The sequence below is a fragment of the Vicugna pacos genome, chromosome 31 (assembly GCF_048564905.1).
Source record: "Vicugna pacos chromosome 31, VicPac4, whole genome shotgun sequence".
In the NCBI taxonomy this organism is placed as follows: Eukaryota; Metazoa; Chordata; class Mammalia; order Artiodactyla; family Camelidae; genus Vicugna; species Vicugna pacos.
Window position 1 is genome coordinate 21,464,036 of NC_133017.1, and position 142,309 is coordinate 21,606,344.

Below are 142,309 nucleotides of genomic sequence, written 5' to 3' on the forward strand. Positions count from 1 at the left end.
GGGGAGAGGAGGAGAGAGAGGGGAGGAGGAGGAGGAGAGAGAAGAGAGGGGAGGAGGATGAGGGGGAGGAGGGCGTAATTGGGAGACTGAGGTGTGAGGGGTCCACCTTCCTGGCCAGTGAGACTGCAAAGCAGCCGCTGGCTGGCGGGGGCTGCCAGCCTCTCGCTGGGCTACCCAAGCGCAGAGGATGGAGCTGCTGGAGCCTTCTGGACCAGGAGGCTGGCCCTGCGTTATTCCTGACCCTCACAGACCCCAACAGCCAGGCCCCTCCTCCCCTCTCAGGGCCAGCTTCTCCTGCCCCACCTCCTCAAGGGTGAGCTGCAGGTGTCAGTCCAGGCCTGGGGTCGCTGGGTCTGGCTCAGGGTTGGAAACTCCCAGAATCAGCCTTAAAAGGAGGAGCCTCCCTCCAGGGGGCAGGAGGTGGGCTTGGCCAGGAGCAGTTGCTTCCACTGCCTTGGGCACCCCTGCTCCCCCTATCTGCTGTCTGGCCAGCACTGGGACGGAGGGGTTAATGCTGTCTTGACTGGCAGCAAATAGTTGGTGCCACAGTTTGCGGGTGGGGAAGGAAGGTGCAGCTGGGGCTGTGGATGGACCTCAAGGAGTTTCGAAAACTGGCCAGAGACAGAAACAGGAGAGTGGGTGCCCTGGCACAAGCCGCCTCCCTCTGGGCCTTGGCGGTTTCCTCTGAGAGATGGGCACGGTAATGCCTCGGATGTTGGAGGACCAAGTGAGACAGCTGCTGTTGAGCAGAAATCAACAGTATGTGTCCTGGGCCCTGCTCGCCATCCCGTCAAGGCAGCAGCCATCCTTGAGCCTCTCAGGGCTGGGAGGAGCTCGGGGCCTTCTCCCCGTGTCCCCAAGCAGCTGTCTGGGATGAAGCGCCTGGCAGCCTCTTTGTATGACCTCCGGTGCCACCCTGCTCTGTGCCACCAGGTATCACCCCCATCCTGCAGATGAGGACACTGAGGCGCAGTGGTGGGTTGTTTGCTGAGGACCCACCCAGCTCGTGAATGGTGCAGCCGGGTTTCCAAAGTCCACGCTCTTTCTCTCTAGCACGGATTCTTTCTACAGCACAACACCTGCCCGCCCGAGATATCCCAGTGTCCCAGGTCCCGGGAGCTGGTGACCAGGGACTCTGCACTGTTCCTTCCCTGCAGAAGGCAGCTGATGGTGCCCGTGGAAGGGGGCTGATGCTTAGGGGGGCTGAGGGAAGCTCACACCTTAGCTCTGGGCTCCCAGGAGGTCTCCGTGCCCCCAGGATGGGAAAAAAAGGGGAAATGCTGGATGTGGATTTATTTACCTAAAGGGACGAGTGGGAGGGCAAAACTCTCACCTCCAGGCCTCCTTCTCACCTTCCTGAGCTGGATCAATCCACAAAGCTGTCTGCCACCCCTCCCCACATGCAGACAGGCAGGGACACCTCCCGCCCTGTCCAGCTCTGCACTTGGGCCCCAGCTCCGCCCCAGGTGCCCTGCTGGGGGACTCAGGGCTGCGCTGAGCCAGAGGTGGCCTGGGGAGCCCGGTGGAGGCCCCCGCCCCACGGGTGTCCAGGGTTGGAATCAATCAGAAAGAAGGTCAAAACTGGAAGGGATCTTAGAGATTCTTGATCTGGTCCAGGCTCCTCATTCACCAGTGAGGCCCAAAGAGGGTCTCACAGCTGATTAGCAGCACAGCGGCTGGGACAAGTTACCGGGTGCCCAGACACTGAGTCCAGGGCTCATTGTTCTCCAAACAAACCCCAGCCATCTGCCTCTCTGCTTTTGCCCAGGCCGATCTTCCTGACCATTTCTGTTTTCCACATTGCTACCACCATTTGGGGCCCAATTTAAACTTTGCCTCTTCCGAAGGAGCGTCCCCGAATCTACCTGTCCACCGTGATGGGTGCCAGCTCCATCTCTGTTCTCTGGGAAGCCTCATGCCCACATCCTCACCAGCTCCCAGCTCCCTCGAGAGGGTATTAAAGGCTGTCTCCTCCTGATCTCAGTCCCAAGGAGTCACAGGGAAGAGCAGAGAGGCATGGAGGGACTAGCTCCGGCTTGGGGTTCGGGGTGGAGGGGTTAGCTGGGGGACGGAAGCCAGTGAGGAGAGGCAGGTGGGGGAGTTTCACATGGACCCAAGGTCTCTGAGCCCAAGAGCCTGGTTCCTATCAGCTGGGGGAGGGCCTGCTGCCACTGGCCAGCCCCCAGCCCAGCCTGGGTCTCCATGGTAACAGATGCCCGCAGTCAAGCTTGGCCTTGGGGCTCAGCCAGGGGCTGGTGCCAGGGGGCTCCGGGGCACGGCTGGGCAGCCTGTTTTATGGGTGCAGCATCTTCCACTCTTCATCCCTTCCCCTTCTGCACCTGCAGGCCTGGTCTTTGACCTCATTTGCCCCTTTACCCCCCTGGGAAGGCCCCAGGTGGGGAGTGTTCCAGGTCAGGACTCTGGATTTTGTCCTCATTCCCTGGTCCCGGCCCTTGCCGGCTGTGTGACCTGAAGCAAGTCCCTTTGCCTCTCTGGTCTCACCTTCCTAAGTTATAAAAAGGAAATGGGAGACTGCTGATGCTGTCAAAACTGCCATCACGTCAACTGAGATGAAGGACACTTCCTGAAAGGTGTCAAGCTCCACAAGAATGAGAGAGGGGCAGGGACCCTCTGATGTGGTCCATCCTTGGTTTTCCTAAATTTTGACTTTCTCCCCTGAGGAGAGGAGCTGGGAGAGGGGAGAAGGGTAGGGTTCATTAACATTTATGGGGGGTGGCAGGAGGTGACAAGGGAAGTGAGAAGTAGCCTGGGCCAAGGTGATTAATCCCACCCCCTAGTGCCAAGTTCGACATCCCCCAACTGGGGCGTCTCACGCCTGCTCCTAACAGCCTGGCTTGTGCAGACACACAGCCCACCTGCGGGGGGACCTGCCACTTGTCACCACCTGCTTTGACCCCAGCCCACCCTTTTCCTGTTGACAAACAGAAGGGCTGGAGAAGGGTGAAGGACACTGTAACAGTGCAGACAGACCCCCCCATCTTTGCTATTTGAGCCCCACCTCCTGCTGGCACGTGGAAATCAAATGGTCAGCGGTTTAGCTGTTGAGTGCCCTTCTGTGCAGGCCCACAGCTGAGCCAGAGAACCGGGTGCTTGCCTAGGGCTGGTGGAGGGGAGAAGTACCTTCGCGGACAGTGGCTTTGCTATAATCGCTCCAGAGCGGCCCATGCTGGGCTCCAGTTATACGGCGGACTCTGTTCTAACTCCCACTCTGCTCTCAGTGTCCTAGCGCTCCGGCTGCGGCCCACACCTCCCTCTCCCCCCGACTAGAGTGGCTAAAAACAAGTGCTTGGGCTGGACTCCCTGGCTGTGTGACCTTCTTGGCCATGTGACCTTCTTGGCCGTGTGCCCTTGGGGGCACGTTGCTTAACCTCTCTGTGCCTCACTTTCCACATCTGAGAAGTGGGGCCAATAATATCCACCTCAAGGCACGGTTGTGAGGATCAAAGGAGTGAGGCCATGGGAGGCACTTAGAGCGGTGCCCAGCGCCCAGTGTTATTACTGTGATGGTATCAGCCTTCTTTCCCTCCAAACCTCCAAGCTTGTTCTGCCTCAGGCCCTTTGCACCCTCTGTTCCTGCTCCTAGGAATGTCCTTCTGTCAGCTCCATGTGTAACCACCACCCTCAGGGGAACTTCTCAGATCTAATGAAACAGCACTTCCCCGCCCTGGAAATTAGCCGGTTTTACTTCCTCCAAAGCACTGGATGGTAACTGACAATACGGCGTTGGCTCTTGTATTTCCACTAGGCTGCAGGCGACACGAAGAGGGGACTTGCCTTGCCTTGCCTACGCTGTATGGCTGTGGCATGAAGCCACAGCTTCATGGTGAATACCAGCTGCCTGCCTGGAGCCAGACCTGAACTGATGTCCCGTGTCACTCTGGGTGACTGAGGCCAGCAGCTTGTTCTCCTTTGTCAGAGGGTGGGACCAAGCCCGCATCTGTCTCGGGGGTGTAGGGAACAGGAGAAAGAATGCCAGCCCTGCCCTCCCTGCACCCCATTCTGGCATCAAGGGAAGCTGGACTGGGGTGGAGGGTGGGGCAGGGGGGACTCAAGCCTGGCATTTGGCATTCAGGGACCTCCAATCTTCTGGGACCCACTCGCTGGGTCCTGGGGGAGAGGGCAAGGTCAATTCCACACAGGCCCACTCCAGGCCTGGCCAGTCGGGGTGCTGGGGAGTCTCGGGGGGAAGCCCAGCAGAGGCTCTGCCAGCAAACTCAAGAGGGGGCCATCTGTGTGTCACCGAGGGCGAACCCAGCCTCAAAGTGGCTCTGCAGGCTGGGAGGGGGCAGGAGGCCAGAGTCACACAATGGGTCCTTCATCCTCCTTCCCATCCTCTGTTGGCTTTACTCCAACAATTTATCGAACCCTGTTCTGGTGGCTCTGACCGTTACCCTGGGGGAACGCTAGTCTGGGGCCTGAGCGTGTTCATCGGCTCACGTCCTGGACGAGACCTTTGACAGCCCCCATCAAGCCTGCCTCATCTCCCCACTAGGGAGGTTTCCTTGAAGGTGCAGGCCTCTGGGCTCCTGCCCGACACAGATCTTCACACCAGAGAGGTCCCTGGGGGTAGCTCGCCCTGAAAAGGGCGCACCCCCCCCGGGAAAGCAGGACTAGGCTGGGGCCTGGAGACGCAGAGCCTCAGGCTGTCCCCTTCCTGGTAGGGGCCGCCCTTCAGTTCTGTATGTGGAAAGCCAGGCCCTGCCAGGAGTGTGGGGGCAGGAAGACCCACACCAGCTCTGGCTCCCTCCCTCAGGCCAGAGGGCAGAAGGTTGAAGCTGGGCAGGGGGCTGAGACACTTGAGTCTTTCCCCAAAGCTGGCAGGGGGACGGTGCCAAGAAAAGAGGGAGAGAAAGCAGAACACAGCGGGCTGGGGCCCCCGGTCGGGGAGTGCTGGCACACGGCCGCCCTCTGCCGGGCACATGGGCTCACTGCAGCCGGCAATGACAGGTCCTGGGGAGAGACTGCTGCAGCGGTCCTAGCAAAGCAAACTTTATTGTGGCCCTCAGGTCGGGGCTCTTCCCTCCCGGTCCTTCTGAAACCAAGAGTTGGGGTGAGGTGCTCCTGTGTTTCCCCCAAACACGTCCATCACAGACTCAGCATGGAGGTCTCGCGGGCTCGCCCTTGGTCACTAGGGCCAGGCCACTCCTGGCTCCTCATTTCTTGGATCCCGGCTTTTTAGGTTTGATTGTGGTTTTGGCCTATGAGAGAAGGGAGGGCTCCAGGGTCCCGCCCCCCCCCATTCTGGCACCTCCTCAGAGTCGACACCCTCCCCCAGGGGGGCCAGCCCCTTCTTGTCAGTACTCACCTTGCTCAGAGGGCTCCTGTCTTTAAGACTGTATCTGGAACAGGGTGGGGTTGGGCGAGGAGTGGCGGTGTGGGAGGGAAAGAGAGTGCTCAGCTCCATGCCAGTAGCCCCCCGCCCTCCTGGTGCCCACCCTGGAGAACTGGGCCCTGGAAGCAGGGGGCTGGGACCTGGAGAGGTGGCAGCTGCCAAATTCGCCTGGCCACCTGTCACCTGCTGGGGACCACTCTGACTCTCTTTTTAAACAAGATGTTTTTTCTTCCTCAGCTTCCATCTGCTTTCCTTTATTTGTGTGTAAGACACAAATGTTTCTTTCTCATTATAAAAGTAATGTTAACCACATTGCACAAAATACAGCAACTAGAAATGAGGATAAATTACCTATAATTTCCTTTACCTCCTACCAATATTAACATTTTGGTGTGTTTCCTTTCAGGACCTTTTTGTTTGTTTGTTCTAAAAACGTGAAATAAAATGAAAATCACTTATTATCCTGCTCTTTGAATTCTATGAACACTTCCCAGGTGGCTGTACCCTTCGTGGCATATGTCTCATTCCATTGAGAAGCTGTGACATAGTTTAAGGAACTATTATATTGACGGGCATTTAGAATGCTTCCATTTTTCACTATTATTTGAGTCATGCAGTGGTAAGTTTCCTAGTGCATATGATTTCAGGTGAGATTCTTTGCAAGGAACTACCAGAAGCAGAATTAAGTCAGAAGATAAGGACTGTGGGAATGCTTTTCAAAAAGGCCGTGCCAACCAACGGTGGTAGCACACCTGCGCACCTGTGTCCCTGGGTACCACACACTACAGCATCATTCTCTTTGGAGCGCTATATACCTCAGCTAAAAGATTTTGGCTAAGTAAACAGATGGAAAGAGTTACCTCGCTGCCTCCTCTTCTTTTTCCACTTTTTTTTTCTGGAAACCAAAGGCAAGCATTATTGGGAGATTGGGTGAGGCCCAGGGTCAGAGTGGACTCCTACCAGGCGCCTGGCAGGGCTTGCCCCAGGCCGCAGAGCCCTCAACTCTCAACTCCCCGCAGGTCCCTGAGGAGCCTCTGGGGGGCCCCCTCCCTCACCTTGGCAGCGCTTGTCTGCTTCTGGGGCACCAGCCTCTTGACTTGTTTGACCCGGGTCTCCTTCTCTAGGGACGAGTCTATATCATCATCGTCGTCGTCATCATCATCTTCCTCCTCCTCTTCCTCCTCCTCCTCTTCCAGGCCCTCTTCCTCTTCCTCCTCCTCCCAGGGTAGGTCTGAAGTGTCAGTGATGGCGTGAGAGAAGCAGGGCCTCGGAGCCACAGGGTCTCGGCCCTCCTCCCGCAGAGATCTACCTGCCCTGGGGGATCCCAACTTGGAAGTGGGAAGTGTTCACCTGCCCACCTGTTTTCCTCTCTAGCCTCCCTGAAAGGTGAGGGCTGAGGGGTGGATGGAGGGCGGGGGGGGGGGGCGGTGAGCTGCAGCTCTGGCTGGGCAGGAGGGGGACTCACACCGGGAAGGAGTGGGTGAGGGAGGAGGGAGAGAGTGAACCAGCAGCTAAGGAATCCACACCTCCCTCCGCGGGAAGTGGAACCTGCCAGGGTTTGGGGCAGGAGAGAATCCCGATGAAAGAGGCATCACTGGACAGAGAAGAGGGCAGTTAAAGGAACATCAAGGGTCAACAGCTCAGCGATCTGCTAGCGTCCCTGTTACCGCTGCCACCAGGCATCAAGTTGAGTGCTTTTCCCGAATATGTCATTTACTCCCCACAGCTGAAGCTGAAACCAGTGTACCCCAACCCTCGTGGTGCAGCTGGGGGGCTGCAGCCCCAGAGGACGTGGGGAGAGGCACAGGAGATCCGGGGCTAGGCCCCGTGCCCGTGGCCTTCTAGTCCAGGCTGCTGGCGATTCTGCCCCCTTGGGGATCTTCCCTAATAATACAAGAACTCTTCAAGGGTTTGGGAACCTGTAACGTCCTCGACCCTGTGCTGGGCCCTGTACCCTCAGATGTTTCTCAGGCCCAAGCTCGGACTTACCGTAACATTCCTGGCCACTGAGGAACACGGGTCCAGAGCCAGCCCGGAGGTGGAAAGTGACTGGAGGAGAGAGCTCCAACCCCACCAGGACGACCTGCAGGGGGAGGGGCGGGGGCCGCTCAGGCCTGGCCCCTGGCGGGGGCTGGCCTCCCGCAGAAATATTCAGTTTATCCCCTGTCCTCAACCACACAGGCTTCCCGGCTTCCTTGGACCTCTCTGCACTCTCAGCCCCTCTGGACCTTCCTCCTGACGTGGCCTCTGTCAGAGAAAACGGATCTGAGAAGCTCATTCTTGCCAAGACTGCAGACGGGCTTCCAGGCTGAGGGGCGGCTGTTGCACAGAGAGGTCTGACAGCTCTGGACCAAACTGTGCCCCCCACCCCCAATTCTTATGTTGAAGTCCCAACTCCCAGCTTGATGGTATCAAGGACAGGGCCTTCGGGAGGCAATGAGGGTCAGATGAGGTCCAGAGGGTGGGGCCCTCGTGATGGGATTTGTGCCCTTGGCAGACCAGCCCAGACCATGCTCTCTCTCTAGGCCATGTGAGGACACACGTGGAAGGGAGCCATCTGTCACCCAGGAGGAGGCCCAGTGGCCCCCTGATCTCAGACTTCCAGCCTCCAGAACTGTGACAAAATAAACACCTGTTGTTTAAATCACTTCCTTCGTGGTGTTTTGTTACGGCAGCCCAAGCCAGCAAAGGCTCTGCTCAAAGGAGGAGAGCAGATGCAAAGTTGTATTACAGCCCTACCACTGTCCTACAAGTAATGTGGAAACACACACAGGAATACAGGCTCGAAATACACGGAAGTGCCAGCCATCATGTTCAGTGGGTGGTGCAGTGTTTGTAGTCCTTAAACTCTTCCAAACTTCGCAAATTTTCTAGGGTAACAATGATGACACTCCTTTCTTAAGTTCCTACCACGTGCCAGGCCCCATGCAAAGTATCTTACCTGCTTTGTCTCATTTAAATCTTCACAAGAAGCCCACAGAGGAGGGGCGATTCCTTTGCAGAAGAGGAGAGTGAGGCTGGGAGATTAATTTAGAGTTTTGGTTCAGACAGGAAGTAGGTTAGCAAAAATTGGAACTCTGCAGCCACAAGCACCTAGGGATGCTGGATAAATGTAATCCAATGTTTTTACTGCCTGCCTGACTAGTAAGACAGAAAGGAGAGACCCCAGGGGTCAGAGTGAAGAGCGGCTTGTGCAGGGGCTGAGGCTGCAGGAGCGGAAGGGAGGACGTCCTTGAAAACAGTGAGGGTTGTAACACTCAGGTTGTAACACTTAAGCACAAGGCCTTGGGCTTAAGAGGGGAGCCATGACAGAGCCCACCGTATGGAGGCTGAGGACCTCAAAGGGCTACATGTCAGTACAAAGCCCCAGAGTGCAGGTTGAGGAGAGGGGACTGAAGGACCCCAAACCATCCAAGTAGGAACGACCCACCATCAAAGGAGGGAAAGGAAGACACGTGGCTGGGGTCACAGAGTCTCCTGTCTTCCATGGCCGTTCCTCTCACTCACACCAAGTCTGGATTTACTCGGCGGGAACTGCCAAGCCAAGAGCTCTGTATAAAATCCCAGGCGTGGGACATTCCTGGGGCAAGTGGCAGACGCAAACACAAAGCCGCTCTCTTGGGACACTCCAAATTCTTTCCACGCGGAATTCTTTCAGAAAACAGAACCAAACCAGAAGACGAGCTCACCACCTAAAATGACAGAACGCACAAGAAACCGCCCTGCCGGCGGCAGCAGAAAGAAGCCGGGGCAGCCCAGTACAGCTCAGAAGCCAAGGTAAGGAAATCACAGCCTGAACAACATGCCGTGAGTTTGACGAAAACCAGAAATATAAAAAGTAGGAATCAGAACTGTAAGAACAAGATACTACAAAAAATCAAAAGAACCACAGGCAGCTTCTAGATGGCAAAAACATAAGCATTGAAATAAACTGAACAAATGGTTAAAAAGCAGGATGGAACCAGCTGAAGCAAGAAATCAGTAAACTGGGGAAGCGCTGGGAAGAAACCATCCCCTACGCAGCACAGAGAGAGATGAACAAAACATGAGGGAGGAGCTGGACCTGGAGGACAGACCAGAGGGTCCAACATGCGTCCAACCAGAGTTAGGGACTGCGGAGAGTGGAGCCAGCGTTCCAAGTGGTAACAACCAAGAATTCTCCAGAAATGATCCCAAAACACAGATCCTCATATTCAGGAAACGAAGCCCTGACAGATGAAATCCGCAGCTGAATATGCCATGGTGAGATGGCAGTCAGCTAGAACAAAGCAGATCTAAAACTCAACCGGAGAGGACAGATTTCCAAAAAAAAAAAAGGATCAATAACTAGAGAGACTGAGGATTTCAACAGTGACACCAGGAACCAGAAGAACAGAAATAGCATCACCAATGTTTTGAGGGAAATAACCTCTTACCTTTGCTTAAAAGGATCTTTCTGGCATCTGTATATAGTATAGACCAGAGGCTGGGAAACTTCTTCTGTAAAAGGACAGCCAAGGAGTGAGGGTAAAATAAAGATGTTTCTGAGCAAAGCCCAAGTAAGTTTACTACTCCCAGACCTCCTAGGGGGTGTTTCCAAAAGACGGCAGTTAAACTGAGAAGGAAGAAGTGGTTGCAAAAAGCAGTGGTGAGAAAACAAATTAGTCAGCAAAGGCCTAAATAAGCATTCCTGTAAAAGAAGCAGGACTATGTTAAGTGGGTTTAAAACAAGTTGGAGCTAAAATGCTACATGGTAACAACATGTAAGTTAAGAAGAGGGTAATTAGAACCCCTTGGTTCAGGAGGAATAAAACGTTAATTTTAGGCTTTGATCATGCATGACTGTTGAAAAATTAAGGAGAACCAATAAAGATTAGAATGAGATTCTGCAGATTCCAAACCAGTGAAAGAGAAAAGAGGAGAATATGAAAATGAATATATGTTCGTATATGCATGACTGGGACATTGTGCTGTACACCAGAAACTGACACAACATTGTAAACTGACTATACTTCAATTTAAAAAAAAGTACTAAACAAAACAAAACAAAACCCAGCAGAGTAGATAAACTGCATATTTGTTACTCTGGTCCATTTAAGAAATATTAAAATAATAAAAACAAACAAAATATGATTATGAAAATGAAAAGGCAAGCCACACACTAGGAGAAAGTATTTGAAATATTTTTGATAAAGAACGTATATCCAAAAACTATTAAAAAAAACTCCTACAAGTCAATAAGAATAACTCAATTTAAAAATGGGCAAGGCATCTAAACAGGCATTTTGCAGAAGAAGATACACAAAAGACCAAAACCCAAATAAGAAGATGGTCAACATCACCAGCCATCAAGGAAAAATAGAAACCAAGATGGGATGCCACCCTGTATATATTAGAATGGCTAAAATTAAGACTGACAATGCCAAGTGTTGATGAGGACGTGGAGCAACTGGAATTCTCAAACATTGCTGGTACAAATGCAGAATGGTACAGCAATTTGGAAAACAGTTTAGCAGTTTGGTATACAGTTTAACGTATACTTATTCCATGATCCAGCAGTACCACTCCTAGGTATTTACCCAAGAGAAATGAAAACCTGTCTATACAAATACACTCAAACATTCATAGCAGCTTTATTGATAACAGTCCAAAACTGGGAACTACCCAAAATGTCCATATGTCCATAAATAGCTGAATTAATGGATTTTATATTATATATGTGTATATGTATTATATATAAGATAAATGTTATATTATATAATTATGCAATATATTTATATATAATATACACTATATGTATTATATGTATCATAGAGTGGCATATATATTACCCAGATATAAGAAAGGAGCATGTTAGTGTTTCACCAACAACATAGATAAGTCTCAAAAGCATTATGCTAAGTGAAAATAGCCAGCCCAGGAGAGTATGTATTTTATGATTCCATTTAAATGAATTTACAGCAATGGCTAAACTCTGGTGACAGAAAGTAGGTCAGTGGTTACCAGAGGCAGTGGTGGGTGGAAGGGATTAACTGCAAAGACGCATGAGGAAATTTGGTGGGATGGTGGTGGTGATGGAAATCCTCTACCTTGATTTTGGTGGTTTGCCCAGTTATATACAGTTGTCAGATTCCTCAACTGTACACCTAACACTGGTGAATCTCACTGTATACAGCTGACAAAAAACTAACCCAAAGAACCAGAAACATCTGAGTAGATCTAAAACTATTAGTCACAGTAGTTTAACAATCAAACCAGCCCCACATAGTTCGTCCACTTACTTACTCACTCACAGTAGACACTGGGTTCCTACAACATGCAGACACTAGGATACACGCACTACGGATAATGCAGAAAACCAGGCGAAATCCTCGCTCTCTTGGAGTTTATATTCTGACTTGGGGGACAGACAATGCGCAGATGAAAACCAGTGTCAGTGATGGATCTCATGGGGGGAATGTGCGATTAGGGGTTGGGCAGAGAGACGGGATGCTGTTTGTAGCCAGGAACGACCAATGAGATGAGGTCTGAACAAACACCAGATTGAAGGGGGAGGTGGGCAAGGGTGTCCCTGGCACAGGGAACAGTAAACGTAAAGATTCCACGGAGGGGGAATGTTTGGAACTCGCAGTGTAGAATCAAGGAAGCCAGCGTGGTTCTAGCAGGGTTAGGGTCGGGGGACCAGCAAAGGTTGAGATCCGGGAAGTTGTTGAGGGCCAGAACACAAAGGATTTTGAATCTCACTTTAAATGAACTAGGAAGTCACTGATCTAAGTGTTCTAGCAGAGAATCAACAGGATTTGACCTTTACTTAAAAGGATCTTTCTGGCAGCTGTATATAGCATAGACCAGAGGTCGGGAAATTTCTTCTGTAAAGGGACAGATGGTAAATATTTCAGGCTTTTAAAACATATGGTTTCTGTGGAGACGACTCAACTGTGCTGTTACGGAGTGAAAGCAGCCATGGGTAATACGTAAATGAAGGAGTGTGGCTGTGTTTCAGTAAAACTTTATTTGCAAAAACAGGCAGCCGTCTGGACTTAATCCAGTAGTTTGTTGCCCCCTGGAATTGACTAGAGGGGACCAAGGATGAAGGCCGGTAGACCAGTTAGGAGGCCCTGCAATGAAAGTGAGCAAGAGGTGATGGTCACCTGGACCAGGATGTAGCAGGGAGGTGGTGAGATGCGGTCAGACTGGGGTATGTTGTGAAGGCAGAGTGAAGAGGTGGGTCAGATACAGGGTGTTAGAGAAAGTTTTTTGTCCTGGACTAATTGGAGGGTTAGAGTTATTATACTGGAGATCCCGGCCAGTGTTAACAGGATTAGAAAAAACAAACCACAAAAACTGCCATTATTCACAAAGATTTGCATAGAAAATTCAAGATAAATTATTAGATGTGAGAATTTCTGGATCCACAAGCAGTATGTAAATCAACAGTGTCTGGTTCCCAGCAGTAAACAGGTGAAAATGTGATTGGAAGAGAGGTTATTTGACGTGTCACTCAGCTGCTAGAGTGGACAAGGCTGGAAACGGGCCTCCCTGCCTCCTGAGTCCAGGCCTTTAGTCCTGGCCTCTGCGCCTCTCTAGCACAGCTGCACTCCCGCAGGACGCGGGCACCCCATCTAGGGTCCATCCCCACGCAGAGGGTGAGGCCTGAGTGCGGCCTCCTAGGGCTTGGGCCAGGGTTTTCCTAGAGCCGCAGGGAAAGGCTCACCATGGGGAGGACAGAGGCCCGAAGGGAGGCAAGGATGATGGGCTTCCTCTTCCTGTCTTCATGGCTTCCTGGAGGCAGGATCTCCACCAGGTTCATCTCCTCTTTGGCTTTCTCCCCCAGGCAAATCTGAGAGGTGACGAAAGCAGATAGGGTTGAAAACCTCATCACCCTGAGGGCAGAGGAGGGAAACCCTGCTCCACCTGTGGAACCGCGCAATCCCACCTGCTCCTCTGTACCTGCCCAAGTCCCTCCCGGCTCCAACCTTCCTCCCCTCCTGGTGGGGGTGGGGGTGGGGTGGGGGTGGAGGAGCGGGGGGGACACCCACCGTGCTCAGCAAGAGCTTACAGTCCTGCTTCCCCTCCTTCTGGGCTTTGAAGGTCCACGTGGGCTTCTCCTGGTTTAGCTCACAACCTGCGAAGGTAGACGGCGTGCGGGAGGGGAGGCTCCAGGGAGGCGTCCCCTCTCTCCCTCCAGCCCTAGCCCCCGGGGTGACGCGCCCCCAGGACCCCGGGTGCTCTGAGAACAGCCAGGGCCTCACTCACCCCAGAGAAAGGCTGGTGCCGCCCTTTCGGAGGTGCTGCTCGTGCGGCTGCGATTCATGATGCGGGGCGGGGGCCGAGCAGCTGCGGAGAGGGACCCATTACAACCCCCGGCCGGCACAGCCGCCCACACCCGAGCTGGGGGCCCCCACGGGGAGAACTCCGCGGACGGGGGGTGCTCAGAGCGCCCCGAGCAGAAGAGGAGGCCGCGAGGGGCCCGGCTGCCCTGCAGGCCCTCCCCGCACCCTGGGCTGCGGCGCTGGGCAGCCGCGCGGAAGGCGGGCGGTGCCGGGTCCCAGGTCCGCTCGGCCCGGAGCCCGGCCGTCTCGCAGCTCCTCCATCTCACCGTCCCTGCTTCGCGGGCGCGGCTCACGCCATCCGCTCCTCCTCGGATCCCTCGGGCTCCCTCACTCCAGCCTCATCCCGGCCTCACCTGAGGGCCGGCCGCCCACAGAGGGCCGTTATGAAGCCTGGGAAGGGGTTAACGGGAGGGGGCTAATGAGCCCCATTCGGTTCTTCTGCTCTCCTCCTCGCTGCGCCTCAGACGCACCTGGACGGCTTGTTGAACCACACAGCGCCAGGCCCCACCTCCACCGTTTCCTACTGGGGAGGTCTGGCTGAGGCCCCGAGAATTGGCATTTGTAACCGGTTCCCAGGTGAGGTGGATGCTGCCGGTCCACGATCACGCCGTGAGAACCGTGTCCTGCCTGACCAATGGGGATCCACTGAGGCCTGCTGCGGGAGCCCGCCAGCTGGAGGTGCTTTGCCACCAGGCAGGAAGCAGCAGCATTATTGCCCCCTCGTGCTCACTGCCTTTCCGAGTGTCCTTCCTTCCCTGCCAAATATTTGATGAAGCCAAATATTTTTCTTTCTTTTATGGCTCACGCTTTTTATATTTTAAGAAATCTTTTCTCAACTCAAGGTTGTGAAACTCCTGTTTCCTTCTAGAAGTCTTGCAGTTTTAGCTTTTACTTTTACTTCCGTGATCCATTTGAAGTTAATTTGTCTGCATGATGTTAGATAAGGGTCAAGGTTCATTTTTCCCCCTAAGTGGACATCTAATTCCTCTAGCACCCTTTTTGGGAAAGATTATTCTTTCTCTATCGAATTACCTTGTTGGCACTTCGGTCAAAAATCAATTAACCATATTTGTTGGTCTAATTCTGGATTTTATTCTGTCCCATTGGTCTATCTGCCTACCCTCGTACCAATGCCACACTGTTCTGAATGCTGTAGCATTATAGTAAATCTTGAAATCAGGTAGTTGAGTTCTCCAACTCTGTACTTCTACTTCAAAACTGTTCTGGATCTTCCAGATTCTTTGCATTTTCATATAAATTTTAGAATCAGCCTGTCAGTTTCTACAAAAACAAACAAATAAGCAAAAACCCCTGGGAATTTTACTGGGATCTTGTTGAATGTATAGTTCAATTTGGGGAAAATTGCCATCCCAATTTTGAGTCCTCCAATCCATGAACATGTTTTAATTTCTTCATTTATTTGGATCTTTAATTTTCCTCAGTAATGTTTTATAGATTTTTATTTTCAGATCTGGCACACATCTTGTTAAACTTATTCCTATGTGTTTTCATGTTTTTGGATGCTACAGCAAATAGTATATATGTTAAAATTTCATCTTGTAATAGTTTACTTTTGGTATACAGACATCCAGTTGGCTCTCGTATATTAACTTTGTATTCTGATTTTGCACAATTCATTAGTTCCAGTAGCTTTTTTGTACCCCAGATCATGACATCTGTGAATAAAGACAGTTTTATTTCTTCCTTTTTGACCTATGCGTCTTTTATTCATATACTTATTTATTTTCTTGCCTATTTGCTGTAGTTAGGACCTCAGGTACAAAGCTGAATAGAAGTGGTAAGAGTGGGCATTCTTTCTTGTTTTTTATCTTAGGGGAGACATTCAGTCTCTCAGCTTCAGGTATGCTGCTGGTGGTAGGGTGTTCATAGACGTCTTTGGGACAGGTTAACAGTGTTTCTCATTCTAACTTGCTGACAATTTTTTTCATCATGAATGGGTGCTGAATTTTGTCATGTGCCTTTTCTTTATCCATCGAGACAATCAGCTTTTCCACCTTCGTTTATATGGGGAATTACTGAGTCTTTGAATGTTTTAAACCAACCTGCATTTCTAGGTCAATCTCATTTGGTCATGAAGTATTATGCTTTTCCATATATTCCTGGATTTGATTTGTTTATATTTTGTTAGGTATTTTTGCGTTCACGTTCATGAGGGAGGTCAGTCTGAAGGTGTTTTCCCATTCTTCTTTAATGCCTTCGTCTGGTTTTGGTTATCAGGGAATGCTTGTTTTATAAAATGATTGGGACGTGTTCCCTCTTTTTCTGTTTTCTTACTTTTTGTGCAATTCCAGGTGCTCTGTTTGCAAGAGCAGGGAAGTCTCCTTGGATAAGAGTTCCATCCAAGCTCACCAAATGCTCCGCCCTCTCCTCCATAGTGTCCCACGATTCCTCCGCCTTGAGTCACCTGGAGCCCTATTCTGGATCCTGGGAATCATACTACAATGTGCTTTCCTTGACCCTCACAAAGTCCGCTGATTGCACCCCTCACCCCCTATATTTCTCAACTCTCTCTTCACAGCCCTTGTCTTGGTTCAAATTCTTATTACTCACTAGTTGGTGAGTTAAAGACTGGTCACTAGCTTGCTTTGAAACTTAATGGCTTTTGGGATCAAATCCCAACCTCTTGTGCCCCACCCTTCATCCAGACACGTTCAGCACTGCCCTCTCCCTCCGGTCACTGCTGTTTTTGCAACTCCGGGAAAGGTACAGGATGTTTCATGTCTCAGTGTTTTTTCATTGCCTTCCTGTGACTTGCTCGTTCCTGGAGGCCCCTCCTCCTTACTCCCAGAGCAAACTCAGAGCGCAATGACCACCCTTTCCAGCCTGTTCGCCCACTCCACTGAGTTCTTCCCGGCCAAGGACCAGGTCTTGGAACAGTGTCCCTGTGACCACCTCCGCGGATACCTCCGCCGGGCACACGGCCCAACTCTGGCCTTCCCCGAGAGAACGCTCCACCGACCACGGAGCACTCAGGCTAGACGCAGCACGGCGGCCCGCGGGAGCAGGAAGGCGCCCCGCCCGCGCCTGCGCAGAGCGGGGGGGAGGGCGCGTGGCGAGCGGCGCGGAGAGGGCGTGCCTGCGCCTCGGGGGCGGGCCGCCGTGCGCAGGCGCGGCGGGGAGCCAGGAGCGCGCCGGGCCGCCTCCGGTGTGTGGAGGCTTGTTGGGCAAGTGGTGCTGGGCTGGGGTTGAATGCTTTCCTTCCCGCGGTGTGGGGGCTGTTGTCAGCGGCTTCTGCTCTTTTCCTTTCGGTAGGGGCCTGTGGCATCGAGCTGTTAACCAGCTCAAGCAGGCAGCCGGGGGCGCTCTCTGCGAGGGCTTCCCCCGATGAGGTCCTGCTGCTCTCCAGCTCCCTCCTTTGCAGCCTCTCCCACGCCCCAGATGCACACTCTTTTCATTCGTTACGACCTTTCTCGTCTGGTCCCGGTTTGGTTGCTGGGACGGGGAAGGAGTGGGGTTAGGAATACCTCAGATAAGCCGGTGAGTACGCCGTAAGACTTAGGGCCGGGGCTAGTAGGGGAGACTTCAGAGAGGAAGTGGGGCTCTACTTTGGGTCTTGAAAAGTGGGCATGAAAATCTAGACTAAGAGAGGGAAAAGGCACGAGGTAGGGTGTGGAGGCAGAATTCGCAGTGGCAGGGATCTAGACGAATGGAAGGGTTCTCCGGCAGCGTTTGCAGTAGCTTGCTTGGTAGTTTATGACGGTTCGCTTTATAACCCGTCCCAGACTGCAAGGTGTTAAAGGTGGGGAATTGGTTTTCCGAAAAATACAAACGATAATGGCCTGTTATATTCTTAAACTGAAAAGTAGTTTTATCCCCACTGATTTCCCAGTTGAACTAATTCAGCCGGGAGGATGCTTTAACTTCATTGCAGCATCATCTGTCTAAGAGCCAAAGAGGGGTGGCTCGGGATATTGAGGGTACTGCTCTCACCTTCGCCCACCCTGTCACTACTGTCGGACGCTGAAGAGCTTTACCTAAGGTCACATCTATTGTCCAGTTAATGTTTTTATTCTGAGTCTGGCTGCCCTCCAGGTACGTGTGGACTTGCTCAATTCGTTATCCAATAGCAGGGGTTAGGAGATAACTCATGAGTCACTCTTCATTCCTTTGTAACCCAGGAATGGGATGGATGGTTTGGGACACACAGATGACGCTGTTACACTTATGTTCACTATGAGTTGTCTGTCTTCATGGTTATCAAACAGAATTTAAAGTATCACTGTATATGGTGTTTGTATAAGAACTGTTTACCACACTGGAGTCAGTTGGCACTTCCTATACAGAAGAGTGGCAATGAATCTGCCTTGCCAATAATGTTTTTTGGTTTTCTTGAGTTTCCTTTTCTGTTGCTGACCCTCCAAAAGGTATCTGGCTTATAGTGGGTTCTGATGAATGAACAGACAGCAGCCAGGCAGTCCTGAGAAACATAAGGGTTTTCTGGGGAAGGGGGTAATATTCCAAGCTTGATTTCATTCCCCCATTCTGATCATCTGATGTCCCACTGTCTGGCAGCTGATTTGTTTAGTGACCCACTGATCCTGAAATACACCAAAGTGGCTGACTAGAGAACTCCAGAGTTATCAAAGAAACCCAAGATAGATAGAACGGACCCAGGAGACATACTACAGAGGCAAAGATCCTCTCAGACATTATTTAGCACCTAACTGGCTGTTGTATTATGGCTGGCGAGTACTTTTTAAAAATCAAGTCTACTCTAAAAATATTTAAAGAACTAGGAGTTTTAAATAGTTACAGTCATACACATTTTTTCAGGCCTTATCCGAGTTACGGCTTTTGCAGTTTCCCTGTGGTTCTCTTTGCTTTGCTTTTCTCCTTTGGCAATTGGGTAGCTTCACATGACAACTTAGGTTTGTAGATCTAGCCAAAGATCTTGGATGGAGGGAGGGTGGGCTGGTGGTAGACGGGATATAGAAAGGTTGTGGCTTTAGAATCAATTTGTCTTACCCGTAACACGACCATCGATATTTTGAGAAGTCTGTTTCCACACTTGGTTGAAGATTCATAAGGTAGTAGGACACTTTCCCACTTGGGGAGAAGAAAACAAGTTCTTAAATTCATATTTGGAGAATATGAAACTATCATTTCTTAATAGGTTATCACCTGTCATTAGAAAATTGATACTTGGCTGAAAATCCGTATTTCTTAAAATCTAAAAAACTTAAAATTGGATCCTGGGCCAAATCCCTTCTTCCTTTGTCTGGTTTATACTATAGGGGGATAGATAACCCTATTTGCTGGCAAAGCCAATGAAACAAATACATAATACAGTGGAATAATCTGCAGTGAAGGACCCAGGTGTTTTGTCAGTGTTCAGGTACAGCTGGCATCAGGGGACACTGCCCAGAGACACTTGACATGATGCCCAGGATAGCCTAGAGGTAATAAACTCATGCTTCAACTGAATAAAACCTCCACAAGATTTCTTGGGGAAACTCAGTGTTTAAAGATAGCTTTCACTTTTATTATGCTGAATTATGTGACATTGATCAGGAAAAAGGGCTATTTTTGGGGTGTCCCTCTTAAAACTGTCAATTATGAAAGGAGCTGCTTCACTGTTTAAAAAGTTTGATGTGGCTGGGGCAGACTGACTCTGGGCACTGTCACGACGGGACTGCTGAGGGCCGCACCAAGGAGACACCATCTCCGGTGAGCTCCTTGCCTCTGAAATTGTTTTTGGGGAAAGAAAGGTGGGGGCTGTTGAGGGTTTTGCTCATCAATCAACATCTCAGGATAGTTGAGGGAGAGGGGGTTCTTCTTCAAGTACCTGTGAGAAAGTTATTTGTCTTATTTACCACAGAACTAGAGTTCCAGGTCCCTGGAGCATGTGGCTGGAGTGTTTTGCATTATTAATGAAGCCTGACCAGTTTCTGTTTCTACTAGGCTTAGAGACAGACTTGGCTAAGATGAATTAATTCTGTTTGCCTTCTAGCTATTAGAATACACTTTTTTTTTCCCTTCGAAATAACTTTGGCCCAGAGATGGAAACAGCAGAGAAAGGTGGCAGTACATCCAGTGGACGAGAGTGGCCCTCCAGAGCCCGTGATGTCTAAGTCTGTATTAAGGTGCAGGTAGGTATCTGTACCTTCATACTTAAAAAATTTTTTTCTTTTCTTTTTTTTAAAGGGGAGGAGGAGGTAATTAGGTTATTTGCTTTTTTAAATGGAGATACTGGGACCGAACCCAGGCCCTCCTGCACGCTAGGCACATGCTCTACCACTGAGCTACACCCTCCCCCTTGTACCTTAATACTTTTCAATGTTCTTGGCAACTAAATTGTTTTATACGGAGGTCCTGCGTAGCACGGGGATGCGAAATAGTCCCTGTTAATTACTGTGTTCTTCACTTGATAATTCTGCGAAGTATTTTAGGGGACAGCATTTATCCTTGGACTTGTCAGGGTCTAATGAGTGAAGCCCAGCCCACATTAGAGGAGATGTCAGAACAGCAACGAAGCCGGGGTCTCTGTGGTTACTACTTGTCTGCTGGTTACCGCGTCATCTGTTACCTGGAAGCCTGTGAAGAGGCAGAGTGGCTTCACTTCCGTGCTGTGGACACAGCCTAGTTTTTATATAGATATACATACATCACTAAACCAGTTCTCTCTTTAAAAGACCTTGAGTCAGACTTAGCCCAGTGAGACGCGGGCTGATTTCACAAGGTTGAGGGGGTCCCTGTCACCCGCTGGCTCTTAGGAACGCACGTTTCACACGTCTCCACGCGCTCAGAGTGAGGCGCGCCCCTGCGACACACTGGACTGGACTGCTCGAACCGGTCAGTAGAAACCACTGAAGTTTATTGGCGGTCACAATGCTTACACTGTATGCAGCAAACACCCTTACAAGTCTATCCGCAACCTGATCACGCGAGAAAGGATTCACCACACAGTCGCCAGAGGAGAAGGGGAAAAAAAAAATCAACAGGCTTGTTTCCGGGGGTAGGAGAGAGAAATAAAATAAAACCTAATTGATGAGTGTCCCATGGGCGAGAGCTGAACTAGAGATGCGCACAACTAGCAGCAACGATGTGGGAAAAGTACACGGCAGGCAGCTTTCCCCACTACTTTTCCTCTGTAGGTTAATTCTTTTTAATATTCAAAACATTTATTATGGTTTTCATTTTATAAAAATGTATATTTTTAAAGGGGCGGGAGGATGTTAAATACTTCATGCTAGGCAGACCTTGTTATTAAGAACCCCTCCACCGTTGTAACTTCCTCCAGTTCATACATTCACGAGTGCAGGGTACACATATAAATATCCACACGCACACACCCACGCACGCTGCCCCGGGGGCTGGGGAAGACGAGTTCTTGGCCGCACGTGGCGGCCTCTGGTGGACTCATCCCAGCTGCTCGACGGGAGAGCAGCCGGCTCGGTTCCTTCTCTCTGGTCCCCACCTTTACAGAGACCAAGAGCCCTGGGTCACAGGGTTACATCTGACTTTTAAAAGCAAGAGGCATCTGTCTGAGGAGGAGGGGAAGCAAAGTGGGGAAAAGGATGAAGCTGAGATCACCGAACACTTTCAGCTGGAGCCGTCTGCCACTGCAGGAGGCCAAGGGGCCTCGGGCAGCACCCACGGCTGCCGGGGCCGGGGCGGGCTGGTGCTCGCATGGCTTAGAGTTCCTAACAACAAGGATAATGCAGGACCAGGAAGTGGTAATTCGGGGGCCAAGGAAAGGGCGATAAGAAAAAATATACATTTGGAATTTTTACTTTTTTTTTTGCCTCTACACTGTGTCACTAAATATATCTCTGCACGTTCACACATCCTCGTCCAGTAAAGCTTCAGGCCACCAGAATACACATATTTTCCTCACTCGCATACACAATCCCTCACGTCAGCACTAGACTCTGTAAAAATTTTTCAGTCACACTTTGTTTTTAAACTTGAGTCAATATAAACCTTGTTCAAAATGTTATGAAAAAATGTACATGTTTATACAAGGCAGGTTGTGGCAGGACACTGGGGGTTCTCTTCCCCTTGGGCGGCCCCAGGGGGAGGGGGCTGGAGTCTCACACGCTTGTGTCTCTATCTCCTCCCACCGCCCTTCCCACCCAAGCCCCCCGGAACCAGCAGCGCCCTGCCCCTGTGAGTGCACGCACACCCCTACTCCCTGGGGAAGAAGCTAGGTGACCTCTGCCGTTTTCCCCGCACCCCTGGAGGAGCGAGCCAGGATCAGCCAGGCCCTCTCCCTTGCAATTGTTCGCCTCTCTGGGCCAGACCACAGGGCCGCTGCTCTGTACAGGCAGAGTCCAAGGAGGTGTCAGCTCATCATGTCATTGCTATTCACGCCGTAAGTGGAATTCTTCATCGAGTCGTTGACTTCTCGACGGAATGCTGACAGGTTCTGGGTGAACCTACAGAGAGGATGCGCGTGGGTTGGGGGAGCTGGGCGGAAAGGAAAGGCCTTTGCCTAAAACGTTTCTAGCTGGCAAGTGGCTCACAAGGCAGAGCGTGCGGACTGATGGGTGGTTTCTAGTCGGTTCATCTCAGTCTTAAGACTTTAAGGAAAAGTTGGGCCAGTTTTGTGCCCCCTTCAACGTGACAGCTTCATGGCAGGCCTCGCGATCCGGGGCTCTGAGAACTGTCCTGGGCTCACGGCAGCACAAAAGGAATCTCACTGACGGAGGTGGGAAGTAGCCCTCACAAGGTGGGGGCTGGAAGGGAATGTCACTGCCTCATTTCTTAATGCCAGGGGACCCGTGCTGTCTAGTTTGGTGGTGCTACTGAGCACCTGAATGGTGCCCAGTGCAACTGAGGAACCGAATCAGATTAAAAAAAATTTTAAATTCAAAATTCCCCAGTCACATCTTAATTAACTTTAAATTAAAATGCCATATTTTAAATTAATTAAAATTAAAGAAAATTTAAAAATCCATTTAGCATCCAAATTAAGATGCCCTATTAAGTGTAAAATACACAGGACCTTGAAGACTTACTACAATAAAAAGGATGTTAAAATTCTAAATTAAAAAATACTGATTATAATTGAGATGATAATACTTTGGATACATGGCTTAAATAAAACATATCGAAACGAATTTTGTCTGTTATTTTTTGCCCTTTTCAGGTGTGGCTACTGGGAAGTTGGCCGTCACTGACGGGGCCTGCTTCTCCGTTGGCAGCACTGCTTCAGACGGCCTCTAGGGGGCTTCTCAGGCATCTCCCTTATTTCAGTGATTTGAAAAACAACAGCTGCCTAGGATTTCCTGGCAGGGCGCTCCACACTCACCTGTCTCTGTTTTTCGTGAGAAGATTTCGCTCAATGCCTTCCATCAGGTTTTCGAAACACAGGTGCATAGCCTGCTGCTTCTCTGGTGGCTGGCTGTTCACGATACTGTTCCTTAGGTCAGAAAAATACTGTGGGACAGAGAGAGAGAAGGTGAGGACAGAAGACGGGGAAAGGCGAACCGGCCCCCATCGGCTGCAGACGGAAGGGGTGTTCTCCCGGAAGAAACGCAGCGCTGAACCGGCACCAACACTGGGTACGGTTTTTAAAGTTCAAGCACCGGTAAGATGATACATTTTTATCTTAAGAATTTTAAATTTGTAAACACCGTGAGGGCCATCGGCTCCAGATCCTCCTTCCTTAGCGATCTCTAAGCTAATTTCTGTTTGCTGATGGTAGGGCTGGAGCCAGGACTCAGGTCTCGGGTGCTCTGGTCTCCAGGTGCACCCTCTCCTTGCAACACTTCCTCATCCTGTACTTTTTGTCTGACCTGCCCCACCCAGGGGCTGACTTCTGACCATTAAATGACTATGTGGTGTTCAAAGCATGAATAGGACACGCTCAGAAATGGGCCATTCCCCGTTTCACCATCAGGGGGTGGAGGGGGTGTCCCTGTGACCCCAGGGAGCTGGCTCTCTTACCTTCTCATTAAGTAGAATCAAGCCAAGCAGAGGGCGGGACATAGACCACTGGTTCCTGCAGTCTTCAAAGATGATGATGTTCAGCACCGTTGACAGCATCTGGAAATGGAGAACCTGAGGAGTGACCTCGTGTACAGCCACCCGGGAGGGAATCAGGCTCCAGAGGAGCTTATCAGGCGCAGGGCCTTTTCTGTCCAGGGCGAGCCAGACAGGTATCTCTGGAAGCTTCCTTTTGACCTCGTATTACAAGGTAGGCTTTCTTGCCGAGATAACTGCTTTCCTGTTCTTTAAATTGGTTTGATAATTCTTTTAAAAACAGACCTTCCCAGTTAACCCTGATTTCTGTGGAGAATGGGACGGATCAAGTAAATGATTATAATATGCAAAATCGCCTTGCACTGTAGTTCCCAGGAACGATTCTCAGACAAAAGAGCTTTATAATGTTTTTGGGACGTTCACTACTTCTTTAGAGAACAATGTAGACAAAGATGGGATTGGCTGAAATACTATTTGCAAAAAATCTATTTTTACCTGGTGTATTTCTACAGATCTTATTTTTGAAAAGATGCTGCATAGAAATAAAATGACGGCAAGTGTATGGTTTGATCTCCCTGTAGCTGGTTATTTCCTTTGACCTGCATTCTTGCTTCTGTTCTGCAGGTGGCAGTACAAATTTTACCGCTGACTACCGCTAACTTGGCCTCCATTTATGGCAATGGGTGAGCAAGGTCATTGTCATGGAAGGAGGACAGTGCTCAAGGGACAGGCCCAGGGCATGGGCACTGGTGTGACTCTCAGAAGAAAAATTCAGAACCTGATTTTTTTCAGATTTTCTACATCCATATCCAGTGATTACTCAGCAAACTCAAAATCCACTGCAATTTTAAGGCGTAAACTTTGCCTTGGCAGCATGAACCAGGTGAAACACTAGACTCATCACCTTGCTTGGCCTTCGCGCTCTCGTCGCAGAGCGGTTCTCCCATGCGGGACACCCCACGCTGTCCCTGCCTCAGGTCCTACCTGCTGGATCATCTCTGGATGCTGCTGCATGATATGCAGGAAGCGGTCACTCTCCTGGTTCAGGGGTGTCGTCCTCTTCTTGGTGCTGCGTGACAGCTGCTTGAAGAGGTATGTCACGATGTGGTCCAGGCAGGAGCAGCAGCCTGTGCACACCATGGTGTCTGGAAGAAAGAGGGGCAGGAGCGGAGCAGAGCAGGGACACTGAGCTGCTGACGGGGACTCGGGCAAACGCGGACTGCGCTTGGCTGAGACCCCACAGAGTCAGGCTGGGAACTGTGGCCGGTGCAGCCGGGGCCGCTGCTTGTTAACCTCTCACCCTCATCATACAGCAAGGTCCACTTCTGAGTTTGAAAGTGAGCGTGTCATAAAAGCTAATAATATAAATAAATAACATTGAAGTTACTGACTCAGTGTAATGCGGATTTGTCTTCTGCTTCATAAAAGATAACAAATCCCGTACAACACAGCAAGTGCTTTCATTGTGCCAGATACTGTGCTAAGGACTCTGTAGGTTACTGTGTCTGTTTTAACTTTCGAGAGCTCCAGGAAGTAGGTGTTCCTCTCTACAAATGAATAAGCCGAAGTTTGGCGAGGTTATGCGACTTGCCTCAAGATCACACTGTTAGTGACTCGAAGAGCTGTGATCAGAATCCAGATCTGAGATGTGAGCCCTGAGCTGCCTGGGCGACGTCACCCACCCAGCTGAATGCAGCCCATCCACATCTGCAGCCTGTGAGAGCGGCACCTCCGGGGAGTGTGCGGCAGGAAGATGCAGGCTCGTCTCTGCACTTTATAAAGGGGACCCTGCAGCGCAGCGCGTGGGCAGAGCTGAGGCCAGAGAACCGGGGGATGGGCCCTTAAAAGAGTGAACCGTCCTGGTTCCGTCTATGCAGAGGCCCTTCTATTTTCAAGAAGCTGTAACACAGCCGTCCAAGGCCAGGGCCTGATACCCTGGCTGGTCTGCTCTGCATACAGCTAGGCACCCTGCTGGCGGTAAACGCGTATCAGAGACGTGGCACCAAGCTGGGGACAACTCACCAGGGTAGACAGTCCAGGAGTCCTCTGTGCATTTGCACTATACCGCGATTATTTTGCAGCTAACTTAATCTTCTATTTATGTTTTGCTCAGCCTAATATAAAATGTATTTTATTCCCTGAACACACACACACCTGCCAGGGCTGCTGCAAGGCAGCTCGGTAACAAAATGGTTGGCAAGAACCAGGTGGAGTAGGATGAACAACCTCCTGGAGCCAGCTGCGTAAACCCTTCCACTGCCTGAAGGACAGAATCCAAACACCTGATCTGGCTTAAGGGCGCCCTTCACGATCTCCAGATCTGCCCCGCCTCCCCCCCATCTTCACTTCACCCCTTTCCTCCTCTCCTGCCCGCCTGAGCGTGCCAGCTCCCGGGCTTCCCGGCGCCTCCCTCCCCCCGAGGCGCTAGCACTCGCTGCGCTGCTGCTGGGAGGCGCCGCCCCCCACGCGTCAGGTAACGCCTGTTCGGCTCTTAGGTTTGCACTTCGATACCAATTCTTCTGGCCAGCCTTGCGGGACCCCACCTCTTCAAAACCAGGAGTTTAGGTACATTCTTCCCGAGAGCTCCCACAGCGCTTCGTCCCCGCCCCTACTGTTGTGTGGGAAGCAGGTTAGTGCAGTAACACACTGTCTGTTTCATCTGCCAGATAAAAAGCCCCGAAAGGACAGGGACTACGTGCTACGAACGGCTGTACCCTTAGCGCCTAGCACGGCGCCTAGTCTGAGGGAGGGGGTCAGGAAGGAGCTGCTGGACGAGAACGTGCCCAGGAGCTACACACTCTGTTGTCAGGGCCAACTTCCCAGCGCAGGAATCCTTTTGGATTCTGGGGCGAGATTCTCCCTTTCTGGTTACCAACCTACCAGCCCACCCAGGTGCTTACCAAGTGCAGTAAGTCCTTCAGAAATGGAAGAGAGAATGTACATGATGACACGAGGTTCCAGGCTCGCAATAAAGTTCATGTGGTCCTGGGTCAGGACTTCCAGTAGTGAATAGTAAGACTGGCTGAGCTTGGGGTAATCCTGTGAGAGAAAGGATGGAAATCTACTCGGCTCTGTGTACCTCGGCATGCAGAGCGAGAGCTCTCAAAAAACAAACAAAAGCAAAAAAGCTTGGCTACCGTCAAACAGGAAGACAAAAGACCCAGGTGCAGCCAGCTTACAGTCCTCTAGAGAAACATTCAGCCACGGTCTCAGCAAAATAAAGCCTGACCTGACAAGGGGCTCAGAGCCTGTCAGCCGAAGCTCAGGGCTTACCAGGAGGTCACTGTGGGGAATAGAGAGGAGCAGCTTGATGAAGGTCTGTAAAGCATTGTCCAGGGCGTCGTCCCCATAGAGACGGAAGACTCCAAAATTGACGTAACTCCCACTGAGAGCAGCCTTCAGCATGGAGAAGCAGATGGAGATGCCCTTGAGCTTCAGTGCGTACACCTGATCCTTCGGGACCTCTCCTAGTGTCAGGATGCGATTGCCTGAGTAGACACATGATGCACGTTTATTCAATCACATACCAATTCCACCTCCTTACTCCAAAGGCCCCGGGCCCCAGCTGGCCCTGGGACACAAGTGTGTGAGTGGCCCACACTGCGTACAGCTGGCAACTGAGCCGGACCCCACTTCCAGGGCTCTGTTCCTCTTAAGCACTTACCGTACATCGTTATCATCTTGCTGGTTTCTCTGAAGAGTAAGATGCCATTGGGGGAAGAGACGTCAAACTGGAGTCGCTGGGATCTGAGCAGAGAACACAAAGAAGACAAAGTCAGGTAGCTGCTGGGGAGACTGGGCGCTTCAGGCGCTCACCGGGTACTGCAGGGGATTCTTTTTGCACTAAGGCATGCTGACCACCTGTCCTAATGTGAAATGCTTGCGTTCATCTGAGATACCTAACCAGCGATGCAGCTTACATCTTGAAGACTTAACATACTAGATTTAAGTTCTGCTGCATAAATTGAAAACGTTTAAAAGAAACAAAGAAAAACGAGGCACTAGGTAAAATTACTCTCTTAAAATTCTCAGTTTAAGTAAAGTATAGCTCCTGCCAGTCACATCTTAGTGGTACCGACTCACAGCCCCTCAGACATTGCTCTACACTTACCTTTACAGCCTCAGTGGCAACTGAGGGAGGGCTGCTGGCATCGCTCCCACTTTGTAAGGAGAGAAGGTGCCACGGGACTGGGAATAACTATGGAGTCAGGCGGTGAGGGCAGGGTAAAGGACCTGAGAGCTGGGGTCCTGACTGTCCCCTAGGCCAGAGCTCTACCTCCTTGGTTTGCTCTGCTGCTGAGCGGGCTTCACTGATCCCAGTGGCAAGGCCTCAAATCCAGAAGTCCCCTCGATTCTACCCTCCCCACACAGAACCCCCAGGACCGAGCCCCACCACATGCCCTGAACCCACCCGTCGCCTGTGCGGTCCTGCTCCCACCCCTGGCCGTACAGGCTCGTTCTCCACGGGAGCTAGACTGACATCTTTAAATAATGTCCCTGAGATCATTTTAACCCCTTGCTTGAAGTGCTGCAGCTTCCCACGCAGTAAGATGGCAGGGACAGGCCATTCTTGCTGCCGGTGCACCACGTCACCCCGATCTGGCCTCTGCCCCGTCTGACTCGTCGCCTACGTGGCCCCCTCATTCCCACGCGCCGGCCGGTGGCATTCTGCTGACTCAAGTCCCGGCAAGCTGACGCGCTCCGAGGACCTCTGCGCGTGTTCCGTCTGTTCAGGACGCTCTCCCCCTCGTGTGCAGGGCTACCAGAATCTGGTTACTTTGATCCCAGCTTAAATATTACCTTCTCTGACTCTTCTCTCCTTCACTTCCCCTGTATTTTATTGCCTTATTTTATTTTTTTCATAGCACGTACCACTGTCTGAAATGGTCCTCCACACCTGTTTTACTGTCTTTCATCCCCCCAGAATGTAACATTTAAGCGGGCAGAGGTTTTGTCTGGCACAGTAGCTGTGGAAGTGCCAAGGCGGCAAAGAGTAGATGTTCTTAAATATCTGTTTTATAAATGAGTAAGTCTTGACTATAAGCCACATGGAAGGTTATAGCTTCAGTGAATATCACCTACTTCTTCACTAAGGTAGTTTTAAAAATTATTAATTCTCTCAGGAGTCCCATGAGAGGCAGATACAGATAAAATCTGGTATGTTGGAAATCCTCCTTTCTTATAAAATTAATCTTTACCAATCCAGCTGTAATCTGCCTGATAAATCCCTTTCTGAAGAGTGTTCTAACATGACCGTATCCATCTCAATTGTCTCTATAAAATGTGAACTATGGAATGTGATGGATGTGGCACCATCACTAAATGTTAAATTTTATACATGTGGGCAGGGATTTTGGTTGCCAAAGTCACTTCTCTTAAAAGTAGATATCTTGGGGTGCCAGGTATAGCTCAGTGGTAGAGTATATGCCTAGCATGCACAAGGTCCTGGGTTCAATCCCCAGCACCTCTGTTAAAAAAAACAAAAAGTAGATTTTTTAAAATGACTTATTTCCTGCAAGCAGCAATGGCTTTGTGTAATTGGGGACAACCTTCTTTCAAACAAAAACACACACGCATTCTTTTAGTGGTTCTTAAATTTTGACACCAGTGATTCTTAGCATCTTCCACAATCTGCTGTGAACACTAGATGAAGAAAATTCTCTTAGGGATTTCTCAGGTAAGAGGGCAGCTGTGCCCTGTGAAGACCTTCCTGCTTACCTGTTATGAACCAGTTCAGCCATCAGCTTGAGCACAGGTGTGGTACAGGCTGGATCATGGTACCATAGCTCAATTGCCCGCTGGAGAATTGGCATGTAGGATGGATAGCTGCAAATGAAAAGCTAAGGAAGAATTCTGAATCCAGAAAGGTACAGAATTTAAAATAATTTCTCAGCACTGGTCACACACACACTGCCAAATGACAGTTCTCTAGTTTCCTGGCTCTTGCTGCTGATCTTGGAGTCTTTCTAACAGAAGATGCCAGTGACTGTGTCCTTTAACTGTCAAGGGCATCTAGCAACACTGCGGTTTACACCACGCCTTTCTTCTGAAGAGCACACTGTGCTTCATATTGTTATTTATCTTCTTACCACCTCTGTGACGTGATGTCAGAGCACCAGCTATTTCCTTTACATAACGATCTGAGACACAGCAGCACTCAGACTTGTGGTGACTTGTTCAGGCTTGTGAACTTAGTAAGGTCAGACTTTCTAATTCCTAGTAAAGCTGTCTTTTTCTCCCAGTAGATCAAAATGTCTCTCTCTTTTGAAGTGTAGCAAAGTTCACATGCAGCAGTTCCACAGGCATTTCTAACTGGGACCACACTCATTCCCCCATCTCAATGACCAGAGCAGGCAGCGTTAGTCATCAGACCACCCCAGAGGGACGGCTTACAAGACACAGGGCAGGCCTCTGGGGCCACCCTTCACCTTCTTTGCCTCACAGCCCGCCCCCCACCCTCCTCCCCGAGGACTCCATCACCCATTCACTCTCCAGTTAGGGTTTGCTGTGGTCCACACCTCGTCCAAGTTAGGTAGGATACATCCATTCAAACAGCATCATGAAGCTGGTCTTGGCGTTGAAGGCAAAAGCTATCCCTCTCAGGTCTCTTACTAGGCCGACTAGAGTTCGCTGTAGGGGAAGGCAAACGTGTTAAAATAGAAGAAGAACCAACCCTGTAAGCACCTGATGGGGATTCCAGGTCTGGAATCAAACTCTTCTTCCCACTGTTCAACAAATGCCTCCCTCCCAAATATCCCGACCTGGTCTCCTTCATAGTGAAATGGAGTCTCTTCACTGGGAAAATGAGTTTTGGAAGCTTGTTATACCAAGACAAAGGGGTGGTTCCTGGCCCATTACAGCAAAAACTGAGGCTGATAAAATCTTAAGACATTAATGTGATAAATCACATGTAAGAAGTGGAAAAGGAAAAAAGCTTAATGAAAAAGAAGTAAGAAAAAAAAAAAAACAAGCAAAAAAGGATGCAGAAGCCGCAGGAGAAGCGCCGTCACATCTCATTACAAAGGCGCCAGCGCCGCAGGAACGCCGCGCGGACCCCGCGAAGAGGAAGACAGGGGTCCACCAGGGACCTGCCCTTCGGCTGGGGTGTCTGGAAGGAGACTGATGTGTTGGATCTTGGAGCCGTAAGATACCACACTGTCCTTTTACAGAAAAAGAGCCTAAGGCCCAGTGAGCTCAAGGAACTTTCTCAGAGCCGTGCTGGCAGGTAGCAAGAGGGCCAGGATTAGGACTCACAGGTCCAAGACTCCAAATCCAATGTTCGCTTTCTCAACAGAACTTTTACTTGTGGGCCCTGAACAGCAATAAGGCTGCTGTTAAAAGCTAACAGTCATCAGTAGGCTCAAGGAGGGAGCAACCTGGGTGTCCTGACTCATTTGTCAAAAGCATCTGCACTTCCGCTATCAGCCTGCTTTAAGCAAACAGTTCTATTCCTAAACTGATACCGTAAGCTCAGTTCTCAAGTCTAAGACATGGGCAATCTGAAAGACTTGTTCTATGAGGCATGACAAAGATATGATGATGACTGAATTCATGGCCAAGGTGGTTCTTTCCATTAATTTTACTTACTTCGTTATGGAACTAATGTGATGGGGGAAAGGGCTGACATTGACTAATATCCCTCAATTACCCACGATAGTGGCTGATACTCAGCCTAAGTTATTGGTAAGTCAACTTTAGCTTTGAGTGCTGCTCATCCCAGCCTCCAGCACACTGGAGAAAGAGGAGAGAGCAGGACACGTGTTGCTTTCTGACTTCCCCGCTAATCTGGAGAGAGAAAACGAAGAGGCTTTCTGTAGGTGAAAAAAGGAGAATTACAGAATCTTAGGTAAAGCCCGGCATTTTAGGGGGTAATCCCCCTGGCTATTTGGTGGCTCTAAAATTCAGTCTCAGTGTCATTATGAATGCTGCAAAAGAGTCCTACAAGTATTAGAAGTCGGGTGTTTTCTGGTTTTGGTACAGAGATCTATAGGTAAGGAGAGCAGGTGTGCGTGAAATAAAACGATGAGGAAAGCAAAAACCAAGAAATGACAATAACCTTTAGTTACTGATTTCTGAGAGCCAGAAATCAGTAACTAAAGGTAACTTTAAAATTCCATATATATGGAAATGGACAAACCCTCCTAAATGACTCATGGGTCAAAGAAGAAATCGTAATGGAAATTAGACAATACAAAGAACTGAACTGAATGATAATGAAAACGTTACATACTTAAAAATGGCTAAGACTCTAAATTTTATGTTTTTTACCCCAATTCAAAAAAAGCACTTGTAGAATAATACACCTAGAGGGAGATTTATAGTTTTAAATGATTACATGAGGACAGAAGGGCCGAAAAGCTAAGAAGTGGTAATAAGAGGACAACCCCAAGGAAAATGTGTGAAAATAAAGACTGAATAGAAACACGTGGAGCAAGAGAAGAAACAGCTAAAACAAAGCAAAGAGGAAAAAAAGAAAACAAAATTTTTGGAGGAGGCGAAGACTAATAAAATTAACAACTCTCTGGCAGGACTGATCTAGAAAAAAGAGAGAAGGCACTAAGAAGCAGTGTTAAAAACGAAAACGGGGCATAACTATACAGCAGAGATTAAAAAAGCAGTGAGAAAACATACAAAATTAACTTTATGCTAGCTCGTTTGGAAATTTAGACAAAAAATCCTAAAGGCTATTTAAGAACACAGTTTAACATAAAAATAAAGGGTTTATAAATCTGTACTAGTTCTTCTATTTCAAAATCCCTGAGTCCAAGAGACTAAATAAAAAGCTACGATCAGGGGAAAACCTATGCGCGAGCACCGTTTTCTGCACTGCTCTCCAGTCTAGCCTCAGGGACTGCCCTCAGCCAGAAGCTGCCCAGTCACACTCACCTTTGCTTCTTGCTCGTTGAAACTATTAGTGCTGAACATCTGGGCCACAGCCTCAAACGCTGCCGTGAGTGGCAGCATGAACTGCTCATACTGATCTTCATCCTCTCCTGTAAGGAAAACAACCCAGGGTGTGACCCCAGTGTAGAAAAAGGCAAGGTTGTGTGTGTGGGGAAAATAAGACGGTGTGAAAGGCAAGCAGACCCAAGGGTAATTCAGAGGGTCAAAAAATCATCACTGCGCAAACCATCAAGTCCAGGGATGTCCCAAGGGTTTAAAAATTGAGCTTCAACATTAGAGATTCTTGTGTGTATTTATTTTTCCTTAAGTGAGAAGTACGGTCAGTGGAGAAAGGACTGGGTCTAGGGTATGAGAACCAGGTGACACTTGACCTTAAATCAGATCTTTCTTCTTTTTTCAGTAATCTTTCATAAACATAGAACATTTTATAACGTAATTTTAGCAGGATTAAATTTAAATAGCTAAAAATCATGATGCCATTAAGCTTCAGTTGTAAGTCGACCCCAAAGTGCTCACATCACCCCCCCAGCTAGAAAGGCGCTTAAGCCCTCCTGCTTCACAGCTGCTAGTGAAGTGGGGGTGGAAGGGTCGCCGGCCAAACCAGGTGCACTGAGGAATCTCAACTCTCAATCCCATTATTTTACAGATGAGAATTACGAACAGAATTTTAAAACTACTGCTCATCAGATGAAAACTTAAGATGCATCCTGTTATTCTCTTCCAGTTACAGGGACCACGACAGTATGATCAGTTCTTGGTGAAATCAGGCTGTTATTTCAGATAGTTTTGTTACTTTTGAAACAACAGAAAAGACCTCCCCCTCCATCTAGTTTTCTATCCTCAAGTAAAAAATTCAGAACAACGCCAGATTCCTTCACGAGCCTCTAGGATTTACTGCAGTACCTAGATCCACCATGAGGAGACGCCCAAGTGCTGTGTAGAAGGTGGTTCGACACCGCATGTCTGTCAGGTTGGACTGATTGTTAATACCCAAAAATGCAAAGTGCTCGCTCTGAAAAAGAGAAAACAAGTTAAAAAGATAAAAACATGGGCCAGAGGCAGAATGCAAGCCACTATGTTTAGAATGACCGAGCCCTTTCAAGCTAATGGCTATATCATCATTCCTTAAGGGTATGAGGGGTATTTAAAATTAAAAAAATTTAGTCATTGTCACCGGCAGCTAATTTATCTTAGTACGAGAAACAGCAGGTGACGGCTGGTCACGTGGATCCCAGAGATCAGCTGTGACGACAGCAAGTGAAACCCGGCAGTGTGACGGGAGGCAGGGAACAGGCCCTGGAGTGAGAGGCCGAGTGGCACCATGGAGCTCAACTTAAACGTCTCCTTTACACGTGGGGGCGGCTGCGGAGCAGGGTCAGGAAGAGGGGCTAAAACCACTCACTGTGTGATTGTTCAGCATGAACTGTACCGCGCTCAGCTTCACGAGTTTCCTGACACTACTGTATGTGAAGACAAAGCAAGAGGGTCAAGGAAAGTATGCCGCAAACTAAGACTCTTTAATGCAGAATAAGAACTTTCTAGAATCGAGCAGTTTCTTTCGTTACTATGAAGTCCATACCCAGAGATCTTATTTTTCGTAACCATTTGTGTATGACACTGGAAATGGGGAAAAGAAGTGTGTTCTCTTCCAAGCAGCATTTAACTGATCAATGAAAGCACACCCACAGCAAACTCCCGTCTGCAAGAAAATAGACAAAACCCAGCAGTTCTCCCCACGAACCGTGAACATCCTAGAGCAGCTTTTCTCAACGGGGCTTCGAAGAGAAAATTAGGCCCTGAGAGTCTGCCGAAGGCATCCACTGTGTGTGGGAAATTGGCTTCTCCCCTATGCATTTAGAGTGGGACTAGCTACGTACAATCTTTGGGAGGAAGATTAAGAAGAAAGTCATGTAATTTTCAGAGTTTGCTTCTCTTGCAGAGCCCTGGTTGTCACAGGCTGTCTTGGAGCAACTCAGCCTCTACAGCAGACCTGGTCCACGGCGACAGGAAGCTCTGCCGCCACTCTCGTGGCAAAGCTTGCAATCAGCCTGCTTCTGCCAACAGGCTGACAGACAACCCAGATGGACTCGGCTACCACCTGTGCTAAAAGCGTGGCTACAGAGAGAGTGTATCTACCACACCGACCCGTTGGGTGGTTTTACATCTTAGAGACAGGGGACTGCCAGCTTGTGAGCTGGCCCGTTTTTAGGGTCTGGGATCATTCCTGGGGTCTACGTGGGTATTGCCTTTGGCTCCTAGGACAATGGAGGATACTTAAGGACACATAAAGCTAAATGGAAGTTTTATGTGGAAACAGCAGGAGGCCATGATTTCTGAGGCCACGGCGCTCTACAGGTCCTGTTTTGAAAAGGATATCCAATGGAGAGGTCATTGAGAAGCTGTAGTGTCTTGGAGGTGATTGGCTCACAGCGGCCCCAGTACTTCAGGTTGGTGATGCTGGAGGACAAAAAGAAGAAAAAAAGCAAGAGACACTTTTGATATGCCTGGTTTCCTTGAGGGTTGGGAGAAGAAGAAAATCATCCATCAAGAATCACCACACATCTGCATCACCAATTCACAGACATCACAACCACGAAAAATGGGTATAAAATCTCTGTACTTACATTTGGTTGACTAGAAAAATTATCCTTCAGATAATCTTCACTACTTGGTTCCAAAGCTACACTGGCCCATACCCAGGCCCTTGGAATTCTGGGGCACTCCAGGGCTGATTTCTGCAGCAAGGGTAAGAGATTTCTGCGGCAGTGATAACATGCAGACGTATGCAATTCTGCACCTGCACCATCCACTGTCAGCTGCAGAATTCTAGTAGCCCTTGCTTCTGGATTCTTGGCTGGCAGAGTCCTTTAGACCCCCATTGCTTTTGCATCTTAAATTATTAACCAGCTCATGGATATGAGTGTTTAGGATTGGGATGGTTGGAAGGAGGCAAAATGTCACAGTGCACACAGCCCTGGGTAATTTATTTGGCTCCTTGTGTGTGCTTTGATAAACTGAGCTCCTAAAAAGGGGAAAATGCAAACAAAGGGGCATAACTTTAAAAAAAGGAAAAAAAAAAAAAAAGAAGAAGAAATAAAAAAGGGCCAATCAGGAGCTCCAACTTTGATGACAATTCAAACAACAGCACTAGATTTTGGAGATTCAAGACGCTCAAAGGGTGTGATGCTTTTCAAGAGGAGTAAGTAAGCCTGTTTTAAAGTAGGGCTCCTCTCCTCGGGGGCACACCTAGCGGAAATTGGCACCAGAAAGTGAATGCCCACTCTGGGCATCCTGAGCAGGGCGATCTGGTGAGAGGCTGGGCGCCAGCCACTGGGAAGGAAGGCCTGTTTTTGCTAATGCCGCGACGGGGCTTCACCTGTGATTCCACAGGCTGCAGGTGAGGTTCCGCGTGAACAAAATTAAATCCTTGCCTGTACAAGCCTGGAATGCTCTGGGGCCGGGCCATATCTCTAAGCACAGCTTGTCACACACTCAAATGCACAATTTTCTGACGCAAACGATCAATGCTGGAATACCAAGGCACTGGCAGCACAATGCCAAGATCACATCTTACAGTTGCAACAGGATTGCAAGGGACTCTTGCTGGTGGCAAGCCAGAACACTTACATTTTCCCTATGAAGACGCTTAGGACCATGGTCTCATCGTTCAAGCCCAGAACTTCGGAGAGTCGGCGGTACAGCTGGTGGGGCGTTTAGGGAGAAGAAAGAATGGATTAGAAAAATAATATCCCAGGACCACTTTTGTCCTCATTCAGGAGGTAAGACTTGAGAAGAAAACGGACAATAATGCTGAGGAGGTCTTAGGGTGGCAATGAGCTGGCTTCTAAGTGCTACTGAACACGGGAGAGACGCCGAGCTGTCTCACCAGTCCCTCTTCGACCCTGAAGCTGAAAACAGTGCTGTCAAACCTTCTGCTGTTCCAAACGCCAATTTATGTACAGAGGCCGAGAACTGTCAATGTGGGGGAGACCAACGGATGTTTTGATTGGCCATCATTTAAGCACATGAAGTACTAGAAAAATGGAACCAATTCTTTGATGAGTCTCTCAAACTTCTACTAAGAGAAATGATTTGGATCATCCGATAACATAAAATCTGGAGACTGTGTCTAAACTGTTAGCAGCCAATTCTCTGAATCAGAAACTCCACAAGCAAAAGTGAGAATCAAATGGGGTCAACGAAGAGCCTGTTACCTTAGAGGACTTCTGCACCTGGTCCCCAATGTAGATCTTACGGAACTGCTCAAAGAAGCTCAGCATGGCCAGCTCCAGCTTCTCGTTCCCTGCCTGGGCCAGGCGGGAGTCTGTCAGGTTCATGAGCTGGAGCACCCTGGGGGAACAAGAGCAACGGTTCTCTCAGCAGCAGGGTATCCTGGGCGCTGCACATCAGGCCCGCCCTGAACAGTCACACGTCTCCTCTCGTCACCCATTCCCCTGGAGAGGCATTCTCTGCGGGCTCTAAGCTCCACTGAAGAAAACAAGATTGTCTACTTCTGCCCCACAGGAAGCAAAGGCGAGGCAAGTGAATGACTAGTTAGATGTTTAAAACTTCCTGTCCCCTGTGACTCTGGACAGAAGCAGAATTTGTAATCACTTAAAAACAGTGGGAAAAACACTACAACTAATGGTCATCCTTGAAACGTCTGTGAGACCCTGAGTAAAGCAGTTTATTTTCCGAGTCCTGGCTCATCACCCATAAAACGAGGGAGATGGGACTAAACCAGTGGATCTCAGTCTTTTTTCTCATGGAGCCGTGTAAGGAAAGGAGACACGTGAAGGAGAATGTTCACAGGCAGGTAACACTTCCAGGAACCAAGAGCAGAAATGCCACCTGTGACTTCACCCCTCTTCCCCAAGCCTGTCCCCCCAAAAGAAGGCATACTGGAACGCAAGTGAGTGAGTGCTGAACGAACGGGAACGATGTTATGACCAGTGAATCATCTGACATTTTGATAGTGTGAAAATAGGTAACAAACTATTTGTGACATCATGAGCGAATCTGACTCAGTCTTTGCGCTGCAACACACAACTTGAGAACCAGTATACAAGACACTGTGTAAACTCCGTTTACATTACAACACACACAGAGCATCACACCAGGCTGCAGAAACAGAAAAGTGTTAGATTGTATTCCTATTAAATCTTTGCTCAGCTCTTCAAAAAAAAAGCCAGTGTGACATGCTGTGGAGACCGGTCAGGCTTAAGGCACCTAAGGACAAATGGGCATCTGACAAGTAAAGTGGGGGTTGAGAGACAAACGGGGATTTTCAGAATAAGAATAAAAATTATGCACTGAAATGTCTGGGGACCAATAAATTCTAAGGCATGATGTAAAAATGTATTTCTCTCCAAGGAGAGCATCTGAAAGTTGCGAATGCTTCAGGGTGCTGGTTCTCTGCAAGGTCACAAAACCATTTTCATCAAGATACTAGAACAGTATCTGCCCTTTCACTCGCATTCTCACATGAGGGGTGCAGTGGGCTTTTCCAGAGGCCACAAGATGTGTGATTTCACAACAGACTGAATGCAGCAGCAGAGATGAGAGCCCAGCTGACTCCTACTACGCCCGCCATTATAACAAGGTCACTTTCTCACTAATTTCTTCTGAAAAAATAGTTTATTAAAAACAATACTGTATGCTGACATGGAATGGGCTTACTGCTATTTTTAAAAGAATTAATAAATATTTCAAAAACTTCTCAGTTTTACTCTCTAATACCTAAGTATTGCTAGATATACTCACGGACACAGGGGCTCTTCGAGGGCCTCAATACTTTTTATTCTGAAGGTACAGAGTCCTGAAGAAAAGGTCTGCAAACCTCTGCAGTAGGGTATTTAAGAAACCCTGCCTTTTTACTTCTATGTCAAGGAAAGCTTCAGAAACCACTATATGCTCATTTACAGGTTTTCAGTAAGATGAGAGTAACACAGACACAAAATCACTTGAAACCCTGTAGGTGGAAAAGTGTACGGTAAGAGATCTGAAAGGCTGTAGAAACTCTGTAATTCCGTCTTTGGGGATATTCTCCTATTAGACGTCCTTGGGGGAGGCAGACGCAGCCCACATTTCATTCACCTGGAGACAGTGCCCTTGAAAAGAACTAAAGGTTACTCTCCACCCTGCATTCTAATACTCCTAATTCTGTATCCGTCGTTTCCCTGCTCAGTCACTACAGATGGCTTTTCAGTAAGAACTGTGGGCAGAGTTCTTGCTGTACGTGTAAGAGGCTTGAAGCTGGGCCTGAACAGTCCTCCACTGTCACGGGCAGTTAGCTTCATGAGGTGACGTTCTAAAAGTGGGCAGGAAAGCACTAACAGAAGCACGTCGAGTTCCGGTGGTCTCAGGGCCCAAAGGGTGGGCGGGTCACAGCGGGGCGACAGGAGTCCTCTGTGGGAGCGCTTACCGACACACAAGCTCGCCGTCCATAGCATCCTGCTCATCGGTGCTGGCAAAGGAGACTCGGCCACCAATCACCGCGCCGATGATGTACACCAGCCACGTCAGCCTTCCTGCAGCAGGAAGGGGACCCGTTAGTGTCACCTCCAGTGACAATTTCACGAAAAAACTTCCTCACTGTGAGGTTCACTTCTTACTATGAGCTTCCTTAATCTTAGGAACACCGAAAAAGCCACGAAGTCGGGCTGTTCTGACAGCGCATAGCTACCACGCTGGTCTGGTAAGGCAGATGCCGGGGGGAAGTGTGCCAGGTGACCAAGGTCCCCCTGTCCGACAGGGCCATTATTTTTTGAGGGCAGTACTTCCTGACAGGTAAACACACACGCTGCTAGTATGATTTCTGTTGCTCTTCCTGAGCTCCCAGTGGCACTTTTTATTATCAAACACTCTTTTGTGTATGTGGAGCTAAGTGATGATGGAAGAAGTCTTCTGGGGGGAAGGCGAAAGAGAGGTGGCAATGAGTGGAAGGGCACTGACGGCACGTCCTTCCAGGCCCCGGCCACGGGCCACTCACCCTCCTGCACTGCAATGTCCATGGGGCTCGCGCTGGCACTCTGGAGCAGCTCCTGATAGGACTGGGCGGACTGGTCAAACAACTGCACGAGAAGCGCACACGTCTTCTCGTACTCACAGCGCCCGATTGTAGACAGCTGGTCCAGCTGCTGCTGGACCAGACCCGTATCCTCCAGGGGATCTTCCAGTCCATCTCTATTCCCAAGGGAAAAAGGGAAGGCGCTCTCTTAAAACATGCCTGCTGACTTCCCCATCGCGGCAGCCCTCCTTCGTCTCCGCTTAGCCTCCACGTCCAATCACACGGCCCACATCCCACATCCCAACACTACTTTTTACCAAGGAAGGAAGATGGAACAGCAGGCGGGCTGACGCCTCACTCCAGCGTCAGGCCCCCGTAGGAACGTCCTGCTTGTGCGCGTCCAACCTTTCAACTCCTGGTCCCTAACACTTGCCTGCCTGACCCTCTCAGTCCTACGCTTCTCGCCCCTGCAAGCTCTCGGTTCTTAGCCCCTCGTTTATTGTGACTGCAGTAAACTTTGGGACTACAAGTATCCCTTCCCTTGTGTGAAGGCATTGTGACCAGGTGTGTTTTGGAACTGAGAAATGCTCAGATTTATGGGGGGCCAACACGATGTTTCTACCATGTAACGTGAGCCCTCGACGGGCTGTGGCACATCAGATACACTATTCCTGTAGTGAAATGTATAGATACTGCGACTAGTCATACTAAGTAAAACTTTCAAAACAGACTATAAATGGTCTTATATTAGCACGTGTCAAGTTTCGCCACCAAATGAGTTCTGTGCCAGACTTAGGAGGAAATTTAATGTTCACATCTGAGACCTCAGAACCGCAGCTGTGGCACTGTGGATCTGTGCCAGGTCTTGCCCTACCGACTGGTTCCTAGACTTCGTTGACTGTCGTCATCTATAGCTTATAAACGTTTCTCTCATGATGGAAGAAAATTGGTGGCAAGGACAAACATACTGATGCCCTCGTATTTAGACACGAAGCAGCTACGGTCGGAGAGACAGGGAAGTGAACAGCGTGTTGAGGAGGAAGACTCTTCTTTCAGATCTGATGCTCCCATCAGCTACTCTGCTGACGAGAAGCGTGAGAAAACGACCGTTACGCAGCGTTCGCTCCCGTGGGACTGGGATCAGGTCTGCTGGGGGTCTGAGCCCCGGGAAGGCCGGCGCCGGCCGCCCAGCTCGCTCACCTCAGGATGATGTGCACAGACTCCAGGCGGGACGTGATGTAGGCTTTGGTGACCTCGGGCGTGTACGTCTCCAGCATGTGGGGCTCTGTGGCTTTCACATAGGGCACAGAGGCTGCCAGCCGCTGCCACAGGCTCAGGAGATAATGCACGCTGTTCGGGGCAAACTCCCAATGCTAAGGAAACCAAGACAGGAGGCACAGTTCTCGATTTTGTACACAAACACATCAGCCCCCTGGCACTCGACACGCAAGATAAAGACTTTCCTTAAAAAAAAAAAAGATAAACTTTTACAGGCTTTTTGGTCTGTGTACAGCAACCAGTCTAACATGCTTATTGGTGTTTCAGGGGTTAAGCATCAGATGAGGAGAGCTGTCCTGCGCTGGTCGTGCAGGCCCTCTCAAACGTCAGTGCACATGGGAGTCTCGTGGGGAGGCTGCTGGAGACGAGGGTGCCAAGGCTCCACCCTGGACCGAGCGAGCCAGAAATTACGGGGCAGGACCCACGCCCCTGCACTGCTCATCACGCCCCTCAGACAGTTTCGAGGCAGGCCGTAAACCTGGCGGACCTCTGCCCTCCACGTGACGGAGAGGGCGCTGGCTCCCCTCACTCGTCCACGTGGCGCCCTGTCCCAAGCCTGCCTCTTTCGGGGGGACCGTGAGGGATTCTCCCTGCTGCGAGTCTAAAAATTACTCCTGCAATTCCCTCATGCTCCTCTAAGCACACCCTGTGAACTTCTGTAGCGAAAATGAGCAGGCTGCGACTGTAACTGCTCCATGGGGCTGTCCTGTACTTCCCCACACTTCTGCCAAGGGAGAAAATCCTTGCAAGGTTAACTAACACCGGTGAGCGACTAACTAACACGGGAGGGTCCGACGTTTCGGGAGAAGAGACAAGCAACCCAAGACACACCTGCAGGCTGGTCACCGTGAAGTTAGCGATCAGCCGGATGACCTCGGGGTAGTTCTCCACCTTCACCAGCTCTCCCAGTTGATAGTTACTCTTCAGCCGGGCCAGCAGTCTGCAGAACTCGTGGTAATTGTTTGGGTCTGATAAACTCTGGGGACAGCACATGGAGGAAAATAAAATGTCAAGTGTGACTCACGGTGCTTCTTCCCAAGTGACGCCCAGGACAGCATGAGGAGGGGGGGACCTGCTTTAGCTTCTGAGCTGCAGGTCATCACTTGGAATGACAATGTTTAAAACCGATTTTTTAAAAAGTCACTTTTAAAAGGGATGGGCACATCTATTATCTCATCTGTTCACAGAAACCACCCTGTGAGACGGGGGGAGTTGTTATCCTCAACGGGAAGAGTCTGAAACAGCAGCCCAGAAGGACCACAGTACTGCCCGGAGCTGTAGAGCTGATTGATGGCAGAGAAGGGGCACGATCTACGGTGTGACTGGGCTGTCTGCTTCCCACCGATCAAGGGGAAAGTAATGAAATTTTCATTTTCACATCTGTCAGGTTTATCATGACGCACAACTACACCATAGTGGCACAGTGATACAAATATTTCATATATTCTATCATCATGGCTACAATAAACTTATTCCCATATTAGTATATCAATGTATTTTATTTCTTTAGATATTTCACTTGTTTATCAAAACGCTTTTGGTTTGTTTGCGTGTTACACCAGCACAGTTGTTTCCTTACGTATGTCCTGCTCTATTAGAGAAAAAGGGCAGATTTTGTTCTGTTCACTACTGTGTCCCTGCAACATGGTGGATAGCTCCACACATTCGTTGACTGAGTAAGTTAATTTTTAAAAAGAAGAACAGAACTGAGTATATTTAAAAGTGAACTGCTTTGAAAATATTTCCTAGCATGGAGAAGTGACACTTAAAAAAAAAGTAGATATTCACTGAATCTTTGGGACTGAAAAAGACAAAAAGGGCAACTGAGTTACGGGTTGAGTATGTGAATGAGAACTATCTCCTTCTCCCACCTGAATGCAGTTCTTTACACTTAGGTAAATACTGCACTTTCAAAAAATGCAAGCGAAAATAAAAAACAAACTTGAGATTCTTAATTTCTCGGGGGAAAAATGACGAGCCCTCACCTTCTTTCCCTTCCAAGTGATCCCTTCCCACAACTCCTGCATTCCTGAAGCGAAAGAGCACACGCTCCTCTTTGAGTAAACATTATAAACACAGACAAACAAACACAGATGCACTTAAATCTTCTGAAGGACGACAGACCGGACTGCGTTCTAGGATTTCTGCTGCGTGTGATCGCAAGACTGATTTCCTTCGGAGTCATGACAGACAGGCATGTACTCATTTCACACACACACACACACACACACACACAAATAAATTCTCAAAAATCTTACCTGTGGATTTTCCAGTATTCGCTTAACACCATCCACAAGATGAGAGAGGAACTTGGCCCTCTCCGCGTTGTTGAACAGGGATCTTCTCACTGAGGCGATCTGTACTAGGCAGGAGAGTACCTGAGGAGGGCACGACCCAACACAGCGATCAGAAAGAGGCTACTGCTGTTTCCACTGCCTCTTCCCCGGCTGTAAATATTCTTCTTTACATACGCCACTAACTCTGTTCTTTCAACCCCTGCTACTATTGTAATGATGCAGAAAGATCAAGGAGGGTGCAGCTTCGGATAGCTGAAACAGTTTTATTAAGAGAAAAATAAAAAGAGCATTAAATCCAAGTTGATCGTAACAACTAGTGAGATCCACAGTTTGGGAGTCCGTTTACATATTATTCTTTGACCAGCCTACAGCTTCTTTGATTCGCATTTAAGATATATAATTAAAGCTAGAAAAGCCAGTTCTTTTCTTTCCATTTCATTGAGGCCTTTGGCTAACCGGTCTTTGCTACGTAGCGCTATCATGAGATGATCAAGTCAGATCTGACAGTGAAAGCACTTCCCCTTTCCCCACTGTGTAGATATTCATATTCTCTGTTTGCCCCTCCAGACAGATCTATTTTCTGCCTTCCTCCATCCTACTCTGTTTCTGGGAAGCTGACCTCTGTTGACTAACAACAGCCAAGCTCCCTTGCCTTCTTCCTTCTAGCTGGCTTCAACCACTGGAAGTACCAGCAGGAGATTAAGTGCAGGAAGAAAAAGGTGCCCCCTCGCCACCCCTAGCTGGGCCGTGGCTGGCAGACTTCCTCTATCTTGGCTGGACAGCCCTCCCCAAGCTGCAGTTTCAGCTCCAGGCTTCCTTCCCCTGCCCCTGGAGGTCCCCACTATTGCTAGCCCCACTCTGGGGGGTGTACATCACCACCCTTGTTGGAGTCCCTTAATTTTGCCGACCCCTTTACAGTGCTTTCATTAATTACCCCTCTCAAGTGTGCTATCTTTTCCTAAAGTAAACTTAATGATACAAACAGCATGAATCCATGTTTCTGCCAGAGTGAAAGCCTGTATTTATTTGAAAAAGTACTGCAATGACCAGGAAAACGGTCTACTGCAGAAACACTATGCAAAACACCCATTCACTTCACTGTGTTTTTTTGCATGTTCTGTACAACAGCAATTTACACTAACCATCTGCATACTAGACCAACATCGTTTAGGACCTGCATGAATTTTCTGAGAGCTGAGGAAGTTAATGATTGCTTTAAAGGAGAAGTGCAGCATTGCCAAGAGCTTTCACACGTTATTCAGGGTAAGGATGCAGATCCGCCTTCCCAAAGCAGAGTCCGTGGATCACTCACGTAACACGCCTGAGGGATTTTCAGACGTTTTCTTAGTGGTGACAGTCTTCAACTAGACCATGTAGGGTGAATTCCCCACACGCTATCCTACTGCAACCTGAGGCATAGTACAAAGTCAGATAAAAGGTGAGACCCAAAGAGCCTGACACCTGCAGCAACTTGTCATTAGACAGGGGCAGTTTAGAAGTAATTAAGACTGTACTGTGAGAACCTTTAGGTGACGAAAAGCTTTACCTCCAAAGGCACTAACCCTAGTCCTTCTCTCTGTGCTTCTGTGGTTTTGTACAACAAAACGAACATAAAGCTCATTCAGCACTGCTACTTTCTAGAGACAGAAACTACGGTCCTGACTCACCAGAGGTGAAAATGAAGGAGGGATGGAATGATACAGGTCAAAAAACAGCTGCAGAGTTGAAGAATCTAAGAACGCTGAAAGAAAAAGAGCACTTTATTGAGTACATCGCAACAAGCGTACGCTGGCACTGCGTTCATCAGGGAGGTATCTTTCTGCTTTCCTATCTTACACAATGTTTATTGCCTTCGAAAGTGATAAGCTAATAGGGGCTTTTTGTTTTCTTCCTTTCTTTCTTTTGCTTTTTTTAAAAAAAATGTTTATTACGAAGTTTATCTGTAATCAATTTCTTTAAAAATTTTTTTTTCTTTTTTCTTTGCAGGGGGGAAGTAATTAGGTTTATTTATTTATTTGATTTTTCAGTGGAGGTGCTGGGGTTTGAACACAGTACCTCATGCATGCTAGGCATGTGCTGTACCAGCTGAGCTATACCCGACCCCCCTCTCCTTTTTTTTTTAAAGCATTAGTTTTTAACTCCTCTAAGAAACAGATTCATTCTTCTGATTCTCAAACAACTTAAGACAATCAGGACTCTGCTCACAGCAAGAATTTTCACTCTTAGGAACACGAAAACAAGCGTCAGCACAAGTTCTTTTATTTGATTTTGTTTTTAAAGCTGGAAATCCCCTCAAATGAGTAAGACATCAGAAATCTCTAGGTGATTAGTGCAAGGTCAAAGGCACGTCCACCGGGAACCCAGCAGTTAAGAGTTCTCCCAGGCTGGGGGGTCTGTAAGACTCCTCCAGCAGCCCCTCCCTGACCTTACTAAGGCCTGTCCTGACACTCTGAATTTTCTCCAGAAGCGAGCAAGGGATCTGCCAGGGGTTCCCTAGACCACACCCCAGGCCCCCAGCAGAGTGGAGCAGCACGCCTGCTTCGGGGGGCAACTCTGTTACCTGATCTCCAGCTGGTGGGAATCTGTACCGTGCACAGGTCATCCGAGGACTCGTCAGTAGAGGTGCCGATGAAGTCAAAGTTCAGGCAGTTGTGAGTGAGCTTGAGCAGCTGCATGAGCAAGCCATGCTGGCTCTCATCATTCAAGTTTAGATTCTTTCCCGAAGCCTATAAAAATGACCACATAATGAGCCCAAAAATCACTCCTTTCTCCCAAGCTTGCTACCAGCAGGAGGGTAGCATTTCAACAGAGTCAAGTGATGTTCCTCTCCCAAAAGACGCTGAACTTCCATCACCTTAGTGTCACTATGAAAACCCTAGCTCCGTATTACTATTAAAGCATATTTACTATAAAGAGACAAAGCTGGGATTTAAAGAAACCCCCCCCGGACACTTACTCTTTACCTGCTGAGGACATCACGGCCACAGGGACTCCGGCAGCAACGTGGGCAGTCTGGCTACCGTGCACGTGAGACCCCTGCTCTCCCCAGACAGGGCTGGGACTAAGCTCTGGGGGCAGTTCTGGGAAGCGTTACGCCCGCTGCACCTGCTGTATCTTCCTTCCTCTTTTTAACGTCACCATTGCCAACGTCAACAAAAGTCTCTGAGACCGAAGTTAAGACAAAATCACCACTGAGTTCTGTCTGCTCAGCAGCAGTGCGCCTGCCAACAGCCCAGCGCTGGCCCGGAGCCATGGGGCCATCAGGTTCACACTCGCACCAGCTGCGACCTCGGTGACTGGCTGGCTGATTGTCTCTGACAGCATCACTATCAGAGGAGGGCTCAGTCCTCAGCTTTCCCAAAGCTTACTCCTCCCGAGGGTGTGACAGCTTTTGCGAGAAGCTCACCCAAACTGAGGACTCTGGGGAATCCTGAAGTAAAACTAGGCGACTGAGGAAAAAGGTGGACACCGTTAACTGGGGCAGAAGAAAGATCCAAACTTGCTTCTAGCACTAAAGCTGAGACATACTGGAAAATGAGAACAAGCAAGAACGAACCAAAAAACTCCTCCAATGAAGAAAAACCCAGAGGCCGACCGCCTTCAGCTTTCTATAGGGACAAGGCGTCCAAACATTGTTACAAATATACAGAATTCATAGGCTAACATTTCCTTCTTAGTTCAAGGCTATCAATAAATGAAAAGAAATACCAACTTTCTGCTTTAAAACAGGCAATTTCCTTATGTGATATTGTTTACCCCTTCAGGTTATGAAATGTAAATGGATGTTAAAAATTCAAAATCCACTTTTCCTTACAGATGTTGCCTGTTTATCTGCTGCCTGTAACTCAGCAGGGGACGGGGGAGCCAGCCTAGTTTTAATATGCTAACAATGTAGTTCGAACCTGCTTTCAGAGCACTGAGAATCCAAACACCATAAAGCTAAGATGCTTTTACTCGACATGGGAAGATTTTATGTGGACATAAAAAAAGCGAACAACAAAGTCTCACACTTTGTGGTAAACTAGTTCCCTTAAAATAGGAGGTAAGTTCCTTTAAGCTAGGAGGTGGGTAAGTGTTCACTTACTGCTCTTTACCTAGGGGAACAGATGTGACACGGGGAAGTCACAATCCTCTCTCCAACGTCAGGGCAGTCTGGCAAGTTTCTCGGCATCTGACACAGGTATTATGTGAGAGATGCTGATGATTAAAGAGATGCGTAGACTCTCATGGGGTCAGTGAACAGCTGACATCTAACAAGTTCCCACTTTTTCTCGTCCTTTCAAAAGAAACTATAGGACCCAACCTACAATCTCACCTGTTTTAGTAAATTGCAGGAAAGTGTGAAGATATCAAATAAGGATGAATCGCGGAAAGAAGAGGCTATTTTTCTGTGCTTGGTTAAAGGATGGGTGGTGTCTGCCTGTGCAGAAAAATAAACCAATGCAAGCTTTAGAATTAACTGAAAGGAAAGAAAAGTTCATGTAGACTTCAAATAAACTAGAAGGATTTTCAATAAAACCAACGTAAACAACAAAATGCATTTTAAACATTTAAATTCCTATTAAATCATATTCAGTGAAAGGGTGCAAGTGACAGTAAGCTGCTAATAGCTAAGCAGGATATCATGTCTCTACAGCACACAGAGGGCAGACAGGAGGGGTGAGTATCTCCACGGTAAAGTTTAATTCCCTCCGCACTTAGGGAGATGAAATGTAACGAACTGTTGGAAGATATTGCTAATAATTACTATGACGCTGTATTGTAGCTTAGTCTCAAAATCAGACAGTAGACAGTTGGTAAACAATCCACTCAGGGCTGAAGTTACTACAAAATTCCCCAGTCATTAACCAACAACCATGAACTTGCGATAAACGACAACAGCCTGTAACACTCTCCTTCCCTAACCTGTTTCAACATGTGTCTACACCACGGGTGGCACTTGTACGCGTCTCTCACTTACTCCTCTGTTGTCTTTTCAGTCACATTTTAAAGGTTCTTGTGGTCAAGAATTCAGTGTTTTACTTCTTTAGTATGCCCTCTGTTTCTGACACACAGGAGGCTCTCGATAAGTGCAATAAAGGAACTTCAACGTTGCCAAGAGCACTTTCAGTCCAACCGCTAACTGAAAGCTTAAATCTCTTCTACATGCTGATCGGTTCATCCAGGAGGGAGCTCATTTTGCTTTTGGCACATTAAAGAAAAATGCACGAGATTTCTGACAGACAACCAAGTTAGGATCCCCCTAGAATTTTATTTCTAAATTCAAATAGGAATGGTAACAGAAATACGCTTTCTGACTTAAAATTTTACAAACAAACAAAAAGAAAGAAAGAAAGAAAAAAAAAAAGCCTAACAGAAAATTAAGCATAGCTTCCAATTTTAGCTTCAGTGTCACTGTGCTATCATAAATGTCTTGGATAATAAGGTATTGCTAGATTATATATCAGATACCATATATAATCTGTTACGCTGATCATAACACAGAGAGTAATTACATGTTAAGCATATCACACACATTCCTTTCGTTTTCTTAGGAAAGACAAATAAAAGTTTGAAAACATTTTTTAAAAATACCAACATTGATGGATTTTGCGGAGACAGACTTCAAAGGGGAGACCGTTAGCCCCACCATCTCTGTGCTTAGTGACCTTGTGCTTTCTAACTACAAGGGTAATAGCGGTTAGATAATAAGTTAGCTGTTCAGAGCACAGTCTGGAATAAGACTACACGGGTCGGAATTCACGAACTGCCGTGTGGTAACTGACGCTGAAGGCAAATTACTGAACCTCTATGTGCCTGTTTCCTTATCTAGAAAACGGGATAACCTCGGTACCTACACGCAGCACTACCGTGAGGGTGAAACTAGTCAGCGCAAGCGAAGTGCTAAGAAGAGTGCCTGTCACACAGAAACGACTCAGAAGTGCAAGGTACTCTTATTTTGACAATTATCAACCACAATGAAGATCGCAAGTGACAGAACATAACAGAGGCTCTAGGCTTGAAGAGGCTATAAGCCTGTGCATTTAAAACAGTACCAACTTGGTTAAAAATTGTCAAGGTTAATAAAAACGTTTGCATCAGTATAAACAAGAGCAACAGGGATGCCAATGTAATTATCAGCCGACATCTGAAGGGCAAGGCGTTACAATGAGTAGTGATGCTGGTCTGCTCAGTAACTGTAACATTTCAGCTGGATACAAAAGTGAATGACTAAAAACATCACAGCCAGAGCAAAAGAAAGCCACTGGTGTTTCCTCTGTAGTAACCTGTGCCATCAATGACTATTAAAAAAATTATCTGGTATTTAGCAGTGTTTCATGCATTCTGAAAAGATTATCAGCAAAATCCTTAATAACAGCACCCGGCAGCTGACTTTTGAATGATTATAAACGCATACTAATTTATACAGCAGAAAGGGTACACCAATGACGCTGGTTTCACGTTTGTCATCCCTTTTTGGGCTCATTGTCTTTCATCAGCAATTATTTCATTAAAGTTTTGACTTAGGATCGTTGCTCTCATCTCTAAGTGAACATTAATACCACTGAGGGAAGCTGAGATGAGAGGGTAAGATGTTCTGGAGACAGAAGGGGATCAGGACAGCAAGAGTGAGGTAGACTGCACTTACAGAGGAAAACTCAATGGAACTGTTCTGTTTCAAAAGGGCATTAATCACTTACCGCAAAAGCACACAACTGCCAAAAAAGATCATCCCACACACAGCAGAAAACACCAATACTAAGAAAAAATATGGCACTTACTTCAATGAGGAAGGCTGTAGCACTTACTTGATTAATTTCATTGGTTAGCTGAGACAAAATTGTGACGCCAATGATGCAGTATTCAACACTATCCTGGTTAAAAAAAAAAGGAAAGCAGAAAGAATTGGCCTGTGTAGCCTGATTTCAGCATTTGAAATGCAGTCATACTTTTGAAATGACAGAATCTTGTGCTGCTATTAAAACTGCCTAGACAAGGTAGCAGGAAATTGTAATTTAAAACTGTTGCTTTGCAGGACGTAAAATCTAACTGCCATAAAAGAAGACTGCTACATCTGACTGCGTCAAAATGGAAGCCTTTTGTATCTAAAAAATACCCATAAGCATTATAGCACACACACCACAGAAGGAGAAGCTGGCAAATCACATTCAAGGTAAGTGACAAATCAAAGTGTAAGGGAATTTACGAAGAGACTGTATACAAGAGAAAGGCAGAGAACCTGATTTAAAAAATACATAAGACACAAATAGGAAGTTCACAGAAAAACAAAAGTAAGCAGTAAATCAACATGTGAAAATTCATTCCATCTCATCCATAACTCAAATGCTGAGATGCCAATTCTTTTTACCTATGAAATTAGAAAAATAAAAAAGCTGAACTCCGAGGGTGGAGGTACAGGAGAACAGGCACTCTTTTAATTGTTGGAGGGAGCAATTTTTTTTCAGGGTAATTTGGAAATATGCTTATAAGCCAAAAATACACACATCCTTTTGATTGAATAATTCAAAGGCCAGGAATTCACCTTCCAAACACAGTTAACTCAAAGTATGACAAGATATATACATCTTGTGTATACATACACATACGCACGCACACACACACTAAGATATTCACTGAGGTATTTATTTAACAGTCAAAATACAGAAACTAACTAAATGCCCACCTGTAAGAAATTAGTTAAATGAGTTATAGTATTTTAAATTGCAACAGTGTGCAAGCATCATGAAGAACCAAGTGGGGTCTGTGCTGACATGGAAACGTGTAAAGCCTAGATGGACCACGAATGGGAAAGACACAGAAGGGGATGTACCAAGTAATTCTACTTGCGGATCAACACAGAAGTCAGACGTGCCGCTTCACCCATTTCTATTACATCATGTGCTTATACACAGACATCATACCTGCAAGAACCTTGTGACATCAGTGATTGCATTTCTGAAGACATAGTCATCCTTCTGACAGTCAAACCAGCCCAGCTTGGTGATTCTGGCATATAACTGAATAAGTGCTTGTGTCACGAAAGTAGCCAGCTTTGGCCGAGTGGCAAGGTAGTTGAGCACATAGTTTCCTATAAAACAAAAATCACCTACATCACGGAAGCTCCGCCAGGGAAGGGTGTCCATCTTTAAATGTGCTACATGTCCAGGAAATGGTGAGCTGTTTGCCCTAAACCCCCTTGATTCTTCATACTACAGAGAAAGGGGACTTTGAATTTCAGATTTGTAGGCTTTCCAACTCAGAATTTTATACTTGTCCCAGTGAAGAATCTGAAGTGTGGCAACCCTGAATCAACCCCGAGGTGATTAAGTAACACGGCCGGCACAGGATTCAAAATCCCGAACAATGTTCGCCTGAGTTATTAGTGACAGTAAAGACTGAATGAAAACAACCTCCTGACAACGTAAGGGGTAACTGAGGCTTTACCTAGAAGCACTTACACTGGGTCCTCTTCACTTTTCTAAGCCCAAGTTCTGGAAAGAACCTGGATTCTATTCTGTATGCTTAGCAATTTCAGAACATTATGAAACAAACAACATAAATTTAACTATTACTAGCACAACACTAAACAAACATTTCTTTAAGAGAGGAAAGGCAATTCTCTACTTACGAATATCTATTCGTTGTTCCAACGGTAGAGGGTTATTTGTGCGCGATACAAGCTTTGTAAGGCATGTAGCTGCCAGTAACTGGGAGTAAGATGACTGTGAAAAAGGGAGAAGGGGAGAGAAAGGACTTAGAATTCAATTTTATTGAGTTAGTCAGTCATAAGGTTTTTAACTTGGAGATCTGTGCTCAGATTCAAGAAAAATGAATCAGTTTTGCTATCTTCGATCCTGGATTTTAAAGAGTCTATCACACTAAGGAAAAGTGAGCCCCACACAGCATATGTGCTCATTTAGCTGCTTTCAGTCATGGACAAGGGGCTGGAGAAAGTGAGTGTCTGATCAAACTCAGTCTAACACAGGCATCTGTGTCACTCTGTGGGGGCAGAAGTCAGAGGGCACCTTTTCAGAAAGATATTAAGATCTTTAGAGTACAAATCTCTTCTTCCATTTAAATCAAGAAATCTCCCTCCAACAGCCTTGTTATAATGATATTTCAAAAGACTTCACCTCAAAATTTCCTATATTATGCCATTATATGTGACATTAGAAAGAGAGAGAGGAAAAAAAAAGAAGTATTAGCAGGAACCACCACATTATGCCATGTAGTTAACCCCCGAACTGTATCTCCCCATCAGCACAAATATCAGTCAGCGACAGCTTTGGGGAATGCATATGCTAGCTGTAAAGTAAATTCATAACAATTATTTATGAGAGAGAAAAATTATGCCGTAAGCAATGGAATAGCATTATCATATTCTCAAGTGTGGATTTTAATGAATGTTAACCTTACAGAGAATCAGAGCGTTCTATCTGATCATAATGTTTAAGAAGGAGCCGTGTGCAAATTCCTCCACGGGGCTGCGTTATATAACGCCACGTAATAGGAACGGACTGAGAACCATCAAAATAATTTAACCAACGGGCCAAAGGAAATTTTCACCCACAAAACTGAAAGCTGTTCAGACAGCAGGGTATCCACATGCATTACATCACACCATCAGTTTTACAAAGGAAGAATCCACTACAACTGTGTGCAGTACTGCACCAACCCTGTTTTACTCCAGCCCGTCGACTGTCAACATGAGGCACTGGAGTGAGCAGTGCCATGGACGACACTCCAGTGGGAGTCAAATGAAAGCGAGTTGCGCATCTCCCATCGTACAGGTGTAAGTGGATCAACCCTAAAGCCAAGCGTTTGAAGAGAAATACAAAATACTACACGTGAAAACAGGACAGAGCACTGCGCAATCTCTGACCCCGACTCTGTAACCTTCTGACACTTGGGAGAAGGGTTACAGCTCCCTCAGCCATGAGGGGTATCATTTAGCCAACCGTAATTTGTTCTAATTATGCATGAGTACTGTGCTACCACTAAGGCAAACTAAAAAATGAAGTCATCTAGAATCCTACACCCTCAGCAAGCTAACTGCTTTCATCCTTTTCGCATTTCCTTCTCGTCTCCAGCAGCGTGCTGGCTGCTAGTCTAGCCGGAATGCTAACTCCCTTGATGCCCTTTCCTGATACCCTGGCTGGATCCTTACCCCTCCTAAGACCTCCATCTTGCCAAAAATATTAACTTAATCAAATCATGTCTCATTAAAAGCATGACTTTGATCGCTGCCTGCCATTTTTAAGCTGGAAGAGGTTCTAATTCCATTTTAAAAACTATTAACTTCCTGTAATTTTCATTATCAAGATTATTTTCCCCCTCTGTGCTTCTAAGACAATCAGAAGTAGCTGTGGTACAGGGGAGGAAAAACAGAGAAGACTGGGGATCTTGTAAGGTGACATGGACTTCGTGGATAAGAAAGGTCATTTATATATAGCCCTGTCTTCTCCGTAAAGGATATGAAGTGGTACTTCAGTGTGAAAAACAGAAAAGGAGTCCCAGATATTTGATTCAAGATGAAAAATTATGGGACAAAAAGATATGCTCAAGGAGGTTTTCCTGATGAGGCTGTAAGCCCTTTTTGCTTTTGCTAACCTGCAGGTATAGTGAGTTTCAAAAGTGAAATGAAGAAGGCAGAGGTACTTACAAATCAAGGAACAGGAGTTACCCCAATCCCCCCCTAAACTTAGACCCAGAATATACTTTGCTAGACCCGCGACCCTCGGGATTTGTCAAACTTTACGTACACTTCCCCTCTCGAGGAGCAGCTGGCACTTGCTCAGGCAGTCAGGGCTGTTGGTGAACTCGACCAAGGCTTTCTCCGCCTGCAGCCGGGTGGTCGTGTCCGTTGTTTCATACAGCTGCTTGCACAGGTTCTCTAGTTGGGCCAGGCTCTGGGAAAGATCAGTCAAAAAAGAAATCAGCCCAGCCTATCATATACACAAGGCACTGTGCGCAGAATGACTAAATAAGGAGAAATAGGAATCAATGAAGAGAGACTTGCTTCTCAGCTTGGAGGAGAATCTGGGTGACCTTTATCCAGAAACAACCATTTACAGCGATCTTTACTTGATGCTTTAGAAGACAAAGTGATAGAAAGCCTAAAATATCTATATGCTTTTCAGTCATTTCCTTAAAGATCAATCACAAACGATACATTTTTTTCCCTTGCAAATATCCACCCTAAGCTTTTCCAAAAGGCTTTCAAATAAAAATTCAGAATTTACTTGTTCTGCCATCAGTTTCAAAATTATGAACATCAAAGTCATCACTGCAAATTTAAGTACATAAACACACAATGTTAGCCGCACACAGGTCTTTATACAGGTTTAAACATTCTCTCTACCTGGTAGTTATCCGCCTACAATTACGTGTACGCACAGAGACGGCCAACCTCTACAAGAAAGCTTTGGGATGCAAGCACACACCTTCCTGCCCGGATCCCTCATGCCTGAAGCTCAGCAGACTCTCTTCTGTTGTACTTTAAACTCTCGCCTCGGTTCCAAATTTAAAGTGCAGGGTCAAAATAAATTCAACCCTAGCATGTGCTCACACGGAGATAAGACACAGGGAACGCCCCCAAACAAACCCGTCTCTCCAAATCTTGAACCAGTTCCAGGGAGGCAGGCAGGGGATGGGTGTGTGCTTTGGCCAAAAACCCAAAAGGATGCAAATCCACTTCCACTTTTGTGGTGTTTAAAAGCAAAGAGGAAAGGAGCTAGCAAGAACTCGTGCAACCGTCACCTTTCACCGGCTGGAGAGGGAGGACGGCAAACATCTGTCAGTTTTTAAAGGAATGGTTTGGACTTTGAGAAGAAATTCTGACCCCATTTTCCACAGCAGCAAGCAAGACCTGGTTTAAACAGTTTGAAGGCTCTTACTATTAGAAACGACACTTCTGACAAGAACAAAAATAAAAATAATGAAACAAACCAACCTGTGTAAATCGCCTTAAATATATTACACAGCCAGTCTGCCCAAGGCTTTTCATTATCACTTTATTTCATTGTGCTGCGACTTAATCAATCACAGCTTTCCCACTAAGCAGGAAAGCCCTTAGGGCAGGGCACCTATTTTACTCAATCTGATTAATACATTTCAAACATTAACCTAAAGGAAATAAGACAGACAAATACTGACACTCTAGGACGACCAGTCTCACTTCAGAGGGCCCTCCAAGAAGAAAAACAACACACACAAACCGCCTTTCAAAACACCCTGGGGCTCCTGTTTAATCTGTTCCCCTCTGACTTCCTGGGGTCCTGCTTAATACCTTCTTCAGTTCAAAAGCAGAGAAAGCTGCCTGCAAAGCCAGATGTGAAGTAACCAAAGTGCTATAAGCAATATCTGATTTTTTCACATAGCTTAAAAACACAAGGAATAGAAGACAAGGCTAATTAATTACATATACTCCATAAAACACATATGAAAGTCAGGGTCACGCCTGCCAGTACTGGCCTAACACCCTACAGACAACGAATCAGTTTAATTACAAATCCCTACATTCCTAAACAAGGGATTAAGTCTCCTTCGCAAGGTTCTGTCTGAACCCAGCAGGCTGCTTTTGTTCCCTCTCCTATGAAAGGATCAACTGAAAGGGAAACAAATTATGTCAAAAATAGGAGACACCAATAGGAAGACACCCTAACTAAAACTGAAAGACAGCTGTAAAATCCAGCATGAGGTATCGGGGAGCAGCCTCGTAACGCCCACGGCTGCCACACGCTGTGAGTTCTCCAGTATCCTGAACAGACACTCCCTGAACAGTCATGCTACCGAAGGTGTAATGGCTCTCCTTAAAGTCTGCTCAGTTCCAGCAGCTGCCCCAGTGCAAAGCTTGTTTACGTTTATTACAACAACACTGTTCACATGACGCTGGCTAAACATCTGTCGGGGTAGCTCCTGACTGCTACAGACCGACATGCAGGTTACGGCGGGCTTTGTTGGTTGTTGTTTTGTTTTGATTTGCTTTAATTTCGCAGACAAAAACAACAACACCGCAGGGTAAGTCTGGTAATGAGTTCTTAGCTCAGGAAACAAGACAGCTTAAAAAACAAAAAAGTCATCTGACCATTTACACAGTCTGAAGAACTGTAGCTCTATTTCTCTGTTTCTAGAAGAACAAATGGGAAACAGTTTTGTTTTCCCAAAAGATTAGTGGAAACAGCTAAAAACCACAGGGTTAAAACAGTCATTTTATTTGGGGTGCCCATACTACCCATAAGGAGAGGGGATGAAATATTTACATTTATGTGCTCTTGGATGCTAATGTTTTGAAAGCAAATCTAATAGATTACTTTGAATCACCTTTTTTGGGGGACCCAGAAAAATACAATTCATCCTACAATTACTTGATTAGCTATTAAAACTAGTTATTCCACATTCAGCAGCACTTCCCCCAGGCACCGTCCCGTCTACCACTCAACCAGTTCTTATTAAGGGTATCTGTTACACGAGGCCCGTTCAGCCAGAGGAGCCTCCGGATAAGAATGCCTGTTTTCTATTCCCGAGGTTGCGAAACCTACAACCCACTGAGAAGCTTCCACCTGGTCCCACTGGAACACAAAAGCACGTTTGGGTGAAATACTTCACAAAACTGGAAGGCAATCTTCCACTAGCCAAGTTCTGCTTTAGCACAAGAAACTCAAGACCATCAAACCCCCAAACTTAGACCACACCGACTTCACCAACAGTAGTTACAATGAAGGTATTAAAAGGATGTATCTTCTTTAATATTTAGCAACATTACTTTATACAGCCTTTTAAGCCTGGATAGAGAAAATGCAGCTCAATTATTCTCACTGCAATATAAAGTGTAATCAGTTGAGACTACAGACCTGAGAATTTGATGATTTAGCCAAAGAGTTGCCTGTATATTAAAGGAAAACGAAGATCTTGTTCGTACATTAGATGTTATACTGCTCCACAAAACAGAATACCTTAGAATTTACTTTAATTTGTAACATAATTGCTTTTTAAAAAAAGCCTAACCCTGTATACTTTTAAATTAGCCTCACTGCTTAAAAAAAAAAATCCACTTGGAGATTTCTAATCAGAGACCAGGACACTTGCTTTTAGGAAGAATTTGATGACATGCCCAGTAATGCTTAGCAGTGAATCAGCACAACCCTTGGATAACTAGCCTGATCTGCAGGTTCTCTACACAGTATATCCTCGGTCTGATGGCCACTGAAACCACCTGAAATGATCAGAAGCACCACCTTATTATGAAGTATACCATACAGGCTCAATCCAGAGACGTTCTCCTGAGGAATACACAGTTAGAATTACCAATTTGGTAGCTGAATTTTCATGATTTGGATGCCTGAAACATAAAAAGAATTGCTGAAAAATCAACTTACTATCCATCTGTTCATAAACTCCATTAATTTAGATCTTCCTTAGTTGGAATTTTTCTGTGTACTAGGAAAACAGTGTGTTGAGTAAATTAAAAATGCATACTGAATCTGCCAGAAAATGAAAGATTTTAAAGATGGATAAGTAGGGCTAAATTATCTCTTGTAATTAGTAACATATTACCAATTAATAGTCGATCCTGTTTCCAGTCAGAATTCGTAAAACAAATTCATAAAACCAAAAAGGCAAAAGGCTACTCCAAAGGCAAAAGTTTCAAAAAGTATGTCTGTGTTTATTTATTACTACTTTTATTTTGTTCTTTCCTACCAATAATGAATATTGATAGTTTAAATGGCCTGAAAAGAACATTACACGCAAGGCTTCCCCTCGTTTATAAAGTGATGTATGTAGAAGGCATTCTTGTGGACCAAAGCCATTTTGGTTTTATACATATATCAACAGATCTCCAAGATGTTAACAACTGCAGTGGAGTCAGTGGGGGGAAAACTAGCTAGTTCTCTGAATGAGAATGTTTATATATGCAAACTATTTATTTTTAAAAAGTATAAGAGAATATCTAAAAGGGCCAATAAGCAAGTGAAAGATGCTCAATCTCAATGATCATCAGGAAATGTAAATTCAACACAATGAGAACCTGGCCTGCTGGGTTCAAACATGGGTACCCATGACCCAGCTACTCCATTTCTATGTATATACCCAACGGAGATACGAGCTAAGTTCACCAAAACACTTGTACAAGGATGTTCATGACAGCACTAAATACAGTTCCCAAATGGAAAGAAAAAATGTCCATCAACAGTAGTAAGGATAAATGTTTCATTTCTTAATCCGCGTGATGATTACAGAGGCACATTCATTTTGAGAAAATCCACTGACTTGTAAATATAATTTGTGTATTTTTCTAGACATATGTTATACTTCAACGGGTAGCTTTAAACAAAGATGGATGAATGACACTGTTCTCCTAAAATTCTTCAGGAAACAGATAAGAATTCTGATCTATTTCTTCCTGACTAACGGAAAAGAAGTTCATCAATAACCGACAACAAGTTAGATTCAGAATGCTTTAGTTTTACACCAGTTTCTCCTTTTAGAACCGTAACTCCCATTGTTTGCTCAGGACATCAGTAAGGTAAGATTTTTGGATGCGTGTGAGGACATTCTATTTCTGAGAGTACTCAGAGGGTGAGTAAAGCTTTTTGGTTGCAGATGCTGTGTAATGTCTACTGCCGTCAAACAAGATAAAATACGTATTTCCAGCAGGTGATAACGCCGCGCTGGAGTCTTGCACGCATTAGATAAGGACAGCAAGTCTGCTAACGTATGAGACTGCAAAATTCTACACTTAACTTCAAAATATGAATCAATTCTAACTTGTAATAAACACATATGATGTTTGCATCATGGGTAATAAGCAGCCAAAGCACACATAAACAAATTACTTCATGAAGTCAGCAGCCAGATTCACTCTGCCGAGCTTACTGACTTATAAATTTAACTCTTGAGTTTTCACTTAACACATCACTAGAAACTGGTTTTGGTTCCATTTCCTAGTCCCTAACTATGCCGAGGAATGAAGGCTCCAGTGGAAGCTGAATGTTCTGACACACGTGTCAAACTGGCAGCCTCAAACTGGCCTGTGGACATTTTTGCTTTTTGTCTTACAGTGTGGATTTAAGTTTGATGTAGTTGCCAGTAATTCATAATAATATCTGGTTTTCCAGCTTCCCATGAAAAACTAGAAGATCTGATTACACTGGACCTGCATTTTCAAGTGTCACTAATCATATGCCAGGAAGAGCCAGTGCCTCCCAGGGGCAAGTGCTTGGCCCCTGTAGAAGGCTGTTTTCTCACCTGCTGTCATGCAATTTTGTCTCATATTAGTGGTTCACTCCAAGATGTCAAAGTTCAAAAGTAGTGAGCATACAGTATTACAATAGATTTTGATTTAACGTTGGGTACTAACTCTTTGCTAATTTGGTTAAAATAATCTTTTGAGTACAAGGGGACTACATAAAGCTCAGGCAGAGAAAAGAATCAGGTTGAGAGTTAAGCAACTTGGATACTGGTCTTAGTAGCTCTGTGACTCTGGGCGAATTTATTTCCTGGAGCTTCAGTTTTCTCAAGTGTGAAATAAGTGGATTTTATCATATTATTTAACAAAAATACTTCCAGCTCTAAAATTCTGCGCTTTTAATTACATAAGTGAGTAAGGTTTAAAAGAAAGCAAATATTAAAATTAAAAAGATCATGAAAACAGGACAGATTTTTAAAAAGAGAATTAAAAAATAAATCAGGTTAATACATCCCTCTAACTCAGTAACTTCGGTGACTTCACAGCAGGAACAAGAATCCTTTCGGAGTGGAGGTTCAGCACCGCGTAACAGTTAAGACCTCGGGTGTCAGGCACATCCTCACTTCCCTATTTGGAAGTGTGAATAAGTTAACTCAAACCTTTCAAACTAGCTTTTCATTTCTTTTCAACAGAAATGCCTGTTTCACAAGGCTGGAAAAGTCAGTGAGGTAACATACGTAAACTGTCAGTCACTAAGTTTGTTACCAGCTATTGCAGGTTGCATCGGCTACTAAACCCTGGAGAACAACAGCTTCTTAAGCACATGCATAAATGCATATAAAATCTGCACTGTCTTTTCTAGAAGGGTTATTAATGCCTTCCCCTGCTGGGCTAGGGGGTTTGGGGACAGGATGTACAATTGTTGTGCATGAGTCCCATATCTGCAATTATACTTATTTGCTAAAATTTATTTGTAAACCCCCAAATCGAAATTCACAGCAACTTTTTGGTCATTTGTGGATATGCACAGAACAGTGAAAGTTTTGAGTGGCCTGACATGTGTGTTCCCAGCTGAGGCTGAACGAGGCTTTCTTTTCTTGTTTCAGCTCTCACAGCGTAAACAAATACAAGTGTCCTTTTCGTTGGCTATTTAATGCCATGTTTTTTGCAGTTCTGCACTTTTTGGGGTGCTGATTTTGCTGTTTAAAATGGACCCGAGCATAGTGCTGAAGTGCAACCTGGTGTTTCGAAGATCAGGAAGGCTGTGTGAAAATACACGTTAGATAAGCTTCATTTGCGTGTATTAAAATAGGTGTCTTTAAACAGAAACACAAATACAAGGTTATAGGCTGACTGACTGATGACGTGTGACCAGACGTTGGCAGGAACCTAGCTCCATGCACCCTGCAGGAGAAACGGTTCAGGATTTGCTAAGTCAGTGTTCTAGGAGAATCTGCAGAGGATAACTACCACAAACAATGAGGATTAGCCAGCATCACTGGGTGGTATCCGGGACATATTTCCCCACAAAAACAGAACTACATTGCCATTGTCACAGGCGTCTGTTCAAGGTGAGGTATTTATCACCTTTCATAACTGTACCACTCAAATTCTTGCACAACTGACTCAAATGTCTGAATTGCCATTTATATTAATTATTTACGTACTGTGACTTTAGTAAATGAGCAGGAATGCAAACACTATATGGAAAGGACAAGATCAGGCCTCAGTGTCTGACACACAGTAGGAGTTTCATTAAAATGTCTTGCATAAATGGATGTTTAACTCTTAAAAAGCTTCTGAAGGAGTTTGGGTTAAAACGGTGGACTGTCCACACATCTAATCTCGTTCCCTCCCCAAGTCCAAATAAAACACTAAAGGGATTGGAAAAAATCATAATCCCACAAGGACCATGACAGGAAGAGAGTGGACAATAGCAGCAAAATTTTGGAATACAGGAAAATCAGCGGTAACTGATTTAACTGACTCAAGAAAGCCAAACCCCTTGCCAGCAGTGAGAAAACCTGAAAACCAAGCTGACTTCCACTCAGCACGCTCAGATGTTAAGCTGAAGTGGGTGAACAAAGCAAGGAAGAACGGGGTACGAGTATTTTTGAGAAGTTAGATTCCCAAACACCTTCCCTTACTCTGAATGACTGCCCCTTTCTCTGGACTGGGAGACACCAAGCCAGTTCAAAGAACATCTGAGGACACGGGCACCAGACAGCTAACAGGCTGACTGATTAAGCGGCCACGTGCACATAAAATGCTGCTGAGCCTCCCCGTGCTGGGTCTGTCCACCTAGAAATGCCAGCATCCGGACTGTACTCCCCAGGCAGGAGTTTGGAGGACTTTCCCTCGAGGATCTCATCAGCCACAAAGGAAACACCTAAAGCTACGCTGACACGGGGCCACCCAACAAAGGCCACAGCTGGGCTAGCCTCCAGTAGACGAGCCTCACTCCCGCACTGAGAGCTTCCAACCAGCTTCGTCGTCTCTTGATCTTGGTTATAAGGAAATCAAGTATTGCCAGAAATCTGAAGGAAGCGTTCAATGTGGAAGATACTGTTAAAAAACAAAACAAACCTAAAATGGGGTTGTTTATGGTCGGTCAAAAAACTGAGACTTAATTATAGTTTCGGCTCTCCCAGAAATGGAATCTTAAACCAGTCAATCAGGAATTGCCTGATCAGCACTAGTTAGGTAATCTGCCCGACAGACCCCTGCATCCCCTAAAGGAAAGTGACTGCAATAACCAACTTGCTTTTTCGCTTAGTATGACTTCCTTGTTCCTGCTCCCTTCCCACCTGAAGTCTTTCACTTTGTACGGCTCCTCGGAGCTCCTTTCTATATGCTAGATTGGATGCTGCCTGATTGGAACCAATTTTTGCTCAAATAAACTCTTAAAATGTTTAATCTGCCTCAGTTTATCTTTTAATAGCAATAAAAACAAACACACAGTGGGGAGGGTATATAGCTCAGTGGTAGAGTGCAATGTTTAGCACGAACAAGGTCCTGGGTTCAATCCCTGGTACCTCTACTAAAAAAATAATAAAAAAATAAATAAACGGAATTACCCTCCCCCAATAAAACACACAAACAAACAAACAAAAAAACCAACCTGCAAAAAACAAATTGTATAGGGAGAAGGAAACTTGAAAAAAAAGAAAAGAGATGGGGTCAGGGGAGAAAAAATATTATTAAGCTTACCAAAAAGGTAAGAAAACATACTGCAACTGTGGAATAAGAACATGATGCTCTGACAAACAAACATTCAACGAACATAAAACAGAGATCTCAGAAATTAAATGTATGACAGCAGAGGTGAAATATTGTATCAGAGGGTTGGAAAATATGGTTAAAGTCTCTCAGAAAGTAGAGCGAAAGGACTGAGATGGAAAATAAGAGAGCAAGGACAAAATCAGAGGCCCGGTTTTGGAGGTCCAACGTCTAATGAACAGGAGCTCATGAGAGAGAGAACTGAGACTAGGGAAGGAGAGGAAGTTATCAACAAAATAACTGAAGAAAACTTCCTGGAGCTGAAGGACATCAGCTGCCAGAAGGAAGGGTCCACCAGAGCGAGCTCTGCATAATGCGTGAAAATCAAGCCACACAAGTTTCACATTGCTGTGAAACCGAGAAGCCCGAGGACAAAGAGAAGATTCTACCCGCTGCAGGGCAGGTGGGGAAATGGCGGGATGGGAACGAAAACAAAAATAAAACCCAAGCCACATGACACATAAACGATCAGGAATCAGGTGGCTCTGGGCATCACGAAAGCAACAGCAGCAACAAGCAAAGAGAACGCCTGCAAGATCCTGAAGGGGGATGATCAATAGACAGCGCTACATCCAGGTGAACAAGTAACCACACGTGAGGACAGAGCACAGCGATCTCAGGCACACAAGGCCACAAGAATGTATCACCCACGTGACTGTGAAAGAATGTGCCTCACGCCAGTGAGAGTAATCCCACAGAGAGGTAAGCACGGAGCGTGGGAAATGGGAAGTCCAACCCAGGAGAGTGATGCCAAGGGAATCCAAGGAGGATGGTGGTGGGAGATCCTGGGATCACCTGTGCACTAGCCACGGAGAGCAACGAGGCCTTATTCAAGCCAAGTGGCACAAGGGACAAGCCACACTGAGGAAGCCATTACAAAGAGCCCTGCTGCCCCCAAGGACAGTATTCTTATGTTAAGAAGATTTCACCTAAATCCATGTTGCAGTTCAGTTCACAGAAAAGCCCTCAGCTGACAAAGAAACCATTCTCCATTAAACTTTGGGAAGTTTTTCTATAGAGCTGTGTAATCATTTTAAACTAACATCCGAAGGAGAAAGGCAGTTGTGCAACATAAAAGACAGCTTTGAAGTGAATGCTGCATCATGGTATGGTTACTTGCAGCATTTAAAAGCTGTAATAGGCTTTACACGCAACAATTTTGCACCCTATGATTTATAAATGGGGTTCCACTAAGAAAAAAAGGAAAAGAATACACTTGGTTTCTGCCACCTTCACTTCCCTTATAAAAAAGGCTGTTTGTCTCTCAAATGCCTTTTATGGAACTTGATTCTGCCATGCTGACAGCACTAAAAGACCAAAACAACGTACTCTGCTATGAAAATGGCTGAGTAAGAGAGCAGATTATGACGGCCAAGCAGATCACCTTAAGAAAGGAAGCCAACACCCAGTTATCTGAGAACCCAAATTTGCAGTTTGAAACAATCACAACCATAAATAAACTTCTCTGCTATATTATCATTTCCTTAAAACCTCGTTTTTAAAGTAGGTTTATGCAGGGGGAAAAATCCTATAACAGCTTAATACTCTCGTTAAGAGTGTTAAACCACATCTCTAACAATCTAAATTGGAATGGTACCATCCACTGGGATCATATTTTTTCTTACAAATTCAATAATTTTTTTTTTAACCACATAGCAAATGTGGTCAAACAAGTGACTTCTAAAGGTCAGAAAGTAACAGCCTATAGGTTAAGTATTAAGTCAAAATGTGAGAGCGGTATCGCCTTCCACTTCATTTAGTCCTGGTTTCCAAGAGCTATTTGCTTTATTATTTAAGTTATACTATAGATGGATACTGCTGGGCCAGCGTGCATTTATTAATTCAATTTTGTTATTCATATCAATTTGGTACAAGATCCAAACTTTAGAGTATTGGGGGTATTTTATGTACAATCACAACAGGATATTAAAAGTGCCATTAAATACATACAGAGCAAAGAAAGTGATCAGACATACAGCTGCCAACTACCCGAGGCCACTGGTCAGCAAGCTTCATTACTGTGTTCTGCCATGACTAAATAAAAAGAATCTCAGGTTCACGATATACACTTGTTTTATTAATAGGCTAACCAAATAAATGCAACTGGCCTGGTGAGTATTCAAGGAACTTCAGGAATCTTAGGGTTTCCTCTTCTCTTTTTATGTTACCAGTCATTACCATTTCCATGGCTGATAGGAACTGCAGTCACAAACAGAATCTAGTTTGCTTAAGAGAATGAAAAGACCAGCCACAGACTGGGAGAAAATCTTTGCAAAACATGTATCTGAGAAAATACTGGTACCCAAAATATACAAAGAACTCCCAAAACCCTACAGTAAAAAACCCAATTAAAATTTTGGCAAAATATCTGAGCAGACACCTCACCAAAGAAGACACACAGATGGTAAATAAGCGTATGAAAAGATGCTTAACATGGTATGTTATCAGGGAAATGCAAATTAAAACAACAGGGAGGGTCTATTACATACCTATTAGAATGGCTGAAAACCAAAACACTGAAAACACCAACTGCTGGTGAGGACGCAGAGCAACAGGAACCCTCACTGGTTGCTGATGGGAATGCAAAATGGTACAGCCACTTCGGATGACGGTTTGGCAGTTTCTTATAGAACGAAACATACTCTTACCATACCATCCAGCACTTGCGCTGTTTGGTTATTTACCCAAATGGGCTGAAAACTAACGTCTACACAAAAACCTGCTCATGAGTGTTCACAGCAAGTTTATTCAGAATTGCCAACACATGGAAGCAACCAAGATGTCCTTCAATAGATGCAGGGAAAAACAGTGTACATCCAGAAAATGGGGTATTCTTCATTGCTGAAAAGAAATAAGCTATCAAGCTTCAAAAAGACATGGAGGAAACTTAAATGCATATTACTAAGTGAAAGAAGCCAATCTGAGAAGGCTACATACTGTATCGATTCCGACTATTCTGGAAAAGGCAAAACTACAGACAGTAAAAAGAACAGTGGCTGCCAAGTTTGGGGAGGGGAGCAAGGGATGAAGAGCAGGCAGAGTCCAACGGATGTTTACGGCAGTGAAACTACTCTGTATGCTAGTGTAATAATGGACACATGCCATTATACATTTGTCAAAACCCACAGAACGTACAACACAGAGTATACTTTAGTTAACAATACTGTATCAATACTGGCTCATCAATTATAACATGCCACAGTAATGAAAGATGTTAGTAACAGCGGAAACTGTATGTGAGGATAAGGAGGTATATGGGAACTCTGTATTTTCCACTCAATTTTTCTGTAAACTGAAAACTGATCCAAAAAATAAAATATATTAAAAAATAGAGTCTCGTAAAAATAAATCTAATTTGTCAACTTAAAAAAAGTCCTACTTTTCTTCCCCAAATTTTATTTTAATATTGTCTACAGTTCACTAACCAATGTTCTATAATAAAACATGCCATTTCACCTCCTACTTTTCACCTTGCTGGTCCACTTGACAGGGGAATAAAATGGTTAAAATCTCTAGTTTAATACATAGCTATTATAACACTGTCAGTCATATTCAAAGATGGTCAAACTGACGGTGGTTCTCTGCAGGTCTAAATTAGGATCCACACTGTATCTATCTGGTATAAAATATTATTATGCTAGAGGATCTATACAGGAAGAATCTTCAAAAGATAGACTTACAAGGTTATTTCAAAGTCATGCTCATATTTAAATAACTTACTGTTACTCTTGTAAGAAATCATTCCTCAACACCCCAAATATGTCTATATGGGAAAGGGCAGCAAAATGTAAGCTGCTTTGCCTGTGGGTCTTCTATTTCATGTAGCATCTCTGGTTATCCCCTCCTGCCAAAAATTTTTAATACTATTCTGGCCACTGACAATTGAAAATATCATCTCTGTAAGTTTCTGCAGCTTAACCAGGCATTTTCTCCATTTTTTAAAAAAAACACAACACCCACTTCACCTGAAGAGCAGAGTTTACAGTAAATTTTAGCAGATTTGCTGCCACATATGCAACTAACAAAATATGCAACAACAATAAAAAAGTAGTGTATGCAATGTAGAAACAGACTTCTTTTTGTTTTAGACCCATTCACCCCTCTGGACTCTGAAATATTTTAGGGAACGGCTGTGAATTAAGTTAAAAACAAACCTACCTGCCTAATACGTTTGGTTTCCCCCCCCCCCCAAACTGCTGTTGAGATGTCTCTATCAGCCTGATTTTTATCTGGTGATGTTTTCTTTCTGAGAGTTTGTACCTTTACTACATATGCTTAGGTATGATTTTTAAAAATCTATCTTTTTTATATGCAAAGCACCTTTAACTTGTTCTAGAAAATTCTCAGCCAACATTCTTCAAATACTTGTCTCTCCTCCATTCTCTCTTTCTAGGTTCGCTGAACAGTCTGTCACGTGTCTCTTGACCTTTCACACTTCATGCTCTTCCTGACCTTGTTTCTCTACGCTGGATTCTGAACAACCTTTGCGGATTTTCCTCTTCCTCACTGTCTAATATGCTAACCTACTCACTGGGTTTAAAATTTCAAAGATTGTACTTTTAGATTATATTCTATTTGATTTTTTTTCAAATGTGCCTCATTATTTTTGATGGTGACTTTTTGCTCTTTTATTCCTTTAAAAATTCATTATTTTGTTAAGCATTTCATACATAGTTCAGTTAATTTTTAATTCTGCACCTGATGATTTCCCAGTATCAGGAGTACCTGCGGTGTATATGTGAGGAGGGACAATGGAGTAACCTAAATCTCCTCAATCTCATTTATGGCGGCCTTTCCCATGCTGGGGACAATATAAACTCACAACTGAGTGATAGGAAAATTCTGTGGAAATCCCGAATACCTACATTTCCCTGTTTCTACCAGTGGCCAGGGAGTGCTAACAACTCCAGTTGCTTTCCAAGGCCCTGGATTGATGGTGAAGCTGCAGCTTTAGATGCCTACTTTTGCAGCAGGCACAAGTGTTCAGCTTTGGCATTTGACCCTAGAATGACTTCTGCTTTACTACTCACTCCCCACTCTCCAGCTAGAGTGGGTTCATTTAAATTAATCAATGGGGGTGGAGGACTTGGAGCTTTCCCTCATTTTTTGCAAGCTTCTCAATGCTTATTCAAATTCAATAGGATCCACTCACGGAACTCTGTCTTCCTACTCAGTTTTGCTCCCAAGGGATTTCCCTTACTTTTGGGGGGTTAGATTAAGTATGTATTTGAAAGGAATTATTTTAATGCTTTACGAAGCATTTCTCAGTGTTACCGAGAAGAATTTTCAAGTAATGTACTCTGCCATACTGCTAGAAACGCCAGAAGTCCTCCTCTTCAACTCTGTTGTTAAACTAGATTTTCCCCATTTTATAGCCACGCAGTTTTTTTATACCTACATGTAGGATCTTGCATTTATCCATATAAACTTGTCCTGTCAGACTTGGAGAATTTTCCTAGTCTATTGAGATCTACTATCAAACAACCCACCCCTTCACCTTGTGTGAGCAGCACATTAAACTTTACTCCAGCAGTTAATTGTTTATATGATCTTTTCTTTTACTACCCTTGAGATTAAAGGATAGGATATATATTAGTTATTTTGATTTTTGAGAGCAGGTTGGAATATATAACTCACAGGAGATATTTGATAAATGCATAAGGAATGCATGTCCTTATCTAAGATGCTGATAAAAATATTGTACGGATAAGCCCACGGTCACAGCATCAGCACACTTGGGTACGGTCACTCAACTAGTTACTCAATGATTCAACAAATATTTGAGACTGCATTAAATTTTACATCTCAGTTAATCACCTAATGTCTATGAGGACATCCTGAAAGATTTTATCAAATGCTTTACTGAAATCCAGGTATATTCTGTCTACACAGCATTTCCCTTTTCTCCTAGCCTTACTGACTCACCCTAATCCTTCAAGAAACCATTCTGAATATTTGGATCATACTGATCTCTTTAGCACAACTTTGAACTCAGCAACACACATTTTTAAACATTAAAATATCATATTATATTATATTCTGCCCATTGACTGTTTAATGAGTTTGTAACTTATCTTCCCATGTTATTTATCACAGTGTTGAACACAGAGCAAACTGTCAATAAGTAAGTGTTTCATTATAGCAAAATGCCTTTTAAATGTGTGATATCTGGGGAGAAAATGAGAACTCTCATGTCTAGTCCCACCCTCACTGGAGGTAAAATGGGAGGAAAGAAATAGGATTTTGTATTTAGTTACCCTGAAGGGAAGGAAATAAAGGATGCTGTGTGGTTTAATAAAATTACCCACCCTTTAATGCTACCAAAGTCTGCTTTTATATCCTTACAATCTTATTTCTTCAAACAGTAGAGCAACAAACACTTATGAAGGAAATGTATTCAGTTACAGCAACCAAAAAAAGAAGGGGGCTATACATTTTGCAGATGATTTGAAGTAGAACATTTTGAAACATACTGTCAATCACTGAAGCACACTAACACTCCAGTCCTAAGTATTTTATTCAATTGATGACACCTAAAAGGAACTTCCATACATTATCAAGTACTTGATTCTTGACAAGCCTGGGAAAGCCACATCGTGTGCCAATTCTTGAAAACACAAGAAGTTGTTTCATATCTTTCTCAAAAAAATAACAAAGACGAGAGGGGGAGGGTATAGCTCAAGTGGCAGAGTGCATGCTTAGCATGCATGAGGCACTGGGTTCAATCCCCAGTACCTCCTCCAAGAATAAATAAGTAAACCAAATTATCTACCCCCACCAAAACATAAAGCAAAAAGCAAAAAACCAAACAACAAAACAAAACAAAGACAAGTGCTGAACCTAACAGCCAGCGAGCATCCACAAAATCTTCTAGGTCAGTGCTTCTCACACTACGATTCATGGACCTCTGGTGGTTACCGAGAGGTCTGTGAAATCCAAGCTGGTTTCATCATAATACTGAGACATTATCTGCCTTTTGCCACTGTACTGACATTTGCACAAATGGTGCACAAAGGCAATGCTGGATGAAACTGCTGGTGTCTTAGTACAAACCAACATAGTGGCATCAAAATGTACTAGCAGTCACTGTATTTTTCACTGTCACACACTTGTTAAAAAAAAAAAAGACAGCTTCACTTAAGAACATCCTTGATGAAGGAAGCAGAAAAATTATTATTTTTATGAAATCTCAACCTTGAGGACTCTTGAAAATATTCCATGTGACAAATGGGAAGTACATAAAACATTTCTGCTGCGTACCAGTGGGTTTTCATGTAGCAGAGTAAGGAAAGCTCAGGTAAGGTTCCACATTGCACGTTCCACATTGCAACCCATCTTCGTGAACCTACTACTTGTCAGAGAAGTATCCAAGAAGAATATCCATAATTATCTGAAAAAACTATTAAAACAGACCTCCCTTTTCCAACTACTAATCTTTGTGAGGCTGGATTTTTGTTCATACATTTCAACCAGAACAATGTATGGTAACAGGCTGAATGCAGAAGTACACATGAGAATCCAGCTGTATGCTACTAAGCAAGAAATTAAAGAGATATACCAAAAAAATACAGAACAACACTACTTTACTAAATTTTTGTGTTCTGTCATGGGACATTTTTTTCATAAAAGTGTTTATAACTCAAACAATTCAATAGCAAAAACCCCAAACAATCCAATTTAAAAATGGGCAGAGGACTTGAATAGACATTTTTTCCAAAGAAAATATATAGATGGCCAAAAGACACACGAAAAAAATGCTCAACATCATTAATTACCAGTGAAATGAAAAATCAAAACCACAATGAGATATCTATCACCTTACACCTGTTAGAATGTCTTTTATCAAAAAGACAAAAAACAGCAATTGAGATTGTAGAGAGGATAAGGAGAAAGGGGAACCCTTGTGCACTGCTGATAAAGAATGTAAACTGGTACAACCACTATGGAAAACAGTAAGGAAGCTCCTTAAAAAATTAAAAACAGAACTACCATATGATCAGCAATTCCACTTCTGGGTGTTTATCTGAAGAAAACAAAAGCACTAACTGCCCCCCTCCAAAAAAATGCACCTTCATGTTCACTGCAGCATTATTCACAAAATGTGACACACACACACACACAAGAATACTACTCAGCCATGAAAAAGAAAGGACTTGCTATTTGAGACAACATGGATGGACTTGGGGGCATTATCCTGGGTAAAATAAGTCAGACAGAGAAAGACAAATACCATATCATCTCACTTATATGTAGACTCTAAAACAGAGAAATAAGGAAAGAAAAAAATACTAAGCTCATAGATACAGAGAATATACTGGTGAAAATGGGTGAAGGGAGTCAAAAGGCACAAACTTCCAGTCATAAAATAAATAAGTCAGGAGAATGTAACGTATGGCATGACAACTACAGTTAATAATAATGTATTGCCTATTTGGAAGTTGCTAACAGAGATCTCAAAAGTTCTCATCACAAGAAAAAGAAACTCTGTAGCTGTGTATGATGACAGATGTTAACTACGCTTACTGTGGAGATCATTTTACAATATACACAATACATGATTATATTGTACACTTGCAACTAATATATGTCAATTATACCTTAATAAACATTTAAAATGTTTATGAGTTATGATTAGTGTATAAATGAATTAAACACATATTCTAAAATGAAAAAAAAATTTCTAATTGGGTAAATGTTAGAGCTATAAATCACATAAATAGAAGCTCTTTGTAGTTCTCAATAACATCAGTGCAAAAGGGTCCTGAGACCAAATGTTTGACAACTGCTCCTGCAGTTGATAAAAAATATCACTTTGAGAAGCTCTGGTTCCACTTTACACAAGCGGGGCTTAGAAACTACCCAATTTATCTTATTTATCAAGAAATACTTAGGAGTACTATTCACTACATCTTCTCCAACACTGCAAGGTACAACCTAATGAATTATTCTAAGGTGAACACCAGTCAAGTTCAGAAACAGAAGTCTGCCACCCACCCCAGAAGCCCCACCCAGTCACAGCCCCTTCCTCCTCTTGCTGTGTGTAACCGTCACCCTGCTTTTACACTAACCACTCCCTTGCCATTTTCCTTTTACTGTGTGCTTCCCTAGACATGACAGTTTAGTTTTGCCTGTTTAAAAAAAATTGGTGTCTTTTACTAGGAATTGACTTACCATACGACCCAGGAATCCCGCTCCTGGGCATATATCCAGAAGGAATCCTACTTCGAAAAGACACCTGCACCCCAATGTTCATAGCAGCACTATTCACAATAGCCAAGACATGGAAACAGCTTAAATGTCCATCAACAGATGACTGGATAAAGAAGATGTGGTATATTTATACAATGGAATACTACTCAGCCATAAAAACTGACAACATAATGCCATTTGCAGCAACATAGATGTTCCTGGAGAATGTCATTCTAAGTGAAGTAAGCCAGAAAGAGAAAGAAAAATACCATGTGAGATCACTCATATGTGGAATCTTAAAAACAGAAACAAGAACCATAAATACAAAACAGAAACAGACTCAAAGACATAGAATACAAACTTGTGGTTGCCAAGAGGGGGTGGGTGGGAAGGGAAAGACTGGGAGTTCAAAATTTGTAGATACTGACAGGCATATGTAGAATAGATAAACAAGATTATACTGTATAGCACAGGGAAATATACACAAAATCTTGTGGTAGCTCACAGCGAAAAAAATGCGACAATGAATATATGCATGTTCATGTATAACTGAAAAATTGTGCTCTACACTGGAATTTGATACTACATTGTAAAATGACTGTAACTCAATAAAAAAATGTTTACAAAAAATTTGGTGTCTTTTAGGTTCTTTTAATCCTTAGGGTTCTCCACCATCCCTTTCACTCACGTGTAATGCATCTATTGAAGAACCCAGGCTGTTGCACCTCTGGCGTTTCCCAGGTTTGGGTTTTGCTGACTGCATTTTCTTGGTGCAGTTCAGCATCTTCCTGATTCTTGGTATTTCCTAAAAACCGACAGATGGATCCAGAGATTGGATTAGACTCAGGTTCTGCCCCCCTCTGGCAAGACTACAGGAGGCACATAAAGCCTGATTGTGTCCCTTGGTGATGTTAGGAGCCACTGTTGCTTACTGCCACTGTCAGAAGGGATTATAAAACGGTGATACTTTAATTTCTGTAATTTCTTTTTCATGTATTATTTGGAATACATTTATAAAGTGATTCTACCCCTCATCTACTATTTGGTTATCTACCGGCTCAGTTCACTTAGAAAAGGCAGGGGTAATACTGGATTCTTTTCCTTTTACCAGTTTTCAAGATAATGAATTGGGTTTCCTTATCACCCTCTGAAGGTGACCAATGATTATTACTTTTAAAATACCACCAAGAATGAAGGGATTTAAACGTATTTGATTAATTTCTCTGCCAAATTATCAGACAGCACATTTTGGCCATCAAAGGCTAGATTTAACTACAGATTGAGCTGTGTAAAGATCAGCTTCACACCTGAAAACGTCCACCTCCATAAGCAGAGACATTTTAGTGATGGGAAAGGCTGATAACTAATTAGTTCTCAAATCTAACATCAAATTCAGGACAGATTTAAAAATATGATTTTCTTAACACATGTGCTGAGTTAATAAGTTCAGGTAAAATTAAAAAGACTAGGAAATGTTTGCTAATTACATTAAAAAAATTCTTCAATGACTTCTTGGTTTTCAGAGTAAAATTAAATGTCATTATCTTAGCTCATAAGGAATGTCATGACTTGGTCTCTTTAGCCTCATCTTCTGCCACTCCGTCACACTTACCTTCTAATCTTTTTGGACAGTATAAATTTAAAAAAAAAGTCTGTTTTGATGATGCTGTTTTCCTGATACAATGTTAAAAATCATTCATAAATAGAGATAGTTCATTTTACAATTATTTTATAAGAATCTGACTCAATTAACTTTGGCATAAAAATATGACTCAATTGTTGGGAATAATGTCTCTAAAGCAAATTTTAAAATCTGAAAATAAGTTACTTGCTTGAAAATCATGAGCGTGTTCTATAGGGAAAAACCTAAGTCTACTAACTTTTAATCCACAAAGAATATATAAGGGACAAAATAAAAATAGAAAGAGCTAAAAATGAAATTACTTCATTTCATTATCGATTTGAAATTTCCAAAAGGAGGAAGTATTTTTCAGGTTCCCAGTGAAAAAAGAATTATGTTTTCACCAAAATGAGATACGAGTAAGACTTTTCCAAAAAGATATTTTCACACTGCAGGGCAATTATCTTAAAAATGGTAAAGTATAGTAAGAAATTTAAAACATCCATGCTCTTCATTAAGTACACACAAGACCTCAGCAATTTTAACAGTATTCCTCAATCTGGGATCCTCAGACATGGTCGTAGGGTTTCACAAGTTGTCTATGAGAACTTTAATGATGTGTTTTCCTTTCTATGATTGTTTTTAAAAATAATACAAGCATATTTTGGATCATCTGGCTAATCACCTTCGTATCAAGTACTGTGTCATAATGTTGGTGCTCACACACCTGTCTAGGGACACACTCATGACAAGAAGTTATATTTAACAGTTGAGGGCTAATAAAAAAGGAGCAGAGGTGGACTTAACATGTAAATAATGCATTCTACCAACTGAAGGCCAAGTTACAGTATAAATGAATGTCTCCCAGGCCTCTGCAGAAAAATGGAGGGAGAATTGGGTCATCACAGGGCACAAAATAATACTGGCATGCCGAACTCAAACAGAACTTACAGACACTTCTTCATGGGTGTGCGTTTCTTCCTAGGGTGATGAAAATGTCCGGAATTAGACACAGCTGATGGTTGCACAACACTGTGAATATACTGGAAGCCAATGAATTATATACTTTAAAAACGGTGAATTTTATATTATGTGAATTTTACCTCAAAAGAAAGGAAAAAAAAAGAACTTATAGCACAGGAGTCAGTATTAGATTATCATCACCAAGCATATTAAAGGTATGCTGCCATTTTAAATGTAATTGGTTTAAGGTTTGTTTTAAATTTGTAAAAATAATTTAGAGTTGCTTAAGAGTGGCAATCCTGTGAAATTTACGTCTAGTTTTATGTTTATTAATAATCTGTTACATTAAGACCAAAATATTCTAAATCAATACTGGGGAATCTATGAGACAACATTTGCCCTTTTAAAAAGGACTATAATATTAAGAAAATTTTAGAAAAACTGTTACATAAGACTCACTACCCATACCTCACCTCTCTGAAGTATTAGTAATAAAAGTTTAGTAACGATAGGAACTTTATACAAATTTTCTATCTTCTTTATAAATTACCTTTCAAGCTTCTCGTTTATCCATATAAAATCTCTACCTGCAAAAACTGAGTATCAATTTGAACATAGAAGCTGCTCAACAAATACACATTACTTTAAAAAGACGAACAAAGATCCCAAGAATCAGGCCCTGAGAAGCAGAAATGCAGGTTTCTGAGTTGGTCCAGGGTACTTCCGTTTCTGCTTGATCCTCTACAATTAACCAGAGTTACGAGTCAATAACTTCCAGTGATTTTAGTGCGTCTTTTAGTAATTAAAATTAAACTCAAAAAAGGACCTTCCCTGTTCTGACAACCAAGAGGCTGTTTCAGATGGGGACCCTGCCGTGAAAGGAACAGTGACGGGACTAGGAAGGAGAGAGCTGAGAGCTACTTCAGAATGCTAAGGAACTGGACAAGCACAGCTTGAAAAGTGTACGCAGCCCAGCTCCTGTGGAGCCAGGCAGTTACAGGTCTTCCCAATTACATGACTACTAAGAGGTTTAATCCTGGTGGTAGAGAGATCAAAAGCACTTTGGCCCGATGCAACAAATCATGATGTTTTAAATAGCAAATCAATAGTTTGATGACTCAAGTGTATTCTGGAAATACTAATGACTCAAGTGTATTCTGGAAATACATTTAATAGGCCCAAATAAGATTCATTCATTCAACCAACATGAATTTGTGCATGTTTCATAGTGGTAATTTATCATCTACAAATAATTATATATAGATGTTAGTTGAAAATTTCTCTAGCCGTATTGAAAATTCCAGAAGATATGTAAGCTTGAAATTTTTTGAGCTCTTATTGTGCTAGGCATTTAAAAAATATAGTACAATTTTGAAACTCAGATTTTTAAATTAAAAAAATACATTTTAATGCTATACTGAGTCCTATTTTACATATTTAAAAAATTGGAGGAAAATACAACAAAATGTTAACAGTGTTTATCTCTAAATTGTGGGACTACAGATGACCTAATTTTTTCTTCTTCATATATTTCTGGTTTTTTATTACCTTGAAATTGAAAATTTTAATTTTTTTCTCGGAAAATTACTCCTTTGTTTTTAAAGTATGATTTAAAAACTGAAATGTAGTTGATTTACAACACTGCGTTAGTTTCAGGTGTACAGCATAGTGATTCAGTATGTCTGCAGATCATATTCCGTCACAAAGGTTATTGCAATATAATGCGTATAATTCCCTGTGCTATACAGTGTATCCTTGTTGCCTATCTATTTTATGTACAGTAGTTTGTATCTGTCTGTCTCATATCCTTAATTGTCCCTCCCCGCTTTCCTCTCCCCTTTTGTAACCACAAGCTTGTTTTCTGTACCTGTGAGTCTGTTTCTGTTTTGCATATACATTCATTTGTATTATTTTTTAGATTCCGTGTGTAAGTGATATCACATAGTACTGTCTTTCTGTCTGACTTATTTCACTAAGCCGAGTATTCTTCAGGTCCACCCATGTCACTGAAATGGCAGAATATCACTTTTTTTCATGGTTGGAAACTCACAGGTTTGATTAGTCACAGCCTGACTCTACCAAGAGAGCGACCCAAAGGTTGGCTACAGAGTAAGTTTTCTATTTGGCTGAGGCTGGAAGCAGTAGCAAGGCACTTCTGTAGGTAGCGAGTAGCCTAGTTAACCACTTGACTTCACCTCTTAACTCTCATTTCATCCTCACAATCACCCAATATGAAGTAGATATTGTCCCTCATTTTCAAATGAAAAAACAGAAACGTCTACCTACAGAGCAATGAGTGTTTCACACTGGCTACTAATAGAGTTACATGAATAAAAGACCTTTCCAGTTTGTGAACTGCCAAGTTTAACAAAGCAAAAAGAATTTTTAAACTTAACTTATAAGAGTCCTTCAATATGCAAATGTACACCATGAATTTCTAAGAGAGAAATACAATATGTAAGTTTCCCAACTTCTAAGACCACATAATCCTCTAATGTGTGTGAAACATGTGACAGGCCAATGAGCCATGAAATATTTAGGAAATGCTGCCACGGCGGACTCACAAAATTTCAAGATTCATGGAGGTTTGGGAATTAATCTTTTGAGATTATCACAGAACACATATGATTCCGTCATCACAGTATTTTCGGTCAGGACAAGCTTCACTCTTAACCGTTCTCTGCAGAGCAGAATCCAGTGACCTGCCTGTTATAAGGACTGTACATTCTGAGACCCAAACTGCCTCTGAAACAAAGGTCAGAAATTCTTCTGCTGATTTGATCTTGTGGGCATAAAGAGAGGTCTTGGCAGAAGAAATAATTACCAGAGATCCCTAAATGACTGCTAATCAGAGTCACCTGAGGGTGCTATTAAAAAAATCAAATGGCCACAATCAAGATTTTGATCCAGTAGGTTGAGGTGGGGTTCTGGTGATTCTAACAAAGGTCAGGTTAGAGACAGATGGAAGGGGCTAGAGAGCTTGGCTTTCAGGAGGATAAAACAGAAGGGCAGATGCCTCCAGCCACCACCTCAGAGGCAATCAAGCAGCACTAAGCCATGGCCCCCGACCACAGGACTTGACAACCTCTGGAGCTTGTGTACAGTGCACGCTGGAGGCCTGTGTGACTGTAACAGTTCAGATCCGGGTCCACAACTTACTAAGTGTGTGAAACTGGGCAAGTTATTTAACCTCTCTGTGCCTGTTTCCTCATCTATAAAATGAAAATGACATCATACACCTCGTGTGGTTGTGAGGTTTACACTGATAAAACACGCAGCTCCTAGCAAAGCGCCCGGGGCGCTGTGAGAGCTCAGCATACACGGCTGTCACAGTTATTCCTGGTCAGTGCTCGACCGGTGAACTGACAACACACACAGCTCCTAGCAAAGCGCCTGGTGCACCATAAGAGCTCACAATACTCGGCTGTTAACAGTTATTCCTGGTCAGTGCTCAACGGGTGACGAGGGGTAAACCTGTTAGGAGAAAAGGCCCTATGACACTATTTCAGGGGGAACTAGTCCATAAAAGTGTTTGGGAAAAGAAAGCCCCAAAAGACAGAAAAAACGGCAGCAACTAATAAACAAGAAAATGAAATAACAAAAATGAAGCAAACTGAGTCCCTGGGGTTTGCAGAAACTGGGGAGAGAAAGAAAGATCCTGCCCATGCGTACCCCTCACAGGGACCACAGGGGCATGAGAGAGGCCTCGGGTGTAATCAGGAGGAAGTCCCAGTACCCTAGACAACAGCTCCATATAAGAAAACTAAAGCTCTGATGGTGAAAGTTTTTGCCAAAGGTTATGCTGCCATTGAAGGAATTAGATTTAGATGTGGCTTCAAATCCAGTGCCCACTAACCCATACTGCCTGAAAGAATAAATTCCTCTTAAAACCCTATCTCTGAGAAAGAAGCAAAAGGTCAAGCCATTTAGCAAAGACAAATATACATACCAATAAACACATGAGTTCCACTATCTGTATTTTGTGGGAAAATGGGAGCACTGGAAAGAGACCTAGACTCGGAGCTTAATATTAGAGTTTTAGACCTGGTTCACACTGATTGTGACTTTGAGTGCAAAGCTCAATTTGCAATTATTTTGCTCGCTCCAACGAAGCTTGCACCTTGATATAAAAATTAAAAGAGAGAGTGCATTTGAAAATACTTGGTAAGCGAAGTTCCTGCTTCCGGTCCCAGCAATATGGCAAAGTAGTTACCGTCAAACCTTCCTGACACAAACATCTAGAGCTGCTATTTTAGTAAGACAAAAATGCTTTTAAATGCATGGTTGCATTAACTAAAGAGTAGGGGGAATCAACCAGGGCCAAAAACTGAGAGAGAACTGAAAAGCAGAGAAGCAAGCATGAAAGATAAGCATGTGACTGTCCTGGTGCAGATGGGGTGGGCTGGTTTCTGGTCTCGGTAATCTAGGGGCTTACATTTTGACATCTTTGGGCCTGCACTGGGTGGGAGCTGGAAATGAGTCCCCAAGGATGCTTGATTTCATACTAGTAAATAAAATATCTCAGAAAGAAGGCAGACTAAAAAAATAATGATACTAAAATATAAGTTTAAAATCTGCCAACCGTACACGAAGACAATAAAGAAGCATGTCTATCTTAATCTGAACTCTGAGTAAAGGGAAAAAAATCTCTTAAGAATCTGTAACCAAGAACTGATTCAGAAACTAAGATACAAGTTGACTTTGGGCCAATGATACTTCTGTGCTAGGTGGAATTAAATGCAAAACCTCTCCAGTAGAGGGCACTTTCATTCCAGACCACACAAGGTTTCCACAGACAAATCTCTTAGTTTATTCCTTAATCTAAGACTGAAAACACATGAAGAGTGCAAGAATCAGCAGACCAACAGCAGAATTAAACCTCTAAGAAATTTATATATGTCAGAGATGAGTACAGATGTTGACATAATCAAGACCTTAAGAGAACAAGACACTATGAAGAAAAGAACAGGCCAACTTGAATAAAGATTAAATAAAACTTAGGAAAATGGAAAATATAAGCCAATTAAATCAAAAGCTTCAGCAGATGAGCTGAACAGCTGAATAATCACAGTTGAAGAATGAGTTAGTGAACTAAAAGAGAAATCTGTGGAAATTATACAGACTAGAAAACAAATAAAGACATGAAATATGAGTGGTTAAGACATACAGGAGACAGAACAAGAAGATACAACATACGTCTAAAAAGGTTTCCAGAAGGAAAGACAGAGAATGCAAAAGGCAATATTCAGAGACTTTTCCAGAACTGATGAAAACTCCAAATCCCCAGTTTCAGGAAATATGTATCAAACAGAATCAAAAAAAAAAAAATCAACCCACCCCACTTTGCAGTAAAACAAAGAAGAGAAGACCTTAAATAAAGTGACCACATAATTTATTTTCCAAACTGGGACACTTTTTTCTGAGACAAATGTTAAGCCAGATGTGACCTTAAGGCAATAGGAGTGAAAAATTGGGACTGTTTCAGACTATGTGTCCCAGACAAGACATAGTAATTGTACTAAAGAAATGATAAGACTGACAGCAGAATTCCCGGCAACAAAAGGTGGAAGACAACGGAATAACCTCTTCAATGGGTGAAAGAAAGTGACAACACTGTATTTCTATATCCAGCTACGCTATCTTTCAAAAGTGAGAGCTAAGAAAAAAATCACGGAGTAAATAAATTTAAAAAAACTTATGGAATAAGCATTTTAATAAATCATTTAAATCTCTAAAAATCTGGTTTGAATGCCTGCAAAGCAATCCATCATATGCTAGGGTTTGCTAATCTCTGTAGCCTCATCTCCCTTTGTTCACTAAGCTTCAACCAGGATGGTCTTTTCCAGTTCTGTGAGGGGAGGTCTTTCTGACCTCAGGGACTTAAACATGCCATTTCTTTTTGTCTGGTACACTGTCCCTTTCCTTTCCTTAACATCTCCACCCAATAATAAAAATAAGAAATCACATTCTCAAAAGATACCAGTATTCTCTCTTTTCCTCATTATCACTTATCACAAATTGTAAACACATATTTATTGGTACAATTTCTGAACATCTATCTCTGAGCAAGTACCATGGCTATTTTCTTCTCTGCTTCACCTCTAACATTTATTAGCACAGTGTCTGATCCACAGAAATGAAATACACAATTAAAAACTTTTTTCTTGTCGAAACCTATTCTTGTCTAATGAAGCTTTCTTAAATGTTTTACTTGTAATTTTTCTTTAATTGTGCTAATTACCTAACAAATTTAAGATTTTAATGGTTGGAACAGTTAAAACTCTTACATTATCTCTAAAAAACAGTAATATACAGTTAGATCTCCTCTAAAAAGAGTATAAAAGTTTAAAAAAATTTTATCATCACATTCTAAGATTCTTCTTAGTTTAAAAATTATGTGATTCTAAGCCCATTTCATTAACCTGGTAACAGTATTATTCTGATTACCATGGACATATAAGGTAATTATTGTATTCACAAGTGAAACATTCTAAATATTCAGTTGTGGGTAAACAAAAACAGTAGACTTGGTGGGAAAATGTTAAACTGGCTTTAAAATGCTTTCTTAATACAGTCACGTAAATAAAATGTAGTATTAAATACGAAGCAAGCTTCTGTTGTACATCATTAAAACGGCTGTCTGTTTAAAAACAGGAGTCAGGGCAGTATTCCAATTTTAAACAAACCTTACATGTGACTGGGGAACTCATACACAGGTGTGCCCAGATATAGCCCTGAATCCTTTGAATTAGAGGAATTTTCAAACTGTAGCACACCATCTATTAAACAGTAACCATGATAAAGTCATAAAATCCAGCCAAAGGAGGAAGACATTTCAATTTGTGTTCTAAAACCTCAGAATGTCATGTACACTCGTAACCCTGGCAGTAAAGCAGTATAGTACATCACATGCCAAGTAATACTTTCTTGCCCTACAGAAATGCATCTTTGGTTCCCTAAAAGAAGTCACTGTGTATATTAAATGCACAGGACAGCCAACTCTCCTTGAATGCCCCCACTTTGTATGTTATGTCTTTATACTTTATATCACAGCTATCAAGAATGAACAGCCTGTAATTTCTGAGCTTCCCTAAGATTTAATATTCTGAGATCTTAAGACAGCATCTCCTATGGCCTATTGGCTAGCAGTCCAACTACTGTCAATAAATGTTTAAAAGTTTGTTAGTAACAGTGAAAGAAGATTTAAGGCATAAAAGAGAACAGAGAGTTTTCTTACTGGCCTAAAAATTCAGAAGAAAGCTTCTCAGCTCTCCTTATCTCTTTTCCCATGAGAAAACCCTGAACACTGCATGTACTCCTTCAGAAGACTCAGTAAAAAAAAGCTCAAGAAACTCAAAACAGAACATTAAAAGAAGTAAGATAAAGGTAATCACAAATACTTATTCTTGGAACCCTGAACTCTGATTCAGAGAAGAAGGAATTTAGAGTTCCATATTTATCCTCTGACAAAAAAAGTGAAAAAAGAATTTAAGTAAATGTCTCTTAAGAAGTTTTGGCATACATGCCCTATACATGTTGGTGTTCTGATTCTCTGGAATTCTAAATCGCTTTTCCCCTTAACAGTTTTGTAAAAATATCAATTTGCCTTTTAAGTTTACACTATTATATGATTTACGAAAAATGTTTTCCAAGAACTGGTCGAGTCAGCAAATAAGGAAGACCAGGCAGATTGCGAAACAGAAAATTTAGAAGAATCCTCCAGTAGAAGAAACAGGAGTTTTAAAATAAGAAGTCTACTCTGGATACCCCTTAAACACTAGTTACGATGGAGGATAAAGAAAAACTAATCTGGTTTTCCAAAAGTTAAAAATGGGATGGGGAGACAAAACAGACCAAGGGTGTAGATTTAGTTCAAGTTCAAGCAGATGTTAGTTTTCACTGCCTTAACAATAAAGGTATTCAAGAGGTACTGATGGCCAGAGTTGTCAACATTGTAAGGTTTACGCAAACTCCTTCAAACAGGACCTCTTTTTTGCATTAGACGCATGCCAATTTCACCGCCGACTGTCAGAAGGGCATCACTCCAGCCGCCGGTAACACAATCTAAGGCTGTTTCAGCAAATAAACCAGAATAAAATATCAGAGATTCACTCAACTTTTACAGTTGCTGTAAGACTTAAGAAATATGACAGGTGTATGTTGTAAGCAGCTAACATTTTACGTACTTACAACATCTGAAGGTGACTGAAATGGACTTTTACTATGAAAAGGTAAGTTCCAACCCAAGTCGGTTAACAGGTAAACAAATGCCTAGTGGATATCTCCACTCAAGTGTTTACCAGCACCTCAAAATCTGACTGACCTTACAATCTTTTCCAACACCCTGTTTATTCAATCACTCTCAACTTAGCTGCCTAGAAATGTGGGGGCCTGCCTTCTCACTTTACACATTCAACTGTCAACGAAGCCCCACAGTACAGCCTCCTTCATATCAGTCTTCTATCCTCCATGCTCACAGCTAAATTACCTTAGTTCAAGTCCCAATTATTCCTTGCACAGACTATCGCTTCGTCTTCCACTTCATCCATGTCCAGTCAATGTTCTATACCACCACCACAGGGATGTGATTATTCTGTCATTTCTACTTAAAAACCTTCAACTACACATCTACTGTCCAAATTCCTTATTAAGATGTTAACAGGCTCTTTAGGTTCTGGTCCCTTTTACCATTAGTCTCCTTTATCACCTTGCTCTTCTTTATCTCCTACACAGCTGCAGTATTTAATTGCTTTTACTTTCTTGGAATGTTCCATGAACACATATAGCTTTGCTTACGGTATTCTCTGTGCCCGGAATGCACTTATCAACCTGGAGGACACCACGTCTTTTTAGATGTCGCTTAAGCATTCACCACTTTAAGAAGCCTTTCCTGGCTCTCCAAGGGAGGACTGACACGTCTCATTACGCTCTATGCACACACGTATCACACTGCATGTATCACTCTTAGTCCTACTGGTATATATTTCTGCCTATCCAAGTCCCTGGGCACTGACGCCACACATCACCCGTTACATACCTCCTTATTTCCGAATACAAGAACATCACTACAACACCCACGTGCCGCTTTCTCAGTGTTGGCTGGGGTATTGGTTTTCTTACTTCAGCAAAACGTTTATTTCTAGGGTAGGTTATACTGACATGACTAATCAATCACCAAAAACTTACAAAACACGTCCATTTATGTTAAAGAACAAAATAATGCATTCACTACCGTAATTACAAATTTTTTCTTTTGCCAAAGAGTAGGATGACTATTTTATATTTGACTGCCACTTCATTATTTAGAATCAGTTATGCCTACTCCCAAGAGTTGAATCACAAAAAGTTTTTGCTGAGATGAAGGAAAGCCTTTAAATACAATCTTAAAATAGGCCACCTCAACCATTTTAATTTAGAATATTTCTGGGTTATTTTCAAAGCTAATATTATAATTACGAAGAACTTTAAGGTCAATAATATTTTAAAATTATTAGCTGAAGGGAACCAGAATTGTTGGTATATCAAGACTTAGCTCCTGGAATAAGCGATCTTATGGCTTAATACCTTCTTCAATATTCTCCTTCCGTTCTTACCTGTAAAACAGTTACATACACATGGAAATTTTAGAAGGACTGTTTTTGCAAAGTGCTTTGGGGGAGAATACATTTAGGGTACTTTTTTAAAGTCTCTAAAACACTATTTATTATCAGTAAAATTCTAATTTCTTTCATGAGTTGACTGCTCCCTCTCACTCCCCTGGTTAAGAGAACAAACACATCATAGGCTCATAGCACGGACATATTAAGTAATTTTAAATAAATTACTTAATATATCTACTTGCATTCACACACCCGGGAGAATGAGGATTTAGCTGATTTTTATAGGCACCCAGGAAAGCAATTCTATAAAACCTACGTTCTATTTCTGCACCCAACACCTTTGGTTCTGTGGCGTTTCTCTTATTCTAGAGTAGCACCGTCCAACAGAAATTTCCATGATAGTGGAAAGATGTTATATCTGTATACGGTGGTCATGATGTGACTATCGGGCACTTGAAATGCGGTCAGCTGACTGAAGAACTTAATTTTTAATTTAATTTAAATCAATTTACTCTAAATTAAAATAGCATGTGGCATGGGGCTAGTGGTTACCATTTCGGACAGTGCAGCAGAAATGCCAGTCAACAAAATGTACCCAGTCTGATCTGGTTTCTGTCCAACTGGGCTTAGCTTAGAACCATACTGGGCTAGCCTTCCTCCACCCAGAAGTCAGGCAACAGATCTGAGGGGACATACCCCCAGGAGTCTGCAAACTTTTTCTTTAGAAGGCCGGACAGTAAATATTTTAGGCTCTGTGAGCCAGCAGGCTGTAACTATTCAGCTCTGCCACGGCTGCACAGAACAGTCGCAGACAGTGTGCAAAGGGGCTCACGTGGCTGTGTTCCAATAAAACTCTTATTTATCAACACTGAAATTGGAATTTCATGTAATTAACATGTGTCATGGAATATTATTCTTTTAGATTTTTTCAACCATTTAAAAATGTAAAAACTTCTCAGTTTTCAGATCATACAAAAGCAAGCTGTGGGGCCAAACCACTAGCCTGGTTTGCAAACCTCTGAGACACAGGAAAGGTCAGCAAGCACAGAAGGAGGTACTCCACACTGCTAGTTATCAAGGAAGCGCCCAATAAAACCACAGTGAGCTACCACGAGAGCGGCAATCGTAGAGGCTGGTGAAGACATGGAGCCCTCGGAACTACTGCACACTGCCGAGGAGACAAGATAGCGCAATCACTGGAAAATTGAGAGTTTCTTCAAAAAGTTATCATAGGACCCAGCTACTCTGCCGTAAGTACTTAACTCAAGAGAAAAGAGTATTTATGTCCACACAAAGATTTCCATGTGAATATTTATAGTCCCTTTATTCACAGGGACTAAAAACTGGAAACAGCTCCAATACCAGTGCCCCTGCCAAGGGGTGAATGATGAATAAAATGTGGTACACTCATACCATGGAACACCATTCAGCAATAAAAAGTGACCAGCTACTGATACTATGCAACAACCTGAATGAAATCTCAAAAACCACTGCTGAGTGAAAGAAGTCAAAGACAAAAGAGTACACAGTAAGTGCGTTATATAAAATTCCAGGAAATACAAACTAACTTACAGTGACAGAAAGCAGATCAGGGGTGTCTGGGGCTGAGGGTTGAGGGAGGGGTAGCCTGCAGTTAGGAGGAAACATTCTGTATTTTGATTGTGGTGAAGGAGTCACTGGTATATACCTGTCAATTTGTATACTTTAAATGGATGCTATTTACTGTACAAAGATGATCTGATTCCACTGGCATCAGATTTACCCATACAATCTCTATGAACTGATATACTCACTTTCATAAGTGCTGTTTAAATTTGAGGAGATGAGTAAGGGGGGATAGCTAAGTCAGTCTCAAGTCTCACATAATCACTGCTGATGGGACCCATAAAGCACATTAATATAACCCAACTCAAAGAACTTTGAATGGACAGGTTTTAAGAATTCTGTGAACTGAAAACCTTTCCTGTTCACAACATTCTGATCTTCCTGTTTGGAACATGTATTTCAAGTTAGATTAAAATGCAGGATTCCAAGAATTAGTAAATAATCCTTTATATTAAAACAAGTTTTCATTTGTAACCCCTTTGGGATACTGTCCTTACTAAAACAAAACAAAACATCAAAAACAACTCTGTTGCGCAGATTCAATTTGTTTAAAAACATTTTGTTATGGGTCTTACAAAGGCTTGAAGAAACCTGCTCAACTCTGGAACAACATTATCAACTCAGAATATTAAGACTAAAGAAAATAAGGTCCCATTTTCTAGTAAGTTTTATTCATTCTTTTAAAATACTAGACTAGTTTTTTGATAAGATCTTACAGGGACCTGTCAGATGGGTGAATGACAGATTAATGAAAAAAAATCACCTTCTAACACAAAGTAAATAGCATTTTAAATAATTTGTCACTATATATTGGGCAAAATTGGGAAGGGTTGTTTTTTTCCGGCTGAGTACAGATGTGTGAAATACACACGTGACTTCCCAGATTCTTTTCAGAGACTATTACAGGTTCCTGGAGTCAAATTAAGTTTCATGCTTGACTTTAGACAATGTCCTTTCGGAAGAGAGAAATAAAATCCTAAATTCAGGAATCAGTGGAGGTGACTTCGTTAAAAAAAATTGAGCTTTGAAATGATTTGCCAGACACATGCTTTCAAAACTCTGCAAACAATTCTAAACAGAATTGGAAAAACTCATTTTAAAAACTGCTTTTCCTATTTCTGGCCTTAAATACACCCCCTTTTAACCAAATCATAAGGCATATGTCCAGCATGACTCTCAGTTCTTTCTGAGACTATAACCCTTCATATATCATAATTTCTTATCATCCAAAATAGAAAAGAGATTAGCCTTTGTGTCCAATATACATTCATATACTTAAAAATCAAAAGGCCACCACAGCTACAGGATTACAACTTCCTGATGTAGTATAAAGGATATTTTATTAATCTAATTGTTTTCAGACATATTTACAGGACAGCATTTTGAGTTTTTCATCTAATTTTTCTCTAAGAGAGGCTTAAACCTAGGGAGTTTTGTGTCAGAATTATTTTTCAGTCTACAAGCATCAATATCTGACTAATAATGTCAACTTCTTGTGCCATGGAAAATGTCTTGGGGGGAGGGTAACAGCTCAGTGGTAGAGCGCGCGTTTGGCATGCACGAGATCCTGGGTTCAATCCCCAGCACCTCCATTAAAAAGAGAAAAGAAAAGAAGAGAAAAGAAAACATCTTTCACTGCTTGTTGTCTAAGAGAGCTCTTCACTTATTATTGCGGTGATAGCAGAGCTCAATCTGTGAGAAGAGCTACGGGCTATCAGTTCCTAAAAAAAAACCCCAAAACTGGGAGTTAAGAAATTGGGAGGTGGGGTAGAGGAAGGTGTATTTAAGAGAGATGAAGTGGAAATATTAGTATGAGCATAAATATTTCAGGAAAATTTACAGTAAGGTCCATATGAATTGAGAACACGGTGTTTATCTGGGAGAGAATGGCAAGGCTGACAATTGGAAGTCCCAGCCAGAATGTTAACAGTGTAAGGGATTAACAGATTACCTAATCAAGGTTCAAGGAGACTAAATGAGTTGCCCAATTAAATGACTTAGCATGGTGCCTGGCATATAACAGATGTTCCATAAATGTTGGTACCTCTCTGTCGCTACCCCCAACCAAGGTCCCACACCAGTAAGTTGTACAATAACCACCACACAACCATCACATAAATTTTCTAACAGTTCTCCTGTCCTCCAGAGACACCAGGTCCTTTCCTCTGCCTATTTCAAGGAACGGTGTATTACTATTACCTCTATAATACCGAGCTTTTAGAGTTACTGTGAGCATTAGAGATTGTGTAAAATGGCAAGCACCTAGAAGTCCAATAAATGCTAGCATGGGGTTTCCATTGTGCCTTCTCTCAAACACATCCTTCCCATTTATGGTAGCAGCAATGTTTGTGTGTGTGTGTGTGTGTGTGTGTGTGTGTATCTCTGTGCGCATGCACACGAACTTATATGAAGGGAATGAAGAGTCAGGGATGCAAATATCAGACATACTTGAGACTCAATTTTTGATAATTCTCCTCCTTTCCCCAAGATCCTGATGTGACCTCACTCCATTTAGAATTCCCTGCCATTGTGAGTCACTACCAATGTCAGGCGTGAACTCAGATGTATTGGAATGGGTAAAAAAAGGTAATGGGAGCAACAGCACCTTCATTCAGGGACATGTTGACAAAAACAATGTCTCATCACAAATTCACAACTCAACCTAGGCTCGTCATCATCTCTCCAATTAACACACAAGGCCCCTGAAAATAGGATGTCGCATCTTGTATGTGTCTAAGAACAGGATATTAGACGCTTAATAATCATTAATTGTTTTTAATCATCCTCAAAACTCAATATTTTAAAATTCAGCCTGCATGTAACTATCCAAGAACACATACTGTCATAATGAACTAGCTTTTCACGTAAGTCAAAAGAGAAAGACTGGTAAATCAGTTTCTAAAGAAAATGCGGTAAACATTTCATCTAAGAAGGAATATAACTTTAAACTCTGGTTCTGAAGTTCATGAATGGCCTGAAACTGTAGGCAAATTTTTATGTAGGTATATTTTTCCTCCCTAGAGAGCACACAGCTTCCGTTACACTTCAAAAAAAAAAATAATAAATAAATAAAAAACACCCCAAAACAAACCAACTCCCGCAAATGCTGAAGAACCACTGCTCTATACTGCGCCTCCCCCCTGGCTTTAAAGTTCAAGCTCTCATGGACAGGCCCTGCTCAGCTGGGTTTCTACAAGGACATTTTAAAATCAAACGCAGGCTAGTAGTCATCCTTAGGAGGAAGGATGTTATGGAGGGGGGGCATCAGAAGGGCTTCGAGGCACCGAAAATATTGTGGATTTGGGTGCTGGTTACAAAAGAGTGCTCGCCTTGTGAAAATTCATCAAGCTGAACAGCTATGATTTTTGTATCTGTCTAAGGGTATATTTCAATAAGAGGTTTAAAAAAAAAAACAGTAACAAGATGGGTCACTTATACTCAGCAGACATCATTACATAATGTAGAAAAGAAGCTCTTAAAAATCATATACCAGGACATCAAATATACTTCAATTAAAAAAATTATGAACTAGTAAAGGTCCATATAGTGAAGAGCTGAAACCTGCAGACAACAGCCAGTGAGGCACTGCGGCCCCCAGTCCAACAGCCGGGAAGTAACCAACCAAGGCCTCCCAACAGATGAGCCTGGAGACAGGCTCTCCATCCTCAGTCAAGCCTTGAGACTGACTGCAGCCCCAGCTGACAGTTTGCGGGCAAACAGAGACCCTGAACCAGAGCCCTCTAGTTAAGCCACTCCCAGATCCCTGACTGAGAAAATCTATGAGATAATACATGTTTGGTTTTAAAATAAAAATGATGCAATGTCTGAATACTATCTTCCTTACATATTTTGAGTGAGCAGAGTAGCCTCGGTTAGCTGTACCTACGGAGACATTAGCTTATCAGTTTAAATTGGCAACTTTCCCTTCTTGGAAGGTTGTGGTACAATATTGCTTTCGAAACCCAACCAAGAAAAAAGAAAATACAGCTGGTGGTTATGAACATCAATTTCTGGACCAAATGGAAGTAAATTTATCTGTAAGATACAGAACAGGGGTCTTCTTATGCTCTTTTCTCCTACCTCCATCTAAAGCAGAGATTCCATTACAGGAATATATTTTGTTTTATTGAATGAGTGTTAATGATACCACATGCATATACACAACCTTAATTTTTCTGAAGGCTTTTCTCACAAGAGGAAGTAAACTAAATCAGAATTATTAAGTACCTATAAATACATTATTTTAAAATACAGACATAGTATTTGTAGCAGTCCACAGAAGAGGTAGATGGGGTGAAGGGATATAGCCATCCCAGTATCATCTGACACAAATGTAGCATGTTTTGAAATCAGCGTCTCAGTTCTTGTATCTGTTTGTACTTCTGAAGCCTGCCTGAGGAGCATATCAGAATCTGACACTTCAGCAGTCTGACTCCAGTATCTTTCTCAGCTCTGAGTCCTCTGCAGTGCCCAGCACAGCAAAGGGCCTTGTCCACACTAAGCCTTACTGTATTAGCTTAACAGAAAAAAAGTTACAGAACTGTTTTTTTTTCCCATTTAAAATTCTCAAAAGTTGTACAGAATTCTCTTCGCAAAATGAACCACCTATAGGTCTTCTTCTTGTGTTTCCTTGCATATTTTTAAAAGTTAAATTTGACAACTATCTTTTGCTATAATCAGGCTAAACTTCTGCATTCTGTTAAAATTTAACCTACCAGTTTTAATGATTCTTTGACTCCCTAGAATTACACTGGTGGTCAATATTTAAACAAATATCACTATCTGAAAACAGTATTTTCTGTTATTACATCGTCATAATGCAGAGTCCAGTAAGTAATACTTTAAGAGTCTCTGTAAGGCCCAGCATAACATGATAAATCCAACAAAAACCCAGAATTATCCTTCATTTATGTTACTATTTATATTAATAATTTTACTTTAATATAGTTACATATACTTATATATTAAGCAATCTACTTAATATATAATGATAGTATATATTTTCCTTTTCCTCTCAAGATCCTGAATACCAGCTAGCCTATTAAAGCTAACATCTGGTCCTTCTTAATTTTTTTTCATTACCACTGTACACTAAGAGTCATCTTCATTTCTTTGCAATAACTAGCCAGTAAGTGAAAATACTGAATCCTCATTATCTTCATCTAACTTTAGATTTAAAAAAAAAAAAGGAGCATTCATTTTATGAAGATAAATACAAATGAGTTTTTTTTTTTTCACCATCAATCACTGCCTCCATGGTGGATGTAAGATAAGGTCACCTAAGACCAAGAATTAGACACTCATCACAACAAGGACTTTCTTACAAGCCTCTCTTTGAAAAAGGCTTGTCTATGATATCCACAGAGCTAAAAGACAAGCCAAATATTATAATTTTTCCATTACTACCGATTTGTGACTTTCATTAAACACTTATCAGAAGAGATGCTCAGGACTCCAGCAGGAGAATCATATGACGCTTAGTGTCAAAAAAACTGCTCACCCTGGTGGTTCAGAAAAGTATGAGATACATAATGACTCAACTATTTAGTATTACATATGAAACTTTCAAATAACCACTGTCTTGAATCTGTGATAAGACTCCTTTTTTTTAATAGACCCCTTTTTAAATGTCATGTTCCAGAAGTGTTTTCAGAAAAGTATTCCCCCTCAACACACTCAGATTTGTCCTCAATCTATTCATTTATTCACTCATTCCACACAGGGGAGAGTTTATCTTTTTCTTGGGAAGATTTTCTACTACAATAAAGTCTCCGAGCATCCAATACTAAAAATACTTTAGTCTAACAAAGAAAAGCAATACACTCCATTCTATTTAAACAGAAAAAAATTCTCTCACAAACTCACCCTGCTGTTATAAAGACCACTCATTTAGAGAGTAACACCCTACAACTCTCAAAAGTCAAACAAAATACTGGACTGGCATAATCCTCTTTGCTTTTAAAAGTAAATAAATTCTTACTTTGGTAGTTTTTTTTGTTTTTTTTTTTTTGGGTGGGAGAAATACATCACCTTACTAAAAATAAGGCAGATCCTCCTCTGAGACAAAAATGCTATGAAGATTGCTTTCACCCACCATGACTTTCCTTTGGTGCGGAATGACAACCTTTTGGTTCAAAATGTGGAAGAGCTCACATTAAGAGATACTTCTCTGCAGGAGATAAAACAGATGTATATTCATAAAAGTACATGGGGACTTACTCTGCCTTCCAAAGCATCATTCAGAAAGGCTATCTGTTCAAACTATGTTCTGGAATGCACATGGACACTATTTTTTTTCTCCTTCAGTAGATAAGAGCACGGGACCCAAAGTCAAAAGCCTCTGATCCACTTTACCTTACCCAAAGCAAATCTCATACCAGTTCTGTGCTTTGATTTGCTTCTTCAAAATGACAGAAGTAATTCTTGCCTATCTACTTTTTTAGGATGGAAGAATTGAAAAAAAAATCACATAAAAATCCTTCACGCTTCTTAGAAATGGCTGCTATAAAACTCAAGGTGCTACACCATTATTATTACTATTACCACCTTGTATCAAGTTTATTGCTACTTCTGAATTAGCCCATGATACCGGCTTTAAAAAAAACAAATCTTGTGGTCTTCCATCTGTGGTTGCAATTTCTGATATAATTCTGTCCTGATAACTTGAACCTCACATTCCAAAGATTTACTGATCCCTGGCCTGAGAACTTTAGTCCCATCTCTCCCAAAGAAACTGATAGAAGTCACACCACTCCACCTTCCTGCAGACATAGGTAGGCATAAAGTTAGGAATAAGATCATCCTTTTTACTTGAGGAATGATACTATACAGTATGCGAAATTAGGCGACACTTTTTATCCTACTTCTTTACTTCCCACAACACAGAACCTGTGCTCTTACCTAGAATAATCCGAAGGTTTCTGACAACAGATTTGTGATTTACAATATCTATCATAAAAATATCAGATCTTAGGCACAGGGAGGAAAAACTTTCTGAGTTTGCAAGGGATAACCCTGACTCCTCCAGCTACTATGAGGTTTGCCGTGGGTTGTCCCTTCCGAGGGCCTGTACCATGTCTTTGAAGAAAAGTGGCCTGGGCCCAAAGCACGCCCGGGTCTGCTCTTGGGCCCGATCGGGACCCTCCAGAGCAACGTCTGCACCCAATGATGCATCTCTCAGTTCAGACACACCCCCTCCACCCCGCGTTTCAGAGGAGGTGTGGGCACTCAACTCCTTCACTGTGGATAGGGGGACCGAAGGGAGGGCGGGCCCAGGCCTGAGCACCCATTTTGGAGGTTGGGGAGCTCGGCCCTGCAGGCTGTGTGATCAGGAGTGCGGGAGTGAAGGGCGCAACCGTGGGAGGGGGAAGGAGGCCCGAGGGGGGTCCCTTGGATTCGGGGGCTCGAAGAGGAAGGCGGCGGGAAGGACTCGGTCGAGCGAGGTTTATCAGTGCGAGGTATTCTTTTTGTTATTCGTTTGGGGCCGGCGGGTGCAAGGGGGCAGCCCCCCCTCAGGACAGAGTCGGCCAAGGGTCTCCCTCTCTCCTCCGTCTTGGGGGGCACTGAGGACTTGTGGGAGGCCTCCCTCCAGCGGGAGGACAGTCACTGATAAGGGACGTAGGCTGTGCCCGCCGGGGCGCGGATCCCCAAACCTCCAGCCCCGCGCGAGAGGCGTGGGACCGGGTGGGAGGGGATGGAGGAGGCCCCCGGCCCGGGAGGCGGGAAAGGCCCCAGAGCTCCGGGACGGGCGGCGGCTCCGGAGCCCCGAGTGGCGGCGCCGCGGGCCCGGCGAGCCCCGAGCCTGCCCGAGCCCCTTGGGCCGCGTGCACCCCCGTTCCCCACTCTCCGCGGCCGCCCCCTCCCCCGCGGCTCCTCTCACCTGCACATGATCCGCCATTTTGCTCCATTCATGCTCCTCTCCGGCCCCCCTCCCCCCCAGCGCGCACCTCGGCCGGGCCGCCGCCGCCGCCGCCGTCGCCGCTGCGCCTGCGCGCTGGGGGCTCGTCGCGCTGCGCTCGCGGCGTAGCGCCGCCCGGCTGCGCAGGCCCGGGCGGCCCGGGCCGCGGTTGGAGAATGCGCAGCGCCGTCGGGACGGCGTAAAGCCGCGGCAACGTCAGCGGCCCGGGGACGCGGGGGGCGGGTGGAGGAAGGAGCGGGCCGGGGGGCGCGAGGGGAGGGGGCCGGGGGAACAAAGCTTTGTTTACATGGTTTTTAAAGGGGCCGCGCTCGCTCCGATGGGCAGCGGAGATCCTGCAGCGGGAGTTGGCGCTGCCTTCGCTCCTCGCCTTGGTGAGGGCTCCTGGAGGGGCCGGGACCTGTCCCCACCCAGACCTCTGCACCTGGCGGATGCCTCGCTTCCCGAGTGTCTTCAGGACGTTCCCGGACGCCCCCCCACCCCGCTGCCTCCGCGCCGCTGTAACGCTACACTCCGGGGGGGCCTTCCGGTGCGCCACAGCCCCGACCCCCTCAGGACCACCTTAGGACGCCTGCATTATTCTTTACTTTCCGCTGTCGGCGGCGGCCGAATTTGTGTCTTTCTGGCTTTCTGCTCCAGTGGACAACAGCCATTGCTCTCTGATCCTGGGTTTTACCAGCAGCCCAAATAGTGATCCCCTTGTTTTCGTTTCTCTCCCTTTCTCTGCAATAAACGTTCATGGAAATAGCCTCCAGGTAGTGGTGATGATGGAAACATGCAGAAGGCACAGTTCAGATCTCCCTCAGCAGCTTGGCTTAACTAGTCGTCTAGGCTGCCTCCTTTAGAGGGGTCAGAAGCTGGGAAAGGTGGTGGTGGGGAGAGATAAAGGGGTTTTAGGACCCCCGGGCTCAGTCTGAGTAGGAACCATCCCTCTGGGTCAGATCAGGTAAGGCCCTGCCTGCTGAGGCCAGTCCCAGTCCTTCCCACCAGGAATTGTCTGTGTTAGATAATGCTGGTTCCTGTTTTCCACTGGATTCCACTCTGGCTTCCAGTCAAGGCCCCCTGATTAGATTTTAGCTGGATGCTGAGAGTATTGGTTGTTTGAAGTCTGTATTGACTAGGGGCACCACGTGCGACGGAAATGATGATAGTAGTGAATAATACACACTTTCTGTTGTGGTTGGAGCAAACTGTGCTCAGCATTCATTTCTACCTTCATCCTCCTCGGAGTGTGTCTTCCTGATTTGCTGAGGTAGGGCACCGAAAAACTACATTACCCAGACTTCCTTGCAGCTAGGGTTCTGTATGCAAGTTAGGCTCTGCCAATTAGATTCTCCCAGAGAAGAATTTGGAGTCAGAGCTTTAGACTGTAGCTTCTGGCAAGCCTAGCCCCTGATATGTGGGATTTTTCTATTTCTGTCTTCCAACAACCTTCCGGTATCCAGATGTTAGCTCCCTGAGGGGAGAGAGCAGGGGTGGTGGGTCAGGTGCTTCCTTGGTATCTTCGTGGAGTGACAATGCAGCCTTCCAATTCCCTGCTTGCCTTTAGGGTAGAAATAACAGACCCCAAGCCACCCCCCACCAACAGCCCTCCCCCATATCTATTTCTCTCCCTCTGTCTCACCCAGCTCAGTAAACAATACCATCATTCACTCAGTTGTGCAAACTAAACACCCAGGAGTTACCTTGATTCCTTGTGTCTTAACAGTCCCCCATATCCAATCCACCTGCAAGTCCTATTAAATCTCTATCCAGTAGATGCCCAAATCTGGCGCCTCCTCTTCATCACCACTGCTAACCCTGGTCCAGGCCACTATCCCATTTCTCCTGGGCTCTGATAATAGATTCCCAGCGTGTTTCCTTACTTCCTGTCTTGCCCCTTGATAATCCATGTTCCATATAGTGGCAGAACATCCTTTTAAAATCATAGATCAGATTGTTCATGCCCCGGCTTCAAAATTCTCAAGTGGCCTCCCGTTACGTTTAGAATACCTTCCAAATCTTTGCTAAGCCTAAGAGGCTGTGTGATCTGACCTCATCTCTCCTGTGTCCCCTCCAGCTCACAATGCTCTGGCCATTCTGCCCTTCTTGCAGTTTCTCACCGCCAGCTGTTCCTGCCTCGGGGTCTTTGAAGGAACTTCCGCCTGGAATGTTTTCCCCTCAGATCTTTAAGTGGCTGGTTCCCTCTTATCTTCGATGTCTTAGTTCAGTTGTTATCTCCTCAGAGAGGCTTTTCTCATGGCTCTATTGAAAGTTGTCTCCTGACCCCATCACTGTCATACTTGCATCACTGGTCACTGTCAGTCCCAAACTATTTAGTTACATATTTATTGTTCTCATTGTCTGAGTCTCCAACTAGAAAGGAACCACACTGAAAACAGATTCTATATGTCTTATTTATGCTCCGTTTCTTCTACCTCTGCACAGAGTAGATGCTCAAAAGAATAATTTTTGAGTTAATTAATTTCCTCCTATCTCAGTCTAATTTTCTGGTACATTGGGGCTCGTTTGAGAACATAAAGCATTTGAAGTATTGTGCCAATGTTAAGTAACATAATTATTATGTTATTATGTTACATTATAAGCCCTTCATCTCAGAGAATTGGGTTCTCTCTTAGTACTGGGAGAAGTGATACACTTAGTGGAGAAAGGGTGAGGACTAAGAATAAAATCCAAGAGACTGGGGTTGTCTTTCCTCCCCTGCAGTCTGGAACCACTGCAGTGGGAGGAGGCAGGGATGGGATCTTTAATGAATCCCTGCTAACTTATTTCTGTGCTCAGTCCTCCATCCTTCCCAGGCCCACAGCAGCTCCTGGCCCGTTTCATACCTCCTTTCCTATTATGTGCCCAGAGCTACCCCTTGGGTAGCTGCCCCCATCTATCCATCATATGGGGGTTACCTAGTCTCCAGGCCGGCCCAAGGAATCAGTCACTTCTGTTCCTTCCTTTCTTACCTCCAAAGACAAACTCAGAAGCCCTTTTGTGTTAAGGATTTAGTTGCTAATCACTGATGAGAAGAATAACAAAAAGTTGCAAATTTCCTGGAGCTGTGGTCTCTGGATCTGTATGGTTCCTGACTCTGGCTGAGACAGACCATTGTGAAAGAAAGGATCCTGGTGGCTTATACTGAGGCACAAACGAGATGTGGGGCATCCCTTTCCAATAAAAGCAAAGAGAAGCCCAGGGGCACCCCTACCCCCATTTGTGCCCCAGTGTAAACCACTGGGACCCTTTCCTTTATGATGCTTTCTCTTCCCATCACTGGTGCCTGGGTGACCGAAGGGCCTCGGGTTCTCTGTCCCTCTGCTGTGTTTTAGAGCTGTGCTTTCTAGATCCCTGCTCACAGGGTTTGCCTGTGGCCAGACAGAAGGTGGTAGGGTTAGTACTTCCATCGAGGCGTTCCCACAAGTCCTGCCAGGAAAAGTGGGTGTTGCTCTGAGTTCACTCCTGCTGCAGGCAATAGCCATGGGCAAAGAACTTCTCCAGCTACCACAGGCAAAGGATGGCATGGGGGTGTCTGAAGCACTGGGGCTCAGGCCTCCAGGTTTAAATAGTTTCCGAGTAATCTGTCAAGCTCGAGTGCCCCCTAGTGGTTCTGAGTGGAATGTGTCCAGTTTACCTTAGGGAAAAGCGATGAGTGGGCGGGTGGGGGCGGGGGGACATCCTCTATTGTCTCGCTACTCAAAGTCACGTCTGGTCGCCCCAGGGTGACATCAGCATCTCAGGTCTGGCTGCAGCCCTGCTGCATCAGAATCTGCACTGTTAACAAGATCTGCACACTGAAGTTTGAAAGGCAACCCACCCCTCCAAGGATGACCCTACAAGCCCTTCTCTTCCCACTCCATAAGGAGACGAAGCTGTCGGCCACAGACCTTGCAGCTCCCAGGTATCGCTGCCTCCCCTACAGGACTAGAGAGATGGAATAGGCCGCCCGGTTCCATGCTCCTAACCACTTCCCAAGGAGCCTTTTTCCCCCACACCAGCATCCTTGGTTCCCCCTTGGTCTCTGGATCCACCAGTTCAAATCCAGGCAGCAGGGCTGAGTGGGTGAGCTTCCCGTGCCTCAGCCCTCTCCTCCCAGAGCTGTAGCATTCATCTTTTAGAGCTGTTTTGGTGCATGTCCAGCAGAAGGCCTGAGCGGGGCACTGCTCTGCTCTCCTTTCCAAGACAACCGAACCCCTGTGGGAGAGGAAACAGCTCCCTCACATAAGCATGCATTACGGGGTTACCCCAAGAGTGCTGATCTAATTCTCCGGTTTCCCCAACATTTCTGTGCCATGCCTCCATCAAACTGCTTCTCTAAACCATCTGGCTCTAGATTAAATATTCTTTGGGGAGCTTAGAGTTCCCCAAAGCAATGTGTCTTCTTGCATGGAATCCACTTAGAAGGCAGCAATAAAAAGATCATTGAATTAAAGACCAGGCGTCCGGGTACTTCCTCCTCTGCCCCTGTGACCTCAGGAGAGTTGCAAACAGGTGTGTTCATACCTGCCCTTCCTTCTTCCAGGGATGGATAATGTGGCTGGAGATAGTGTATGCCTGGAGTTTTGGTCACTATGAAGCACTTTTGATAACTATTCAAGCCTCTTTCTTTTCCTTTCTTTTCCTTTCCTTTCCTTTCCTTTCCTTTCCTTTCCTTTCCTTTCCTTTCCTTTTCTTTTCTTTTCCTTCCTCCCTCCCTTCCTTCCTTCCTTCCTTCCTTTCTCTCTCTTTCTTTCTTCCTTCCTTTCTTTCTTTCTTTCTTTCTTTCTTTCTTTCTTTCTTTTCTTTCTTTCTTTCTTTCTTTCTTTCTTTCTTTCTTTCTTTCTTTCTTTCTTTCTTCCTTCCTTCCTTTCTTTCTTCCTTCCTTCCTTCCTTCCTTCCTTTCCTTCCTTCCTTCCTTCCTTCCTTCCTTCCTTCTTTCTTCCTTCCTTCCTTCCTTCCTTCCTTCCTTCCTTCCTTCCTTCCTTTCTTTCTTTCTTTCTTTCTTTCTTTCTTTCTTTCTTTCTTTCTTTCTTTCTTTCTTTCTTTCTTTCTTTCTTTCTTTCTTTCTTTCTTTCCTTTCTTTTTTAAATAGAAGAGATTGTTGTTGTAACATAGGAAGATAATCTCCCGATGGAACTCAAGTGCCTTTATAACTCTCACAAAGGCTGGAAAGAAGGTGAACTCTGACGCTTGAGATGAGCTCAGGGAGCGTAGTGTGCTTCATCGTGGGGACGTACATGCCTCTAGAACCTCAAGGAGGTGGTGTAGGTGTGTGTCGTGGTGGTGGGCAGGGAGTGGCTCCCACAGGCGAAACAGTAGCGGTGAGGCTCACCTGTCCAGTGGGCTGGGTGTGTGCTCTCAGCTCCTACTGAGTTGAGAGACTTGGGTTCCTGTTTGGTGGCCCTTAGACCTTCATGAGCCTCAGTCTCCTCATTAAAAAAATTTTTTTCTGTTTAATTGAAGCATAGTCAATTTACAATATTGGTGTACAGCACAGTGATTCAGTTATACATATGTACATTCCTTTTCATCTTCTTTTTCATTATAGGCCATTACTAGGTAGTGAATATAGTTCCCTGTGCTCTACAGTAGGACCTTCTTGTTTATCTATTTTATGTGTAGTAGTTAGTGTCTGCAAATCCCCAACTCCCAATTTATCCCTCTCCAACCCCTCCCCCCTGGTAACCTTGAGTTTGTCTTCTATGTCTGTGAGTCTGTTTCTGTTAGTCTCCTCGTTTTCATTTGTTTTGGGCTCTTTTGGTGGGGGTGGGGAATTAGGTTTATTAATTAATTTATTTTAACGGAGGGACCGGGGCTTGAACCCAGGATCCCGTGCATGCTAAGCCAGCGCTCTGCCACTGAGCTACACCCTCCCCCCGTCTCCTCGTTTTTCAAATGATGGAGTTGGGCTGCTTGATTTCTAAGTTCTCTGCTTGCTCCGTCATGCTGAGCATCCAGCTTGAGCGTGGGGGCCTCTGGCTACCGGTTTTACTGTCGAATTTTATTCCTGGGCCTCCGTTCTAGTGGGTCAGCCACTCTGTGTGGGTGACTCCCTGCGCCGGCCCCTGTCCCTAAGCTGTTGCTCACTGAAGCACTGGAGTTTGGCTTTTTGGAAGTTCTCTCTCACTCACTGAAAATGCAGGAAGCTTGAACGTGAAACTCATCAAAAAGAAAAACACACACACACACACACACACGCACACACACACACACAGCGCAAGAAACCACAGGGCCTATCGGCCTGTCGTCATCGAGCAGACTAGAATAGTGCAGAAAACTCTAGGCAGAGAGGAAATGAACTTGAGAGAAGGGGGAACACAGGGCAGAGAGGAGAGAAAGAAGGCGGGAGTGGAAGGAGCAGGCTGAGGCGCAGGGGCGCGGGGTGGTGGGAGGATGGGGGACGCGGCGGTAAAGCAGGGCTTCCTGTACCTTCAGCAGCAGCAGACTTTTGGAAAGGTAGGGAGAGCTCGGCTGGGTGGGGGCCAGGCCGAGGGGCTGGGGAGCTGCTAGAAACTCCTGGGGAGGAGAGGAGGTCCCAGGATGTTCCACAACCCTCATGGGATGGTGGGGACGTGCTGTCTGCCGCATTAGGCCCAGAGCACAAGCTGGGGAGGGTTCTTTCCTTGGCAACCGCTCCCCTCCCAGCCTGGGCGGCAAACTGCCCTGCTGACAGCTGCTCCCCCAGGAGGGACGGGTACAGGAGGGCTCCCCTCTGTTTCTCGCCTTTCTTGCGCTGTGGTGACTCCTCTCGGGGCCACCTGGGAGGGAATGGAACATCGGAGGCAATGATTTGGGATTGAGGTAGAGGTTCCTTCCTCCTTTCCTGCCCCCCCCCCCGCCGCCCCGGGTGCATGTGGCTGTTGTTGAGCTCGAGTTGGGGTCTCTGGGAGCCAGGGCCCCAGCATGTCCAACTTCCTTCTCCTTCCCTTGGCCTCCTTGAATGAGGAAGTCCTCTTTCCCTCAGCTGACCCAGGGTTCTTCTCTGTCTCTCATGGCCCAACTTGTAGGGGATGAGGCGGGAAGGTTTAGGAGGGTGAGCTGACGCTCCTGGAGACAGGTCCTTCTCTAGGGCCTCACACAGGACGAGAAGGCTGGGCCCCAGTCTGGACCCTCAGGGTGCCCTCCCCACCCCTTCCGGGCTTCAGGATGCACAGCCTTTCCACCTCTAGACTCAGAGCTGCTGGGCTGGGCCTGCCAGGCCTCCCTGCAGTCGCCTCCATGGGGCTCACTGCTGTGCCTCTTTTTGCCTTTGGCGTCCTCTCTGTGTCATCCCAGGCCTCTTTCTTGGATGTTTGGGGTGGATCTCCAACACTTTCTAACTCCTAAGGCCTCTGTTATGCTCTCTGCCTTCCTGGGTCTCCTGTGATTGTCACCTCCATCTCCCCCCCCCACCATCTCTCCATCTCCCCACCTGCCACGCATCTGGGGGTAGAAATGGCGCCGATTCGGGGCTATGCTATACGGCGGGTCAGGCTGCACCCTGGCCCGGCTGGAACTCCAGGAGGGCCCGGAGAAGCCACGCCGGGGCGAGGCCCCGAGGAAGGTGATCCGCCTCGGTGACTGCCTACGGGTGGCCGAGGCCGGTGGGGAGGCCAGCAGCCCCCGGGACACCAGTGCCTTCTTCCTGGAGACCACAGAGCGCCTATACCTGCTGGCGGCCCCCACTGCAGAGCGTGGTGACTGGATACAGGCCATCTGCCTCCTGGCCTTCCCTGTGAGTCATCCGGGGCTGCAGAAAGGGCGTGGGGCACTGGCTGCTTGCTGTGGGCAGGTGTTCTAAGAGCTGAGGTCAGGATGCTGGAGGTGGTCCCTTGGTGGTGGTGGTAGGGGGGTCCCAATTCAGAATGCAGATGGGGCAACAGGCTGAGTGTGCTTTGAAAGGAAGCTGGACCAGAGGGGGGGCTTGGAATTGATGGTGGTGGTGAGTCCCTGGCCTCCTCCCCAGGGCCAGAGGAAGGAGCTGTCGGGGCCGCAGAGGAAGGTGAGGTGCATGGAGGAGAATGAATTGTACAGCAACACGACCACAGGTGAGGTGGGGGGCCTGCTTCTTCTCCCTGAGTGCTCTCCCCAGGGCGTGATGGGGAGGAGACGTGGGCTGGGGCTGCCTCTGAGTCTTCCTGCCTTGTGGCTGCCTCTGGCCCTGGCCAGCCCCCTTATCAGCCTCTCCGCATCGCTTCCGGCATGGCCCAAGGTGGGGGAGGCTGGCCTGCCTTAAATGTCAGCCCTTCACCCTTGACCCATGTGGTCTGGTCCAGGCCCTGCTGGTGGGAAAGGGCGGGCTCAGGGGTCCAGGTGAAGGCGCTGCTGTTGAATGCTCCCTTGTTGGGACCTGAGCAATTGTCTGTAAAAAATGGTCTTTCTGTGGATTTAAGGTGTCCTGTAGCAAGGGAGCTTTTTGCTGACAAGGCAGTCCCCCTCTTGCAGTCTGTCTAGCCCTCTGGGTATGTGTGTGTGTGTGTGTGTGTGTGTGGAGCAGGTGGACACGGGGGCAGGGGAGACATCCAGGCTCCACCCGCTGGAGGGCACCAGATGGCGTCAGCAGGGCATGGGTGGGCTGAGAGCTGGGAGGGCAGGGTCGGCTGCACCTGCAGCCGTGGCAGTAGGGATCGGGGAGGCGGCTGGGTTGGGGTGAGAGATGAGATGGAGAAGACAAGGCCGTGGCTCTGGCGACGGGCAGGAAGGATGTGGGCACGAGTTCAGGGTGCATGTGGCTCAGGCATGATGCCTCCTGGGGGAGGAGGTGGAGGTACCTGGCCTCTGGGGGAGTATGACCTGGCGTGGAGCAGCTCAGCCTTCAAGATGCAGGCTGCAGGGTCATGGGGTCATTGGTAATACTTTTGTTGGAGACCTGGAACGCTTACTGAGAGCAGGGTGGAGTCGAGACAGGCCAGCTGCTTCCCATTAACTGCCTCTTCGTCCTCCTCTCTCTTCTCCCCAGTGGCCCCCTGCAAAAAGTTTGCAGTGACCATGAGACCCACAGAAGCCAGTGAGAGGTGCCGGCTGCGGGGCGCCTACACGCTCCTGGCTGGGGAGAGTGCCCTGGAGCTGTGGGGTGGCCCTGAGCCGGGCACCCAGCTGTACGAGTGGCCCTACAGATTCCTGCGGCGCTTTGGGCGGGACAAGGTGAGAGGGGCCGCAGCGGGCAGGGAGAGGGCGAAGGGGCCCTCAAAGGAAGAGAGAATGGGAGGAGGAAGAAAAGGCGGGCTGAAGTCCTGCAGAAGGAAAATGGCCCAGCCCAGGGGCGGGAGGAGGGACCCAGGGAAGGAGAGACGGTGGTGGAGGTGGGGAAGGAAAGGAAAGGAAGAGGTAGGGGGACGTTAGAGGGGGGATGGTGGCTGGCATCATGGAGGCTCACACATGGATGGATGGGATGGAGAAGGAAGGAAGATGAGCGAGGACTTCGCTCGTGAGAAAAAAATGGAGGGAGGGAGGGGAAGCTGCTTGGGGAGGGGACTTGCAGTTCCTGGCTGGAAGGGTAGTTGGAGGGGACAGATTTGTGGCTGGGGGCTGGATCCAGGAGCAGCAGCCCCGCCTGGTGGCCTGGCAGTAATCTCCTCTCCCCTCGACCCAGGTAACCTTTTCCTTCGAGGCTGGCCGGCGCTGCATCTCTGGGGAGGGCAACTTTGAGTTCGAAACCCGGCAAGGCAACGAGATCTTCCTGGCACTGGAGGAGGCCATCTCTGCCCAGAAGAAGGCTGCCTCTCCTGGGCCCCAAACCCAGCCAGCCCCGGCGCCCATGGTGCTGCCCCGGCCAGACAGCCCGTACGCCCGGCCCCACGACTCACTGCCACCACCGTCGCCCACCATCCCGGTGCCTGCCCCCCGGCAGCGGGGCCCGGAGGGGGAGTACGCGGTGCCCTTCGATGCAGTGGCCCGGAACCTGGGGAAGAGCTTGAGGGGCGTCCTGGTCGTCCCTCCCCAGCCCCGGGCAGACCCTCTGTACGACAGCATCGAGGAGCATCCGCCTCCACGACCTGACCACATATATGACGAGCCTGAGGGGGTGGCCACCCTGTCCCTGTATGACAGCCCGCAGGAGCCCCAGGGTGAGGCCTGGAGGAGGCAGGCCACAGCAGATGGGGACCCCAGAGGCGTCCAGCATGTCTACACAGCAGAGAAGGACTTTTCTGCCTCTGGCTGGCCACAGGGAACTGAGTATGACAACATCATACTTAAGAAAGGCCCGAAGTGATGAGGGGTGGAGGAGACGCGGACCCCACTGGATGCCAGTGCTGGCGTGGTCCTGTGCACACTGGCCAGGGTGAGAGGCCAGGGAAGAGGCCTCCTCTTCTAGCTGCTGCTGGGGACTCCTGGCCACGGCCTCCCAGGAACCTCCCTCTGCTCCTTCCAGAACCCTAGGCTTGGCCGCCTCAGTTTGGTCTGAGGATCCGTCCCAGGGCCTGCTGCGTGAGTCACGATCCCAGAGCAGGAACAGTGCCCTGAGGAGACCCACTCTCCTCCTACTCCTTTTCTACTTCCTCTTCTTTCTTTCCCCAGCCTAAAGGGAACCTCTGGCATTTGGGGAAGAGGACAAAAAGATGGCCACACATGGCCCCGGTTCCTTGGCTTGTGCAGGCTACCAGCCTGCTGACATCCCCTTCAGGGGACAGCCCAGGAGGATGACTGAAGCTTTCTGCAGGTTTTGGACTTCTCCGTGGCATTAAACGTTTCTGAAATATTTTTGCATGGCATGAGTGTGTGAAGTGGGGGTGGGACAGGCACAGCCCTGCTGGGGATGAGTCCTCCGACTGGCCACCCCGACCCATCCTCTCCCAGCAGCAAGGTCTGCTCTGGGTCCCAAGCATCTGTCCACAGAGGCAGAGGTCTGCAGAAGTCAGGGCACCCTGGGAAAGATGTTCAAGCATCTCTGACTCTTCGTTAAGGTGGAGTCCGTGCCAGAAAAATAGCGGGGAAGCTGTTTGTGTGTGTAAACCTGGACTGGAATATAGGTAGGAGTTGGCAGTTACTGAGCCTCTTAGGCACCAGAAACGAGACTAATCCCACTCAATCCCTTGCCGTCCTGAGACTCACCCTCTTCATCTGTAAAATAGGGGGTTCCTCCATGTAGGCACTGGGACCCCTTCCTGCTCTGAAGCTCCCCATTGGCCCTCGGATCTCATGTCCCCACAGGCCAGGCCCTGCACACACTCTTCTTATCAAAACCTGCTTATATAGGAGGGAGCGCATAGCTCAGCGGTAGAGCGCGTGCCTCGTGTGCACGAGGTCCTGGGTTCAATCCCCAGCACCGCCATTAAAAACAAACAAACCAACCTAATTACCTCCCCCCTCAAAAAAATAAATAAATAAACCCAGAAGGGGCTGAGATGAGGGCACAGATGTCCATAACGAAAGGGGGACAAGAGTGCCACAAGAAGTGACTCGGGGCCCTGGGAGTCAGAGGAGATAACTGTTCGTGCTGGGGACCAAGAAAGGCTTCATGTCAAAGGTGGCATTTTCAGGGTGGGAAGGGACGCGATGAAGATTAAAGGAATGGGGAAAGAGCATCCTGGGTAGAAGAACCTGAGTGGAGGTGTGGGGGCAGGGACACACATATGCTCAGAAAGGCTTCTACATTCAGAGTAGTTTGGGAAGGCAGACTCCTGGAGGAATTGGTACCTAATTAAAGGCGAAGGAGGAATGACAAGGCTTCTGAGCAGAAAGTCCCATGAGAGCTGCATGTAATGGCAATGACCCTGACAGCCCTTGGAGAAAGCACTGGGGGTAGAGTGGGTCGGGCTGAATTGGGAGGAGAAATTCAGAAAGACTGGGGATTCAAATGCCACTGTAGAGAGAGGGCCTGTGGGTCTTGGAGTCACCTCGGATGTGGAACATGGAGAAATGGGGTTTCTGGAGAGATTCAGGTTTGGGGAAGAAGGTGAGCTCAGTTCCGGACTGTCTGAGGCTAAGATGGCTTTACTCTCCCCAGCTAGAGGAGGTCCAGCAGCAGCCCCAGAGCTCGGGAGGGAACTCGGACAGGGAGACCCATGGACTGCCCAGCCTCCCCCGGGGGCTTGTCTTGCACTGTGCCTTTGTCCCTTATTAGAGGGATTTGAGGCAATAGGTGAGCAAGATGGAGACGGAGGGGGAGGCCTGCCAGGAGCCCTGACTCTTGTCTGTGCCAAAGGGCTGTCTCTGCTGCTGCCATCGTCTCAGCCTCAGAATACACGGGGGGCCGGGAGGCCTAATGCCTCCAACGGTTTCAGGCGTTCCCCTCTCGAGACCAGAGGGGGAAGCTGGGGGACTTTCAGGCAGGAATACCCCCTTTCTAATTTCCTTCAGAGCCCTTTGAGGTGGACATCCCAGCTCAGCCCAGCAGGGGGCAGTGTTAGCCTGTAGGAAAGGCCGCTGGGGGCTTAGCAGCTGCCAGGTATGGGGTCTTGGCCCTGAAGGAGGGAACTTCAAGGTTTACTGCCCCCAAACAGAGAGGGATAATTTGAGGAACCTGCATGGCAGAGCTTGTCCCTTCAGATCCTCAGAATCCCGCTTGGAGACCTGTGGACCCTGCCTCCGAGAGGTTTGGGACCCTCAGCTGAAAATTGCTTCTCTCCTCGCCTCTCTCCTCCCCGTTGAGATGTAGGGACTTGGGAGTTCTTCCCTCTGAAGCTAGTTTTGCTTGAAAGGGGAAGTGGTAGATTGGGGCTGGGGAAAGGTGGGGGGAGGGCTGGTGGGGGGAGGGGAGGGGAGCGTTTAGGGAAGTGGGAGAGGTCATGAAAGTCCTGGCCCTGTCTTGGAGGATGCTGACCCAGCCAGCAAGGTCCTTCTCAGAAGATGTGACCGGGCGGGCGGGTGGGTCCTTCTGCAGAAAACTCTGTCAGCCCAACCTTAACCTCACCATCTCCTGGGACACGTGCATCCTTCCCTAGTTCACACCAAGGACCAGCCCAGCCTGGAGTTGGGGGGCTGGGGGACCAGCATAGATCCACCTCCACCAGCGTGGAGCCGACTGGCTCTGCAGGAATAGATTCATGCAGGTGTGAGCCTCAAGGATTAATCTCCACAGACAGAAACACAGAGGTCCAGCCCTTTTGGAAGTGTTTCTCTGGCAGCCTGTTGTCAAGGGGCACTTTCCTAGGGGAGGAAACAGACTGGTCTCGAAGGGGACAGAGCAATGGAAGAGCAGGTGACAGCTCTACCAAGAAAAGGTCCCTTGGCTCCAGGGACTGCTTCTTGGCAGCTGTTGATACCAGGAGATGCTCTGCTGGGTTGGAGCACTTAGAGCCTGCTTTCATTTGCTAATTATTATGCAGAGGTGACATCAGGGCAGGTAAGAATGGCATCACAACTGGTGATGCGGCATAAAGATATGTACATGGATTAGCGTAACTGCGTGTGCACACATGAACATGCTACATCATTCTTCCTGTTTCTTTTCTTGCCTCCTCTTCCTTGTATGTTCTTTTTCCCAGAGCGTAGGAGTAGGGTGTGTGCATGTTGTGTGTGTGTGTTAGTGTGTGTGTGTGTGTGTGTGTGTATGTGTTGGTCTGTGGTCCACCCAGGCTATGGTGTGGGCGGCCAGGACCCCCTGGTGAGTTCCCACCTTGGAGCCTCAGAATAAACCCAGACCCAGATTGCCTGGGCTTCTCTGCTCGCTCAGACTCCTCCCTGATGGCTGCGCTCAAGCTGTTGCTGCCACCACCTTTCAGCCGTGATGCTAACCAGCCTCCTGCCTCCTGCCTCGTGGGTGCTGATTCAATTAGCCAAGGTGCCCACCGCCTGCCAGGGCCATTTATAAAATCAGCCGGGGCAGCTGGAGATCTCAGAGAGGGTAGGGCTGGGAAGCAAGGAGGGAGGTCATTGAGCTGGGAGGGGGAGGTGAAGGCCTGAGAGGGCCTGGGAGGGGGCATCTGATTTGCCCAGACATCAGGCTGTCTTCCCCGTGGGAGGCAGGGCGGTTCCTCACTGTCCCCCTTCACTCCTAAGAGCCCAGGCCCATCCGATGCCGGCCAGCGGGGAGCAGAACCCATCCATCTTCAGGCTCTGGCCAGGCCTTGCCTCTCTCCTTGCTCCCCCCCACCTCCAGAGCCCTCTCCTTGACAGCAGCTCCTGGATCCCCGGGCCAGAGGCAGCTGGTGGTTTCAGGAGGGAGCATGGGCTTCTGAGGGATTACTGGGGGAGCCTGAGTCCCAGAGCCGGGTTAAATAATTCTGGCACCTGCACCCCAGGACAGGGTCAGCCTTGTGCTTTCAGACGGCTGCTCAGAGAGGGCTGGGTGGTGCCTGAGGTGTGCCTGAGGGGCAGCAGCACTTGGGATAATAACACTGCCCTTGAGTTTGTGCGGTGGTCCTCGTTCACACACCGCTCCGGGGGCAGGTGCGTGTAGCTGGTTAGGCCCAGACTCTGGCCTGACCACCTGCCTTCAGATCCTGCCTCTGTGCCTTGCTAGCTGTGTGTCTTCTGGCACCTGCTCCGTGCATCTGTTTCCATGCCTGTAAAACGGAGATAGTGTGTTTCTCTGAGGCTTGTTGTGAAGACTGAGTGAATAGACGCACGGCTCTCAGTATGGCACCTGGCACCGCAGAGCTCCGTGTCACCCACGACCTCATTTCACCTGCCAGTGGCCCTGCCAGGCGGGCAGGGAGAAGCACTTGTCTCGTAAACCTGGGGACGGAGGCACAGAGGAGCAGAATCCCTTAGCTTTGGGGTGAAGTTAGGTTTTGCAGAAGTAGGAGGACCCGGATGGGATTTTGACAGGAAGGAGGAAGAAAACCGGAAGAGCATTCGAGGATGGGTGACAGGGGTGGGCAACATCAAAGGCGTTTCAACCCCTGGCTGGGTGGCCCCTGGCTGGGGGACTCCGTACACCTGGGCAGGGCAGGCCTTGCCTGCACGGTTACGCCCAGAAGTGGGAGAGCTTGCCTCCTAGAATAGAAGACCTTTGGCTTGAGGCAGGGCCAGAGAGCAGAAGCCACAGGGGCCATTTCTTCCTTTCATCTGAGCTGCCGCATCCCCCCGTGGCCAGGCAGCCAGCACGCCTGTGCGAAGGGGGCAGGTTTCTGCCAGGCAGGAGTACCTGGTGGTCCAGCTGGCGCTGCCTGCCAACGGGTGGGATGAAGACACCCCCCACTCCAGCCTGGGGCCACTGCCCTGCCGCAGCAGGAGGAAGCTGGGCAGGGGGTGGGCAGACAGGAGCCAGAGAACCATCTGCAGGAGGTTCGCCATCTCTGCCACTGGACTGCAAACGTGCTAAGGGCGGGATTCATTCCTAACCTAATGCATCCTGTACCCTCAGCAGCTAAGGCCATGCTGGGCACACGGTAGGCGTAGATAACCAATTTCTGGATGGAAAGAATAAACGGAGCCCACTTTTCTTGGGAGGTGGGGTGGACACAGGTGCTCCCCAGCGTGTAATGATTTGTGGCGCCCTGAGGGGGCTCCCCATCCAGAAACATTTCCCCCCCAGACTCCAGGAAACCCATCTTTAGCATTCTGGGTCCAAGCCAACCCCCCCCACCCCGGCTTCTCCCAGCAGATCGCTTTTAAAATGCAAATGCCCTGGGGCAGGTCATCACCGGATAGACTAAAATCCTTAGGAGAGGGCAAGTGTGAAAGGAGCAGGCCTGGGACTGGAGGCAGGTGGTCCTGGGTTGGCAGGAATGGGGCTGAAGGTGAGCGGCCCCGACCTGGGTCTGGTGTCGTGGTTGGTTGATTGGTGCTGCATCTCTGGGAGCCTGGCAGCTCAGCCCACAGGTGCAGGAAGTACGGGCGGGCCCTCGGCTCAGTGCGGGGCACGCTTCTCGGAAGACCAAATTCTGAACAGAGCTGTGAATGGGCAAGTGTCCCCTTGCTGATGTCTGCCCGTCTGCCTGTGCCCCTCTCTGCACCGCAGCCGACTCCTCCACAGCCAGGGCCCTTGGGTGCCCCGGGGGCAGAGAAACCCCTGCCCCCTGACATTTCCAGGAGCAGAACATCTGAGCCAGACAGCGGCCTTCAGCATCCTCTCGCCTGAGTCCTTATCTTCCACTTAAAGAAACGGAGGCCAAGTTAATTTTTTAATCCCTCTCAGATGTATTTACATTTTATTAGAATTTGTTTACTGTTATGTGCTTAATCCACAGGAACAATTCATTAATGTCGACACTTGCGACATCCCCAGGGAGATCATTTCTAACCTTTTAAGTGGATGGGGAGGGACAAAAGGGAGGGGGGGTCCTGATTCCGCTACTCTGCCTTCTCTGAGCAAGGCTTTCTTCCCTTCCCCAGTGTCACCACGGCAAGTCCCCGAGTAAATGCCCAGGGGAACGGGCCAGAGCCCAGGTTAATTAAGGGGAACTTAGACCAAGGCTGTTCATTTTCTGCTGGTTACTTCCCTGATCCGTATGGGAAGGGATGCTGTGCGGGCCTATTCCCTTCCAATCTTCCTCCAAAACTCCCTCTCCCCCAAGTCCTTGTCTACATTATCCGTGACCCTAATCCCCAGGGGCAGCTTTCCTGTGCAGGCAGCTCCTGGCTCCCAGGTTCCTCTCCCCGCTACAGATAGGAACAGCTCGGTCCATGAGTGTGTACGAGACGAGGGAGGGGAGAGGCTGATGGAGAGGAGACAGAGGGTGGGGGGGCGAATGGGATGGATGGGAAGGTGCTGACACAAGAAGGAAAGAACTGAGATGGAGACTGGGCGAGGAGCCAGAGGGGCAAGTCATGTGGGGGAGCTTTGCGGGGAGCAGCTGGGATAAGACCATGCTGTCAGGTCACAGAAGATGGAGAAGCCTCAAGAGTTTGCAGTTTTTGAAAAGTAGAATGGTTGCTGAGGCCAGATTCTGGTGCTGCTGGGTGGTTTGTCCAAAGCTGGGGTTATGCCTGAGAACCAGTGAGAAAAACTCTGGTTTTCTCAAGGACTGTTGGCTCAGAGGGAGCGGGAGCTTGGCTGGCTCTGGGCTGGGAGGTGGTGCTGGGGCGGCACTGAGGAGGTCCGGGGAGCATGGCTAGCCGGGGGCAGTGGTTCAGCTGTACAGCAAGGGTGTGGAGCCCTCGGCAGGCTTTGGTGGGCAAAGGTCTGGGAGGCTGGCGATCAGCCTGCAGGCGGTAAGGACAGGCACTCAAAGCCAGGCATCCAGTGTCTGGGACCTGCAGGGCCAGGGGGCAGAACTGACCGGCCAAGTCTAGCCTGAGCCTAAGGCAGAGGCTGGGCCACATTCCTGTGGGGCATTTGGAACTTTGTCAGACCCTGACAGCCAGCCTGTGCTCTCCTGGTCCTGCCTTCCGGTTCGGCTGACCCAGCATAGGAGCCTTCTTCCCAGTAGACTCAATAGAGAGGACTCTTTAAAAAAAAGAAAAAAAGAGAAAAGACCTTTTGCTTCCTTTGCTGGTGAAGGCAGCGGAGCCGGCCGTAGTGTGGAAGGCTCTGTGCTTGGGGCTCCTTTGCTTGTCAGCAGCTCTGTGCTCTTAACCTCCACATGTCCACGAGGAGGGTTGAGACGGTACCCTAGGCAGAGCACTGAACTAGGAGCTCTCATCCCTGCTCTGCCACTAACTGGCTGTGAGCCGTGGGATGCTGGGCGAGTCTCGTCCCCTCTCTGGGCCTTATTTTGCCACCTGCAAAATGATAGAGCTGGATTAGCAGACCTTCAAAGTTCCCCTTAACTCTACAATCCTTTGTTTTGGGGAGATTGCCTGGGCAACAAGGAAGCAGAAATGACTCTGGCGAGAGGGAGTATGGAAAATATGAGTTTGAAGTTTTAATTTAAACATTTAGTGGGGCCCGCTGCTGGGATTCAGAAATGTCTGGAGAACTGATGGGGTGGATCTCATCCCATGAAGGACAGAAATGCTTCCCAGGAGAAGACTCACCCTATAGATGGAGATGTTGTTGCAGGGTCTCTGTGCATGGTCGTGCAGGCTGAGCAATGAACAACTCTAGGGGGCACCATTCATAATGAGGGCTCAGGTGAGCCTGACCTGCTTGACCAAGGAATAAAGCCCAAGTTGTCAGGGAGACGGATCCTCTGAGGACTGTGTAGTGTCTACAGAGCCATTTGTACAGTGGCACAGGTTGTGCACTGCACAAGTGCAGGGGGCACCATTCACATGGACCACAGTGGAACCATGCCTGGGTATCTGTTTCTAGGACTTGTCTCTCAGCATCCTTTCCTTCACTGAGAGCACTAGCTGCACCCTTGGGTGCTCTTATAGTGGAGGCTGAGGCAGAGAAGGGAAAGGGAGTTTCCTTGCTTTGCTACTGTTGCCAAGCACTGTCAACAGATCCAAGGCCTCAGTGCCCAATGGTTTTTGTTTTTTTTTTGCCACTTACAACAACATGGATGCACCCAGAGGGTACTATGCTTAGTGAAATAAGTCAGACAGAGAAAGACAAACACTGTTATCACTTATATGTGAAATCTAAACAATGAAACAAAGGAATGAATATAACAAAACAGAATCAGAATTACAGATCTAGAGAACAAACTAGGGGTGACCAATGGGCAGAGGGAAGCGGGTGGCGGTAAGACAGAGGTAGGGGATTGAAAGGCACAAACTACTATGTATAAAATAAATGAGCTACAAGGATATACTGTACAGCATAGAGAATATCGCCAATGTTTTATAACTTTAAATGATGTATAATCTATAAAAATATTAAATCACTATGTTGTATACCTAAAAATAATCTAATATTATAAATCAACTATACTTCAATCTGAAAAAAAAAAGTGCAGAACTGAAGACATAGGTGTGGTGGTCTCAGTGGGGATGGCATCAGTGCCAGAAGACAGAGAGCCAGCACCTGGGGACAGCTGTGAACACCTAGGAGGCACTTTTCACGGACTGAGGTCCTTCATCAGCAGATGCCTGCAAGGGGCTTTAAAACCCAACTTCCCCTTCCTGGGAAGCTGGTCACAGAGCTGTCCCTCAGACCAACCTCCCCTTCTCCCTCCAGTTGTCCTAGCTGGGCTCACCCTCATTCAGTTACCAGGAACACCTGCCTCCAGGTCCACACCATCCCTGACCTGATCCCTTCCCAGCTCCATGTAGTGTTCCTCCTTGCTTCTGTCAGCCGTAGGCCTGGTCCTCTTTGGTCCTTTCACAAAGGGAATCGTGGGAGGAAGAGTGTATCTTTTTGTTGACAGAAGTCACAGTCAGCTGTGGAGGCTGTTTCGCCACAGTAGATCATCGTGTCTCAAGCACGTGGGTGCCGTCTGGAGGAGGGGTGACCACGGCCCCTTCTCCTGGGCACAGGGCTTCCTAGAATCCAGAGCATCCCCCATTCTCTGCTCCTTTCTAAGCAATGGGTATGTTTATATTTTACAGATGATGAAACGGAAATTCAAACTTGAGCCTTGATGACTTGCTGGAGGTCACCAGGCTCCTGTGTGGCCGTACTGGACTCAGCCAAGCCCTCTGCAGTGTGCCAGAGCACCGTGTGTGGTGGGTGGCGGCGCCAGGAAGCTGCCTGCCAACGCTGTTTATTAGAGTCCCTGTAGGAATGTCATCCCTTTGCGACTTGAAGTCTTCCAAGAGGCAGTGTGGCAGATTGGAAAAAGAACTAGGTCCTGGACTCACCTCTGATGACGATGCCACCTTGGGTAAGTCACTTCACTTCTCTGAGCCTTGATCTTCTCATCTGTAAGATAGTTATTAACACTGGTCAACTTCATGGGGTGGTCAGGAGGCTTGAATAAGATCACAGGAGGGCGAGTGGGAACTGCATGCCTCTATTCAATCATAAGTCATCATCTTCCAGGGTCCCCTTTGGCAGACAAATGCCTGAAGTCTTATCAGCTCATGTCTCAGCTTCCATGAGGCACTGGACTAAGAGCCCTGGGAAGAGGACACAAGATGGTCCCATGGAGGTGATGAGAGATAGAGAGAACTCTTAGGTCCACCTGCTTTTGGCTTGGGCTGGCTCCCTCTGAAGCTCACCAGAGGCAGCGCAAATGGCCAGACCCAGTGTCAAGGTCCTGGGACAGAGGGAGGCTTCGTTACCCGTGGGCAGCTGACAGGGCACCTGAGGGTTGAGCCTGGCTCCTTTAAGAAGCTGCCCCTTCCTGCTGATTCAGGCAGGTGGACAGATGATGGATGGCCTGAGGAGGAGGGGATGGGAGCTGCAAGAAGGATTGAGATGGAGAACTGACCTGTTGGCAAAAGCTCCAGTGGATCAATGGAGACCATCCGGCTGGAGGGGCTGCACTCAGGGCCTGGCGGTGAGTGCCTGGGCTCCCAGGGGCCTGCTCCAAAGAAGACAGCAGTTCTGGCTGGAGCCCGAGTACCCTTTCCCTTCCCCCCACGCCCACCCCAGGAAAGCCCAGAGACCCTCCCTGCTGACCGCACCCCAGACGAGGCTCTGTCTGAGTGCGGGGTGTGGTCTGCACCTGCGAGAGCATGCCAGCAATTCCAGGTGCCCCTGATAACGCGGATCAGGTGGGGTGGACAGGATGTTCTATTGCTGTATCTGAATGTGGTCATATTCTGAGTGTCCCAGGCTTGTCATTGTTGACATCTGTGGGCACCTTTAGGTCACCGCTGGCTTGGTCTTCGGTGCCTCCTCCTGCCTCCAGAAGCTGGCGTTGTAGAAAGGGCGGAAAGTTTAACCACCAGCTTCTCCTCCAGGAGGTCTGGACCCGAGATGGGCCCTGTTCAGAGCATCCCCAGGAGAGGTGATCAGATTGGCTCAGCTGGCTGGGGTCCCCAGATGGGAAAGCTCAGACTCCAGCCACAGAGGGGCTCTTCTTTAGTGGAGAGACAACCTGAAGGACTCCTTCTGTTTTCAGGGATCCTCCAAGGCGAGGCTCTGGATTGGCTCCCCTAAAACAGCCCTAGCCCTGGCCAGATCAGAGCTGATGGGGGCTCGGGGACAGGTGACAGTGACCTGGGGCATGGGAAGTTTCTCTCCCTGGAGCCCAACCCCATGCTTTGCTCACATGAGAGGCTCGGGTAGGAGGGCTTCATCGATTGACTCACTGACCCCTGCATTCTGTGGGGTCTCCTGCTTCATCCATAATCATCTGGTCTTCGCTGGCAGGGGTGTGAGCCCACAGGGCCATTATGCCAGCTCTTCTGGGCACTTGAGATTCATGGCCTAGCAACACTTAACTGAAATGCCAGGGAGCCTCCAGGAGCTGCAAACTGGGCCACCCCGGCCTGGTTGGGACCTGCTGCTCTAGAGAGCCAGGCCCCCCCCCGCACACAACTCCAGGCCCTGGCAGGCCAGACAAAGCCAGAATGAGGCCTCCGTGGGGGGCAGGGCTGGGGACAGGAGAGGTCAGGACAGCTGATACAGCTGAACTGGGCTTCAGAAGAGGGCACGGCTGTTGGCTGTGTGATCTGGGGGCCCGGTTTTCCCCTATGTGCTCATCCGCTTTTCCCCTATGTGCTCATCCGCTCTGAGGCACTCCGAGTGGGGTAGGGGGTCTCAGATATCTCCCCCATATAATTCACCCATTATAGCTTCCTTGAGTTTGCTCGTGAAAGGTTTTATCGTTTCTAAAGACCTCCCTTATAAAAGGCAGACACCTCTATAAAATGATCATGCCTTAAGTTCATGATCAGCAAAACCGTCAATTATTGTCTTAGCAGGAAATAGATGAGAGCCAGAAATTTGGTCTGGAGAGAGGTATTAGTGTGTGTGGGATGTGTGTGTGTGTGTGTGTGTTTGGGGTGAGGGTGGGAGATGGATTTTTCCATTCATTCAAATATTGATCAAGCACATTGTGAAGGGCCCGTTCTTGGTCCCGGGGATAAAGGGCAGGGAGGAGGCCCGGAGCCGGCATTCCGCTGTCAGCTGGGTTCATCACAGGATCAAGGGGCACTAGCTAGAGAGAAGGGGGAGGGATGGTCAGATATGGGAACAGCCCCAGAGGGCAAGAGGGCTGCCCCAGGCCCCATAGCTACAGATAGGGAGGTTCCCCTCCCAGGATGCGCCTCTAATGCGCTCGCACAGCTGCAGAAAAAGAGCCACCGTAGTGCCCACCGCCGACGGCGCGCTTGATGGTGGCAGGCACTGTTCGCAGTGCTTCCTATGGGTTAGCTCATCCATCTGCACAAAGCCCCGGGAGGCAGGGGCCGTGGTCATTGCAGACGAGGGACTCAAGGCCGAGCGGTTACTCAGGGTCGCACGGCAAGCACGTGCGAGCAGAGATTTGACTCCTACAGTTTGCCCCGGGGCCCACGCTCTTACCCCCACAGGTGACGCGGAGGATGTGAGCCAGCGGCCTGTCTGCGCGTGTGCGGGCGTTGGGCGTGCTCGCCTCGACCTGGGAACCAACGCACTCCCCGCGAGCCTTCTTCGCTCTGCGGTCTCATCGCTGCTTAGGATTTTCTGCAGGCCCTCCAGCAGAGGCGAGGTGTTAGAGACAACCGCCTCCGGGGGCAGGAGATGGGGATGTTATCATCTGCAGCATTTGCTGGTTTCTGTGGTGTAAATCCTCCCACCCTGGCCACTTTCAGCTGTCAGATCAGTCGGCCCGCAAGACTCCTGAAAATCTCGCCATCAGCTCTCAGTCCAGGCCACCTCCCGCGCCCCAGTGCAGCAGCGCCCGACACTGTCTGAAGCCCCTCCTTTCTCCTTTCCCCTGCCACCCATCTCACCACCTCTGATTAGACTAGGTTCACATCAACGCGTTTGCTTTGAAAGCTCTCATCTTGGGAGGTCTGAAAACTGTTTTATTTCCTCTGCTCAAAAAGAAGTAATAATAAAAGATTCATGGAGTGCTTCCCACTGTAATCATTTCCTGGAAGGGACCTTGGTGATTTAGTTCAAATCTTGGTTTTAGAGATACGGAAAGTCCATCCGAGAGGGGAGGTTCCGGCCCAAAGGCAGAGCCGTAACTCACAGCCATAGGGAAAAGACAGGTCCCTGGACTCCCGTTCCCCTGGCTCCTCCTTGTGACACTTCTCAGCACTGTTCTTGGTTCAGTGGGGGTGAGGTAAGGCAGAAGAGAGAAAATGCAAGATGGAGTGTGGCTTTGCCCCACACCAGCCTGTGGCTTTCAGCCAGTATCTTAAATGATTTGAGTCTTAGCTTTATCATTTTAAAATGTAGATCTTGCTGATACTTGCCTTCCGTAACTCACAGGGGTGCTGTGAAGGCCAAAGCAGATAAATGGTGGCAAAGAACATCTAAGGGAAGACAATACGAATGGCTCTTAAACGTATGCAACGATGTTCGATCTCACTCAGAATAAGAGAAATGTGAATTAAAATTACACCGATAAATAATTTTTTCCTATCAGATTGGCAAAGGTCCAGAAATTTGATAACTTGCTCTAATGGGGATGTTGTAAAGAATCAGGCATTTCTCATGGGAAGGTAAATATATACAACCTGCATGGAGGTCAATTTGGCAGAAGCTATCAACATTACAAACACATATATCTTCTGACCCAGTGATTCCTCTTTTGGGAATTAATCCTACAAATATACTTGTGTAAGTGCAGCAGGTCTGTGTTTATGGTTATGCGTTGCAGCATTATTTGCAATGAGAAGAGATTTTGAAACGATGTAAATGTCCATTGGGAAGAGTTTCTTAAGAGACTATGGTTCGCCCCTGTGATGGACTGTTAAGCAGCTGTAAAAAGGAAAGAGAAAAAAAAGCTTCATACTGATATCTAAGACATGTTGTTAAGCGAAGAAAACCAAGGTCCAGAACATTATGTACAGTATGCTATGTTTTGTGTTTAAAAAAGGAGGAAATAGGAGTCCTTGCTTGTGCTTACATAGAGAAATTCTAGAAGGATTTCTGAGGAACTAATAACAGGGGGTCACCTGTGGGGGTTGGGGCTGGACTCTGGAAGGAAAGGAGATGGGTAACAGGAAGAGTCCTCACTGTTTGCCTTTTAATAGATATTTTTAATTTTTTGACCCATTTAAGTGTATTAACAATGCAAACATGTAAGTCAGATAAAGAAATTGTGGTATATTTATACAATAGAATACTACTCAGACGTCAAAAAGGATAAAATAATGCCATTTGCAGCAACATGGATGGACCTGGAGGTCGTCATTCTAAGTGAAGTAAGCCAGAAAGAGAAAGGAAAATACCATATGATATCACTCATTTGTGGAATCTAAAAAAGAAAAAAAAGACACAAATGAACTTATTTACAAAACAGAAACAGACTCACAGACATAAGAAAACAAACTGTGGTTACTAGGGAGGAAAGGAGGTGGGAAGGGATAAATTAGGAGTTCAAGATTTGCAGATACTAACTACTACATATAAAATAAACAGCAAGTTTCTACTGTACAGCACAGGGAACTATATTCAGTATCTTGTAGTAACCTATAACGGAAAAGAATATGGAAATGAATATATGTCTGTATATGTATGACTGAAACATTATACTGTACACCGGAAATTGACACAACATTGCAAACTGACTATACTTCAATTAAAAAAAGATTAAAAAACATGTAAATTAAAGATGGCTTTGTAAACTGTAAAGCACGGTGCTGATGCCAGTTACTTGGGCTATTACTAATATAAAAATGACCTAAATTGCATGGCTGGGACTGGGGTCTGCAGGAGGGCAGAAGGAGAATGGTTGGGGATTCTAGAGTGGGCGGGAGCCGTTGGGGTGGGGTGGTCCTGAGGGAGAAGTATTCCTCCGTGTTTTACTGGGAAGTGGTTGGTCAGGGTGTCTGGGCGGGCCTGGAGGGTGATGGTGAGGACTGTGGTTCTTGCCCAGATCGATTAGACTGGCACTTGTCAGTCCTGGCCGGGCTGTCTCATGCACGACATGCAGCTTGTTTGCATAATGGTGCCCGGGCTCTGCAGTTTGCCCAGGAGTGCTGCCTGCAGATCTCTGGCCGAGAGAGGCACGCTGGGCTGGAGAGCAAGTAAGTGCTCTATCTGTATTAGCCCACCTGTATCAGCCCCTTAAATCCTCTCCTGATACTGTGATTACCTCCATTTTACAGATGGCAAAACTGAGGCAAGGTGCAGTGGTGGTGGAGCTGGGCAAGTGACTCCAGCAGTCTGGCTGTGGAGTGGTCCTCCAGACTACTATGGGACAAGCCTTTCTGGGGAAGGCCCTTGGCTTCCTTGCCTCCTCTCTAGTGCTATCCCCAGGTCTCTGTGTCCCCCTCCCACTGTACCTAGGTTAGCACACCATCACTGGATGAAAAGGTGCCTCTGATTTCCTGTTAGGTGGGGAGAAGCATCCCCAGTCGGGAGGGCCCCTTTGTTTCTGCTGGATCTCATTTAGGGCCAGCACAGCCTGGGCACCGTCCCCAGGCTGCTCCGGCCTCTCCTCTCCGAGGGGCACTGGAGCATCCCCTTGCGCTTGTACCTCTGACATCCCAGAAACAAACTCCAGCAGACAGAGGCCTTACGTCAATTCGAGCGAGGCAAGGGCCCTGTTATCTGTGGAGGGGTCTGGGGGAGAGGCGAGGCTGCCTGGCAAAGTGAGACCATCATGTCTCCAATTAAAGCTGTGAGGATTCATCTTCTAGCTCAGCCCCCCTCAGAAATTGACATTTATGAGGTTGTCAAAGCTGATTTTTCTCCCTGGCCCTTTCCTGCCCCCAACAGTGTGTGTGTGTGTGTGTGTGTGTGTGTGTGTGTGCGCATGTGTATGAACATGCATGTAAATAAATACTGTATTTTGCTTTTAAAAACTAAACGTGTAGTAGTCAGCCTGATTGGACATTTGGCTTCTTGATTCCTGACTGAGTGGAAGGCAGGGACCCTGGAGGGCGGGGGAGGAGAAGGGGACTGGGATTGTGAGAGATCTAGCGTCTGGGGGTGAAAGTCAGCCTGTGTGGGGACAGAGGGTGCTTGCTGTGAAATTTTAGAAGCGCCCCATCCCACCACCTGGAAAGTCTCTCTCCTCCACGTGCCTCTGAGCCTGGAATTCCTCTACTGGGGAATCATTCCTATAAATTTAACGTGAAATGGGAGTCTCTGAGAGGCGAATGCATTAAGTCTCTAACATCCCAGGAGCATAGAATTCGGAGCTGAAAGAGATATTGAAGATAGTCTTACCTTCTTTTGTAGAGAAGAAACAAGTCTGGGGAGACTAAGGGATTTGCCCAAGGTCACTTGTCACATTAGTGACAGCAATGTGACTGTCACCCACATCCTCTGACTCCAGTCTCAGTGGGATCCAGTTTATCAGATCAGTTTCCTCTGGTGACAAGAGGGAGCCTGGCCTTATGTAGGGCCTGGCCCCCAAATGAGGGAAGGCCAGGAAGGCGGGTGGGGATGGGGTGGGGGGGAGAAAAGGTACAGTAAAGTGATGTGATGACCACTTAGCGATGTCATTTTTTTTTCCTGAATTGTATGTGTTGTCAGTTTCAACTGGTGGGGCCGGGGGTGGGAGGGATGGTGGATGCTGTGGCTTCTGGGCCTGGCTTTCCTGAAGACTGTCTTCATTTACCATCCCTGCCTCTGCTATTTGTGCTATAATTCTACACTTTTATTACTACGACATACTATTGTTCCTTCAATGAACTCTTTCTAAGCTTTATTTAAAAATGAAACTTTGCTTTACTGTTGTGCACGGGAAACTAGTTATCACTGGCCAAAAATAGATGGTCGTCATAAAAATAAATATAATGAGATCAAAACAAGGTTATTAAAACTTAGTTAGCTGCCTTTCCTGCCAAAAGCTCTTGGCCTGAGGACAGTTTTTTTTTTTGTTTTTCTTTGTAAAAAGGAAAATTAGCAAGTGTTGGAAAGGCATGAAAAATCTGCAGGCCCCCAGATGAGACTTTCTTGAGGTGATCAGGGTCTGTGTGAGTTTCCCAGGGTCTGTGTGTTTCCCAGGGTCTGTGTGAGGTTCCCACGGCCGCCGCAAACTACAAACCGGGTGGCTTAAGGCAACAGAAACTTGTTGTCTTATAGTTCTGGAGACTGGAAGTCCAAAATCAAGAGGTCAACAGGGCCACACTTTTCCTGAAACTGCAGTGGGGAATCCCTCCTCGCCTCTTCCAGCTTCTCGTGGTTGGATGGCGATCCCTGCCATCCCTTGGTTTGCAGTTCATCACTCCAGCCTCTGCCTTTGCCATCAGGTGGCCTTCTCCCTGTGTGTCCCTCTCACGTGGCCATCTTCTTAGAAGGCTAACAGTCACGTTGGGTCAGGGGTCCCCCCTACCCCAGTATGACCTCATCTTGACTAACTACATCCGTGACAACCTGATTTCCAAGTCGGGCTGCGTTCTGAGGTCCTGAGGGTTAGGACTGCAACATATCTTTTTTGGGGGGAAGCACAATTCATCCCCAAACAGGGTCTTCGAAAGAGAATTGAAAAGAGAGAACTTATTCATCGTGTGGTCACTGCTACTGAATGCCTGTCCAAGGATCAGCAGTGAGACTTGACTCTTATGTGGGGAAATAGTGGATTAAGGGGGGTGGGAAGGCTGCCCCACCCTTAATTCCTTCTGGCCCGAGGAGCACGGGGTCCCCTTAGCTCTCAGGGCTGGTGGTATTCTTGAGGCCTGAGTGGGCCCCTAAGAAGCCAGCTCTGGGGGTAGCAGGTGCCCAGGGTTGGGGTGGGTGTATTTACGGAGGACACTCAGCCACCCCCACCCCCAGCCCATGGAACCAATGTCAACATCAAAGAAACCTTACAAGCAGCCAACACTTACTGAGATCCTACTGAGTGTGGAGCCCTGCGGGTTCCTGGATGTTGCCCTGGAGTGTTCGGTCTCGTGGGCTGGCCACAGACAGCGCCAAGCAGGACAGGGGGAAAGGAGGTGGGTGGGATGGGAGGGGCGGTAGATGCTGTGGCTTCTGGGATGGAAAGGCAGCTGCAGGACTGGGGGACTTTCTCAGAAGCATGGGCAGGACGGCTCTATGGAGCGGAAGTAGAGAAAGTCCCTGCTCTTCTGAAGCTCTGCGGGGCTGGCGGTGGCGGGAGGTGGGGGGAGGTGAGTGTGTGTGGGGGAGACAGACACCTGATCCTCCAGGTGGTGACAGCGCTGAGGAGAACAATCAAGCAGGCTAAGAGGAGGACAGAGAAGAATATTCCAGGCAGAGGGAGCAGCAGGCATAGAGATGGGAGTGGCAGCAGAGGCCAGTGAGGCTGGAGCAGAGCGAGTGGGAAGAAGGAAGCAGGAAAGAAAAGTAAGATGAGGTGGGGAGGGCGCTGGATCCTGGGGGACCTGGTGATTCCCTGTGGGTGAAGATGTATTTTATCCTGTATGTCAATGCAGGATTTTGAGCAGAGAAGTCAGTAATCTGACTTAATTTTAAACAGATCACCCTACCACTGTGCCGAGAACAGACTTTGAGAGGCAAGAGGGAAGGCAGAGAGAAGCTTGTGCAGTAACCCAGACGAAGCCATGCCGGTGTAGACCAGGGTAAGGAGGTGGGGAGCGGTGAGAAATGGCCAGATTCTGGAGAGTCTTTGGAAATAGATCTGATGAGATTTACTGATTGGGTAAGCTGTAAGAGAGGTGTCAAGGGGGGCTCCAAGGGTTTTAGCCTGAGCTGCTGGAAGGATGGAGTTGCCAGTTACTGAGATGGGGAAGGCTGCAGCAGATGCTCGTCCGGAGGGAAGATCAAGGGTTCCGAGTGGGACAGGTTAAGGTTAAGATGGGACTTTTAAGTGAACACAGCGGGTGGGTGGATGCAGATATGAGCCTGGAACTTAGGGGAGAGTCTGGGTTGGAGACAGAAAGGTATGAGTTAGTTACTAGAGTTTAGATGGTGTTTTAAAGCCTTGAGACAGAATGAGCTCACTCCGAAAGCTGCAGGACCAGGGGGAGTTTGTAAAAAAGATAAGACGGCAAAGGATTGACCCCTGGGGCACTGCAATCAGCAGGCTGTGAGGAGAGTTCAGCAAAGACAACAGAGAGAAGCACCAGGAGAGCGAGTGGTTGTCCTGGAAGCCGGGGGAAGAAGGTGTTTTGAGGAGGAGGGGTTGATCCTTCCGGTTAATTAAATGCTGCTCAGAGGTAGGTCACTGTCCCGGGAGGGAGGGCAGGGGGCGACAGGACAGGAGATCCAGGGGTGGGAACCCATGGAGTTCTCTCCTGATTACTTCTTTTTTCTCAGTGAAATAAGAATCACAGCTGAGGGAGAGGGGCAGGGAGGCGGTGTCAGAGTTTTAAAGAGAGAAGAGAGGAGAGAAAGTGTGTAAATGAGCAGGACCCTATGGGGCCTTCCTGGAATAGACCCCCCCCCCACCGCCTCTGGTCTGTAGGAAAATGACAGCCTCCTAGCCCTTCCCCAAGTTCCAAAGAGCGCATTTAATCAGAGAAGTGAGAAAATGCCGAAGAAAAGAAAACAGTCAAGCAAGACAAAATAATAATAATTTAGCCATTAAACAAAGTCAAGGACCTTTTATTTTCTTTTCAAGGGCTATAGATAATATTCTTTTTTCCTTTTCCCAGCAAAGAGAGGGTTTATTTACAAGGTGGCCACATGAGAAGATGGGAGAACAAATCTCAAATCCAGCTCCTTTTTTGGGGGGGGGATAATATTTTGAGCCATGTCCTTTGAGCTGTTTTGCAGATACCGAAACTCCTATCAGGTGGAAGAAGTTAGCTGCAAATGACCACAAGCACGTAGCCCCCCCCCCCTCCCCCGGCCCATCGGAACCAAAAGGTTGATGATGGTGACTCCCGATTACGTAATCACCAACCAATCAGAAGAATGTCCACGAACTGAGCATGTACCCCAACCCCCTCCCTCATCGTCTTTAAGAACCTTTCCCTGAAAGCCATTGGGGAGTTTGGGTTTTTCGAGCATTCGCTGCCTGGACTTCTTGCTCGGCTCCTGCAGTAAACGCTGTACTTTCCTTCTCCACAACCGGGTGTCAGTAGATTGGCTTTTCTGCACATGAGCTAGCGGACCCAAGTTTGGTCTGGCAAAAAGTGGGCTCATGAAACAGAGATTACTGAGCAGCACTAAGGGTCCATTTGACCTGTGGTGACTCCAGAATTTCTATATTTGAAGGATGTAAGGGGTGTAGAGCTGGTCAGAAGGGCAGCTTGACAACGAACCTGCAAAACACCCACATAAGGCTGAGAAACTTCAGACATCAGATCAGAGAGCAGGGGACCCAAAGGGGAAGAGAAAAATAAGACCAACCCCTTAGAACCCCAGGGAGGTCTTACATAAGTAGGGGGAGGGCAGGGAGACCCTTCCAGGCCAGGTGAACCTTACAGCTGAGAACCAAGGCGTTGCCTCTGCCATGAGCTGTGTGTAGCCAGCAGAAGTGTAGCCATTGGGTGAGAAAGAAGGTGCGGGACTAGAAAGGAGGGCAGCCGGTGAGGCAGTGGCCACGTCCCCTCACCTGTCAGGATGGGAAACTCCTGTGACCCCTTCTTGCTCCCTCCCCTCTCAAGGTGTCAGATCAGACATGTAGGCAGGTCTTTCTAAGAGTGTAGCCTGCACCCCTAAGGCACCTCGGCTAATTAAACACACTGACGTGCGAGCGTGTGTGTCCGCGCCAGCGCCAACATCAAAGCAGTCATCTTGGGCCATGAACTTACTGCAAAGAGGTTGCCATGGCACAAAATATTCCTGGAACTCCTTTTTGGGGAATCCAACAGAGCGTGTGACATACTTTCTGACTGTTCTCTGTAGGGGTCACTCTTTGCATTTCAGGGGAAGATTTGATTTCTGGAAACAGCCTAAAGTCATTTAGACCAAGCGTGATGACTGAAATTGGGGATTAGAGTTTTTGTGGCCACTGATGAGGTTTGATATGGATTGAATGTAACTAGCTTTGCTTTCTTTAAAAAAGGACTTCTTTTTACAGGATTTGATAAGATAGAGTATGTAAAGTGACTGGAGTAGGTTTTGATTTATAACAGTCATCGCATTATTGTTAATTATTATCATTCCTAAAACAGAGATCCTGAAATGAATGGAAGCATCATTGAAATAAGCAGTTCATCCCCAAGGTGATGGCTTTGAAGGGACAAACTTCTATCTAGAATGATAAATTCTGCTAAGTCGGTTAGAACTCTATAATCTTATCTGCTAATTTCTTTATCAACCTTGCAAGTAGGAGGGTAGGGATAGATACAGAGACTCCGTTATCAGAGGAAAGAGCAGCTGGACGAGATCATGGGGAGAATAATGCTGACCCTTCGGTCACCCCTTAGGACCACCCAAGTCCACTGGTGATTCCTGGTTAACCAGCACTAGGCATAGTGGGTTATCAGGTACCAAAGAGGTTAAATATGTTCTCTCTCTCGCCCTTGGATGCCCTCAATCCTTCTCTGAAGGTTTGCTGATGCCAGGGAAAAACTCTAGGATGGGAAATTCTTGTTTTTGGCTTAAACTCTCCATCCTTCAGCACAAGAGCAAATAATCAGGAGGAAGGTAACATGGGAATAACTTACTGCTTTATGTGAAGCAGGCCACTAACGCATTTCCTGAGACCAGGTGTTGATGGTGGGAGGGTAGACACATAGGTGTTTTTGCAGAAGGACTGGGGAAGGAGGAGGCATCACCAGGGCAGTTAGGAGCTCAACTACCTAATGCTCTGTTTTGGGCAGGGCCAGACTTGCTTGTGTTTTGTCTCTAAGGGGCACACGAGGAAGCCTCCCAGCGCGGGGCTGTGCGCGGTGAAGGCTCCCAGTACCATCTTGCTGCCACGGGGAGCAACAGAAAGTCCTAGCTCTTGTCTGGACTCCACTCCAGTAAGGACAGCAACTTTGGTTGCTTCTTCTCTGGACCTCAGTTTCCCATGAAAGAAGATGGTGGCTTGGAACTTTAATCAGTGTTTACTAGACTTTTTTACTTTTTAACCTTGATTTGCAGTAAAAAATGTATTTTACATTGAGACCCAGTGTAAGTATTCATATTGTGTGTGTATATGGGGATGGAGATATATTTACCCATTTATCTATGTATCTATGTACCTATGTATCTATCTATCTATCTACCTCTTTATCTGTCTGTCTGTCTATCTATTTATCTCTGTCTATCTATTTATCTGTCTGTCTGTCTATCTATCTATTTATCTATCTGTCTAATCTCTACATATCTCCCATTGTTCTATCTCTGGAGAACCCTGACTAACACACACACACACACACACACACACACACACACACATTGTGTCTAATTTTGTGTGCACCTTTCTCTAACATCTATCCATTATCAATGTATCCAACTGGACAAAAATTACAACACTTGCAGTTGGAAAAATATGAGAGTTCCTAGTAGATAACGCTCTTTCCAATTTTGCTATTTGAAGCTTATTTCTAAGCCAGCCATTTGCTTGGTCGGTTGAATATGCAGCGAAAGGTTATGGAGGTATGTCTGTGGAAAGCCCTTAGCACAGAGTACAGCTCATAGTAAGTGTTCAGTGACTGGCAATTGTTACTTTTACAACTCGATCGGCATCAGCAACTTGAAGCCCACCTCACTTCTCCCTCTATAGCTTTTCCCTACGGGTACCTCTCATTTCCTGCTGTATATTGTAATTTTTGATCGTGAGATCATTTCTTTTTTCCCTTATTGAGGTATAATTTACAAATAAAATTGTGATGTACTTAAAACGTACAATGTGATGATCTATGTGTACGTTCTGAAATGACTCCCGTAATTACGTTATTAACGCATCCATCATGTCATATAGTTATTTTTTTTATCAGAATGCTTAAGATCTATTCTCTTAGCAAATTTCAAGTATACAATGCAGTGTTATTAACTATAGTTAGCATGCTGTACATTAGATCCGCAGAACATATTCATATTATTTCTGAAACTTTGTACCCTTTTACCAACATTTTCCCATTTCCTGTCTCCCAGCCCCTGCCAGCAACCATTCTACTCTGTTTCTATGAGCTCTGTCTTTTTTTTTATTCCACATGTAAATGATACTATACAGTATTTGTCTTTGTTTGACTTATTTCACTTAGAATAATGCCCTCCTGTTTCATCCATGTTGTTGTAAATGGTAGGATTACCTTGTTTGTTTGAGGCTGAGTAATAATCTGTTGTGTATCTATGCATATATACCACATCTTTACCCGTTCACCTGTCAGCAGAGACGTACATTGTTTCTATTTCTTGGCTATTGTATATAATACTGCAGTGAACAAGGGAGTGCAGATCTCTGAGCTCATCTCTTGAGGGCTTGATTGCAGGAATTCTTTGATGTCTAAGCTTGAATTGTATTCCTCCGGAGAGGGTCTGTGTGTTTGTTTTTTTTAAAGCAAAACCACTTTAAGATAATTTTTTTGTTGTGGTGGTGCTTCACAGCTGGTACGAGTGTCACTTCAGTCCCACGTGAGGGCCATGTGTGGGCTAGGCGAGTCATCAGGAGGACTCTGCCTGGAGCCGAGACAGGCAGGTCCCCCACCTCCAGCTGTGGGGCAGGTTCGTTTAGGGTGCAGAGGTGCCCTGGCTTTGTGACGGGACTTCTCATCTGCTTCCTACTCTTCTTGAGCCCAGATTTTGTTGGAGCTCCTTCCCTTCATGTAAATCCATTAAAACCCAAGCTCCAGGTCAGCAGAGGTCATCTGACTCCCTCTAACCACATTCTTGGCTTTAGTGTGCACCTGCTTCTTGAGACGGGGCTTTCGGGTGATTTTTGGCCTTTGGGGATTTTTCTTTTCCCCCAGTTCACCTATGCATTTCTGAAATGAATTTATTTTTATTGATCATATTCTGGTGGAAATCTTTATTGATCATATTCTGAGAGAATTTTCTGGACATCTGGACTGTCCAGTTACCTGAAATGAAAGGTCCTACTGGTACTTCTCAACAGAGAAATCCTACACCTGCCCTACAACAGGGAGAGACGAATGCAAATCTAGGGTTTGCGAAGTGGTACCTCCACCAGATGGCTGGGGTGTGTGGGAGCAATGGAGTAAACTGGGCAACTTGCAGGAACACCTTGATTAAGAGCATCTTTTCTTGAATTCTTGGTTACTTATTAACTCTGACACTTATGCACTGGCTGACAGCTTAACCTCTGAAGCCCTGTGTCGTGGAGATAATACTTGGTACCACCTGATTTGGCTCTTGGAAGATTAAATGATGAGATTAAATTGAATGCCTAGCACGGTGCCTGGCACATACCAAGTATTCAATAAATGTTGGCTGCTGTTGTTTTATTTTTTTCTTCCTCGGTTGCCTGGTGGCTGTGGTATTTCCCATCATCTGAAAAGTGTAGTCTCTGCGTTGGGAGCCTGGAGACCTGGGTCACTGTCTAGCTGTGCAAATTGGGCATGTCACTCCATCCTGCTGTTCTCTCACACGTAAACATTTTTGTCATCTGTGAAATAAGGGGGTGGATGAAGTGATTTCTAAGGATCTTCTCACCCTCACAGCCTGTGATTCAAGTAAGAATGGTGTGAAAAGTAAAATGTACCCCTCAAAACACAGCGTTTTCCCCAGGCCGCCCTCAGTGTATTAATAGACTGTATTTCCCAGAGCCAATTTGTAAAAGTTGGATCTTTGGAATTTGGCATGTTTTTTCCCAGAGGAGTAGTTTTTAAGTGGTGGTTATCTTCCTGGGCCAGCTCATAAAACCCAGCTTAATCCACAATGAAGCAGACACACTGCGCATTTGCTTTGGAAATGGTGGAAAACAATACCGCCACAATACTAGCAATTAAACAAAGCAGAAAAACAATTCCTTTGAATAAGAACTCATTTTTTATTTATCTAGAATCCCAGTGCTTGAGGGAAGCAGGTTAATTTAGAAGAGGAGGAGGTCTGTTGGAGTTGTGATGGGGAGAGTCTACAATGGTTCTTCTGGGCTCTCTCAAGGGATTTAGACTGAGGCTGATGGCGCAAGTTCTTTAAATGTCTGATTTCGGTTTAAAATTCAAGGATTTCTCCTCTATCCTGTTATCTTTCCCTTGAGATAGCATGGACCTGCCTCCTCTCATGTCTAACAGTCATTGTCACCATTGGGTCTTACCCATGGCAAGTGGAGAGGGAGAGAGAAGAAAGAAGAGCAAGAGACAAGAGGCAAGAAGATCGCAGCATCACAAGCTGCTGACCCTCAGGCGCGGTTTGTTGAGTCCATGCCTCGCTGTCCCACGTAGCATTTATTTGTATATTTCTTAAAATTTTATTTTATTTTTCCATCTTTATTGAGGTACAATTGACAAAGAAAAATTGTATATATTTAAGAGGGATGACTTGACGTTCTGATACAGTGTGAAGTAATCACCGCAATCAAGCTAAGTATCATATTCATCACCTTGCATAGTTACCTTTTTTGTGTGTGGTGAGAACACTTAAGATCTACCCTCTTAGCAAATTTCAGGTATACAGTTCAGTATCCAGAATATATTTTAAAGCTTAAAAAAACAATCTGCCAGGATATTAAAATGTCATTAAAAACACCCAGATTTCTGGCTGCGGAAAGCCCTAGCAACCTGGGGCTGTGGCAATGAACTTCCAGGGGGTGACAGTCGGCTAGTGTTTACTGGACCAGGTCTTCATTTAATGAAGATATTTTCTGGCTAGTCCCTGGGGGCATTTGAGTTTGAAAACCCCAAGTGGTTCTCTTTAATAAGAGGAAAGGGATTAAAAAGAATGCAAGTGTGCTTGCATGAAAGAGATGGCCTGAGAGGGAGTCGACTGACAGAAGTAATAAAAGATAAAAAGAGAAATGGCTGGTGAATCATGCATCATCACTGAAAGCCAGGAGGAGGGCTGAAGAAAGGAAGCCGAGTCAGACAGTTTCTCCTGTGGCCACCAGGTGGTCTCGCAGCCCCAGCACAGCTTGGTTGCCTTCGAAGGGACTTCTAATTGGCTGCAAATATTCAGGATACTGCTACGTACCTGAGGTTTCCACGTTAAGAATCAGGATTTCCATGCTTGGCTGGTTATTAGTATTCTCTGAGCCAAATCTTGGGATCTCCAAAGAAAAAACTGCCTATTTTTTGGATATAAGGGCAATTTGGCTGTGGCACTGGTACCTTTTGGTCGCGAGGTTGCACTTGGCTGACCTTGATGAATGGGTAGGTCTGCCTCCACCCTCGCTGTTTCGTGTGAAACTGTGCATAAGCTGTATGCTGACCACGGGTCGGGGACTGCCTCCCCCTTACCCATATCACCATTAGATGCTGCCTCTCCCTGTCCTTGTGTCACTTGGGAGTTTCTGAGTTGTCATACTATAGACCGGATTTCTCTGGGGAGTCATTCTCAAGTTTTGGGGCACACCTGTTCCACCTGGGGAGCTTATCAACATGCCGGGTCCATCTCAGACATTATGAAATGGGTTCTCACGGAGTGGAGCTTAGGAATCAAGCAGCCTGTAGGTGCTTCTGACCCGGGGGTCCTTAGCCTGCACTTTGAAAAATACTGCTCTGGATACTGGCTGAAAAGAGTTTGGATTATGGATTCCTGAAAGCCAGCGGCACATGGCTTGGAGACCAGTTAAAGCTTGGGCAAATCCCTTTCCTTTGTTTTCTCTTCTGTAAAATGAGGACTTTGGCTGGGCTTGTCTCTAGGCACCCCTCCAGGTGTGCAAGCTGGAGGTTGATAGCTTGGGCTCGGTTTGAATGATCCCCAGATGCAGAGATTCATTTCTCCTCCTCTCAGGCCCGCTTCTCAGAAGGGTTACTTCCCGCGGCTCCTGGACCACGGGCACCCCCTGCCCCATCTACAGAACTGGGGAAGGGCTAAGGGGGAAGGCTCCTGAGTGCCGGGGAAGAGTCTGCACGTTAGCCCCCTGGCACTCAGACAGCTTCTCTCTTCCAGGAGCATGGGCTATGCGCCTCGGGTGCAGAAGGAAGCAGTGTCCAAGATGTGCAGCAACCAGGACCCTGCAGGGGCTGCTCCCGGGGTGAATGTGACATGCAGCTCTCTGTGAATTTCTATATTCTGTACCCCAGAGTTTGCCTCCAGCTCATCTTATGGAGGTGTTATGAACTGATTGTGTCTCCCCTGAATTTATACTGAAGCCCTAACGCTCAATGTGACTGCATGTAGAGAGAGGGTCTTTAAGGAGATAATTAAAGTTAAATGAGGTCAAAAGGATGGGGCCCTGATCTGATAGATCTGGTGTCCTTATAAGAAGAGGAGGAGACACCAGATCTCTCTCTGCATGAGCACAGAGGAAAGGCCGGGTGAGGATACAGCAGAGAAGGCAGCCGTCTGCAAGCCAGGAAGAGAGCCTTCACCAGCAACCAACCCTGTGGACCCTTTGATCTCAGATTTCTAGCCTCCAGAGCTGTGAGAACATAAGTGTCTGTGGCTTAAGCCCCTTATAGCGTTTTGTTATACAGGCAGACCTTGCTTAACTGTGTTTTTACAGACACTGCAGTTTTTACAAATTGCAGATCTGTGCCATTTCCCCCACGGCATTTGCTCGCATTGTGTCTCTGTGTCCCATTTTGGGTCTTACAATACTTTAAACTTCTCACTATTTTATTTGTTCTGGTGATCTCTGATCAGTGACCTTGGATGTTATTATTATAACTGTTTTGGGGGATCATAAACTATATCCATGTGAGATGTTGAACTTAATCGATTAATGTTTGTGCTCTTTTTTCCCTCCAATTTATTTATTTATCAATTTTTTTTTATTTACTGAAATACAGTTAGTTACAACATATCAGTCTCTGGTGTACAGCGCAATGTCCTAGTCATACATATACATACATATGTTCATTTTCATATTCTTTTTCATTAAAGTTTATTACAAGGTACTGAATATAGTTCCCTGGGCTATACAGAAAAATTTTGTTTTTTTTTAAAATCTGTTTTTATCCATAATAGTTAATTCTCAATGTTGGATGTGTTCTGACTGCTCCGCTGTCTGGCTGTTCCTCCATTTCTCTCCCTCTCCTCAGGCCTCCCTATGCCCTGAGACACAATAATATTGAAATTAGGTTGATTAATAACCCTCCAATGGCCTCTGAGTGTTCATGTGAAAAGAAACGTCAATCCACGATGCAATGTCGTTGTTGTCTTATTTTAAGGATTTGCCACAGCCACCCAACCTTCAGCGACCACCACCCTGGTCCGTCAGCTGTCATCAAAATTGAAGCAAGACCCTCCACCGGCAGATAAAAGTTATGACTCGCTGAAGGCTCAAATGATGGTTAGCATTTTTTAGCAGTAAAGTATTTTTCAAATTAAGTACATACATTTTTAAAAGACCTAATGCCATTGCACACTTAATAGACTACAGTGTGTAGTGTAAACATAGCTTTTATAGGCACCAGGTAACCAAAAAATTCATGTGACTTGCTTTATTGCGACATTTGCTTTATTTTGATGGTCTGGAAGCGAACCCACAATAACCGAACCCTGCAGTTCTGACTAAAGCACGAGGAGACACTCATTCATTCATCCATCCATCCCAGCAGGTAGCGCGTTCACGCATCATGGATTATCTGTAAGAAATCTCACATTTGTTTGGGCTTCGGGTGATCTGCGCAAGGTCACTGTGGGTCTAGTTTTCCCATCTTGGGCCAAACATCCCTGGAAGCCTCACATCCAGCCCAACACTCAGGGCACAATTGCATTCCCTCAGCTCCTGCTTCAGCCCTTGACCCGCTCCTTCCAAATCACTGCCCTTTGGCAAGGTGGGTGCCAAAGAGGTATCTCTTCATCGGAAGATGAAAGCTTGAGAGTTCAGGCACCATTCTGGGGTGTTGCCTGGGGTACACAGGAAGGTGGAGCTGTATCCGTGCGTGGGTCTGTATATGCGGACGCCAAGCCTTCACGGACATGTTAAGGGGTCACAGACAGATCTGCAAGACAAGACTGCGAGCGTGCCCCTGCGTTCGATTACTGCTTACATTTATTTATGTAGAAAAGACCAGATTTGGAATCAAACCCTGGGTCGAAACTAAGTTTTTGCTTATCAGCTGTTATCTTAGGCAAGATGGCTTAATTTCTTTAAGCCTCCTCAGTTTCTTCCTCTATGAAACAGAGAGAAAGGAAATGTGTCTCAGAGGTGAGTTGTGAGACCTTACAGCTGCCCAGAGACGTGAAGATTCTGGATACTCTTCTCCTCCGAGGCTGTGTGGCATGGTCCTGCTCTCTGACTGTCCCCTCCTATGGCTCATGGACTCTGGTGTCCCCGAGAGGATGTGTGACCCAGGCTGGGCGGCCTCTGCCAGGCCTGGGCTCCCAGGATTGCTGGTTTGCTCCACTTTGTTCTCTTCCCCCTCCTGCCTGACCCAGACCATCCTGGGTCCTCAGTCATCATCTGTAAATACGTAAGTGGATGAACCGCACGTCATAGGCAGTTCCAGTTTCTGAATGATGGGAGGTGTCTTGTGGGACCCACTGAGCGTTCTGCCCAGGATCTTGTCAGCTGGAGCCGAGATGGGAGGATAAAGACAGAAATGAACGTTTCTCAAGTAGCTGCCTGCTGAGGACGCCGCCAATCGACTCCCAGTGTCTGGGAAACAGAAAGGAAGGAAAACTCCCTGAGGATGTACGTGAGCCCAGTGTCCCCCGAGTGTCCCCAGTGCCAATCATGAGAAAAACACCTGATCGGAGAACCGTCATCTCTCTGCCACCAGGCCCTTAAGAGCCTCTGTTTCTTGAACAACTACTCTGTGCCGGGCAGCCAGCTGGGTGCTGGGATGAAAGTCACTTCCCACACTGATCGTTAATAAGCTCACAAGAGACCGTTACCTCATTCAATCTTTGGAGCAGCTGTGCGAGGCCCAGGTGAAATATTGCATGGCGAAAGAGTTTGTAAACTGTAGAGTGTATGAAACGTCAGGGTTGCTACGAGGATGATTCGTTTTCCTCCCCCACCCCCGCAGCTTGCCCAGCAGCCCTCCCGGTGCGGCGGCGGCACCCACCTTGCCCGTCTCCTTCCCCGCTAATTGGGGAGGCTCTCCAGGCCTGATTTATGCGGACACTCACACGTTCTCCCACTGAACATTATTCTAATCAGACACCTCATTATTGGAAGCCTGCCTCCCCGGGCTGCCTGGACAGGGTTATTACAGGATATTATACAGACCATTTGCATGGCCACCTTCAGGTCATTTCCATCACTTTAAGCTACTTACAGGCCCATTTTCTTCCCCATAATATTTGCCTAATTCGATTACTCCACGGCCTCCGATGGCTCAAAATGGAATCCAAAGTCCCACGTGGGGGCCGAGTCAACTGGAGCCTGACACACCCTGAGTACTTTGGGGCCCACCTGGTCCCTGGTGATGGTTGTCACCACCAGGCTTCCAGATCCGAGGGGGCTTGCATGCCTGGGGAGGAGGGGGCTGGGGTGGAGAAAGGGCAACTTGTTGGACAGGCCAGTATTTTACAGTTTGAAATGATCCAAAGGATCCTGTTCCAGCCCCAGAGTTCCTCTTCTGTAAATTCCTTCGGCACCTCCTGGACTTCCCATCACAACCCTGCACACCCTCTGCTGTAATCGATCGCGTGGTGTCTGTTTCTCCTGCTAGAGATTAAGCTCGGTTGGGGCAAGGACTCTGCTTATCTGCTTGACCTTTGCGTCCTCCACATCTAACCCAGCACCCAGTGCGTAATCTCTGATGGATGAATAGATTCGTGTTTGTCGATGGGTTGCTTGAATGAATGGGTCCTTTGTTGCTTGTAGCCATCTCTGCCGGGAGTGTGTGTGTCTCTTAGCCTTGACTTGGTCTCAAAGCCTCTCTTCCTGTTACACTGTGTGTGCTGCCCCGGTGTCTGGCTCCCAGGGGCCCAGTCTGAGACATCGGCTCACGTGCTGACGCTGCGCTGGGCGAGAAGTCTGGGGCACACACCTCCAGAGCTGTGCTTCTCAGCTGGAGGCCAACTTGCCTCCTGGGTGGCTTTTAGCAATGTCTGGAGACCTGTTGGTTGTCCCAACTGAGGGGACAATACCGGCAGCCAGTGGCAACCCGGAAATACTGCTAAACATCCTGGGATGCACAGGGCAGCCCCCTGAAACAAAGAATGGTCCTGTCCAAAATATCAATAATGTCAAGGTTGAGAAATCTTATCCTAGAGTTAGCTCAACATTTTACATGGAAGGAAGGATGTCGGGGTCCCCTGCAGTCAGCTGGACTCTTGAGGCCTTTGAGGGGATTTTTGTATGACATCTCCTCAGGGGGAGGGTAGAGCTCAGTGGTAGAGCGTGGGCCTAGCATACACAACGTCCTGGGTTCAATCCCCAGTACCTCCATTTAAAAAATAAGCGGGTAAATATCCTCCCACCAAAAAAAAAAAAAAAAAAAAAACCCCAAAAAACAAAAAAAAGGCTATTGTACATGACATCTCTTCCCTGCCCAAGTTCTGCACCACGAATCAGGCAAAAGGAGATCAAGATACCTCCATTATTACTGAAAACCGCTGGAGAACAGAGACTTAGCCTGTGACCCGGGTGAGAGCGATGATTCTTCACTCCTGAGTAGAATTTACGCATCTCCCTTGAAAGCACTGGTCTCTATACGGGGCCTGGCATGGCAGAGAGAGGAAGCGGGCACACGCTGCTTTGAGCCATGGGCGCCAGACCCCCCCCCACTCCAGGAAGCTCTTCTTTGCCTAAAATGGCAGCCAGAGCATCCCAGACCCAGATGCAGTGGGAGTCCTGCCGATAGACAAGGATTCCGTCTCTCCTGCCCTTCTCTGCCCTGAGCATCGTCTGCAGTCAGACGGGCCTGGTCTCTAGTCTCCTTCCTCGGGGCTCATGGCGGCCCTTCAGTTTTTCAGCTTCACTACCCAAATCCACAAAATGAGGAAGATAATAGATAATGTTCGGTTTTGTTGCAAAGCCCAAAAGACTCATGATTGAAAAGGGGCTTAATATTAGTTCGGGACAGGGCCCCGCGGAGCCCCGCAGTGACCACAGAGGTGGGCAGGGCGCTGTTTGGGGGCCGCAGGGAGGTGGACGGCCAGTGGTGGAGCAAAATCGCGGACAGAAGTAACTGCAGCCCAGACAAGTCTGACTCCGACAGGCTTTCCGGGCAGCAAAGCCTCATGCATTCAGCTGTGGGTGTGCAGCACGTGGAGCGAGTGGCTTTGGACTTGAGCCCAACAGAATGGTAGACATTTTCAAAATTCCTACCTTACTATTTTGGTTATTGCAAAAGCAATTTGTGTCCATTTAGAAAACTGAAGAAACACGGGTAAATCAAACAGAGAAAGTACAATCACTTTATAATCCCATTGTCCAGAGATAATCACGGGTACCACTTCCCAGGCCGGGTAAAAATACAGTCACACCAACCTTCCTTCTATATTAGAAAACTCGGTACATCCACCCTCGGCTTCCCCTCCTCCTTCCTTCCCTGGGGGGTTCGCTCAGACTGAAGGGCTAGCCTGATCCAAAACCAAGCAGAGGAGGACAGGAAAGCCACCGCACAGGCTGAGGAATGTCCCTCGCCTGGATTCTAGGATTGCAGCTTTCAGTTCACACACATGCGCACACACACACACGCTTAGCTGCTGTATTAGTCCGCTAGAGTTGCCATAAATATCACAAACTGGGTGGCTTAGACAACAGAAATTTATTTTTCACAGTTCCGGGGGCTGGAAATCCCAGAGCCAGGTGCTGGCAAGGTTGCTTTCTCCTGAAGCTCCCTTCCTTGGCTGGTGGGTGGCCACCCTCTTGCTGGGTCCTCACGTGGCCTTTTCTGTGTCCATGCAGGTGCTGGTGGCTCTTCCTCTCCTGGTAAGGACACCAGTTACATTGGATTAACACCTGACCCTTATACCCTCATTTAACCTTAATGACCTCTTTAAAAGCCCTCTTTCTACAGAAGTCCCATTGGGGGTTTCGGGCTTCAACCTATGTATTTTGGGAGGAGACCATTCAGTCTGATAGCTGTGTCCCCCTCCAAACTCAACAATGTGTCAGGGTGGTCGTCCAAAGGGACCTATACCCCAAGTCCCGTGAATTTTGGAATTGATAGAGGGTTGCGGGGAGTGACCCAATTCCAAAGGCAGATTCCTGCAATCGGTTGGGGTAGCATATTGCTTTGAGTCCCAGCGTCCTGCACTGGACTCACCCAAGGCCTTGGGACGTGGCTGGATCTCTGATAGGGTAGCTTCTGGATTCCAGGAGACAGAGCTAAGTGATGTAATCTTGGGAGCCCTTTCCAAATCTGGCACGGAGGGAGTGGAGCCTTTGAAAGGACCATGGCAGCTGGGACAATGGGCATCTCAGTGGTGCCCATGACAGATTGAAGTTCAGTGCCCCTTCCGCCCGTCCCTTTTTTGAATGTATAACCCTCCCAGGGCTTTTAGTATGATCTCCAAGAGGGAGAGGAGCCCTCCAAATCATGACTAAGATTGATTTTTTTGTGTGTGCCAATCCTGGAGAGTGGGGGCTTGTCACCAAGTTTAGCTGAATTTTGACAAGTGAGTCATGTGATATTTCTTGCACCAGAGTGTTGTGGAACAAAATCATCCTTGTTCTGTTGGGCTGTGTCAAGCGTGTTCATCCTTGTTAATCTGGCAGGGGAGAGCTCTGCTCTTCTCTGGCACAACCAAGGGCAGAGGAAGCTTGTCCAAGCAGAGACAGTGAGGTGCTGAAGACCAACGGGGAGAAGGTCAGCAAGGACCAGCCTGAGACAGAGGACGGACAGGAGGACAGAGGGCAACCATGCTCCCACCCGCCAGCCCTGTCCCCATCCAGCCAGAGACTTGAGCCTCATCCTGACCCCACCAGGCTTGTAGAGTTGGTACTTGCTGCCGTGTGGAGGGCTTAGAGGGACACACTCAAGCTTGTCCCAGCCTGTGGCCTCTTAGTTTGTCCCCTTTGCTACCCAGCCCTCATGCACTGACTCATTTTGTAGCCATAATGAAATACTGCAAGAAAACAAAAGGCGGAGGCGCAAATCCATTTAACCATCATTCATCTTGCCAAATTTTAACCTTTGCCATATTTGCTTCACATTAAAAAAAATATATTACAGATCTAATAGAAGCCTCCTGAATCTCCTCCCCAATCCCTTTGTCTCACCTTCTTCCCCGGAGGGAACCACTTTTCTGAATTTGGAGTTTGTCACCCCACTCATAACTTTAAGCTTTTGCAACACGTTTCCATATACACATGTATATAGTGTGTACAACGTACAGTATATTTACATGTTCATAGAAAGTTTTGCATATTTTAAGGCATACACAGGCAATGTTGTACTACATAAATCTGCAACTTGCTTTTCCTCCCCCTCAACATTTCTGAAGCTTATCCATGTGATTCCAGTAACTCTGGTTCATTTGCTTTAACTGCTGTACAACATGCACTGTGTAACTACACCAAGCATATTTGTCCATTCATCTGACAATTGACATTTAGATTTTTCCCCATTTTTTTCATTGTTACTCTTGGGCACCTAAGTAGTCATTGATACAAAGAGACAGGGGTCTCTGTAAGCCCCGGGTAAGAACGTTTTTCTAGGCTGTTTGCAGAGGAATCATCTTCTGCTTTATCAGGTGGAGCTAAGTGGTTCTTCCGAGTGATCTCCCATCAAACTGCATCAGAGTACCTGGTAGTCCACCATCATTTGACATGATCGGGTTTAAAAATGTTTTTTTCATCTGGTGAGTATAAAATAGCTTCTCCCTGAAAAAGGAGCCCTCCTACACTGTTGGTGGGATGTAAGTTGGTGCAGCCACTACGGAGAACAGTATGGCGGTTCCTTATAAAACTAAAAATAGAGCTACCATATGATCCAGCAATCCCACTCCCGGGCACACATCCAGAGAAAACTCTAACTTGAAAAGATACATGCCCCCCAGTGTTCATAGCAGCACCATTAGCAGCATAGCCAACACGTGAAGCAACCTAAGTGTCCACTGACAGGTGACTGGATAAAGAAGATGTAATATATATACAATGGAATATTACTCAGCCATAAAAAAGAATGAAATAATGCCACTTGCAGCAACGTGGATGGACCTAGAGATTGTTATATTAAGTGAAGTAAGTCAGACAGAGACAAATATCACATCACTTATACGTGAAACCTTAAAAAATGGTACAAATGAACTTATTGACAAATCAGAAATAGACTCACAGACATAGAGAATAAACTATGGTTACCAAAGGGAAAAGGGGTTGGGGGAGGAATAAATGAGGAATCTGGGATTAAAATATACACACTACCATATATAAAATAAGAAAACAACAAGAATCTACTGTATAGCACAGGGAAGTATATTCAATACTTTGTAATAACCTATAATGGAAAGAATCTGAAAAGGACTATATACATGTATATGTACAACTGAATCACTTTGTTATACACTTGAAACTAACACAACATTGTAAATCAATTATACTTCTATAAAGTAAATAAGTTTTAAAAATAGCATCTCCCATTGTTTTAGTTTATTTTCAACAATTATTTTAGTGAGGTTAAATGTCTTTCATGTCTATTAACATTTGGGTTCCTTCTGTGATTTGCCTTTCTGTGTTCTTTGCTTATTTTTCCATTGGGTGTGTAGGGATTTCTTATATACTGTGACTAAAAATTGATTTTCCATTGCACACATGGCCCCTTTCTAATCCCAGTCCATAATATATCCTTTTCTTTTCTTTCTTCCTTCCTTCCTTTCTCTCTGTCTCTTTCTTCCTTCCTTTCTCTTCCTTCCTTCTTTCCTTCCTTCTTTCTTTCCTTCTTTCTTTCTTTCTTTCTTCCTTTCTTCCTTTCTTCCTTTCTTCCTTCCTTCCTTCCTTTCTTTCTTTCTTTCTTTCTTTCTTTCTTTCTTTCTTTCTTTCTTTCTTTCTTTCTTTCTTTCTTTCTTTCTTTTTCTTTCTCTCTTTCTTTCTTTCTCTCTTTCTCTCTTTCTTTCATCTGTCTTCTTCTTTTTTTTTTAAGTGATGGGACCTGGTGAGTGAGGGAAAGCATTGCCTGTGCTGTGTGCATGGGCAGCTGGTGAGGTGGCCCAAATAATCCTTGCTTCCGGGAGTCAGGCCCTGGAGTCATTCCCTTCTCTCTTTTTCAAAACCTCCTCTTGAGTTGTGAGGAACTGAAGGTTACCACCAACCATGTGAATTTGGAAGCAGACATCTTGAGGTCGATGGTGTATCTTTTCATTTGTTCATGGAGTCTTTTGTTCTGAACAGGTCTTTTTACTTTTTGAATTTAAATTAACTCTTTTCCTTTTTCTGGTGGAAGCCAAAGACTTCTGAGGGACAATGTTGGGAGAGAGAAAGGATGTTGGTGCTTGGGGAAGGGGAGGCTTATGGTGGGCATGGGGATGTGCGTGGGTCTCGGCTGGAAGCCCTCAGGGCGGGGTGAGAGTTGCATGATCTCAGACCCTCTGTTAGGGGGTGTATTAGAGGACTGTGGATGTAGTAGGTGGCAGCCCAAAGATCCTTCGGACTAGGATGACCATATAATTTTTCATTTAAACTGGGATACTTTTGAGAGTATATAGGGACACTAAATAATTACAGTGGGACAATAGGAGTAAACTGGGACTGTCTCAGGCAAACCAGACATAAGAGTTTGGATGCATAGTCCTTAAAGTGTCCCTCTGCTGGTGTCTGCCCTCTCCCCATTGCCCTGGAGGCTTTGGGGTCACTTTCCAGCCTTTTCAGAGCCTTCACATCCCTTTTCTCCATAGTCCATTGGAAAAATATTTTGAGAGAGACCAGTCTCCTGTTGCCCAAATCCCACTCTACTTAGATCCCCCGCTGGCCACCCCAGCTCATCGTCAGCTCTCCTCTGAGTTCCTACAGCTCTCGTTCTGCACGGCTCGTTCGGATATTTAACTTGTAAGTTTCTTGTGCGTTGCCTCTCCCCGCCAGCTTGTAAGGACTTTAGAACTAGGGACGTGTACTGCTTTCCTCTGCCTCGGTGCTGCACACCTGCCCTGTACTAAATGCCGCCCCCCCCCAGTCTGTTCTGATGCTCAGGTGGGGTGAGGGGTCTTCCCTCCTTTAGGCGGGTAGGTTCTTTTCCATCATTGCTCTCCGCACACATCGCCTTTACTGCACACCTTACCCCGTCTCATCCACATCTCTGTTTTTGAGGTCATCTCTCTCCTCTCTGGGCGGCTTTCAGGAGCGGTTTTCCAGAACCTGGCATAGTAGACGGTTCAGCGTATCAGCACGTGAAAGTGCATCTTCAGGCTGCAAGATAAGCACATAGCCAGAAATGCCGAGCAGAGCCTCTCACTTCAGGGATGCATACATTGTGGCATAATTAAGAGGGAAGGATCGTCCTTGGGAAAAATTTGCAAAAGGGGTATGTAATTGCAAGGACATAGAATTAGTTTAAAGCTTCTTGACTTCTGTGATCCTCTCTGGGGCTTCTTTATCAATTTGAGCCCAGATTATGTAGCTCTCAAGTCATAAGCAATTGGCTTATCAGTTCTTGCTGACATCTCAGGGCTGAGCACAGCCCGGGTGGGGTTAGGTGGACCATCCCTGGTCAGAAATGGTGGATGCTGCTTATTATAATATCTTGGTGTGTACTTAGAGGTCTGTAATTGCTTGACGTTCCTGGAAGTGTCCTCAGGATGGCGAGTCTGATACCATGGGCATTTTCCTGGTAGGAGTTAAATTGGTTTCGTGATTGCTGTCTTTCAAGGGAGGAAAATACTGTAGAGATGGAGTTGCTGACGAAGCCTGGGAGCTGTTGTTTAGTTTTGAGAACAAGTACATCATAGATCATACAGATGTTGTCTTGTGGTGGGAGAGGTAAGTGGTCGCTAGCTACAGCCGCAGTGATGTGGAGGTCTAAGAAGGTGGTTAGGAGGTCCAGAGTCTAGGACGCCTGATGTGTGCAGAAAGGGTGGCGTCTCATGAAAAGCTCTTGTGAATTTATCTTCTGTTGATTTCAAGATCAAGGGCAACATCACAAATGACAAATGCTGGAGAGGCTGTGGATAAAGGGGAACCCTCCTTCACTGCTGGTGGGAATGCAGTTTGGTGCAGCCACTGTGGAAAACAGCATGGAGATTCCTCAAAAGACTAGGAATAGACTTACCATATGACCCAGGAACCCCGCTCCTGGGCATTTATCCAGAAGGAATCCTACTTCAAAAAGACACCTGCACCCCAATGTTCATAGCAGCACTATTTACAATAGCCAAGACATGGAAACAGCCTAAATGTCCATCAACAGATGACTGGATAAAGAAGAGGTGGTAGATTTATACAATGGAACACTATTCAGCCATAAAAACCGACAACAACACCATTTGCAGCAACATGGATGTTCCTGGAGAATGTCATTCTAAGTGAAGTAAGTCAGAAAGAGAAAGAAAAATACCATATGAGATCACTCATATGTGGAATCTTAAAGAAAAAAAAAGAACATAAATACAAAACAGAAACAGACTCATGGACATAGAATATAAACTTGTGGTTGCCAAGGGGGCGGGGGATGGGAAAGGACAGACTGGGATTTCAAAATGTAGAATAGATGAACAAGATTATACTGTGTAGCACAGGGAAGTATATACAAGATCTTGTGGTAGCTCACAGAGAAAAAGAATGTGACCATGAATATATGTATGTTCATGTATAACTGAAAAATTGTGCTCTACAATGGAATTTGACACAACATTGTAAAATGACTATAACTCAATAAAAAATGTTAAAAAAAAAGATCACGGGTAACATCAGAATAAGGCTCTCCACCTGGAGTTCTTGACACACGAGGAGCTCCAGGGGCAGCACACATCTTACATTTTAAGGATGTTCCTCAATGAGTGATGATGGTTTTGTGGGTCCCTGGAAGTATTGCTGTGGGGTCCCTCTGCGTGGGCTTGGAGGTGGGGGTGACTCCCTGCTGGACTGGCATCTGCATGTCCTGCTGTGTTACACGCCTCGATCTCAGGGCACTGCAGTGTCCACGGTCTTATCAAACCATTAGGAATTAGCAGTATCGGTACTCACCAAGCTCATGAAATGTTTCCAGGGCACCTGACTGATATCCCCTGCTTTGCCTTTTCAAAACTTTAGCATTTTGTATTCTCAAAATCTTGAGTTATTCATCCCTCTGACATGAGGGTGGGTGCTGGGGACAGAGCCGAGGACAAATCAGCCGTGGCCCCTGCTCTTGTGGAACTTATGGTGGAGTGTTGGAGACAGATCTACGACAACAAAGCGTGAGGATGGCTGTGAGAAGGTGAGGGAGGAAAGCAACGGGTACCTGTTGCAAAGTAG

The 142,309-nt window shown here is 46.3% G+C and overlaps 3 protein-coding genes, 1 long non-coding RNA gene and 1 other non-coding gene across 11 annotated transcripts; 3 read left to right on the forward strand and 2 right to left on the reverse strand.

Annotated features, from left to right (window-relative positions):
* Positions 1–5,002: 5,002 nt before the first annotated feature.
* On the reverse strand, positions 5,003–15,989 carry NPM2 (nucleophosmin/nucleoplasmin 2). 2 transcript variants are annotated; one of them, XM_072952721.1, is made up of 9 exons: positions 15,961–15,989; positions 13,589–13,669; positions 13,372–13,457; positions 13,047–13,172; positions 7,343–7,436; positions 6,409–6,584; positions 6,214–6,248; positions 5,327–5,360; positions 5,003–5,219 (listed from the first exon to the last, which is right to left on the reverse strand). In XM_072952721.1, exons 2-9 carry the CDS (start codon positions 13,644–13,646, stop codon positions 5,175–5,177), a joined length of 654 nt encoding a protein of 217 aa, XP_072808822.1. In that variant the 5' UTR covers positions 13,647–13,669; positions 15,961–15,989; the 3' UTR covers positions 5,003–5,174. The 2 variants fall into 2 exon arrangements, with proteins under 2 accessions (XP_072808822.1, XP_015093712.1); XM_015238226.3 differs by lacking the exon at positions 15,961–15,989 and adding an exon at positions 13,932–14,212.
* Positions 15,990–20,479: 4,490 nt separating this feature from the next.
* Positions 20,480–93,554, reverse strand: XPO7 (exportin 7). 4 transcript variants are annotated; one of them, XM_072952718.1, is made up of 28 exons: positions 93,405–93,554; positions 53,844–53,990; positions 51,710–51,803; positions 51,003–51,169; positions 49,890–49,955; positions 47,417–47,521; positions 45,662–45,827; positions 44,769–44,842; positions 43,063–43,182; positions 41,636–41,782; positions 40,727–40,899; positions 39,509–39,702; positions 38,942–39,047; positions 36,732–36,867; positions 36,145–36,218; positions 34,894–34,974; positions 33,920–33,983; positions 33,421–33,529; positions 32,500–32,606; positions 30,155–30,243; positions 29,332–29,439; positions 27,278–27,360; positions 26,887–27,101; positions 26,514–26,652; positions 24,598–24,758; positions 23,578–23,676; positions 22,940–23,067; positions 20,480–22,064 (listed from the first exon to the last, which is right to left on the reverse strand). In XM_072952718.1, exons 1-28 carry the CDS (start codon positions 93,420–93,422, stop codon positions 21,971–21,973), a joined length of 3,264 nt encoding a protein of 1,087 aa, XP_072808819.1. In that variant the 5' UTR covers positions 93,423–93,554; the 3' UTR covers positions 20,480–21,970. The 4 variants fall into 4 exon arrangements, with proteins under 4 accessions (XP_072808819.1, XP_072808818.1, XP_072808820.1 ...); XM_072952717.1 differs by lacking the exon at positions 93,405–93,554 and adding an exon at positions 72,426–72,542 and having other exon boundaries at positions 33,920–33,980; positions 34,891–34,974; XM_072952719.1 differs by lacking the exons at positions 47,417–47,521; positions 49,890–49,955; positions 51,003–51,169; positions 51,710–51,803; positions 53,844–53,990 and having other exon boundaries at positions 33,920–33,980; positions 34,891–34,974; positions 93,405–93,500.
* On the forward strand, positions 48,692–58,796 carry LOC140690779 (uncharacterized). Its single transcript, XR_012066099.1, has 3 exons — positions 48,692–49,028; positions 50,117–50,254; positions 58,380–58,796. It is a non-coding gene; the product is annotated as an uncharacterized lncRNA (long non-coding RNA).
* DOK2 (docking protein 2) lies at positions 92,781–104,082 on the forward strand. 3 transcript variants are annotated; one of them, XM_006203262.4, is made up of 5 exons: positions 98,455–99,860; positions 100,837–101,118; positions 101,350–101,431; positions 102,343–102,527; positions 102,976–104,082. In XM_006203262.4, exons 1-5 carry the CDS (start codon positions 99,798–99,800, stop codon positions 103,594–103,596), a joined length of 1,233 nt encoding a protein of 410 aa, XP_006203324.1. In that variant the 5' UTR covers positions 98,455–99,797; the 3' UTR covers positions 103,597–104,082. The 3 variants fall into 3 exon arrangements, 2 of the variants coding, with proteins under 2 accessions (XP_015093826.1, XP_006203324.1); XM_015238340.3 differs by lacking the exons at positions 98,455–99,860; positions 100,837–101,118; positions 101,350–101,431 and adding an exon at positions 92,781–92,982; XR_012066098.1 differs by lacking the exons at positions 98,455–99,860; positions 100,837–101,118; positions 101,350–101,431; positions 102,343–102,527; positions 102,976–104,082 and adding exons at positions 92,781–92,982; positions 93,743–94,189.
* Positions 104,083–104,581: 499 nt separating this feature from the next.
* On the forward strand, positions 104,582–104,655 carry TRNAT-CGU (transfer RNA threonine (anticodon CGU)). Its single transcript has one exon. It is a non-coding gene; the product is annotated as a tRNA-Thr (tRNA).
* Positions 104,656–142,309: the final 37,654 nt, after the last annotated feature.

Coding starts and splice junctions, on each gene's coding strand:
- NPM2 (XM_072952721.1), bottom strand. CDS start 13,646: ATGAATCGCAGCCGCACGAGCAGCACCTCCGAAAGGGCGGCACCAGCC. Junction 7,437..13,046: donor GGGCCTCTGTCCTCCCCATG/GTGAGCCTTTCC, acceptor CTCCCCCTGCAG/GTCGTCCTGGTGGGGTTGGA. Junction 6,249..6,408: donor AGCAGACAAGCGCTGCCAAG/GTGAGGGAGGGG, acceptor TTTGGTTTCCAG/AAAAAAAAAGTGGAAAAAGA.
- XPO7 (XM_072952717.1), bottom strand. CDS start 72,521: ATGCTGAACTGCACCAAGAAAATGCAGTCAGCAAAACCCAAACCTGGG. Junction 45,828..47,416: donor CCTGCAATTTACTAAAACAG/GTGAGATTGTAG, acceptor TCATTTTTATAG/GCTTCGGGAAAGAATCTAAA. Junction 27,102..27,277: donor CAAGATGATAACGATGTACG/GTAAGTGCTTAA, acceptor GTGTCTACTCAG/GCAATCGCATCCTGACACTA.
- DOK2 (XM_006203262.4), top strand. CDS start 99,798: ATGGGGGACGCGGCGGTAAAGCAGGGCTTCCTGTACCTTCAGCAGCAG. Junction 101,432..102,342: donor GTACAGCAACACGACCACAG/GTGAGGTGGGGG, acceptor TCTTCTCCCCAG/TGGCCCCCTGCAAAAAGTTT. Junction 102,528..102,975: donor GGCGCTTTGGGCGGGACAAG/GTGAGAGGGGCC, acceptor CCCTCGACCCAG/GTAACCTTTTCCTTCGAGGC.